Source organism: Bactrocera neohumeralis, chromosome 2 (genome assembly GCF_024586455.1).
Source record: "Bactrocera neohumeralis isolate Rockhampton chromosome 2, APGP_CSIRO_Bneo_wtdbg2-racon-allhic-juicebox.fasta_v2, whole genome shotgun sequence".
Classification (NCBI taxonomy): Eukaryota; Metazoa; Arthropoda; class Insecta; order Diptera; family Tephritidae; genus Bactrocera; species Bactrocera neohumeralis.
The window spans coordinates 32,124,722-32,268,900 of NC_065919.1; the positions used below are offsets into that span (position 1 = coordinate 32,124,722).

General features: G+C 35.9%; 6 protein-coding genes and 5 long non-coding RNA genes across 20 annotated transcripts; 5 read left to right on the top strand and 6 right to left on the bottom strand.

The window, feature by feature from the left end:
• Nucleotides 1-15,969: 15,969 nt before the first annotated feature.
• On the bottom strand, nucleotides 15,970-17,124 carry LOC126764153 (mediator of RNA polymerase II transcription subunit 7). The gene is made up of 2 exons (XM_050481951.1): nucleotides 16,642-17,124; nucleotides 15,970-16,586 (listed from the first exon to the last, which is right to left on the bottom strand). Exons 1-2 carry the CDS (start codon nucleotides 16,963-16,965, stop codon nucleotides 16,263-16,265), a joined length of 648 nt encoding a protein of 215 aa, XP_050337908.1. The 5' UTR covers nucleotides 16,966-17,124; the 3' UTR covers nucleotides 15,970-16,262.
• Nucleotides 17,125-20,543: 3,419 nt separating this feature from the next.
• LOC126764513 (uncharacterized) lies at nucleotides 20,544-21,189 on the top strand. Its single transcript, XR_007668029.1, has 2 exons — nucleotides 20,544-20,747; nucleotides 20,985-21,189. It is a non-coding gene; the product is annotated as an uncharacterized LOC126764513 (long non-coding RNA).
• Nucleotides 21,190-24,374: 3,185 nt separating this feature from the next.
• Nucleotides 24,375-25,884, top strand: LOC126764478 (uncharacterized). The gene is made up of 2 exons (XR_007668008.1): nucleotides 24,375-25,140; nucleotides 25,670-25,884. It is a non-coding gene; the product is annotated as an uncharacterized LOC126764478 (long non-coding RNA).
• Nucleotides 25,885-34,830: 8,946 nt separating this feature from the next.
• LOC126763362 (uncharacterized) lies at nucleotides 34,831-66,792 on the top strand. 2 transcript variants are annotated; one of them, XM_050480795.1, is made up of 9 exons: nucleotides 34,831-34,975; nucleotides 35,144-35,328; nucleotides 35,429-35,604; nucleotides 37,291-38,408; nucleotides 38,466-38,824; nucleotides 38,875-38,989; nucleotides 39,053-39,453; nucleotides 39,510-39,728; nucleotides 65,834-66,792. In XM_050480795.1, the coding sequence occupies exons 1-9, from the start codon at nucleotides 34,963-34,965 to the stop codon at nucleotides 66,200-66,202; spliced, it is 2,955 nt and encodes a 984-aa protein (XP_050336752.1). In that variant the 5' UTR covers nucleotides 34,831-34,962; the 3' UTR covers nucleotides 66,203-66,792. The 2 variants fall into 2 exon arrangements, with proteins under 2 accessions (XP_050336752.1, XP_050336763.1); XM_050480806.1 differs by having other exon boundaries at nucleotides 38,517-38,824.
• On the bottom strand, nucleotides 49,462-51,161 carry LOC126764144 (jerky protein homolog-like). The gene is made up of 2 exons (XM_050481945.1): nucleotides 50,374-51,161; nucleotides 49,462-50,313 (listed from the first exon to the last, which is right to left on the bottom strand). Exons 1-2 carry the CDS (start codon nucleotides 50,956-50,958, stop codon nucleotides 49,849-49,851), a joined length of 1,050 nt encoding a protein of 349 aa, XP_050337902.1. The 5' UTR covers nucleotides 50,959-51,161; the 3' UTR covers nucleotides 49,462-49,848.
• Nucleotides 66,793-68,075: 1,283 nt separating the features above from the next.
• LOC126764120 (general transcription factor IIF subunit 2) lies at nucleotides 68,076-69,228 on the bottom strand. Its single transcript, XM_050481922.1, has 2 exons — nucleotides 68,535-69,228; nucleotides 68,076-68,456 (listed from the first exon to the last, which is right to left on the bottom strand). The coding sequence occupies exons 1-2, from the start codon at nucleotides 69,057-69,059 to the stop codon at nucleotides 68,160-68,162; spliced, it is 822 nt and encodes a 273-aa protein (XP_050337879.1). The 5' UTR covers nucleotides 69,060-69,228; the 3' UTR covers nucleotides 68,076-68,159.
• Nucleotides 69,229-69,722: 494 nt separating this feature from the next.
• On the top strand, nucleotides 69,723-71,832 carry LOC126763699 (alpha-1,2-mannosyltransferase ALG9). 4 transcript variants are annotated; one of them, XM_050481452.1, is made up of 5 exons: nucleotides 69,723-69,866; nucleotides 69,918-70,286; nucleotides 70,353-70,420; nucleotides 70,484-70,830; nucleotides 70,890-71,832. In XM_050481452.1, the coding sequence occupies exons 1-5, from the start codon at nucleotides 69,748-69,750 to the stop codon at nucleotides 71,757-71,759; spliced, it is 1,773 nt and encodes a 590-aa protein (XP_050337409.1). In that variant the 5' UTR covers nucleotides 69,723-69,747; the 3' UTR covers nucleotides 71,760-71,832. The 4 variants fall into 4 exon arrangements, with proteins under 4 accessions (XP_050337409.1, XP_050337401.1, XP_050337417.1 ...); XM_050481444.1 differs by having other exon boundaries at nucleotides 70,353-70,830; XM_050481460.1 differs by having other exon boundaries at nucleotides 69,724-69,866; nucleotides 69,938-70,286; nucleotides 70,353-70,830.
• On the bottom strand, nucleotides 71,717-75,210 carry LOC126764481 (uncharacterized). The gene is made up of 2 exons (XR_007668010.1): nucleotides 73,096-75,210; nucleotides 71,717-72,990 (listed from the first exon to the last, which is right to left on the bottom strand). It is a non-coding gene; the product is annotated as an uncharacterized LOC126764481 (long non-coding RNA).
• Nucleotides 75,211-75,538: 328 nt separating this feature from the next.
• LOC126764598 (uncharacterized) lies at nucleotides 75,539-76,138 on the bottom strand. The gene is made up of 2 exons (XR_007668090.1): nucleotides 75,766-76,138; nucleotides 75,539-75,705 (listed from the first exon to the last, which is right to left on the bottom strand). It is a non-coding gene; the product is annotated as an uncharacterized LOC126764598 (long non-coding RNA).
• A 1,069-nt stretch (nucleotides 76,139-77,207) lies between these two features.
• On the top strand, nucleotides 77,208-83,071 carry LOC126764520 (uncharacterized). The gene is made up of 3 exons (XR_007668043.1): nucleotides 77,208-77,347; nucleotides 77,447-78,130; nucleotides 82,576-83,071. It is a non-coding gene; the product is annotated as an uncharacterized LOC126764520 (long non-coding RNA).
• A 16,173-nt stretch (nucleotides 83,072-99,244) lies between these two features.
• Nucleotides 99,245-120,851, bottom strand: LOC126763487 (protocadherin beta-9). 6 transcript variants are annotated; one of them, XM_050481069.1, is made up of 6 exons: nucleotides 120,451-120,851; nucleotides 119,672-120,152; nucleotides 106,468-106,769; nucleotides 101,240-102,283; nucleotides 99,868-100,576; nucleotides 99,245-99,816 (listed from the first exon to the last, which is right to left on the bottom strand). In XM_050481069.1, exons 2-6 carry the CDS (start codon nucleotides 119,736-119,738, stop codon nucleotides 99,554-99,556), a joined length of 2,385 nt encoding a protein of 794 aa, XP_050337026.1. In that variant the 5' UTR covers nucleotides 119,739-120,152; nucleotides 120,451-120,851; the 3' UTR covers nucleotides 99,245-99,553. The 6 variants fall into 6 exon arrangements, with proteins under 6 accessions (XP_050337026.1, XP_050337017.1, XP_050337034.1 ...); XM_050481060.1 differs by having other exon boundaries at nucleotides 120,271-120,851; XM_050481077.1 differs by lacking the exon at nucleotides 120,451-120,851 and adding an exon at nucleotides 119,146-119,246 and having other exon boundaries at nucleotides 99,245-99,804; nucleotides 99,868-100,573; nucleotides 119,672-119,761.
• Nucleotides 120,852-144,179: the final 23,328 nt, after the last annotated feature.

Below are 144,179 nucleotides of genomic sequence, written 5' to 3' on the forward strand. Positions count from 1 at the left end.
CAGCATTAACACCACTAATAATGTCAGCCTGGAAATCCAACGCAGGATTGCTCTTGCCAACAGGTGCTACTTCGGACTGAGTAGGCAATTGAAAAGTAAAGTCCTCTCTCGACGAACAAAAGCTGAACTCTATAAGTCGCTCATAATTCCCGTCCTGCTATATGGTGCAGAGGCTTGGGCGATGACAGCAACCGATGAGTCGACGTTACGAGTTTTCGAGAGAAAAATTCTGCGAAAGATTTATGGTCCTTTGCGCATTGGCCACGGCGAATATCGCATTCGATGGAACGATGAGCTGTACGAGATATACGACGACATTGACATAGTTCAGCGAATTAAAAGACAGCGGCTACGCTGGCTAGGTCATGTTGTCCGGATGGATGAAAATACACCAGCTCCGAAAGTTGGACTCCGTTGGAAGGACCAAGTGGAGAAGGACCTGGCTTCGCTTGGAATATCCAATTGGCGCCACGCAGCGAAGAGAAGAAACGGCTGGCGCGCTGTTGTTAACTCGGCTATAATCGCGTAAGCGGTGTCTACGCCAATTAAGAAGAAGAAAGCAACTAACTTCAACATTCTATCGGATAAATTGATTTCATCAATATCTTCAAAATATCAAGTACTATGTTAGATTCAACAACACCTATCAAATTTGCTGGAATTGCAACCAAATCTTCACCAAACTGTCCGGCGCAAATCATTTGTTGTTTTGTGAATCGTCGGATAAGTCTTTCAATAACGTATCTACACATTTTATCACTTGTAACGGGCACATTGAAATTTCATCAATAATGAATAAAGCCGCCGAATTAGAAGATCTGGATTAATATCCTTTTTTTATGTTCGGTACTGTATTTTCCTATCAGATTTATGGACAACACGGAGTGTCTTTCCACCAATCAATAATGTGAAACAATTCCGCTAAATGCACTGGAAATACATCGAAGATTAAGGGAATTCAATTTACGAATTATAGCCGTTTGTATGATTCTATCCCCCAACCTGCATGGGCTGTCAAAAAGAAACACGATTGATCCTGTATAATGATACTGAATTTCACGAATAACTTTATCAATAGCATTACTCTGTTCCTTATTTGAGCTATCATAAAGCTCATTAATTATATTATATTATTAAATATAATTCGGGCATTATTTTAGGTGTAGGCAAACCAAATGACTTACATGTAACATTATGTACTGAGAAAATATTCAAAGAAACATCTACACTACAACCATCTCTAACAAAATCTTCCCATAAATTATCTCTAAATTCCACCCAACGTGCTAATGTGTTTGCTGGAATATTTAAGGCACAAATAATCGCAAACACCCCTCCAAGACGGGAGTAACCAATTCACAAATAAATTTTAAAGTTTCATATCTTTTACTTATACATACATAAGTATGCATTTAAACGAAAGTTTTGAATGCGTACGAATGGGACGCTTATATTGACAATGAATCCGTTAAAAGTTGCCGCTATTCGAAGAAAAATTTGAAGCATCGTAAATTATTTAAAGAGCGTCAGGTAAGTTGCAAAATATGTTATTATTTATAATTAGAATATTTTCAGAACAAGAATAAGCGAATAATTGGAAGAATTATTGAAATTTTATGCAGCCACACATATGTACATACATACATACTTATGTATTTCCTTGGTTAATCTTATAATTTGCATTAGCAGTCATTGTATCGTCATCGTACAATTGCGAAATTTCGATCAATTCAAATCTGCCACTAATAGTAACAGATTCACAGGCTAGTTCAATAAGAAAAAGCTGAAAGATGCAGTTAATAGCGTTATAATGTTATAATAGCATATGCAAAATGCTTGGTGAGCAAATTGGACCAGGCGAAGCCGCTTTTAGCAAGGATACGCCAATGAGACCAAGAAAGGTGGAAGTCATGGACACTTGTGAAAGGTAAATATTTTATAAATAATATTTGTGTAATGTATATTATTAACTTACATACCCTTGTGCTATATTTTAGTGATCAACCTGTAGACGGAGATCGAACTCGAAAAGACGAGGTAACAATAAAATTACGTAAAAACATGGAGAGAGTTAAAAGTGAACAAGAGCCGATAGATATACATATAGCATACATAAGTATGTATATTTAGATATATTGCATTCCACACAGACGATACTTACACAATAAATGATGAACATTGAAATAAATATGGAAGTAGGTGTAAACAATAACTTGCACATTACTTTTTTCAATATTTTCGATTTTTTCTGAAAATACATTATCTGCCGGGAACTGTTACAGTAATGTTAGTTGTTAGTGTAATATTTGTACATGTAAGCAGCGTTTGAAAAACTACGCTACTCTCGTAGCATTTCATTTTACTCATGCTACCGCTCTCACTTTGTCGGGAGCCACAGCGTAGCTTTAGCATAACAATGTTAAGTATGTGCTCTACTCTGCTCCGTGTTTTGTTTGGTAAAAAACTATAGCTGGAGCGGGAGCAAAAAATTAAATTCTGCGCTATGCTCTGGCGGTAGCAAAAAATTGGGAGCGGTAGCACAGCAGAGCAAATGAAAAATTTCATGTGCTACAGCTCCCGAATGTGTTTGTTGTTTTTTTCTTTTTTGCTATTTTCTGGCATAATATTTGAATTAATTGAATAATTCAAACAAAACAATGTTATGCAAATCATTTTGGCACTTGTTGCGTCAAGTGCCTTTATAAATCTAAAATCAAATATTTTAAGAAATATATTAATAAAGTGAATTATATAATAATTGAATAAATTATACATTTTTTTTTATTATGTAAAATATTTACCAATTTTATATTACCAAAAACATCATCTATTCCAAATGTATTACAATACTCAATTACTATGAATTTTCGAAATTAATTTTAACTATGTACATATACTTTCCCCCTTTTTATATACATTAGGGTGTTTTTTTTTTTTTGAACTATTAATTTTTTTCAGTCCCGTCACGAAATTTCCTTGGAAATACCCCAAAAAAAATTCCCTGAAAATTTTAGCCCTACATATGTGTTAACATTAAGAACTGGACCGAAGCATGTAAAAATTTTCCATAGAAAATACACTACAATCTTGGTTTTTTATCTTTAAATTCCTACAGATCAGAGGTATTTTATGGCATCGCTTTGACTTTAGACGCTGTAGCTCTTGTCAGTTATACAAAAAAATGCGAATTTCGTGGAAAAATCAGGTTTGGATCCCTCGCCTTTATCTTTTGGAATACACGTGGTTATTATTCATCTACTGATTACCGAGCCAGTTTTAACACGTTCGCGTTCATTTGAATTTAGCGGGTGGCTGCCAGATAATCACTTAATTTTTCCATACAAACGTGAAGAGCGGGAATTCTCGCTTTTTTTCTACAGGTTAATTTTTTTAAATAGTCTGAACAAATTAGGGAATTCCCGCCATTACCGGAATTCCCGCATTTAATTTTTCAAGAGCATTTTTATATGTGCGGAAGAAATTGCGGGAATATAGCGCGGGAATTCCCGCAATTGTTTTATTGAAGGAAACATGAATGACGAGAATTCCCGCAATTTACGCGAATGTGTTAATCCATTGCACTGTGTATTTGCAGTTCTATTCTACCATTCCCAATATTTAGTAATTTTATAATTTTTTAGGAAGAATCAGTTTGAAATTGTACGCATATACATACTTCAATGTATATTGCAAAGAATCGAAAAGATTTCTGTATATCTAAAATTATAATAAACCTTTTTATCAACACTCCAATTATTCCGTTATATCTCTATGTTAGATATCGCGTTTGGTTTGTTATGAATGCATTTGCGTCCTTGACCAATAATCTAGCAAAGTATCCGCAGTGCCTTGACGATGAAAATTCCAATGCCATTTTTTGTTGTGATATTAAATATATCGGACGGGCTCGTCTTAAAAAAAAACTACCTGGTTAAGAAGCAAAATCAGTATAACCCATATACTAAGCATGTTTGGAAATGAAAATTTTTACTTACATATTTCTTTCTATTTTTGAATTACTAAAATTTTCAAATGATTCTTACATAAATTTTGAACAAATGCTTATGATTTGAAATATAATTTTTGTATTTATGAGCTGTATTGAATTTTAGCATAAAGAGATAAAATGTATCCTATGTCCTTACCCTGCTTCTATACTACCTCCCCACCAATTTTAAGCCAAATCGGTTCAGCCGTTCTTGAGTTATAAACGACTGTCTTTTATATACCAACTTGTACCATACTTGTAAATGCCAGAAAATAGCAAAAAAGAAAAAAAAAAACAACAAACACATTCGGGAGCTGTAGCACATGAAATTTTTCATTTGCTCTGCTGTGCTACCGCTCCCAATTTTTTGCTACCGCTACGCCAGAGCATAGCGCAGAATTTAATTTTTTGCTCCCGCTCCAGCTATTTACCTAACAAAACTCGGAGCAGAGTAGAGCACATACTTTACATTGTTATACTAAGGCTACGCTGTGGCTCCCGACAAAGTGATAGCGGTAGCGATAGCATAGCAATAATTTTAGAAATTTTGCTGCTACGGAGTAGTAAATGAGAACCCTGCATGTAAGTATAAACAAAGAACAGTTTCGCCAGTCACTTCAATCTTTCCAATCGCTAAAAGTGAATGCAGAACAAAATATATAGTATTACAAAATGTTGGGTAAACACTTTAAACAAACAACTTTTGTAGTATTTATTTAATGTTCCCGAATTTTTTTTAACATATTTTCAAACGGGAAGGCGTTTAAAACATTAATGGACATGAATGGCACAAATGGTCAGGGCATTGGGACGAGTCCTTTGGCGGAATGGATGTAAAAAGTGAGCGATTTACCAACGTCTGAAGGTAATGAAACAAAACTTGACGAATATATTAATGACATTTATAATAAAGTGGGAGAGTGTAAGTTAACAACAAATACTTAATAGTTATACTTATATCCTATTATTATTTAACATTTCCTTAAACAAACGTCATAGTTATGTTGAAAGCATATCCAGTATAACCATATCTTACTTGGGTGAGTGCCAGCTGGAGCGCAGCAGACATTCGAGACCAAAAGTAAATAAATTTGTAGAATTAACTGTTTCATTCCCTAAGCTGTAATCACAACTTGTTTGTATGGCTTTGAAGAAAGATTTATTTATATTAAGAACTCTGATAAAAGAGTTCGGTTCATTTTCATTTCAGCTTTTCACTGTTATTTCGAATGTTTCAAATCTTGGATTACATAAGGCCGAAAGTCATCTATTTTGGTGGAAGTTTATGGTAAGCATGTACTAGCTGAGCTTGCGGGCTCAAAGTGGTGTGCACGATTTAAAAGCGGTGATTTTGACTTAATAGACTAAGAACGTCCTGGGCGGCCTTCTTCTTCTTCTTAATTGGCGTAGACACCGCTTACGCGATTATAGCCGAGTTAACAACAGCGCGCCAGTCGTTTCTCCTTTTCGCTACGTGGCGCCAATTGGATATTCCAAGCGTAGCCAGGTCCTTCTCCACTTGGTCCTTCCAACGGAGTGGAGGTCTTCCTCTTCCTCTGCTTCCCCCGGCGGGTACAGCGTCGAATACTTTCAGAGCTGGAGTGTTTTTGTCCATTCGGACAACATGACCTAGCCAGCGTAGCCGCTGTCTTTTAATTCGCTGAACTATGTCAATGTCGTCGTATATCTCGTACAGCTCATCGTTCCATCGAATGCGATATTCGCCGTGGCCAATGCGCAAAGGACCATAAATCTTTCGCAGAATTTTTCTCTCGAAAACTCGTAACGTCGACTCATCGGTTGCTGTCATCGCCCAAGCCTCTGCACCATATAGCAGGACGGGAATTATGAGCGACTTATAGAGTTCAGCTTTTGTTCGTCGAGAGAGGACTTTACTTTTCAATTGCCTACTCAGTCCGAAGTAGCACCTGTTGGCAAGAGCAATCCTGCGTTGGATTTCCAGGCTGACATTATTAGTGGTGTTAATGCTGGTTCCTAAATAGACGAAATTATCTACAACTTCAAAGTTATGACTGTCAACAGTGACGTGAGAGCCAAGTCGCGAGTGCGACGACTGTTTGTTTGATGACAGGAGATATTTCGTTTTGCCCTCGTTCACTACCAGACCCATTTTCTGTGCTTCCTTGTCCAGCCTGGAGAAAGCAGAACTAACGGCGCGGGTGTTGAGGCCGATGATATCAATATCGTCGGCATACGCCAGCAGCTGTTCACTCTTATAGAAGATGGTACCTTCTCTGTTTAGTTCTGCAGCTCGTACTATTTTCTCCAGAAGCAGGTTGAAGAAGTCGCACGATAGGGAGTCGCCTTGTCTGAAACCTCGTTTGGTATCGAACGGCTCGGAGAGGTCCTTCCCGATCCTGACGGAGCTTTTGGTGTTGCTCAACGTCAGTTTACACAGCCGTATTAGTTTTGCGGGGATACCAAATTCAGACATCGCGGCATAAAGGCAGCTCCTTTTCGTGCTGTCGAAAGCAGCTTTGAAATCGACGAAGAGGTGGTGTGTGTCGATTCTCCTTCCACGGGTCTTTTCCAAGATTTGGCGCATGGTGAATATCTGGTCGGTTGTTGATTTTCCAGGTCTGAAGCCACACTGATAAGGTCCAATCAGTTTGTTGACGGTGGGCTTTAATCTTTCACACAATACGTTCGATAGAACCTTATATGCGATGTTGAGGAGGCTAATCCCACGGTAGTTGGCGCAGATTGTGGGGTCTCCTTTTTATCCGTCGGCCCCTGCCGCTTTGTTGTTCTTCAGGCGGGCAATTGCTATTCGAACTTCTTCATGGTCGGGTAATGGTACGTCTGCTCCATCGTCATCGATTGGGGAATCGGGTTCTCCTTCTCCTGGTGTTGTGCGTTCACTGCCATTCAGCAGGCTGGAGAAGTGTTCCCTCCATAATTTAAGTATACTCTGGGCATCAGTGACTAGATCACCTTTGGGGGTTCTACAAGAGTATGCTCCGGTCTTGAAACCTTCTGTAAGCCGCCGCATTTTTTCGTAGAATTTTCGAGCATTACCCCTGTCGGCCAGCTTATCAAGCTCTTCATACTCACGCATTTCGGCCTCTTTCTTTTTCTGTCTGCAGATGCGTCTCGCTTCCTTCTTCAATTCTCGGTATCTATCCCATCCCGCACGTGTTGTGGTCGATCGTAACGTTGCGAGGTAGGCAGCCTGTTTTCTCTCCGCTGCGGCGCGGCACTCCTCGTCGTACCAGGTGTTCTTTTGCACTTTCCGAAAACCAAGGGTTTCGGATGCAGCTGTACGTAAGGAGTTTGAAATGCCGTCCCACAGTTCCCTTATACCGAGTTGTTGATGAGTGCTCTCAGAGAGCAGGAGTGCAAGCCGAGTAGAAAATCGTTCGGCAGTCTGTTGTGATTGCAGCTTTTCGACGTCGAACCTTCCTTGTGTTTGTTGGCGTGCGTTTTTTGCTGCACAGAGGCGGGTGCGAATCTTGGCTGCAACAAGATAGTGGTCCGAGTCGATGTTAGGACCTCGGAGCGCACGCACATCTAAAACACTGGAGACGTGTCTTCCGTCTATCACAACATGATCGATCTGGTTGGTAGTTTTTCGATCCGGAGACAGCCAGGTAGCTTGATGAATTTTTTTGTGCTGGAATCTAGTACTACAGATAACCATATTTCGGGCCCCGGCGAAGTCGATCAGCCTCAACCCATTTGGGGATGTTTCCTCGTGGAGGCTGAATTTACCGACCGTAGTGCCAAAGATACCTTCTTTGCCCACCCTGGCGTTGAAGTCGCCAAGCACGATTTTGACATCGTGGCGGGGGCATCTCTCATAAGAGCGTTCCAAGCACTCATAAAAGGCATCTTTGGTCACATCGTCCTTCTCATCCGTCGGAGCGTGGGCGCAGATCAGCGATATGTTGAAGAACCTCGCTTTGATGCGGATTGTGGCTAGACGTTCATTCACCGGAGTGAATGATAGTACTCGGCGACGGAGTCTCTCTCCCACCACGAATCCCACACCAAACTTGCGCTCCTTTATATGGCCACTGTAGTAAATGTCACAAGGACCTACTCGTCTCTGTCCTTGTCCCGTCCATCGCATTTCTTGGACGGCGGTGATGTCAGCCTTTGTTTTTACGAGGACATCAACCAGCTGGGCAGCGGCACCTTCCCAATTAAGGGACCGGACATTCCAGGTGCATGCCCTTAATTCGTAGTCCTTCTTTCGTTTGCCATGGTCGTCATCAAAAGGGGGGTCTCTCATCCGAGGCTGCTGTTTTTTTTTCATTGGGGTGAGCTTTTTACGTGGCGGGTCCCAAACCCAGCGCACAACCCTATGCAGGGGTGTTTCGCCTTCTCACTTTAGCTCACCTTCGAACGGATGTTCTTAGGCTACCCAGAGGATACTTGGTCAAAGACCGGAAGTCGTGAGCTGCTTGAGTCATATGTAAAAGAATCGTTTCTGGCCACTCCCAAGTGAATGGCGATCAGAGAACTTTCCTCACTTGCGTGAACTTCTACACATGACCCCATCCTCCTGGGCGGCCTTACTCGACAAAAATTGTAACAAACATAAGAAACCCTCACAGAATCTTTGGGAGTCACTCAGGCAGCCATATCAAATCGTTTAAATGCTGTTTGAACGCAATAGAAATAACTTAGTTTTGCGTGTTTGTGACTGGTGATGAAGAATGGATCCACTATGGCAACCATAAACGCAAACATCATAGATGAAACTTGACCAATCAGCCAAAGCTGAATTTCTATGATTTATTTAAATTACTCAATACTAATAGTTCTAAATTAATTAAAAAAAAGATTGTTAAATTAGCTTACAAGTTATGCGTAATTACTGAAAATGGGAGACTTAAGCAGTGCTTAAGTAAAAGCTGATTTTTGTTTTTAATTGTTTTGAATTTTTAGTTGTTTGTGAAAAGAAGTATAATAAGAAATAAGAAATTATATTTTGTAAAAAAAATATGGAATCGGATTGGGATTGCGATTTTGATTCATGCACATCATCATGCACTATCGCCAGAACAAATGTTTTTGCTTACATTGCACTTTTATGCTACGGGAAGTATGTTGAGGACAGTAGGAGATTTATTTGGAGTATCAAAAATGCGGTATCAAGAGTTAAACAGTAGTTTCGCACCACATAGCCCAATTGAAAGACCATCACATTTATATACCAAAAACGAAAAGAGACCTGAAAATGTCCCAGAGAGACTTTTTTAAATTAGCTAAATTTCCTCGAGTGTTCGCAGTAATTGATTGCACTCATGTAAAAACAATTTCTCCAGGTAAAGAAAGTCCAAAAAAATACTTCTCTCAAAACCTTTTTTTATACAGGTGGGGAAGATGCAGAGCTATTTCGTAATAGAAAATGTATATGTATTTTCCATCAACGTCCAGACGTTATGTGATAATAATCTCCGGATGATAGACATCGTTGCACGGTGGCCTGGATCAACTCATGATGCTAATATTTTCCGTAACTCTGGGATTCGTTGTCGATTAGAATCCGGAGAGTTTGGTTCTGGAATAGTTGTTGCAGACAGTGGTTTTGAAATTAACCACTTCGTGAAAACGCCACTAATGCATGTCTCTGCCGACTGCCGAAAATCTTTTTACCGAGTCTCATATAAGAACTCGGAATTGTGTCGAGCGTGGGTATCCGGTATTATCACTGGGCTTGCGCTTGCACCTAGAAAAAACTCAAAGCATTATTGTTGCAGCAGCGGTATTACACAACATCTTCCGCAATAATCGCGATATAAAAATGCCGCCACTATATAAATGAAATTGAAGATGTTGTAAATAAAATGATTAATATACCCAATAATCGCACTGCTGAAAGTCATACAATAAATAATGTTACCAGAAAATAACGAAATTAAATTAATAAAGAAATTAATAGATAATTACTTCAGTTTATTGTAGTTTAATAAATACGTTTATAATTTTACATATATTTATTTTTTATTTCACCCGTCCAGCTCCTTTTTCTTTCGTTCTAAATCTACTGCTAAAATTTTAATTTCAAAATCATGTTTTTCATTCAGCTACTTCATTGATAAGTTGTTACTTTCTTCAAATAACTTCATGCTTTGTTCGTGCTCCGCATACATTATTTTTGTTTCCGCTTTATATTTTCTTCCTGTTCATTTTGCTTTCATATCTGCTAACTTTGCCCAAGCATTTTTCGCAGATCTTTGTGGTTTTTCTTAAAATTTTAGTTTTGAATTTTTTGCTGTTTTCAACTTGCTGGGATCATATTCGTTTCAAAGCTGGTTTGATTCAACGTTTAATGTAACGTTGTCGGATTCTAAAATAAATTTCTTTGTAATGTTTCTGGTAATTTTTTACTTTAACATTCTTTATTATTTTCCACTTCAGTACTGTTTTCGAAATCCACTATGCTTCTAATGTATCTTCCTCCAATATCACGGATTCTATTTTAGAGAAATGATAAAATCAAACATTGGAAATATCATGGAAATAAAATCAAGTGTATAAACTCGCTATCAATATGTACGACAATTACATCATTGTCATACACACTTGCTTCTCATGCAACACATTCAAAAGCTTTTCATCAAATTCAGTTAACAATTTCTTTGATGGTGGTCCTCGTTCAGTTAAATAAAGAGATTTTTTATCCTTTGCAGTTCGCTTTGGGTCGGCTTTAGTATACCGTCCCAGGATTTCGGAAATAAAATGGGTATGGTCGGATAGAGGAGACCCTCCAGATCACGAATATGTATGGTTACAGCCGCAGGAAGCGTATAGTTTTCGAGATATTCGCGTTTAAATTTGAAAATTTACAATATTTTAATTACATATTTTCTATATATAAAATTAATTTTGCACTTATACTTTTCACTTTTATATCCACTAACACTTCACTAATTCATTTGTACACATTTATTTTATATAATATAGTGCAAAAATAGCTTTTAATATACATTTAAATTATTGTTGAATTATGATTATTTAAGAATAACAAATGAATTACAAACAAAAATATAAGTGCAAAATTAATTTTATACATCGAAAATATGTAATTAAAATATTGCAAATTTTCAACCTTAAACGCGAAAATCTCGAAAACTATAAGCTTCTTGCGGCTATAACTATATATGTATATCCTTGATCAGGATAATCTCCTATATCCGACCATATCCTTTTTATCCTTGAAATCCTGGGACGGTATACTAAATTCTTCCCCAAATTCTCCGAGTCTCAAGAGATCAATTTACGTTGCTATTGTCCTTGATCAAAGACAGTACACAGTTTAACAACGCTCAATCCATTAGGCAATTTTCAGTAGAACTACAGAAAGCTATAACCTTATATCGTTTAGGTTCATCGGGTGAAAGTGCAGCGGTTTTCAAAAAACCGAATCTATTCCATAAGCCACAAGTTGTATGCGATTAACAGTTAAGGATTCGGCATGTAGTAGCGGGACACTTTGGTAGAGTACACGATGCTCGCATGTTTCGTACTAGTGCTCTCTCCCCTCAGGAAGGCTCACTTTTTTCTTCTTCTCAATGGCTAGCAGGAGATTCTGCTTATCCACTGCTGACCACTCTTATCAAGCCATTTCGAACAAATTCACAACAAATGGACTATTCAAAGCGTAATGCTTTCAACATGCGTCATAGCAGATATCACGTGAGGATTGAACATTGCTTTGGGATTTTAAAAGAACGCTTTGGCAGCCTCAAAGAATTAAGAATACGTATTCAGGACGAAAAAAATCATATTCTATGTTCCAACTGGTTTATTGTTTGCTGTATATTGCATAACATCTACCGAGCTACTTCTAACAATATTGAATACGTAGACAATATAGTTGTCGATAGCGACGAAGAATCAGATGAATTTTCTTCACATGAAAATGGCCGACGAATAACTAAGGCAAAAGCCGAGCGCAAATCTTTGTACACAATAATGTTTGGTGATCAATAAAACGTAAATTAGTAATATATGTACTATGTTATACATAGTGGTATTAGGTATACCAACTCTATTTTTGATATAACTATTTATATAAGTTCATACTTACGAAACCTAAAGAAATAATAATAATAATAATAAACTGCCATAAGTAATCAGAAATAAATACAAATGTAATTTAGTATATTTAATTGTTTTTATTTTCATTTTTTTTTTTCAATTTCGTACATAGCCACTGTTTCTTTCATTTCTAATTCTAACATCTTGCATTTTTCATCAGTTTCAATTCTTTTCAATTCTATGTCTAATTTTTTTGACTCAATATCTAACTTTTTTTCCTGAATTTTCTTTTCCTCCTCGAATTTATACTTATCAAATTCCAGCTTCCTCGCTTCCATAGCATTTTTTTCTGCTTGGATAGCCGCCAATTGTCCAACGGATGATTTCGGAGGCCGAATTGACCGTTGGTATGTTGATACCGGTGTGGAGATTGGTGCGATCGAAGGTTCGGCATTTGATGGCGCAGCAGGTACATATTCTTCTTCCAAGAATTCTACTTCGAATTCTGGCGCAGGACTAACTGGACATAACTGAGGCGAAGGAAGGTTACTTTCAACCAGTAATGGGTGCATGGCCGGCAACCGCTTTCTAAATATTTCCCTCAGCTGGTCGTATTTTGGACACATTTTAGCAATTTTTGCTGAAATCAGTAAAAAATGTTTTATTTACAATAAATTTAAAATATCTGTATAATACTAACCTTCGATGGTTCTGCCGTCAGCTTCATCTTGTAGTGCACCTCACTCTCCTTCCACTTCTTGTTTGGCTGCTGCCTTTTCCTCTTAACTGGGAGCGCATCTTCGGTATTCTTTCTTATGGAAAACTGTAAAAATTCTTTAGAATTTAAATAGAAATTATAAAATATATTTAAAACTAACCTTCCTCAACAATTTAACGACGTAATGTCTTTATGTAAAATGACAGCTAAAACAGGGTTGCAATTATATTTTTGCGTGACATTGCACGCAAATGAACATGGGTTTTGGTCTGACATACTTTACAGCCATTGCAAATAATTTTCTGCGTGTGTTTGTTGTTGTGCCGGTGCACCAAGAGGAAATATATGCAATTCTTGCACCGTGCAAGGGTTTTGCAAGAGCAAGAGGATACCCCTAGTATGTTACGGGTAACAAATTCTTTTGTTAGCGCATAGCTTACCTATGTGTTATGGATAACAAAAAGTATTTGTTACCCGAATATGTGTTAGTGTTATTATTTTCGTTATTATTCGCTTGCTCTTGCAAGATTGCAGATTGCAACAAGAAAAAACGTTAACTTCGGTTGCACCGAAGCTAAATACCCTTCACAGGTGCATTTCTGTTAGTAACTATGTGTTCAGTTTGGATGGAAGCTATATGCTATAGTAATCCCTTCTGAACAATTTTTTTGGAGATTTTATTGTTATCTTAAGCAGTAATCCATGCCAAATTTCGTGAAGATACCACGTCAAATGCGAAAGTTTTCCATACAAGCAATTGATTCCGATCGTTTGATTTGTATGGCAGATTTATGCTATAGTTAACCGATCTGAACAATTTCTTCGGATATTACATTGCTGCCTTAGAAAATAATCTGTACCAAATTTTGTGAATATATCTTGTCAAATGTGAAAGTTTTCCATACAAGAACTTGTTAAATGTTACAGTTGGTCCGATATCGGCAGTTCCGACAAATGAGCAGCTTCTTGAAGAGAAAATGACGTTTGCAAAGTTTCAAAACGATATCTTAAAAACTAAGGGACTAGTTCGTATGTATACAGGCAGACGGACATGGCTAAATCGACTCAGTTCGACATACTGATCATTTATATACATTATATGGTCTCCGACCCTTCCTTCTGGGTGTTGCAAACTTCGCACAAACTTAATATACCCTGTTCAGGGTATAAAAATACTATTCCGAAATATACAAGGTCACGAGAGCAATTTATTGTGAATGACAACTATGCATGGCTATTGTGAATTGGCGCACCTTCTTCATACATTTTTAAGAAAAAAAACTCTAACAAATCTTTATAATTTAAATAGAAATTATAAAATCTATTTAAAACTTACCTTCCTCAACAATTTAACGGCGTAATATGTCTTTATGTAAAATGACACTAAAACAGGGTTGCAATAATATTTTTGCATATATTGCACGCAAATATACATGAGTTTTGGTCTGACATATTTTACAGCCATTGCAAATAATTTTCTGCGTGTGTTTGTTGTTGTGCCGATGCACCAATAGGAAATATCTGCAATTCTTGCACCGTGCAAGGGTTTTGCAAGAGCAAGAGAATACGCCTAATAAGTTACGACCCTAAAAATTGCGATTCTTATCACACACAAGAAATGAACACCGGGGTAGCGAACCGCTTCACCGCAATCGACCAAACGATAAAAGATCAGATAAAGTATTCTTTAATAAATTTAATTCAAAAATGTCTATGGCCTTAACCTTGCAAATAATTTTATTTTTATTGTCAACTAAAATACAAAAATTTTGTTCATATAAATAATTTTTTGTTTAATTTTTAATGAGATATTCCATTCATTGGTTTCTTGTTTATGTTCTTTATTATTTAAAATTATAAAACACTTAAAATTTAAAAAAAAATTTGCTCACATTTCCATAAATTTGTTTATTACGATTGGTAGTTCGCGTTCGAACGACGATTCGAACGAACGGATACGTTTATATACTCATTCATATCAGATTATGATAGAAGCGTTACGATCACATGTGATAATACGAAATACATGCTTTTACGTGACGAGTGATACGTTCACAGATGTAACGATTCGACCTCAGAATCTTGTGCATCTGAGTTTGCAAAATTGTGCAATTGCAAATATTTACCATCAACAAGGAACGTCTTTTTTGTGGTTTCTGTGCAACCCTTGCAAAGACCATTAATTCACAGCTGATCGGTGAAGAAAAACATTGTTTGTAAACAAAATTTTCGCACAAATTGGAAAATATGCCGAAAAAAAGTTTTGGGGAAAAATTAACTGACCCTTTACTTGATGAAGCTGCTGAAGAAACTATGGACATTGGAGGTAAGAAATATTTTTATGCGACACATAGCACAAATTTCACTTTTACTTCTGGAGCTTCCTTCAAGAAATCCAGTATACTCTGGATTTCTTTTCACCCCACTTTTTATTCGGCTTTTCGTGTTTTAGCCTTATTTTATGCAAACCGGTTTGCTCCATTTCTTCTCTTTGTTTACAATGTTTTTATTTTTGACAGCAGCTGATAATTTGCAAACTACTGTTGCAAATAATACAATGGCGTTTTAGTGTTGCTTATAGCTCTGGCAGACGAGCAAAATTAATACGCATTAAGCAACGTTAATGCTGTTAGGGCTATTATTTGCAAGGGTGTAGCAGGTACATGGCTATACATTTTGTTAGTGTAAAAGCAAAAATATGCTCCCTAATTTGCAATTGCAAAGATGCATGACCATTTGCATCAGATTCTGAATTGCCCTAATCAGAAGCCATTTAACAGTCAATAAAACTTTAGCTACCTTGGTGTTAAAAATGTTCAATCGACAATCTCGAACGCTTTTTTAATATATGGAGCACATCAGTTTCTACACCCAACAAAACTAATATCATTTGCATTTTAATAAATATGCACATAACGGAATTAAATTGTTTTGAATTTTCCTTTATAATTTTTCAGCTATTTAATTATATTTCAATTCTTCAGTTTCTATGCTGGCAAGCTGAAAAGACTGAAAAGAGAGTTTGTTATATCAAACAAGGAGGCATCTAAACTATAATACCCTTCACATGTTCAGGTTTTCTTATAAGAACTTGATTTTTATCAGTTCGTATGACAATATATGCTATACTAATCCATACCGTCAAAGGAATTTCGTCGAAGATTGTACTTTTGCTTTGAACAATAATCTATGTGAAATTTTTTTAACATACCTTGTTCCAACATTGGTAGTATAAAATTAAGTCGGCATGTATCAATGGCAGCATTTGTTTTATGAGCAAGTCATCAATTTATTTCAGCTTTATGGGCAAAGTCATGTATACTTTTAACTGCATTTAACCAGTTATTAAATAAAAAACTAAAGAAAGAATTAAAAATTTAATTCATTGATATGGGCGCACAAAATATACTGCACATCTGAAGAAGCCCTTGGAGTAGTTTTGTCACGTTCACCTTAAAATCTAATTTCATTTCCATTACGTGTGCGAATTATATATTACATATTAAAATATTATAAAACTATTTCTATAAAATATTCGAATGGCTAATCCATCCCGTCAACAATTTTACACATAATGCGATCCAACTGATCACTACGATTATTGGCATTACTATCTTGTGTATCTATTTCCATTTTAACCTTGTCGGTGTTATCAAATTCGTCGTCACGTATTTCGGGTAATACCGCAAAAGCTGTGTTAACTATATCTCTAACTCGTTCCAAATGCTTTTTAAACCTTGTTGTAGTCTCTACACGCTGTCGCTTCTGCATCTCCATCATTACTCGCAAGGTTTCACGTGCCTGATGTGGTCGAAATTCATTCAGCAAATGGTGCATGTGAACAAACAGGAGGCTCAAGTCATCGATCTGTTGTATAAAGTAGAAATTATAACTGTTTTCACCACTAATACAGCAATCTTGCCTTTTCGGTTCTTCGTGGACTATCGGGGTATTGAATCAAAAGATCAATAAGATCTAAAAAATTTACAAATAATGAATGATTGAGTTTTTTCAATTCCTTCCGACGGTCGAAATGAATAGGTATGAGACGTTTTATATTTTGAGATTCCAACGATCGAATCATTTCTTCATTATTGTACTGTATTCCAAACATGCTATAAGTATCCTGCATTGGAGGTGGAGGTCGAGGTGTACGATTTCTCCTTATGTTTTCCTCAGAAAAAAGATTGATGTACTGCGTCGGCGGCAGTGGTAAACTCATAACCTGTGATTCTTGGGTGGCCATTTTTAATACTTTTCTTTTGACTCAATTTCTTTTTTTGATTTTTATTTATTAACCACGAAACGACACTTAATATTAACTGTGTTTGACTAATTTACTATGTTTGAAAAATATCAGGGATAAAAAAATATCGAACTGAAGTTGTCAAAAAATTGACATCTCACAACTTTGTATGACTGGGTTTACACATGAAAGCTTGTTTCGCTGGTGTGAAGAAAATTTTTAGGTATTGCCCAATGCGTTTAAACGGGTGACAATAGAGGTATTCTCTTACTCTTGCAAAACCCTTGTACGGTGCAAGAATTGCATATATTTTCTTTTGGTGCACCAGCACAACAACAAACAACGCAGAAAATTATTTGCAATGGCTGTAAAATATGTCAGACCAAAACCCATGTATATTTGCGTGCAATGTCACGCAAAAATATAATTGCAACCCTGTTTTAGCTTTCATTTTACATAAAGACATACTACGTCGTTAAATTGTTGAGGAAGGTAAGTTTTACATAGATTTTATAATTTCTATATAAATTATAAAGATTTGTTAAAGTTTTTTTTTGTTAAAAATGTATGCATAAGGTGCGCCAATTCACAATAGCCATGAATAATAGTCATTAACAATAAATTGACCGAATCAGCCGTTCATATATCACTAGATTCTGCAATGGGTGCTCTCGTGCCCTTGTATATTTCGGTATAGTACTTTTGCAATCTGCAATCATGCAAGAGCAAGCGAATACCCCTAATAAATCACTAAGACGAATCCCTGCAAGACGGAGGTAACAGATTGCACAAACACATTGAAACACTTTCAGCTGTTCACTAACACTGTTACATTTTCTGGAATTTTCAATTGAATGGGAGATTACGCAAGTAAGATAGAGACAAACTATCGACATTCTAAACATATTAGGGGTATTCTCTTGCTCTTGCAAAACCCTTGCACGGTGCAGGAATTGCATATATTTCCTCTTGGTGTACCGGCACAACAACAAACACACGCAGAAAATTATTTGCAATGGCTGTAAAATATGTCAGACCAAAACCTATGTATATTTGCGTGCAAAAATATAATTGCAACCCTGTTTCAGTAATCATTTTACATAAAGACATATTACGTCGTTAAATTTGAGGAAGATAAGTTTTAAATGGATTTTATAATTTCTAATTAAATTATAAAGATTTGTTACAGTTTTTTTTGTTAAAAATGTATGCAAAAGGTGCGTCAATTCACAATAGCCATGCATAATAGTCATTAACAATAAATTGACCGAATCAGCCGTTCATTTATCACTAGATTCTGCAATGGGTGCTCTCGTGCTCTTGTATATTTCGGTATAGTATTTTTGCAATCTGCAATCTTGCAAGAGCAAGAGAATACCCCTATTGTAATGTGAACTTGCTAGAATAGGAAAGACGAATAACCAATTTTTCAAGAAGAAGAAAACGAAAAGCGCAGTTTATTTTGGATTTTAAAGAGGTAAGTTTGTTATTTGATATTTTATAATTAATTTCTTATATGTATATTATTAATTTCTTTTACATATTATAGAGAAAAGGAAAAAGCTTAAGAAGGAGAAAGGCAGTGTGACCGGCGTACTGCGTGGTATGCTTTCTGACGATGTAATGTACCACTACAATTTAGAGGGGCGCAAGGAGAAGGGATCCCTACTAAAGCTAAAGGTCGTAGGGTTAGTTTTTGGTACGTTTTTTTACGGATATATATTTTAATGCCTTAAATTATACCGTTTCATTTTAAGGTTGGTACGCAGCTCTCAAGTAATTGCTCAAGAAAAAAAATACATTATTTCTCAAGTAATTTTGACAGCTGGTTACGCATTGTGAATGATCTACATTAGAAGAGCAAGAGAGAATAAACAAAGAAAACAAACTTTGTGCGTAATATGTATGTGTGTATGTGTATGGTAACATAAATATTTTCATTGAGATTTAAGAAATGTTGTTGATGATTGGTAGGTTTTATACAACATTTCAAAATGGAATATACTTCATAATAATGATTTCAACTAATTTAGGATGAATTTGACGATTACTTCGAATTTCCTTCAAGAAACAATTGTTGATTTGATGTTTCTTCGCAAAACCAGGTTTGCCATATTCACATTTTACTGAAAAAAAGTATTAAAAATTAGTACTAGATTTCTTGAGAGCTGCGTACTAGCACAAGTAAATTTATCGCAGGAAAGCTTCTTGACCGTTTCTTAAGCGTTTTTTTATATGAAGTTTTTACGTTTCTTGAGAGCTGCGTACTAAGCTATAAATAGGAATTTTTAGAAATACAATTTTTATACTGAAATAAACTTAATTTGTTTTATTTTTCTGTCGAATGTAATAATAATAGGCAAATTATTAATTTAAGTAAATATTTGATTATTTTGATTTTATTATTAAATAAAGCGAAATAATAAAAAAAACTGAATTTTATTTAAAAAAGTTGAATTTGCTAGAAGTAACAAATGGGTAACAGATAATCTTGTTACTGCTTGTTCTTGCTAACATGTTTATATGTTATAGGTAACAAACTGATAACGAAAATAATAACACCAACATATATTCGGGTAACAAATACTTTTTGTTATCCATTACACATAGGTAAGCTATGCGCTAACAAAAGAATTTGTTACCCGTAACATACTAGGGGTATTTTCTTGCTCTTGCAAAACCCTTGCACGGTGCAAGAATTGCATATATTTCCTCTTGGTGCACCGGCACAACAACAAACACACGCAGAAAATTATTTGCAATGGCTGTAAAATATGTCAGACCAAAACTTATGTATATTTGCGTGCAATGTCACGCAAAAATGTAATTGCAACCCTGTTTTAGCTGTCATTATACATAAAGACATTACGTCGTTAAATTGTTGAGGAAGGTAAGTTTTAAATATATTTTATAATTTCTATTTAAATTATAAAGATTTATTAGTTTTTTTTTGTTAAAAATGTATGCAGAAGTTGCGCCAATTCACAATAGCTATCCATAATAGTTATTCACAATAAATTGACCGAATCAGCCGTTCATATATCACTAGATTCTGCAATGGGTGCTCCCGTGCTCTTGTATATTTCGGTATAGTATTTTTGCAATCTGCAATCTTGCAAGAGCAAGAGAATACTCTGTGCAGAGATTTGCTAACAAATGCATGTATTCTGTTAGAACAAGGCAGCATGCGATATTTGCCATTGGTTAGAGCGAGATAACCATTGAACATCAAATAGCTATGTGTTATTTTTTTCCCACTCTCTGAACAAAAGTAACAAATATTTTAACGAATGCAAAAGTGAACAATAACAAGTCGCTTACACGCTCGCTAACAGCTACCCGTCTTGCAGGGATCTTGCAATTGTTTGCATTTCATATTAGGGGGATGCTCTTGCTCTTGCAAAACCCTTCCATGGTGCACGTATTGCATATTTTCCTATATTATATTTGCAATGGCTGTAAAATATATCAGGTCATGTTTATTTTTGTGCAATGGCAAGTAAAAAATAATTGCAACCCTGTACCGTATTGAATAACAGAAGCTAGGAAATCCGTCATAGTTTGGTTAAATTTGGCGTTTCAACAAATAAGTTCTTACTTGATAAATATTTTAATTACGAATTATTATTTTAAATATACCTATATAAAGAAATCAGGGCGATCTTTTTTTTAACTGAAACTTTCTTTTTGCAAATTAACAAGCCGAAAAAAAAATTATTGAAGTAAGTTTACAAAAACTACTGGACATTGCTGGCCATGATATCACAGGATATGTGTTTAAGGTTAGTGACACTTAGTAAATACATTAATATAATAATAAAGTTAGACAAAATAAGCTTAATAAAATTATGAAATTACTTTTGTACAGTTGGTGGTTATACGTTTAATCAAACCACTGCCTTTGAAACTGCAAGATGAAAGAGAAACTTTATTATATCACATATAACATCGAAATTGGAACAGTCACCAATAGCTTTCAACTAACGAGTTTTACTAATATGATATTTTTTCTTCTACAGTTAACCGATGGTTGTGGGATAAAGGTCTTGCGGCGTTATTCGAACCGCATTTAACAAACGTTTAAAGACATGGCATCGCTGGGTCAGTGTTTAACACCATACAAACAGACAATTGTACAAGCATATCGTGCGCATGAAGTAAGTTATTGCAAATGAAAAATGTAACAAAGTAAAAATTCATCTTGAAGATCCGCTATAACGAAGAGATATGGTTGTTGTTGTTTTAACGGAGTATCAATCCCCGTTAGGATGGTAAGGGTTATCCAGGTTGTCGTCGACGTCATCTAGCGATAGGCTCAGGAAACGTGCTGTTTCGACGGCATGCAAAGAGGTGGCCAGTGTAATGCGGAGACTCATTGCATGCAGGACATATATTGGATGTATCTGGGTCTATTCTGGATAAGTAGGAGCTTAACCTGAAACAGTATCCAGAACGAAGCTGCGCTAGGGTCACTCGCGGCAACTCGAGCTCTTCGTCTGCGATAGGTGGTGATTTGACTCCAAGAACGTCATTCAATGGAAGAGAGTCGGTAAAGTTGTTCATAGCTTCACTATGAATGGCGGTCAGTGCCTGTCGAAAGTCAGTTGCGTCCGAAGTTCGGTCGGCGTACTGTTCGATGTCGTCGACGTAGTTAAGGAAAGACCTCTTAATGTTCCTAGGAAGCGGTTCTGCTCCAAGCAGGTGGCTGCAAGGGTGTTTCTACGAAAACATCCTAGCAAGAACTGCTTGGAGAGGAGTTCATTATGCTCCCTAACTGGAAGCATAAGCATCTCACTATGTAGATGTTCCATGGGAGACATCAAGAAGCATCCTGTCATGGTCCGGAGTGCAGTGTTCTGACAAGTCTGAAGTTTCCTCATCTGCGTTCCACTGCATCTAGGCGACCATATTGGTGCAGCGTAAATGAGGACCGGCGGCCGATTGCCTTGTATGTTGTCAACAACGTTCCTTTTTCTTTTCCCCATGTGCCGGCTAGCGACTTGAGGAATTTGTTAGGTTCCTTGAAGTGAGGAAACGAGAAAGGTCGGAGACGTAGTTGTTTACTTTTGAACACATGCCATCGATTCCATTGCCCGACGCCAATATCGTACAATCATCTCCGTTCGAGGCTATGGAAACCCCCTCTGGTGGCTGTGGGAGTTTCGAAATGTAAAAGTTAAACAGTAGCGGGTGCGGAACCCCCTGTTTAATTCTTCTCAGTTTAGATGTTTCAACTCGAAAAAGTACGGATGATTGTCGTCCTGGAGGAAGCGTAGTTTTCTCGATGTCCTAGCGTTGTGTGGTTGACTGTGTCAAAAGCTTTTGGCGTTTCAATTAAAAACACAGCTAAGTGCTGTGGTGGTGCGGAATCCATGCTGGTGGCTGGCTAGGCCCAGGTGGTGAGTGAAGGTCGGGTGTAGCGAGGGCTCGAGTGTCTTTCCTACTGGGGAGAGGAGAGCTATCGGACGATAGGACTCCCCTTTGTTGGCGTGTTTCCCAGGTTTCATTAGTGGGACCCCTCTTCCGACTTTCCACACATCGAGTATTTGAAGAGTGGTCAGCGACAGGTTGAGGACCTTGGTAAGATAGCTTACTCCCTTGATGCTTTAGAATAAGCATGTTGATTCCATCAGGGCCAATGGATTTGGAATATAAGATTTACGACCTGAGCAGGTCTTAAGATGGTTCCATCCATTGCATGTATTACACCTGACCGAGGTGGAGTTTGGATGGAGCCTTTTAGCGCAAACGCAACAGAAAAATTCCTCCGGGTCCGGGTTGGACTCAATGCCAGCACGAGTCAGGAGGATGCGGAGCAACCCTGCTGCAAGGCATTCCTCTAATGATGACAAAAAAAGATTAACACTTACCGATCCAAACTTTGTTAGATCGCCGAAAAAACAGCCCTTGGCCGGATAAAATCCGGGTCAGTTCCGATGCGTAGAACCGGCTGTCGTGGGAATTGGTCTTTATCGGCGGGGTTAAGAATATATGATTTTACAAATAAAGCAAAATAATATAAAAAATACTGTATTTTATTTAACGGAATTTAATTTATTAAACGTAACAATTGGGTAAAACATATTGAGGTAATGCTTGTCACAGTTAACATGTTTACATGTTAAAGGTAACAAACTGCTAACGAAAATAATAACAATAACAGAAATTTGGGTAACTAATACTTTTTGTTATGCATAACACATAGGTAAGCTATGCGTATCTGGGTAACTACCCTGCAAGACGAGTATCTCTTAGGAAACGTGTAACCGACTTGTTATTGTTCACTTTTGCATACGTTACGCTCTGAACACATAGAAAGCGACACGACAGTGAACTGTAAATGGCGTCGTGAATCCTACTACATGAATATTTGTAAGAAGGCAGCGACATAATAATGGCGTAAACCTAAAACATAACAGTTGTCCACTTTGTATGTATACAATTTCATTGTTGCCATACTAATACCTTTCACTTCAATGAAATTGTTATATTTCGGTAAAAGTGATATTTTTTATGCAAAAAATAACTAAATAGGTAAATATTTTTCTTTTAGATTATCAATTGTTATAACAAATGATATATCAGAGATATTTTATGCTTTTATTGGTAAAGTAACGTCAGGTTTGTTAGAGTTTTGAATAATTTTACATTTAACAAATTAGTGGCATCACTCCTCTCTACTGTTAACTCTACTGTCCTCTGTACTGTCGTCGGCAAATTTAAAAATATTTTCAAGTTACCGAGAGCGACAACTGAGAGCTTTGCAGTCGTGTAGTCGTGCAGCTGTCTAAAAACCCGGGTGTCCATTAGAACGTGTGTATTTAAATATTTGAGAGAGGTCGCTTGAAGTCTGTCGCGCCCTATGTGTTCAGCACACTTAACTATTTGTTATTTTTGTTCAGAGAGTCCGAAACAAGTGACACATCGCCATTTGATGTTCAATGATTTTCTCGCTCTAACCAATGCAAATATGGCATGCGTATGTAGCAAATTTCTTTACAGTTTGCTAAAGGCCGAATTCACAGTGATTAGTTAACCAATACCAAGGCTTAATCAACTACTTTTTATTAACAATCCATAGTTAACTATTAGTTAAACCCCCAACATCTGTTGGTTAACTAATAGTCAAATAACAACTGATGTTGTGAAAGTATCATTGACAATTTCTTTCATTGATAATTTTTTGAAATGTCTAGCGAATATCCCTACAAGATAGGTAATAGTTAAGTAACTGGTCATCAATAGGCTATCAGTAATTAATGCTTTCCTTATCCATTAGTTATTTTTGTTCTGGTCTCGGGAAAAATGTCACCATTTCTCCTTGGTAACCATTTCACGTCAATGTGATTAGCTTACTCGCTCTTCCTCATTGACTTTGCGCATCTGTTTGATTAGCCATTAGTTTTACTGAAAATAGTTTGTTTGGTTATTGTCATGGTCACCCATATGTTACAGAAAACTGGTCGATAAGTCATTTGTTTCGTTATACATTGGTCACAGAAAACTGGTGCAACGGTCATCGCGACACTTGTTTTGGGTCATTTGTTTGGTTATTCATTGGTCACCACTGCCTATCGTATCAGCCATCCAAAATAATTGAAATTTTTATTTAATGTTTTTTAAGTTTACATGTTTTTAGGTAACAGTTATATATATCCTTTCTATTTTTACAAATTTTCAGAAATTATTTAGGATCAGCTTTTAAATATTTACATTTATATATACATATTCTACAGTGAAATTGAAAGGTGAATTTTTAATGTATACTTTGCATGTTTTTCGAATCGGTACAGTTTTTTTCTGTAAGTTGGTTGACTGTTAGTGACATCTATGCTAAATTTTTTTATTTGAGATACGCGTTGTTTTGCAAGGCTCTAAAAGAATATTCTTCGATTTTTACTGTCTGAATTTATTGAACAAAGAAGTGCGATAATGCACCATCTCATACTGCATTGGTTATTCGTAATCATTTCGCCACATTTTCAATTAATATCGTTCCGCAACCACCGCATTCGCTTGATTTACCTTCGTTTAACTTCTGGCTATTCAGCAAATTCACATGACCACTCCGAGGACAGCACACTTACTGAGGATATAAAAGCTGAAGATTCTCATGGCCATCACGACGGAGGATTTTTCCAAGTGCTCTGATGACTGGAAAATTCGTTGACATATGTAAGTGTATTGCAGCGGGAGGGGATTACTTTGAAGGAGATGAAATTGACAAAATTCACCTTTCAATTTGATCATGTATATAAATATATACATATATATAAACCCATGTTTTTTTTTTTACAATAAATTTTTTGGCAACATTTATGTATGGTATTTACTATATTAACAATATTTTTTTGGTAAAAAGCTTATATATGGTTTATATTGTTATACTTTGTAGAATTTATAATACTAAATATATTAATTTACTAATTCTTAATATTTACCCAATTTGTACATAACAAAAATATTTTAAATTACTTAATTTAGAACTATTAATATTGACTGATTTCAACGTAATAATAATCATGATTGGGTCCGATTTGAGATTTTTTCTCCGAAATTTGTAAGAATCTAAAATGAATAGAAAGAATTAAAATATTTTTTGTTTGTATTTTTTAAGGTATCTAATTATATTTTAAAATTAAATACTATACATAATTACTAATGACACTCACCTATATGCAAATTTCTTCACCAACTTGTGTAGGTGCTACTGCTTTCAACACAACATTGTCGTTTGAATAAGGAAATGTCGAATGAGCGTTTGGTACACAACTGTGGTTAACCTTGCTTTGAAGCAGGTAAAGTCCAGCAACCTCAGTGTTGAGAAATTCGCCCGAGACTTTAATGATTACATACATATGTATACGTGTGAAATAATAATACGAAATTTAAATATAAACTAATTGTTGTTAACTTACATTCTCCCACTTTATTGTAAATATCATCAATAGGGTATCCTCTTGCTCTTGCAAAACCCTTGCACGATGCAAGAATTGCATTTATTTCCTCTTGGTGCACCGGCACAATAACAAACAACGCAGAAAATTATTTGCAATGGCTGTAAAATATGTCAGACCAAAACCCATGTATATTTGCGTGCAATGTCACGCAAAAATATAATTGCTGTTTTAGCTGTCATTTTACATAAAGACATATTACGTCGTTAAATTGTTGAGGAAGATAGATATAGATAAATAGATTTTATAATTTCTATTTAAATTATGAAGATTTGTTACAGTTTTTTTTTTGTTAAAAATGTATGCAGAAGGTGCGTCAATTCACAATAGCCATGCATAATAGTCATTCAAAATAAATTGACCGAATCAGCCGTTCATATACATATCACTAGATTCTGCAATGGGTGTAGTATTTTTGCAATCTGCAAACTTGCAAGAGCAAGCGAATACCCCTAATATACTGTCAAGCTTTGCCTTATCACCTTTAGGCTTTGGAAAATCGCTCACTTTTTTCAACCATTCCGCCAAAGGACTCATCGAAATGCCCTGACTACACCAGCTAATTGCTCGTCTGCAAATGCTGTACAAAAACCAACCAACATTTGTGATTAGCATAATTGTTGCAACCCTGGCGTTGTTGAATCGTATTCTGGCAAAGGCACTACCAATGCAGTGTAATTGCCGGAGTGATGCACATTTTATACAATTGCACATATCAGAATTTCTATCTGCAATCATCAACAATTCAATAAATTTTTAAGAACAACATACATATAATCAAGTTGTTACATATACACACAATGTTACATTATTTGACACCAGCAAATTGGAAAGGATGAGTGTCATCTAAAAGCACATAAAACACACTAGGTAAATAAATATGTAGTATATGTAGTTAATTTAGCTGCGTAAGCTATACATAACTGTGTAGCAGGTTCACCCAAACACTGCGCGACCTTTTCGCCAAGGTTCCGAATGCCTGCTGTAAACGCGTATCACCAATCAACCATTTGATTGCGCTGTATTTCACACTAAGGTCATTTGTAATTGAAAATTTATTCTACTATGCATCAAATTGCAAAACGTTTCATGGAATATATTTCAATTTCGCATTTTCTTTGATTTTCATTGTTTTACATTTTTTATTAGCGATCTTCACATATATTTTTGGTATAATTTCAATCTGGCCGTTACAGTCATTCCAATTGTAAAACGTCAAAACCTATCTAGCATAGCAGACTTTCCTTTTTGGAAAGCTCATTTCACGCGCTAACAAGTGTTTGATTGATTGTCGTTTCTTTTAAGTCGTTCGTGAGTTATAGCGTCGCAAACATATAAAGAGAAAATACGGCATATTCTACAGTACTACTACGATAAAGGCAAAAATGCATCTCAAGCCGCCAATAAAATTTGTGCAGTTTATGGACCCGATACAGTTTCCATTTCCACCGCACAACGATGGTTTCAACGTTTTCGTTCTGGTGTAGAGGTGGTCGAAGATGCGCCACGCTCCGGAAGGCCTGTCGTCGAAAATTGCGATAAAATCGCTGAATTGGTCGAAAGAGACCGGCATAGTAGCAGCCGTAGCATCGGTCAAGAGCTGGGCATGAGTCATCAAAAATTCATTTCAATTTCAATAAAAAAAAAAAAAAATTCAATAAAAATACCGCAAGACTTTTTTGACAACCCATTATATAAAAATGAATCGCAAAATATGTTGCTAAGCGCGTAACTCAACAACGCCTGAGCCAATTTGGCCAATTTTTTTTTCTAAATGTTCGTTTAGGTTCAAAGATGGTTTTTACGGCGAGAAAAAATCTAATAATTGCCGGAAAACCCCTAAAAACAGCACTTTTCTTCTTCCCATACAAGCGAATGAATGTTTGTTTGTTAGTAACGCTAATGCTCGAGGACGGCTGAACCAATCTTGAAGAAATTATCAGAGGTTGATCGCTGTGGATCGGGGAAGGCTTAGAAAAAAAAACCGTATGCTTTTCGTGAGGAAAAGTCGAAAATTGGACAATTCCACAAAGTAACTTTCCATACAAAAGTTTTTTTTTCATTTTTTTGTTTTGTTTTTCAATTATTTGATTCGTTCAAATTTGTCGTTTGCTTTCTTTATTCCGGCTATTCAAAAAAAATTATTGAAAATTATTCGGTGAAAACGTTATGTGTGGTTCACACAAAGTAATCAATTACAGATAGAAATTTGTTACGATACCAGGAAGAGGTCGCGCTAATATCCGTCGGCGTTCTTTTTGCCCTCAACGTTTGGCAGCCCAAGACACATGAACGAGTACTCCCAGGATGCGATGACATATGTACGGAATTATGGATCGCGGTCAATCAGCAAGCGATCGTCACAATGTCACAGCACGACTTTTCAAACAACAGCTACGATATTTGATGGACTTTATCTTGAAGCAACGTATGGTATATATGGTGCTGTTAGATGCTGGATGTACTCTGTTGAGTTGCAAAAAAGAGGTTTGCCGCACGCACAAATTCTTCTTTAGATGGATCGTACTATATTCGCCACTATTGTCTAATTCACATTCAAAACTCATAACAATGTTGAGTATTGCAGTTTGGTGAAATCGATAAAATACTTTTGTAAATACGTCACCAAAGGAAGCAACATGGCGGTTATTGGTCTCGACATTTTACATCGTATTCGCTAAGAATTGGAAATGGGTCAATTCCGATTGATACTTCCGGTGGTTTGATATCAATACCATCTCCCGTTTATTAACTCACGAAAGATGAACTCATCACGAATGTTCGGACATTGGCCAAATTACCGTAACTGCGATTCCTTAAGTACACGCGCAATGTTAGTTGCCAAAAATACCGATGTTGTTGACTTAAACTGGAAGATTCAAAGTCAAATTCCAGGAAACTTGCGCTCATACAAATCGATCGATCGTCTTGGCAATGAAGACGACGCACAGTGGTCGGTGTTGTATGAAATCAGCGGCCAAAAATACTTCCACTGCATATATAAAAGTGAAACTTTTGCCAAAGCTTTTTGAAATCCCCCTCTCCCGTTTCCCACTCTGCCACCCCCCGAAGGTAACAAATTTTAATTAATTATATTAAATTAAAAAATTTGATAAACGAAAAAAGGATTTTTTTGAATATTATTCAACTAAATCAAATACTGATTTTAAAAAAATTGATTTATTTTTGCATGATAGTTTCTTTGACTGGTGATGAAAGGATCTATGCTCAAAAGCAATCGGTTTAGCAAGTCCTGATTTGTAGCGATCCGTTAGTTCTTTCATGTATAATGGAGTCGATACATCTTAAAGTCCTCATTGTTTGACTCAGCAGATTCTTATGAGAGGTCTACAATTGAAACTGGTGCATAGTGAATAACATCAGGAGCGTGAATTAAAATTTTACGAACTGACGAAGGAAGATAATACCAGAAATATTTTGAAGCTAATTCCTTTGTAGGATCTAGCGCAAATCTAGTGCATTGAGGGTTTATTAAACTAATTCCTTTTGAAATTGAATTCAAACAGGACGGCAATAGCGGGCGGACGAAGGTCTGTTTGCAGTTTTCACATATTCCTATTGATAATAGGTAATTAGAGGACTCATTCCGTTCATTAATTACATTTCTGACGCAATGTGGTCCAATAATTTTTTTTATCTCAACTTCAACATCAGATTCTAAGACCTTTATTGGCTCAGGATAACTGTTTTTCCTTTGAAACCTTTTTAAAAGTTAATACGTAGGTTGCTATATATGTTTCTGGCCTAATAATGTAAATAGGCATATTTATCAACAAAAATGTTTTTTTTTTAATTTTTTTTATTTATTTTTTTTTTGTCGATTGCTGTTTTGTTTCGAGCTCATACGCATAGATCCATGATTCGTCACCTGTGACGATCTTATAAACGTCTTTTGAAGCACCGCGATCGTATTTTTTCAGCATTTCTTCACACCAATCCACACGAGCCTTTTTTTGAGCGATTGTCAAATTGTGCGGGATCCAACGAGAACAAACCTTTTTTACGGCCAGGTGTTCATGCAATATCGAATGTATGCTGGTGGGAGAAATGCATAGGCATGCCTCTATCTGAAGGTATGTTACATGACGGTCTTGCATTATCAGTCCACGTACGGCATCGATGTTTTCTGACACAACGGCTGTTTTTGGACGACCTTCACGGAATTGGTCTTTGAGCGAGCGTCGGCCACGATTGAATTCGTTGTACCAGTTTTTCACAGTGCTATAGGATGGTGCTTCATAGCCATACAAAGATTTTAGTTCATCGATGCACTCTTGTCGTGATAGTCCACGTCGAAAGTTGTGAAAAATGATAGCACGAAAATGTTCACGAGTTAATTCCATTTTTTGGCCGAGATGAAATTTTTAATTCCCTGTAAATAAAACAATTCACGATTAAATGACAAAACGTTCTGAGTGATGTCATGCTAAAAAATGTCAAACTTTCCAATGGAAATGTCAGATTGCACCTGGCAACACTTAATGTTGCCCTAGGCCAGAATATATATAACAGCCCTCGTATCAAGTTTTTTGTTAACGAAGCTTCTAATAAGGAAATAATGAAGCTTTATTAAATATGCTTCGGTGATATTTCTTCCCACATTTTCTAAGCACCAAAATTCAAAAATATATAGCCATGAAAGTTTACACCGATATGATGTGCCTAAATAAAAGTACGTACAAAACAAACATTTGATAAAAGTGAGAAAATGATAAAATGCAAACCAATGCTCAAATATAATGAAAAAAAAACATAAGAAACAATAAAATATGCACGAATATACGTACACGTAAAAATCGACCAGTGTGCGACGTCGTGAATTATTCAGTGGAATTTCTAAATTCTTTGGAGACGCTTGGTATGCAACCGCATCATTTGCGTCTCAAAGTTGGATCTGTCGTTATTATGTTTCGCAATCTTCATGCGCCGAAACTGTGTAATGGAACCCGACTGATTGTGACGCACCTAACGAATACAAAGGGGCAGAATGCTTGATTCTACGAATTCCTTTGAGTCCTAACGATTTCCCATTTCAGTTCAAACGTACAGTGAAAATTGCATTTGAGATGGCAATCAACAGGACACAAGGATAGTCGCATAGTGTGTGGCATAAATTTGGAAATGCTATGTTTTTCACACGGCCAGATATACACGTCACGAGTTGGAAAACTATCTTTTCTGTACACCGGAACAGAAACCAAAAAATGTTGTTTATCAAGCTGCGTTACATTGAAAACAAAAAAATGAAATGATAAATTAAATTTTTTTTTTATTTCAGAAGACATAATTTCACGCAGGACAACGACTGCGGGGTCAGCTAGTATACAAATAAAAATAAAATTTTAAATTGAAACACAAAAGCGCAGAAGAGTCGCGTTCTTAAAGATACTTGCTTACATTCATGTAATATACATATAGTACTTATTTAAATAATGCAAATGATTATGAGGATTCGAACTCATTTCCAGGGCAGATTATAGAGGATGATGCAATAGTTACGAAAATTTCATTTGGTTTACGTAAAAAGAACATTTAGGAATTTAGTTACAAAGTAGCTTCTTTAGTAGGTTTTATATAAAAATGATAATAATGAATATACGATGTGAAATGACTTCAAAGGAACTAGCCTTATTACTGCTGATTAGATTCCCCAAGTGTATTCCAGTATACGACACAAAAGAATTCGCTGGCCCATGGCATATTTTCACAACATAATTGAAATGTGTGGAGTTACAGCTTTAGTTGTTTAGAATTCTTTGTATCCTGAGTGCGACCAGAGAACGTAAATCATAGAGAAGGTCCAACCAGAGAATTTAGATTTATGTATGTGGAAGCGGACAGTTGCAGACTAGCGTGTGAATAGTCAAAATCTAACAACGATGAGTGGATTTTAACACTGCTAGCTCTGAAGGAAAAATTTTTGTAGTGGAGCGGGAACAGAGCTTCTTCTTCTTCTTTATTGGCGTAGAAACTGCTTACGCGGTTATAGCCGAGTTAACAACAGCGCGCCAGTCGTTTCTTCTTTTCGCAAGGTGGCGCCAATTGGAGATTCCAAGCGAAGCCAGGTCTTTCTCCACCTGGTCCTTCCAACGAAGTAGAGATCTTCCTTTTTCCTTTGCTTCCCCCGGCTGCGTCGAATACTTTTAGTGCTGAAGACTTTTTGTCCATACATCCGACATGACATAGCTAGTGCAGGCCGTGAATAGAGAATCGACACACACCACCTCCTCGTCGATTTCAAAGCTGCTGTCGACAGCACGAAAAGGAGTTGCCTTTATGCCGCGTTGTCGGAATTTGGTATCCCCGCAAAACTAATACGACTGTGTAAACTGATATTGAGCAAGACCAAAAACTCCGTCAGGATCGGGAAAGATCTCTCCGAGCCGTTCGAGGTTTCAGACAAGGCGACTCTCTTTCGTTTGACTTCTTCAACCTTCTTCTGGAGAAAATAATTCAAGCTGCAGAACTAAACCGAGAAGGTACAATCTTCTATAAGAGTGTAAAGCGCTGGCGTATGCTGATGATATTGACATTATTGGCCTTAACAACCGCGCTTAGTTAGTTAGTTCTGCTTTCTCCAGAATGGATAAGGCAGCGAAGCAAATGGGTCTGGTGGTGAACGAGGGCAGGATGAAATATCTCCTGTCATCAAACAAACAGAATTTTCGAGGGAAAAGTTCTGCGAAAGATTTATAGTCCTTTCCGTGTTGGCCACGGCGAATATCGCATTCGATGGAACGATGAGCTGTATGAGATATACGACGACATTGACATAGTTCAGCGAATTAAAAGACATCGGCTACGCTGGCTAGGTCATGTCGTTCAGCTCTGAAAGTATTCGAGGAAGAGGAAGACCTTCACTCCGTTGGAAGGACCAAGGTGGAGAAGAACCTGGCTTCGCTTGGAATCTCCAATTGGCGCCACCTTGCAAAAAGAAGAAACGACTGGCGCGCTGTTGTTAACTCGGCTTTAGCCGCGTAAGCGATTTCTACGCCAGTAAAGAAGATATTTTTAACCAATTAAATACGCGTATGTTGTAAGCAATATACTTTTTTCAATAGCTTTTTCTTGACAGATCACGCGTGAGCTGTGTCATGCTGTCATGTTATTTTTGTTCAGTATGGTTTGGTATTTCATCGTGGAAAAAACAACGTTTACAAATCGTTCAACTTTGTTACGAAAATTCACATTCTGTAGAGAATGTGTTTCGTGCACATCGCTCAATTTGTTATCAATATAATTGGCCTGCTGAGCCTACTATTCGCCACACCATGCCCCATCTTAAGAACCAGCATTTTTTATTGGATAATATTCGATGGAATAGACCAGGTCCAGCACGCAGTAGCTGAGACCGTGGATTCGGAGCTGTTCGCAGCAACTCGGACTGACGTACGGAACGACTCGGCACATTTTACGTCGACATCTTAAATTGACTGTGGAGAGTTATCCCCCAAGAACTAAATTTTATAGTTTCCCCCCTCAAAACACTACTCTGGATCCGCGCCTGTACTTGACGAAACTTGGTATGCAGGTTCTTTAATAATCGAACCGCTGCCACGCCCACAAAACGCCATTAACCCAAAACTTATAAAGTGCCATAGCTAAGCCCCGCTCTGTAATAAGTTAAATGTACATATCTCTTAAACCACTAAAGCTATAACCCCATTTGCATAGTACAAATATTATAATAACTCCTACAGGCAGCGTGAAAATTAATGAAATCGGAAGATAACCCCGCTCGCTCTCCATATAACGGTAGTTCAAAACTACTAAAAACGCAATAAATCAACAACTAATTACGCCAGAGACATTAAATTTTACCTCCCGGAAGGTCTGCGATTGCTTTATTCGGCACAGAAATCAAAAAGTAACTAATATAACGGAATAATTTTTGCATTAATAATTTTAATAATATTGATTAATAATTTAAAATATGTCACTTTATGACCAAAAATTGTTCAAATTCAACCAAAACTAAGAGTATAAAATGGTCGGTTGCAGTTCTTTCTTACTTGTTTCATGTATAGCGGGATTCTGTAACCAGTCTCTAGTCTTTATTTGAGACATTTTGAGGTAAAATCTCAATTTGTGACTAGTTATTATTCACTAAACAGTCTCTAGCGTTAGTCTCAAAATATTCACTCAAACTTGGTACCTGGTAATTAGCAGGTCACAAATCCAAAAAGAACTCTTGTCTGCCATTTTGAATATACTGAATAGAAAAGGTTAAAAATAAATCAATTTTACATAAATTTCGTAAATATTATGAAACAAAGTCAACATATATTTTTACTTTTATTGATAATTATGTTTTTTGACTATGTTATAGAAAATTTAATATTTGTTATCGACATATTTATTTTCATTCAAGTTTAAAAACATCTCTGAATAATGAATTGTAATAGATTTTGTGACTGTCACTTACAGAATAGCAAAATCGTCTCAAGTCTTAAAAATTGTATCTTACTCAAAATCTAAAATTTAGAGGCTTGAGACAGTATCACAGTACAGAATCGCACTTACCCGTGCGATAAATAAATAATTTTTTAAAATGTGTATGTCTGGTAAAACGGCTGAGATTTAATTTGTGATCAGTAGCGAGCACACTGGATAATCGATGATTTTCGATAGACATCTACACGAAAGCGCCAGATATGCATATTAGTGTATTAAAATTTGATAAAATTACTTCGTAAAATTTATTTATAAAATTTTAACGTTTCCAGTATTATGTTTCTTAAATTAACAAAACGATTTGAGAGGAATTGTTTTTTTGTACGTGATATTTGTATACTTAAGGAACGTATGCAAATGTCTCATACTACCACAATCAGAAAGTACTTTTAATTAACACGACATCCCTGTAATTGTAGTAAATTAATACATGTGGGAAAAAAAGGAATTTTGTGAAAGAGAAGACCAAAATAAGATTGGAGATAAGAACCAAAATAAGTGTATATCATGGAAGTTTGTAAAATATTAATATATTATAATAAATGAAAATCAAACTGGAAACAAAATGATTGGATTAGGTAGGAAGTGGTATTCCCTACTAAAAACATTAGTGCATTAGCTTTAATATATTAGTGATATAAGTATGTGGTTGTGTTTGGGAAGTTGTGCATCATAACAATATGTATCTATTAAGAAAACGTAAATATAACTTTCTGTGCATTTCATATGAGATAAATTGTTTTTAGGTTTAGACCACAACAAGGCTCTTGATCATATTTTGCAAGCAGCTAACAAACATCCTAACTCACGTGTTTCGAAACTTATACATAGTGTGGAGGAGGAACGTTCTCAAAAAAATATTGTTCTTCTGCTAATTGAGTTAGCTGAACACGCAGAGTATGCCACTGATTTCAGCATATCTCTCAAATATGTGAGTTAAAAATTTCTGAAGCAAAATTGCTAGCTTATACCCGTGCTCTCGTACATACTCATTAACAATATTTATTTATTTTTTTATGTCTCGACAACAGTATCTAGATTTATTTGAGAAGTTGGGTATAGAACGTGAAATTGTTTTGAACGAAGCAGGCTTATTGCTTTTGAATTCTTCAAAAGTTTATGCGCGGCGAGTGGATTTTGTACAAGAGTTGGTGGAGCGACAAATACTGACCTTATCCAATGCTGATAAGCAAATTGTTGAAAACGGGTAAGTGTCAACAAAATAACATACCGGTTAAAATGCGTTTTGATTTAACTATGATTTTAATTGATTTATAATACTGTTGTGGTTTTATTTTTTTGAAACACTAAACACTTCCAGTTTGTTTCAAATTAAGCTGAAGCTCACTCATTCGCGTATGAGTATGCAAAAGCCTAAGCACTTAGTTGAGTAAAATTAGAGCAGTTCGATAGGATGCAAATGGATAACAAACAAAGAAAAAATAGGAATTGTTGCACCCAGAATATGGTATATCAAGTTTGCCACGGAGTTTGCAACACTCAGAAAAATACTTCGGAGACCCTATAAAATCTATATACTTATATATAATAGATCAGCATGACAAGCGGAGTCAATTTAGGAATGTCCCTGGGTCTGTTTGTACATACGCGAACTAGTCCTCAGTTTTATCTTTTTTAACTTCTTTATTTGACAAGATATCTTCGTTAAATTTAGCATGGGTTATGGGCGGTTGTAACGGTTAACCAGTCTCTGCTTGTGTTTTTTTCCCCACGACAGCCGGTTCTACGCACCGGAATTTTATCCGGCCAAGGGCAGTTTTTTCGGCGATCTAAATAAAAAAAAAACGGCGTGTATTATTGGATATAATGGAATTATTGGTGTGGTAAAAACTCGTATGCTTTTCTAGTAAATTCTTGTTGTACCATATATAAAATTACACGTCGCTTCGAATCGATCTTTTCGGAAATTGACGTTTTGTTTTAAGTGCGTTTTTGTATCATATTAAACTAAATAGTGAAAATAATAACAATATAACAGTAATGAACAAAAGATACTTTTATTATGGAAAAAGTTGCCCGATATGCGAAAAATATGGGTGAAAGCACCCAAGATTTTTGTTTTTTTAATTTTAAGTATATTTATGTAGTGTGTTTTTTTATTGTTGACATTGACGACAATTGACACAAACAATATGTGCTTATGCAAGCCAACTCATGAAAGTAGTGAAATTACAACTACTATGCATATTCGAATTCAAGTCCAAATTTCTCAGCTTGTAAGCAACATGCTTAATCTCCAAGTGAAATAAGTATTTCACTTAGCCTTATTTGACAATAAAATAGTAAAAAATTCTAAGATTTATTTGAGTTTTGATTTTGAACAATATAAAGCCACTTGTTAAATGAGTGATGTATAGCTTCCGACCACTTGTTATATTCTCGTAAACAAGTTTGACTGGAGGCTTAATCTATGGTAAAAATGTAACATTTCTATATATAAGAAATTGAGAGCTTCTTTTTTGTTTTCTTCAAGAGTGGGAAGTAAATTTAATAAAGCTTCTTCTTTTAAGGGGAGATTCCTTTTTTACTTCACCTGAAAATGTAGGTCACATATTCTCCATCATAAACAGATTTGCACATTTGGAGCACAAAACATTTGTAAGTTGCTTCCGTGATTTGTTTTTTTTTTTTTAATTAATTAAAAAAGTATTATATGTCTATTTATATTTTAATTTTTGTAATGTAAATGAATGAAAATAAGCGTAAAGAAAAATTAAATGTCATATAGTTATTTCACTTTGTTGAACACACTTTGCGCACACATATACGCAAGTTATGTAGCTTCAGCATTAGTTTTCATATTAATTCCCTATCTACATCAATCAGAAAATTTCTAAACAATAAATTCGATCAAATTATTAAACAATTTTAGTGGTGGAGAACAACCCAAGATCTCGGAGGAAAAGCCTAAACGTACTCGCAAACGACTGGTCGCAACTGTTGAAGACCCCTTTGAAGTGGAATTAGTTCCGAGAAAATTTCGAAAACTAACGGAAGAAAAGCGGTTTGTTAGTGGCCGGAGCGAGGAAAAACAGAAGATGGTTGCATCAAGATTCTATAAAATAGATTCCGAACAATATATACATCCAGCTGCATGGATGCATACTTGTATTGTAGATCTGGAAAATGAAGAAGATATTGATTCGAAACGAAATTACAAGCTCTTTACATATCACGTGGAGCACCGTTATAATACATTGGTCACAGACATTAATTTTAGAATGCACTTCAAAGTAAAAGATTATATAGATGAGGAGGAAGAACGGCTGGAAAGAAATGATGATTCTTGCAATAGTTCTGCAAACATTCTTAAAGATTGGCCCCCTCTTTCTGAAGAATATGTTAAAAAATATTTAGATTTAGAGAATAAAGCCTTAGCGGTCGGAGAAGTTAAAGATACATGTAAAAAGCTAAGAATAGATCGAGAGGACGATAATATAGTGATTATTCCTGAATCAGTACAAAATCACAAAGTATGTAATGAATCTAACATAGAATGCAATCAATCAGCACAAAACACAGCAGAGTATAACTCTAGTTCCATTCAGTGTGAATCAGGTGTTGGTAATAGGATTAACGAGTCAAACGTTGATCTCAGTACAAAATCGAATGAAACTACTGTTAATGAACAAAGTGAAGTTACCATAAACAGTGATATTGATTTAAGTGTTCAAAACATAATAGACGAAAACTCATGTTTAAATCAAGCCCACAATTTGAATTCGACCGAAAAATCAATTTTAGAATTAAGTGTCGAATGTGAAAATACATTTGAAGCTTCAGGAATTAGTCCACAAAATCAACTGGACTATTTTAATTCAGAAAAAAATACCTTAGCAGAGAGAACCGAAAATGACACTGGTTTAGGTGAAAGTCGGATTGGGAATGATTTTAAAATTCTAAATAAGAACACCAACATCTTATCTTCAGAAAATGCTGAATCTAATTCAAACAATGTTGAGTACATGACTGAAAATAAAGTTGGCAACAGTAAGATATTTTCATATTTCAATTTGTAAACAGATCACTATTTTAAACATTTCTTAGACGAAAACGAAATCAACTTGAATAAAATACGTGTTTACCTTCCACACCTAGACGATGAGGGCGTTTACTTTTCGGATTTGGATGACCAGGAGCATCGCATGTTATCGCCCAGAGTAGTTACTACTGATGTATTCCCCTGTATACCAAATAAAAAAAGTATAACTATTATAATTGATGATGAAATAAGGAGCATTTTAAATGTAGCAGACGAAGAACCACCTCCTACTTACACAATGCCTATTCAAGTACGACCTTCCACACCTCCTATAAATCTAAATATATTTAAATTTCATGAAAAACTACTTAGACGCCGAATATTATTTAAGCTTGGTCCCGAAATGGAACTTTTTCTACAATCGGTAAGTACTTGTAGTAATCTTCCAACTTTTTTTCTAATGCATTCTTTTAGAATTCCATGAAAAAATCGACTTGCATGGATGTAAATGAACAAAGACAATACCGACCAATGAAACTGTTCAATGAATCTCAAGAAGTCAATGTTGATAAACCGACTATCGAAACTGGTATACCATTACTACTTTTATATTGGTCGACTTTAATATTATGAAAACTGTTATATATTTTAGATAATGACATACTTAGTGATGGTGAAGATGTGGAGGATTTCCTGGGATTTACTGAGGAGGAACAGCTAAATAAAAATTTTCATAGATTGAGCAGAGATTCAGGTGTTGACGCAGACGTGTCATTAACAACAAACGCGTGTGAAGTAGACAACCTAAATAATATATCACAAGATGCGAAAGAGATACCTTATAGTCAGAATGGTTTAATCAAAGATATTACATGTCAAGCTGAAATATCAACTTCAGAAAGTCAAAATTCGACCAATGAATTAACTTCCGATATTCATATTTCCGCGAACAATCCTATCCAATATGAGAATGAAGCCTCCTCGCCTTTGTTGTTTGAGGACGTTATTTTATGCACAGACAACGTTCAAGAACTTGAAAATAGCAAGACAAAGGTATATTGATAAAATAAAATAAAGTATATTAAGCTCATTTAACTTTTCGTTACAAGATACAAAAATGGCATGAGTATTTGCAACCTATTTTATCAAAAGCACGAGATCGTCATCATTTCGATATTTTTCAATTAGGGACGGAAATTATGAACGAATTGCAGAAGCCTGAATTTTCCAAAGACCATATAAAGGCCTCGTCTATAACATTCCAAGATATGATGGCCAATAAGGCTGAAAGTTATGTATCGCGTTACTTTCTATCGACTTTGTTACTGGTAAGTAGATTTTTTCTTATTTCTCAATGACTCAGTTAATTGGTTAGTGCCTGATCTTCAGCTATATAAAAGTTAACGGGATATAAATTATTTTAAATACTACAAATATTTCTTACATTTTATTAAAAATTATATATACGCCAACAATTACTAAAAATAATGATCAATTAACCCTGAAGTTTTCTATTATCAGAATTTATTTCTTAATATTACATATTTTAAAACGAATTTGTGTCAAAAGAACACATCTACTTGAGATCTGTACATTATATGAGGCAAGAATTTCAAACATGATCATTGAGTAGGCGGTTTGATTTATTTGGCGTTATGAGTTTGGCTGAACTTCGCGAGATTATTTTATAAATTTGTATATGTAGCTTTCAATAGTTTTATTTAAATAGTTTATTAGACAATATCGTTCAATGAAAAAATAATAAAATAATTTTATCAAACTATTTAATAATACGAAACTGAAATTTTGATCGCAAACTAACAATTAAGACTTTTTTTCAATATTTCTTTATTTATTGGATCTGCTTGGTAAAACCTAGCAATAAGTATTCAAATCTTAAATCTATTTAAAACTAAAGAAGCTCAGGAATGTTGTTGAGTTTTTTTTGTAGAACGTTGCTCCCTAGTAGGCTGATAGATCACTTCTTTTTAAACTAGTTTGATTGCAGGAATTTACCGAGGCTCATATCTCATTCTGTTGTCCTTATTTCCTTCTTTACCATAGTAATATCAAGATCTTTATGAATGTTTTCATTACGCATGTACATTTTGCTACTCTTAACTTCATGCAAGTTATTTTACTCACCATATGTTTTCGCCACGTGAGCCTTCGATCCAGGTGAATCCCAAGATAAGTTACTTCATTCGATTCTGGTCTTAGCGAGAATGTGACATGCTTGCATTTTTGCTTATTAATATTTATACGCCAATTGGCTAGCCATTCTTCGACAAAAGTTAAGTGCTGCTGTAATACTCTTGATGCTCTGATGGGGCAGTTGTTACGGCAGAGAACGTATAATATAGAGAAGGTTCAACTACGGACAAGCGAGTGAACTGTCAAGAGCCATGAATTTTCTATTAGTGGATTTCACCCCTTTTGGCTCGGCAGGAGAAATTTTAACAGAAATGATTGAACAGAGCTGAGCATTGAATGAAAATTATGCTCAGAAATATACATTGCTTTTACAGACTCATGTTGGCCTTTTGGCTTATATTTTTATACGTTTACATGCTATCATATCAATTGATATAAATATAATTTTGCGAATTTTTGTGAATTCATGCAAAATTGATAACATTATTATTAAATCATGCTATTTTCATGGTAATATTTGTAGTTAATGGGCAAATGAGCCACTTTTTAAACATTCCTTATCTTTGATAATATTATATAATTTCGTATGCATGTACATATGTATATATGCTATATACATACATATATGAAATATTATCGTAATATTCTAAAAACATAATATGTATATTACCATAATAATATATGAAATCATACCTCTTATCATTTAAAACTTTCATACGCATCCATCCTGGAGATATGTATGCAAGTATAAATCAATTTCAAATCAAGATATTATTTTTCAGTAATATAAAAAGCGCGCGCTTCTCTATATTTACGTACACACATATGTATGTATGTATGTGCGTATGACATTCTCACACAAATAATATATGTATGCGTACGCATGTAAATCAAAAAATACAAACATTCTTCTGGAAAAACAGTAATAGTGTCAAAAATCATCATACATACTTACAATATGAGTACACATGTAAATATGTGCGTATGACATTCCCACACAAACAATGCATACACAACATACATACTCACATGCGTTCACATGTGGAAATGTCACCCGCAAAAATTACAAATATTGTTTTACAAAACCAACAATCGTTTGAAAAAGCATCAGAAACCAATATGGCAGCCAAATTGCCAACGTCAAAATTTATAGTAAATTACCCAACAACAAAATTTTCATTCATGAACGCGAACGTACTTTCAAAAAGCATATTCGATTCATTCATAAAAGCAGACGCCATTTCATCTCCCCTAGCATGCCTTGCCTACAAGCGTCTTTTCGCGACGATTTCAAAAGCTAAAATTCATAAATTGAATATATTTCTGAAATGTATGAGGAGGAAAATGTGACAACCCCGCAAATATAAGTATTAAAAAATATTAAAATAAAATAGACAACATAGTTTATTTGTCGAATTTCAAGTCTATAAATTTTTCAATGAAAATATTCAATATTCCTCTGATTTATGTGTACAGTGATTCCCGGTTAAGTAGTACTCCGATTAATTGAAAATCATCCCTCTCAACTGCCTATATCTTGCTGCATCTCACGGTTTGTTTTTTGAAATACATAAAAGTTATTGTTTTAAGTACCACTTGCTTAAGTATCCGCACTCGCTTATGTGCCATATTACATTTTTATTTTTAACAAACCACAAAATTCTGTATCTTTGATTGTGGTACTTACTTAGGGATTGACTGTATTTGTCAAGGAATGTAAAAAATATTTTGTAATGCTGAAATATTTTTACGCAGCTGCGTCGATATGTATGCAAGCTCACACACAAACATACATATTTACGCTGGTTTGTGGGCGAAGCTGTACAGGCTGTGACAATCGTTTGATTTTTTTTGGTACAGCTCGGATTTTCTACCAACAACACATTTACTTTTTGACAAAACGTAAAGTTCGGCCATTGGTTGTCCGTGACAACGGAGTTTTTGTATGGAACAATGGGTGTATATATTTACACATAAAGTTGTGTGTAGACAAATTTACAAACATTATGCGCATGGTTTTTTCAAATCTGTTTACATGCACACATAATTATATGCATATGACTTAAGATTTTGTCAAAACCTCAAATGTCAAAAGTAAATAAATACATATGTATGTATATAAATATATAACTTAAAAAACATATCTTCTTCTTCTTAATTGGCGTAGAAACCGCTTAAGCGATTATAGCCGAGTTAACAACAGCGCGCCAGTCGTTTCTTCTTCTCGCTACGTGGCGCCAATTGGATATTCCAAGCGAAGCCAGGTCCTTCTCCACTTGGTTCTTCCAACGGAGTGGAGGTCTTCCTCTTCCTCTGCTTCCCCCGGCGGGTACTGCGTCGAATATTTTCAGAGCTGGAGTGTTTTCGTCCATCCGGACAACATGACCTAGCCAGCATAGCCGCTGTCTTTTAATTCGCTGAACTATGTCGATGTCGTCGTATATCTCGTACAGCTCATCGTTCCATCGAATGCGGTATTCACCGTGGCTAACGCGCAAAGGACCATAAATCTTTCGCAGAACTTTTCTCTCGAAAACTCGCAACGTCGACTCATCCGTTGTTGACATCGTCCAAGACTCTGCACCATATAGCAGGACGGGAATTATGAGTGACTTATAGAGTTTGGTTTTTGTTTGTCGAGAGAGGACTTTGCTTCTCAATTGCCTACTCAGTCCGAAGTAGCACCTGTTGGCAAGAGTTATCCTGCGTTGGATTTCTAGGCTGACATTGTTGGTGGTGTTTACGCTGGTTCCAAGATAGACGAAATTATCTACGACTTCAAAGTTATTACTGTCAACAGTGACGTGAGTGCCAAGTCGCGAATGCGACGACTGTTTGTTTGATGACAGGAGATATTTCGTCTTGCCCTCGTTCACTGCCAGACCCATTTTCTGTGCTTCCTTGTCCAGCCTGGAGAAAGCAGAACTAACGGCGCGGGTGTTGAGGCCGATGATATCAATATCATCGGCATACGCCAACAGCTGTACACTCTTATAGAAGATGGTACCTTCTCTATTTAGTTCTGCGGCTCGAACTATTTTCTCCAAAAGCAGGTTGAAAAAGTCGCACGATAGGGAATCGCCTTGTCTGAAATCTCGTTTGGTATCGAACGGCTCGGAGAGGTCCTTCCCGATCCTGACGGAGCTTTTGGTGTTACTCAACGTCAGTTTACACAGCCGTATTAGTTTTGCGGGGATACCAAATTCAGACATCGCGGCATAAAGGCAGCTCCTTTTCGTGCTGTCGAAAGCAGCTTTGAAATCGACGAAGAGGTGGTGTGTGTCGATTCTCCTTTCACGGGTCTTTTCCAAGATTTGGCGCATGGTGAATATCTGGTCGGTTGTTGATTTGCCAGGTCTGAAGCCACACTGATAAGGTCCAATCAGTTTGTTGACGGTGGGCTTTAATCTTTCACACAATACGCTCGATAGAACCTTATATGCGATGTTGAGGAGGCTAATCCCACGGTAGTTGGCGCAGATTGTGGGGTCTCCTTTTTTATGGATTGGGCATAGCACACTTAAATTCCAATCGTTGGGCATGCTTTCGTCCGACCATATTTTACAAAGAAGCTGATGCATGCCGCTTTGTTGTTCTTTGTTGTTCTTCAGGCGGGCAATTGCTATTCGAACTTCTTCATGGTCGGGTAATGGAACGTCTGCTCCATCGTCATCGATTGGGGAATCGGGTTCTCCTTCTCCTGGTGTTGTGCGTTCACTGCTATTCAGCAGGCTGGAGAAGTGTTCCCTCCATAATTTAAGTATGCTCTGGGCATCAGTGACTAGATCACCTTTGGGGGTTCTACAGGAATACGCTCCGGTCTTGAAACCTTCCGTAAGCCGCCGCATTTTTTCGTAGAATTTTCGAGCATTACCCCTGTCGGCCAGCTTATCAAGCTCTTCGTACTCACGCATTTCAGCCTCTTTCTTCTTCTGTCTACAAATGCGTCTCGCTTCCCTCTTCAACTCTCGGTATCTATCCCATCCCGCACGTGTAGTGGTCGATCGTAACGTTGCGAGGTAGGCAGCCTGTTTTCTCTCCGCTGCGACACGGCACTCCTCGTCGTACCAGCTGTTCTTTTGCATTTTCCGAAAACCAATGGTTTCGGTTGCAGCTGTACGTAAGGAGTTTGAAATGCCGTCCCACAGTTCCCTTATACCGAGTTGTTGACGAGTGCTCTCAGAGAGCAGGAGTGCAAGCCGAGTAGAAAATCGTTCGGCTGTCTGTTGTGATTGCAGCTTCTCGACGTCGAACCTTCCTTGTGTTTGGTGGCGCGCGTTTTTGCTGCACAGAGGCGGGTGCGAATCTTAGCTGCAACAAGATAGTGGTCCGAGTCGATGTTAGGACCTCGGAGCGCACGCACATCTAAAACACTGGAGACGTGTCTTCCGTCTATCACAACATGATCGATCTGGTTGGTAGTTTTTCGATCCGGAGACAGCCAGGTAGCTTGATGAATCTTCTTATGCTGGAATCTAGTACTACAGATAACCATATTTCGGGCCCCGGCGAAGTCAATCAGCCTCAACCCATTTGGGGATGTTTCGTCGTGGAGGCTGAATTTACCGACCGTAGTGCCAAATATACCTTCTTTGCCCACCCTGGCGTTAAAGTCGCCAAGCACGATTTTGACATCGTGGCGGGGGCAGCTCTCATAAGCGCGCTCCAAGCGCTCATAGAAGGCATCTTTGGTCACATCGTCCTTCTCTTCCGTCGGGGCGTGGGCGCAAATCAGCGATATGTTGAAGAACCTCGCTTTGATGCGGATTGTGGCTAGACGTTCATTCACCGCAGTGAATGATAGTACTCGGCGACGGAGTCTCTCTCCCACCACGAATCCTACACCAAACTTGCGCTCCTTTATATGGCCACTGTAGTAAATGTCACAAGGACCTACTCGTCTCTGTCCTTGTCCCGTCCATCGCATTTCTTGGACGGCGGTGATGTCAGCCTTTGTCTTTACGAGGACATCAACCAGCTGGGCAGCGGCACCTTCCCAATTAAGGGACCGGGCATTCCAGGTGCATGCCCTCAATTCGTAGTCCTTATTTCGTTTGCCATGGTCGTCATCAAAAGGGGGGTCTCTCATCCGAGGCTGGTTGTAGCTCTTCACTGGGGGTGTTTTTTACGTGGCGGGTCCCAAACCCAGCGCACAACCCTTGTAGGGAATGTTTCGCCTTCTCACTTTAGCTCGCCTTCGAACGGATGTTCTTAGGCTACCCAGAGGATACTTGGTCAAAGACCGGAAGTAGTGAGCTGCTTGAGCCATGTGTAAAAGAATCGTTTCTGGCCACTCCCAAGTGAATGGCGATCAGAGAACTTTCCTCACTTGCGTGAACTTCTACACATGACTCCATCCTCCTAACCTTAAAAAACATATATTAATTATAATTATATTAATTAAATATTTAAGTAAAATTACAAATTTACTTAATTATACATTTCAACAGTTAAATCTGGAATTCATCATTAAATGGGTCAAATTGCACTTACATACATATATGTATGTATGTACATACATATATACATTTGAGCTTTGTTATCAAATATATGGAGAATATCCATAAATTATATCCATAGTCGCTTGCGCATTGTAAATATGCGAATCTGTAAGCGTACATTTCTAAACATTGAAATTGGCATTATTTTTCTCATTTAACACTGAAAATGCTCAATTCTGCTATTTTCGACCCCTTCATGTTAAATATTGGTGAAATCCGCTAATAATATTTTTGTGGTGAAATCCACTAATAGAAAACTCAACCCCTCCAAAAAGAGGAACGTGATGACAATCGGCACGCCATGAACCTTCTCTATATTATACGTTCTCTGGTTACGGTTTACTAGAGCTGTGTCATCCGCGAAAGTGGATGCCAATACGTTAATAGCTGTTGGAATGTCTGCTGTATTTATTATGTGCATCGTAAAGTTAAACTCGACCCATTTTTGAAGCGGATGGTGACTGGCGACGAAAAATGGATCATATCTGACATTATCAAGCTAAACGGCCAGGAAGGTTTTGCTGTGTGTTTGGTGGGATTGGAAGGGAATCATCCACCATGAGCTGCTCCCATATGGCCAGACGCTTAATTCTACCATCTACTGCGAACAACTGGACCGCTTGAAGCAGGCTATCGACCAGAAGCGGTCAACAGAAAGGGTGTAGTGTTCCACCACGACAACGCCAGACCACACACTTCTCGTTGATGACTCGTTTTACTAAATCCGATCACTTTAACACTTTTTATAAAGCATTGAATAAAGAGCAAAAAAGCGGAAGGGAGATATTACCCCAGGAATGCTAATTGAGTTACCAATTATTACCGTAGAGATGCTCTCTTTGCTCTTCAATTCTTAGTTTCGGATCAAATTTCATGAAAAAAGTCGCAGATTATTTTGATAGATAATACTCGTGACAGACATGTAGTAACAATACCATATATGGTACAAATACCATTTGTGTGTCACCAAATACTAGCATTGTAGTATTTTGCTGGTAACAATACTATGATGTTTCATTGTGGTATTTGTATAAACACAGCTAAAAAAAAGGTAACAAACTTTGCTAAAAGCTTTTACACAAAATCTCTTCGAAATATTCTGTCAAAATGACTTAAAAAATTAATTTATGAAATGGAAATCAAAACGTTTTTCACAATTTTTTCCCGGGAAAGCAGGAAATGCCTCATTTTACGTGAGGATTTTAGAGAGACTTTAACCAAATCGCTTTTTTGCGACGGAAATAGATTAACTTTACAGTATTTGAAATAATTGTATTTATTTTCTTCCCAACACTCAACCACATATTTATTGTTTAAAATTTTTTTGAAATATTTAATGCCTATGAAACAAAGCTAGTATTTGAGTTTACTACATTGCCATGTTTGTCATCAACGTAGTAAACAGAATCAATCAATCAATGATACCTTTACTATGATATCGTTACTAAATGTCTGTCACTGGTATAAAACATCTCTTCTTCTACCCTGTCTTTCTAATATATTTGAAAAAGTGTTACTATCAAAGATGTCTCCTTTCCTCCACGAAAATAATACAATACCAACGCATCAATTCCGAGGCTTGTTGTTCCTTTGCATTGGGGATGCTGTTTACGTGACGGGTCCCAAACCCAGCGCACAACCCTATGTTCGCCTTCGAACGGCTATCCAGAGGATACTTGGTCAAAGACCAGAAGTTGTGAGCTGCTTGAGCCATGTGTAAAAGAATCGTTTCTGGCCACTCCCAAGTGAATGGCGATCAGAGAACTTTCCTCACTTGCGTGAACTTCTACACATGACTCCATCCTCAGTCTGGAAATCCAACGCAGGATTGCTCTTACCAACAGGTGCTACTTCGGACTGAGTAGGCAATTGAAAAGTAAAGTCCTCTCTCGACGAACAAAAGCCAAACTCTATAAGTCGCTCATAATTCCCGTCCTGCTATATGGTGCAGAAGCTTGGACAATGACAGCAACCGATGAGTCGACGTTACGAGTTTTCGAGAGAAAGGTTCTGCGAAAGATGGACCATAAATCTTGGCGCGTTGGCCACAGCGAATATCGCATTCGATGGAACGATGAGCTGTACGAGATATACGAGATATACGACGACATTGACATAGTTCAGCGAATTAACCCTCATCGAGACCCTCGGGTCTGGCCAGGCATATTTTGTTTTTAAATGTTATTTAAATATATTTAGAGTGTAGCAAACGACTTGCGCTTCCAGGTAGCTTCCTAGAACTTTATTGTCTATAGAATTCAGAAAAAAAATTCAAGGATATCGTATCGAAAAGGACGAAAAAAGGATATTATAATATTACACCTTAGTGCACCAATGGTGCTTGGCTAGAAAATATATGAACTTTGGTATGTTTCTATCACTTCGCACGGTTGATTTATCTGTTTTCATGTTCGTTACATGTCCAAATTGGTTTGTGTGTTTATCTAGGTCAAATACTTTAGCCGCTAGAGCGTTTTGAAGGTTAAGAAAAATGTAATTTTTCTCAAATTGGGACATGGTGAAAACCCATTTTTATTGCCACGCCCCCGGTGGGGGCGAATTATACATTTCCTGAAAGCTCTTTAAATTACCTAACCGGTGCAATTTATTTGACCCACCTAGGTTAAATACTTTAGCCATAGAGCGTTTTAAAAGGTTAAGAAAAAATGTAATTTTTCTCAAAATGTTACATTTTTTGTGAACGCTATTGCCACGCCAAGCGTGAACAAGGCAGTCAATTTAATTTCCACCAAATCGAGAGGTAAGAAATTTCCAAAATGTATCTATGTATATTGTAGATATATGAGCGTAAATACAACACGTATTTCCATACAAATGTATGTAAACACCACTTGGCCTAGCCAAGCACCATTGGTCTCGACTAAGTGTATCAGACCGTTGGTCTCGACCAGGGTTAAAAGACAGCGGCTACGCTGGCTAGGTCATGTTGTCCGGATGGACGAAAACACAGAGGAAGAGGAAGATCTCCACTCCGTTGGAAGGACCAAGTGGAGAAGGACCTGGCTTCGCTTGGAATATCCAATTGGCGCCACCTTGCAAAAAGAAGAAAAGACTGGCGCGCTGTTGTTAACTCGGCTATAATCGCGTAAGCGGTGTCTACGCTAATTAAGAAGAATAAGAACGCATCAATTCGGATTTCGTGCGAAACATGGCACAATAGAGCAAGTAAATATAATTACAGTAGACGCTCGGAAATTAGAACCACTTTGTTTTTGGGGTAGTTCTAATTTCCGAAATGTTCTAATTTCTGGACGGTTTTTTTTTAACGTGAATAATAAAACTAAGAGTTAAGCCACTTCCAAAAACTATATAAAAACATTTTTTTTATTTCTTTTCTTATTTTTTTTTTAAACATAACAATTCAGTTCATTACATAACAATTATTAAAAAAAAAAACAACTAAAAATTTCAGAAATTAATTAAAAACTCAGGATAAGGGCTCAGTTCAAAATTAATTTTTGTTTGACATATAATCAGTAATATTTGTTTGTTTTTTTGGTTTCTTTAAATCCGATATAACAATATCGTTACGGAGGGCCAAAAGATTGGTCATGTGCTTACTGGAAGACAATTCACTCTTGTTGCACCAATTTTTTAAATTGTTAACGCTTTCAATAGCTATAACATTTGAAATAACTGGTGTGTCATCAACAACATCGTCTTCACTGCTATCAGAAAACTCATCATCGCTACTTAGGTCATCACCAGTTCGGTCTTCAAACTCATCTTCATTCCATTTCTCGTTGCAGCAATACACATGAAACTGTTTGGATCAATTTCTGCTAAAAGATTGATTTACTTGGAGAGATTCATTGCAGTCCTCATTTTTGTTAAGCAACTCTGCTAGTGGCACATCATCATCGCTGTCGTATTGGTCAGAGTCCCAATTTAGCAACTTTGACCAAGAATTCCTCATCACTTTTGGAGTTATCTCATCCCAAGCTTGTTTCAGAAATATTATTGCCTTTCGGATGGAATGGGATTTCAACAGACTATTCAGTGCACCACCTTCAGCTATTATTTCAGCAAGTAACTTACTTCTGTAAACAAGTTTTGTTAACTTTATGGGATTTTGATCCATTGGTTGCACAGCTGCTGTCACATTTGGCGGCAAGAAATATGCAACTATGTTGCCATCTTTGCTTTGAAGATGCTCAATCGGTGCATGCGCGGAGCAGTTATCGATAAGCAAAAGAGCCTTCGGAGGCAAGTTATTTTTTTGAGAAAACTGGATGACCTGTAAACAAAAAAATATTTTAAAATTAAAGAAATTAAAAGCAAAATTATTTCCTCTTACTTCATTAATAAATATCTTGTGAAACCAATCGTGAAAGATCCGAGACGTCATCCAAGCATTTTTGGAAAAGTTGTAATGAAGTGGATTTTTAAAACCTTTGAAGCTCCTGGGATTTTTAGCTTTTCCAATAACTAAGGGCACTAATTTGTGAGACCCATCAGCATTTGAACCAAGTAAAATTGAAATTCGTTCTTTTTGAATTTTGTATCCAGGCGCACTTTTTTCACAAGCAGAGACATATGTTTTATCTGGTAGGCAACGATAAAATAATCCGGTTTCGTCCACATTATATAATTGCGACTCTATTAACCCCATCTCAGTGACTTTTGCACGGAATCTGTGAATAAATGGAGTGATGGAGGCAATATCACTAGAAAGAATCTCGCCACCAATTTTTAAAAAACGAATGCCGTGTCGCTTTTTAAATTTAGTAAACCATCCATCGCTTGCTCGGAATGCTTTTATATTTTTATGGGGGTATTCTTCACCAAAAATTTGTTTAGCTTTTTCTTTTAATATTGTTGCTGTCAATGTACACTTCCTTTCGCGTTGTTTTAAAAACCACTCATAAAGACGACTTTCCATTTTCGGATATTCGGCACTATGCACAGTTTTATTTGATGCTTCCTGATAAGTGTTGGAAACAGCATTTAATATAGATGACCTATTTGACTTGATATAGCTGATGGCAGATTTGCTCACGTTGAAATCTAGCGCTAGACGATTCCCTTGAACACCTTTGTCCAGCTTTTCTAATATCTTTACTTTGGTTTCCAAAGATAAAGTGTTTTTTTACGTTTATTTGACATTTTTGGTAAGTTATTTTTAGTTTTCGGTAGAGTCTCGCAAAATATGTCCACGCGTATCAAATTTCACATACGAATGACAAAAACACCAAAAATATGGCAAAACAAAAACTAAAATATAACTTGGGGATTCCCCTTTCTATTTTACATTTGTTCAGTAATATAAAAACCAAGAATGGGAATTCCCCTGTGTTAAAAATGAAAAAAAATTCTCAGAAATTAGGAAAATAAGGCAAAACAAAAACTAAAATATAACTTGAGGATTCCCCTTTCTATTTTACATTTGTTCAGTAAAATAAAAATCAAGAATGGGAATTCCCTTGTGTTAAAAATGAAAAAAAAGCTCTCAGAAATTAGAACCTCAAGTTCTAATTTCAGAGCGGTCAATGCAAACAAAAAATGGTTGTGTTTAAAATAAAAAAAAAATGCTCAGAAATTAGAACTTCAAGTTCTAATTTCAGAGCGTCCAATGCATTAAAAACTCTGGTTCTAATTTCTGGATGTTCTAATTTCTGAGAGTTCTAATTTGTGAGCGTCTACTGTACTAACGAAATAAGGAAAGCATTTGAGCACAAGGAGTACTGTTCAGCAATATTTCTAGATGTAGCTCAGGCGTTTGATAAGGTGTGGTATGAGGGCTTTTATATAAGATTAAAAAAAATTCGACCTTTAGAATTATATAAAACATTGGAGTCTTATTTAAATAATAGACAATTTAGGGTGAAAGTAGGAGATTTCATATCTGATGAACGACAGATAAGGGTTGGTGTATCACAGGGCACTGTTTTAGGCCCAACTCTATACATCATAATGGGTTGTCAAAAAAGTCTTGAGGTACTTTTATTGAATTTTTTTTTTTTATTGAAATTGAAATGAATTTTTGATGACTCATGCCCAGCTCATGACCGATGCTACGGCTGCTACTATGCCGGTCTCTTTCGACCAATTCTGGGATTTTATCGCAATTTTCGACGACAGGCCTTCCGGAGCGTGGCGCATCTTGGACCACCTCTACACCAGAACGAAAACGTTGAAACCAAAGTTGTGCGGTGGAAATGGAAACTGTATCGGGTCCATAAACTGCACAAATTTTATTGGCGGCTTGAGATGCATTTTTGCCTTTATCGTAGTAGTACTGTAAAATATGCCGTATTTTCTCTTTGTTTTGCTCCATGTTTGCGACGCTATAACTCACGAACGACTTAAAAGAAACGACAATCAATCAAACACGTGTTAGCGCGTGAAATGAGCTTTCCAAAAAGGTATAGCATGACCCGATGCGACGAATAAAAATAGAACTACGCGCTTTCAGCGCCAACTAGCGAAAATACCGCAATACTTTTTTGACAACCCATTATAGCAGATCTTCCAACAGCGAACAATGTATTAACTTCAACTTTTGCGGACGACACAGCTATAGTGAGCCGTAACAATGACCACATTTTAGCATCGAGAATATTAGGGGAGCATTTAAGTTCTCTCGAAGAATGGCTGGCGAACTGACATATAAATGTGAATGAACAGAAGTGTAAGCATGTTACATTTTCGCTTAGACCAAAAATGTGCCCGGCAGTAAAAATAAACAACATTTTAGTACCCCAAGCGAACGAAGTAACATATCTTGGTATTCACCTAGATAAAAGGCTCACATGGAGAAAACACTTCTCTAGCAAAATAACATGTATGAAGATTAAATAAAAACTCTAAACTTAGCCTACAACAAAGTGATTTTATATACTTGTAATGCGGTAATAAAGACGATTTGGATGTATGGCATTTAACTGTGGGGTACGACCTGTGCAACTAATATTGATATAATACAAAGGTTCCAATCGAAAATGCTTAGAACAATCACGTGTTCACCATGGTATATGCGTAATGAGAATATCCATAAAGACCTTGGTATTCCTATGGTAAAGAAAGAAGTAGAAGATAGCAGAATTAAATAAATATCTAAACTGCGAGATTACCCAAACCCTTTGGCTAATACTACTTTGGTACATTCCTGCGATCAAACTCGCCTAAAAAGAAGAAATATGCCTGCGTACTAAAGGGCAACGTATTACCAAAACAGCTCAATCACTTGCTTGAGCTTGTCTAGTTTTTTTTTTTGAATAGATTTAAGATTTTATAACTTATTGTTAGGCTTTAAAAAAAGCAGATCCAATAAATAAAATAATATTGAAAAAAAAACATCCATAAAACTTTTTTCAGTGTATAGTATGTTTGAATTTTTGTTTCATCAATGTTACCTTTTTTCAAAAACACAATATGAAAATTGTTTGTGCATATTAAATTGCTTATTTTAGAGACAAGCGCATTTGAGCTACACTCACGCAAATAGATTGGATGGGGTTAGGCTTAGGAAATGTAAAATAGTTGAAGATATGTAGAAATATAATAAATAAGTAAGAAAGAGCGAAATAAAAAGTTCAGATGTAAAAAACACTTTTTACTTTCGCAATTTACAAATATGAAAGCCTGAATTTCAGGTGTTGCAAAATTTTGAATTAAAAAATATTGCGTAGGAACTCAGCATTCATTATTGGACGAATTCGTGAATAAATTAGTCACAAATTTAGTTTCTTATTAACTAATAATCGTTGTTGCAGCGAAAAAAAAAACATTCCCAAAGTAATTTCGAAAAAATGTGCCTAGTTGACCGTCTTTGTCCGGATAACAATCCGGGTCCTTTCCGGTTATTTAGACCCGATTGTCGTGGGAACGGACTTATATAGGTCGTAGAGTCACTTAGTTTTATTACTACATTTTCATTCTTGCCTGAAATATTTTTTTTAAAGAATCCTAATTATCAAAAATGAGATATATGTGTAGGCTCAACTAAATGCGCTAAATTTAATGTATTGGATACATGAGGAAAAGTGAACCAAATAATCGGAAGTAATTTTGTCAGGGATATGAGGTTTAGACCAAGGTTAAGACCATTGGAATCATATTTAAAACATCTTGTGCTACTTTTAGGTATATAAAGTAAAAGGTGCTCCTTGACTTTTGTCAAGGTCATTGGCAGCATCTGGGTCTTGAAAAGCTATGGTATGATTTCGACTATTGTGAAATCGCGCGCATTAAATGGAAGAAACTTTGTGTGCGTTATTTTATTTCGATAACATCATTCTTCTTCGTCTTTCCTGGCGTAGACACCGCTTACGCGGTTATAGCCGAGTTAACAACATAGCGCCAGTCGGTTCTTCTTTTTGCAAGGTGGCGCCAATTAGAGATCCCAAGCGAAGCCAGGTCCTTCTCCATCTGGCCCGGCGGGTACTTTCCGCCGAATACTTTCAGAACTGGAGTGTTTTCGTCCGTTCGGACAACGTGACCTAGCCAGCGTAGTCGTATACCTCATCGTTCCATCGAATGCGGTATTCGCCATGACCAATACAAAGGACCTTAAATCTTCCGCAGAACCTTTCTCTCCAAAACTCGGTGCGTCGACTCATCAGATGTTGTCATCGTCCGTGTCTCTGTACCATATAGCAGGACGGAAATAATGAGTGACTTATAGAATTTAGTTTTCGTTCGTCGAGAGAGGACTTTATTTCTCAATTGCCTACTCAGTCCGAGGTAGCACCTGTTGGCAAGAGTTATTCTGCGTTAGATTTCGATGCAGACATTGTTGTTGGTGTTGATGCTGGTTCCAAGATAGATGAAATTGTCTACGACTTCAAAGTTATGACGGTCTCAACTGACGTGAGAGCCAAGTCGCGAGTGCGAAACAGTCGTCGTCTGATGAAAAAAATATGTCGTTGCCCTCGTTCACTACCAGACCCATCTGCTTCGCTTTCTTATCCAGTCTGGAGAAATCAGAACTAACGGCGCGGAAGTTGAGGCCAATGATATCAATATCAGCCTACAGCAGTACATTCTTATAAAATATTGTACCTGCTCGATTGAATTCTGCTGCTCGATTTATTTATATATTATTCAGACATCGCGGCATAAAGGTAGCTCCTTTTTGTGCTGTCGACAGCAGTTTTGAAATCGACGAAAAGATGGTGTGTGTCGATTCTCTTTTCACAGATCTTTTCCAAGATTTGGCGCATGGTGAATATCTGGTCAGTTGTAGATTTTCCAGTCCTAAAGCCACACTGATAAGGTCCAATTAGTTTGTTGACGGTGTCACACAATACGTTCGATAGAACCTTGTATACGATGTTGAGGAGACTTATCCAAGGTAATTGACCCAGATTGTGGGGTCTACCTTTTTGTGGATTGGCCGAAGCACACTTCAAATTCAATCGCTGAGCATGCTTTCGATTCTCCAAAGAAGCTGATGCATGCTCCTTATCCGTTCTTCACGGCGAGTTTGAATAGCTCGGCCGGCAATCCATCGGTACCCGCCGCTTTGTTGTTCTTCAGACGGGTAATTGCTTTCTTCATGGTCGGTTATGGAACGTCTGCTCCATCGTCATCGATTTGGGAATCGGGTTCGCCGTCTATTGGTGTTATACTTTCACTGCCATTCAGTAGGCTGGAGAAGTTTTCCTTTATAATTTTAGTATGCTCTGGGCATCAGTCACTAGATCACCTCCCATTCCCAAGTGAATGGCAATCAGAGAACTTTCCTCACTTTCGTGAACTTCTACACGTCACTCCATCCGTCATAGCTCCCAATTATAAAATCTAAATTGAAAGTATCATATGGTATAAAAATAGTGATATGTACATATATGGAAAGTAAGCGTGACATATGGATACAAATATAATATATGCACAAAATTTTCTTGAATTTGTTGAGTAGTTCCAGTGGTATGGGATTTCACACAAATGTGGGCGGGGTCACGCCCTTTGTCCAATCTTTAGGCCGAATCTTATGAAATAGTGGTTTGTCAAATATGTCTTGTTCCAAATAACAGTTTTGTATCTTACAATGTGACTAAGTTATAGACCATTATAAATTTTCGATTAATGGCGGCTTACGGATGTGGCAATGTGAAATAGGACAATGCCCATCTACAATACTTTCTCAGGATATAATATAAATTAAACAAATTAAATTGGCATCACTCCCTTTTAATGATCTCCTAGTTCCCAAATGCCTAATATAATATATTATATTTCGAACTTCGGGTGACGTTTGCCGTTTTTCGGCCGACATTTAATCACGAGATTTAGACTTGATTTATCAAGTATTCTCCATTTAAAAATGGCATTTGTTAATCTCGTTACCGAGAAGACTTAAAGCTAATCCACGCAAAATCTCCTGTGCGACTCTGATTTTGCGACATCTGTTCTCCAATGAGGGAAAAGTTTTCACATTTTCACAGCTTTATATTGCAACTAGTGAATTCCGTTCCGCCCTTCCGTAGGTACAACGTAGTTGTTGTTGTTCTCTCTTGATCACATTTGAGCAATGTTGCCAATGCTCAATTTGTATACACGATTTTGCACACATCTAGGTTTTCAGTTATTGTCACTACGGAAGAGCGGAATGGAATTCAAAACACACAAAGATGTAAACAAACATACTTATATGTAACAAGTAAGAAATGGCGTGTTCTATTCTTAAAGTGTTGTCTTCTACATAGGCAAAATTTAAACATTTTCTACCCCAGGGTAATGGATATTGTCATATAATGAGGCAACATTTTGTCGAGAAAAGAATGCGCTATAAGTAATTTAAATATACATACAGTGAATCAATAAAGTTTATATAACACATGTATCTGAACATTTGAACAAAATAATTTAAATTTTAAATGTGTTTAAATCGGCTGTTAATAGCAGCAATATCAATTTCCAATAGGATAACGACCCAAAATACACATCGTATCTTGTACGTGAAGGGTTTTTATGGAATTGAAAATAACTCCATATGCCCCGCAATCAAAACGCATTAATCCTTTTCAACATATCTGGAAATCTATCTTATTGGAAAACCGTATTCGAAAACATAGAATTTTATCAAAAGAGTGCTTAAAAACTGCCTTATGGACTTAGTGGGTCAAAATATCCGGAAACGATACCAGAAATTGAGTGGGGAACATGCGTCGACATCTGAGGGCAATAATTGCATCAAAATGAAGGCAAAAAAAAATTAGTAAATGCACTTAAAACTATTGTAATTACTTTTGATTTATATAAATAAATAACACTAGTTTACAGTATTGAACTTTTTGTCTGTTGCCGCGAATTCTGCGATTGATATTGTTCACTTATTACTTGGTTTTGTCAAATCTACCCTCAAAAATTTTTGAGCAGCTCGAGTTACTTTGTTTTTGTTTTTATCATATTAGCATATGTGACCTGGTCTACGAAAATGGAGCTAACGTGCGAAAACTAGTTTTCTGGGAAACAGCTGTTACAAATAAACAACTCGAGCCATAACCGCCGAAAAAATGTATCCCACAAACTCGAAATTTTACAGGGGAAGGTTTTTTTTTAAATTAAATCAGTTTGAATAAAGCCATTATTTTAAAATTTATAATGTAAATATTTTTTTGTGTAATATATTTAATTTTAATAATTTTAAATAGATATTTGCATCATAACGGTTGTTTTTGTGGGATACATTTTTTTTGCTTTCCTTCTGGCAACCTATTATTAAAAAAGTGTGTGGGTTACACAAAAAAATTATTTTAAGGAAGTGACTTCCCGTTTTTTTTTATTTAATTTTTTTACTTAGTCCTTAAAATTAAATTACATTTGATTTAAAAAAAAAAAAATGCATACATTTCTTAGTATATTCGATAAAACAAAAATATAGTAATGCAAATCATATATTTAAAGTTTTCTGTTAACAAAGTAATGTTATTCATATTAAAATCTTGTAAACTTGAATAACGATAGATAAAAATATATAAAGAACGCTAAATACTATCTTCCTGGTCGGTTTCAGGTAGCAAATCTTTAACAGATCCATCCCATTTTAAATTTAAATACTCGTGTTGGAATTTTACGGGTATAGTTTTTCTATCGCAAAGCGTTTTCAAATCCTTATAGTTAGCAGAAGAAATGTTTAATATATGATCATATAATTGAGTAGGTCTCTCACAAACTATTTGGGAGTTTCGTCTGGATCGTGGAATTGAATCTAGATCATAATTTATGGTTTCAGATTCATCAAAGTAGCCATATTTAAGAGTAATATTTGAAATTTTTTTTTCCAATGTAACAGAGCATAATTTTGTAAATTTAATTTTCACTGCATTTGGAAGTAACGCCTATGAAAATGTCTTCCAGTCTTTAAAATCACTGTTAGTTAATTCAATACAATTATATTTTCTTGGGTTAGTTCTTGCATTTGATATTATGGTGCACCACTCACTTGGAGCTCAAATAGTCCTATTCCGAATAAACGATTCAATTGTACTATGTATCGAATCAATAGGCATCATGGTGTGTCCAGGCAATAAGTATGTGATTTTTATATTAGTCACAAAATTAGAATTTTCAACAAAATAGGTTAATGTCGCAAGCATAGCTATGTTTTTGTTCTGTCCTGCGCAGCTATCACAATAAAGATGGACTATCGACTGGGGGTTTCTTTCTTCGACTAATTTAAGGTATTGGAAAACAGTTGTGCAAATTTCATTACACCTCGTGTACCATCCTTTTCTCCCCATAAAAAACCAAACCCATCTCTTGTACCACTCTCATAAAAACATTCATTGTAGAATGAATATTTTCTAGAATAGAACAAAATAACACTTTTTCCATAGGCAGTATTTAAGACCTTTTGCAAGTCGAAACTTGTACATAAATAAGCCGGATTCTCTTTGCATAGCTTTTGGTCCTCAAAAAATATTTGCTTACATTTCTCTGTCCTTTAGATGAATTTGATACTCTTCTGATGAATGCAATTGCTTTTTGGATTTTGTGTCTCAATTAATGTAATTCTCGCATAAGATACATTTATCTTTTTTAGGTAAATGAAAGCCTAAATTGAAACTGTTTTTAAAAATATTACGGAATACTCTTAACGATAACTGACTACTTACTTTATTAATAGTTTTCAAATGTTCTACATAATGCTGATATACAGTTTTTATGTTTCGAAATTCTTGAGGTAGACATAATTTTGTACTTTTATTCCTGCAATAATGTGAAGGAACCGCTGGTAATTCTTCTATAAAGGATTTTACTAGCGATATGCTTGCTTCCTCAGATTTGTTGTGTGCAGTTGGCTTTTTCATATTTTCAAGGCAAGTTTTATACGAACTTCTATTTTTTATTACGGATATTAAAATCGTTTGTGAAATGTTCAACGTTTTCAATAAAAATTTTTGACAAGCTTTAAAACTGCTATTATTGATATTGATAAAATAATTAAAGCTGAACTTTTTTCAGTCACTTTCTCCATATCGCCTTTTAATATCGACTTGTTTAACACAAGAACACATCTTTCTGTCTAATTTTGTTGCCGATTCCCCAAAAATGTTCATTTATTCTCACTCTTTCATCTTCAGAAATTTTATCATGACACGAATTTGGACATTTTTTCTTTAACCCTAGAAGGTCATCGCTATTTTTATAACGTAGAGGTCATCCCTCGTCGATTCGACGACGGCATTACTCAAAGTCCTTAATATGTTATCCTACCTATCAAAACCTACTAAAATCAATATATTCACATTACCTGGTTTATATATCTTCTAAATAAAACAATATTAAACAGTTTTTCTTAAATCTTTTATTAAATAAATAAAATTTTCACAGCTCTGATTCATTCGGCTTTTGTACAAAATACAAACTAAGAAACTTAAAAAAACTGAACAATTTAATAACATATTTTCACTGAATGGTATTTTTTCATAAAGATAATACTATTAACTGAAAACATAAAATACTTTACGGAATGAAAGTTCTCATTTTGTACAAGAGGCACAAAGTTCTATTTTATGCTCCCCACAAAGACTTTTTTTACATTTTGCACAAAATGATTTCGTCATCCGTCTCTTAGCAGGCGGACAAATTGCGCAAATCTTTCTCTTTTTTGTTAATTTTTTTGGGCGGTTAGTATCTGTGGCATTTTCATCAAAAGAAACAAAACTTTCAATATTTGATCGCAACGACGTAGACAATGCTGGTACTTCAAGTCTGTTTGTCAAATTACTTTGAATAAGGGCAGAATGCAATTTTTTCATAAAAGCAGGACGACTGAGAGGTATTTTATTTGTTTGAAATACGTTGTGTGAATAAATAATGTAGCTGTTAATCAAAGCCATGTTTAATATACCAAAAAATTGACACATTGGCCATCGGTTGGTTTTGCGTGAACAGCTCATGACACTACACATTTGGTCAAAGGTATCAACGCCTCCTTTCGTTTTGTTGTAAAATTCGATCATTTAGGGTTTATTTGATTTGGGGTTTACTGCTCCTTCCTCATTACAGGATGATAATAAATATATTACCTTACTCGGCTTCGGCTTATATGATAGGAGCGTCAGCTCATTATCATAGCAAAACATTGACGTATTACACTTACGACCTTTCACATTTTTCATTTCACTCGGAATTTCTCGCTTATTAGAACGTAGAGTTCCAACCATTGTCAGCTTATATGGTTCGCATAACAGTGATTTAGCAAGAGGAATCGAACTAAACCAGTTGTCCATTGAACAATTTCTTCCACGATCTCTGGTGTAATGAACATTTGGAAGCATTTCAGTGGGTCTGTTATATTTTTGCAGTGGCGTGTTGGTCCTCGAGCTTTATGTACAAAATTTAGACCATAACGATAAGATTTTCCCTTTTTTGTTGACCACTTATGTTTATTTTTCCCCCGTAAAATAGATGTATTAAAATTAATTATATTTGACTTGGCTCTCAATAAATGTAAAGGTATGTTATCTTCATCTGGGTCAGTTGATTCTTCTGAAGAACTTGCATCCCCTAAGCTTTCGTTTTCTGCATCAGATTCTAGTTCGCTGTTGTCTAACTCATCGTCAGTTCTTTCTTCTGAAGAACTTGCATGCCCTAACTCATCGTCTAATCCATTCTCGTCGTCACTCATTGCAAGAAATTTTTCAAGTTCTTCGTCAGTATAAATTTTGATGCCACTCATCTTGTATTACAACTGTACAAACCAAACAGATAAATAAACAAGAAAAATAACTTCGGAACGAAAAACTCACACAAAGTTCATCGTTCGTCTTTTCGACTACGCCTGTTTACAAAATAGATACTTACACAGATCGAACGAAGCCAACCAACTGCAAACATGAACAGCTCAACAGCGACTAACGCTGTAAAAAAAGAGGCACTGTACAAACAATGGAACAGTGCCATAACGGTTGGCAAAACACTCGAATTTTTTTTCTTAACTTTTTGCAGCCTTTTAGGTATTCTCTTTTGCTTTCTGTAGCCCCTTTTCCCAACACACGTTTCCTCCTCGACTTCTTTTAAACTTTCCTAACCATTTAAATCAACGAAAGATTCATCTGAATCGCTATACGGTACCAGGGAGAGCTGTAAAAATATACAATAATTGAAAACAAAAACATATTTTGCAAAAAAAAAAAAAAAACAAATTTATACCTTCGACATATTGTTCTAAAGCTTTATCTTTAATTAAAGTCTCAAAAAATTGTGTTTTTTTCCCCTTGTGTTTCATTTATTTTAAAAGAGAATTTAATTGTATCCCACACAAGCGTTCAAAGAAAATGTAAACAAGTCACCATATGCATTTACATTAAAATTGTTTTTGTTATAAAATCATAACGGTTTAATCTACAGCCATGAAATTTTGAAAGATGATACAAATGATATTGAACTATCGATTTCGATAACAAACCAAAAATCGATTATGGTGTGGGATACATTATTTTGGCGGTAATGGCTCGAACTCATCTTCCATCCGAATCAACTAAAAAGTGAAAATGACACCTAAGCCCCCTTTCCGTAGGCCAGGTCACATATATATTAAACGAAAACAGGCGTATTTTACTGTGTTAAGATTAGTTTCTCAAGTTTTTGCGTCATGAGTAGTTCAAGAAGACGTTGTTTAATTAAACCAGATCATTTTTGCTACATATGCGGAGAATATGTGTTTAAAAATTGTAGAAAAGTTATATCACAGTTGGTGAAAAATACCTATTTTGAGTATTTTGGGGTGCTCTTGGATAAAAATAAGAGTTTTTGGACTTCCAATTGTGTTTGTAAATCTTGTGTAGAATATTTAAGATTATGAAAAGTGGTAAAAGAAGTGCCTTTAAATTTGGAACACCGACTATTTGGCGAGAACCACGAAATCATCTCGTAGACTGTTATTTTTGTAGTGTGAACATAAACGGTTTAAACACTAAAAATCGAGCTAAATGGCAGTACCCAAGTACTAGTTGTGTTCAACGTCCAGTGCAGCGTTCACCTAACTCTTCAGAGCCTAAAAATATATCTGAACCATTAGAGCAAGACATTGAAGGACCAAGCTCATCACAAAATGATGCTGATTTTGAAGGTATGTCTAATGAGCCAAAACGCTTTACCCAAAATGAGTTGAATGATCTTGAAAGAGATTTAAATCTTTCTAAACAAGCTTCAGAATTGTTAGCATCAAGACTAAAAGAAAAAAAAACTTGCTAACCTCGGATACTAAAATAAGTTTTTATAGTGAAAGAGATGCAGAATTACGGCGTTATTTTTCCGAAGAAAACGGCATTACCTTTTGTTCAGATATCAAAAACTTGTTGATAGAAATGGGCTTGAAGCGATACGAACCAAACGACTGGCGTTTATTCATTGACAGCTCAAAACGTAGCCTTAAATGTATTCTATTACATAATGGAAATAAATACGCTAAGGTACCTATTGCCCACAGTACAAAGTTAAATGAGGAATATTGTAAAATACAAAGACCATGATTGGCAAATTTGTGTCAATTTAAAAATGGTCAACATTCTTCTCGGTCAACAAAGTGGTTATACCAAGTGTCCCTGTTTTATATGTCTTTGGGACAGTAGAGCTAAACAAGAGCATTGAGTGAGAAAAAACTGGCCTTTGAGAGAAAAAATGGAGCCTGGAAAGCACAATATAGTCCACAATTCATTAGTAGCTCGTAACAAAATTATCCTTCCACCATTACATATAAAACTGGGCATCATGAAACAGTTTGTAAAATCACAAGATAAAGATAGGAACTGCTTTTCTTACATTTGCCAAAAATTTTTTCAGCTCACTGTGGAAAAGATTAAAGCCGGAATCTTTGATGGCCCCCAAATTAGGCAACTTACGAAAGATACTCAATTTAGAAATTCTATGACTGAGTCAGAACTAAAGGCTTGGACAGCATTCGTATCTGTGATGCACAATTTTCTCGGAAATAAAAAATCTGAAAATTATATTGAACTTGTAGAAGACCTTGTGCTACAATTAAAAAATATGGGATGCAATATGAGTATAAAACTCCACTTCCTCCTCCATAGTCACCTAGAGAGGTTTCCGGAAGATTTAGCAGATATGAGCGAAGAGCAGGGAGAGCGTATGCATCAAGACTTACGCGTCATGGAAGAGCGCTATCAGGGTTTCTAGGATACAAATACGATGTCTGACTATTGTTGGTCTCTAATACGTCATTTTCCAAAGTCTACACATCGGAGAAGAGATTTAAAACGAAGTTTTTTAGAACTTAATGATTAATTATTTTTCTTAATAAATACATGTTTTTTTCTGTGTAATATCTACATAGCTAAAACTCTGAAACTAGAGCTGATAAAAATATTTAAATTATATTTTTGGAAATAGCATATTATATGTAGTCAGCAACAGCTAAAATTTCTTCAGTAACAAATGTACTGTAAGCTAGTGTAATCATTAGTGTATGTAAACTTTTTTGATATAAAACGTATTCACTTCACAGTCCACTTAAGTGAATCCAATTACTGTGGCACAGCCACTTTTAAATAAACAAACACAGGATTAAACTGCGCATCGCTTTCCAAGGTCCAGCAGCTCAAGCTTAATTATAAATCAAAAGTAACAATAAGCGATTTTGGGCGATCCCATTTAGGCGATCTCGCTCACTTAACATAATCAAATAACGAATAGCCAGTATAGTTAAGATTCTATTGTCAATCAAAAAGTAGCCTTAAGCCGAATCCACAAAAATAAAGACGTGCACTCGCATTTCAGTGTTTGTGTTAAATTTATTCGGGATTTGTGCATTGTCCTTAGTCAATACGACGGGACATTTATTCGACTCATTTTACTATATATGTAACTTATACACTGACCAACAAATTCGGCATAAAATTTGTTAGAAAAACGAAAATCATTATACGTAGTATATGGGAGTTGGGGTAGTGTCGACTCGATTTTATCTATTAACTTATATCATGCCACAAACTAAAAAAATGTTCCCTTGGTTTCATTAAGGTACATCTCATACAATCACCAAACATATGGAGCAAAGTTAGCCGGATGTTCGAAAATTCGAGTAATAGTTATATGAGGCTGTATCTATTTTAAGCACAAAGGTGCACTGCTCATAGCAAAACATGTTCTGTAATTTTCATTGAGATAACACACATTTTGACCGATCGAAAATCTTTATATTAGGTATATGTGGGCTCAGGAAATTATTAATCCGATTTAACCCATTTTTGATACACAGAATAACTATTGTCATGAAAGGATTCTCTTGAATTTATATTGTATATGTGACACATTGAACGATATTGGGTTGACCAATTTTTGACCATAAGGTGGCGTTCTTTAAATGAATTATTAGTGCAAAATTGTATTCCGTTATATTAATTATTTCTTGGTTTATGTACTGGAAAGTGAAAGAATCAAATGGAATTTAATATGTTATATGGGAACTTGCAAAATCGGTCGGTCGGGTCCCGAGATATGTGACTTTACCAAAAACCATAAAGCCCTCTTATGCCATATCGGAGATAAAGTTTAATGTCTCTGGCGTAATTAGTTATTCATTTACTGCGCTTTTAGTAGATTTGAACAGTACCGATATATGGGGAGTAAGCTGGGTTATCTTCCGATTTCATCCATTTTTATACTGTCGCTAGAGGTTCTTATAATATTTGCGCCGAACAAATTTGGGTTGTTGTATCTTTAGTATTTTAGGTTTCAGTAAACTTATTAGAGGTTGGCGCGACTTTTCAAAATTTTTTGCCCACAGGTTCCCCTTGCTACTGCGATCCCCTGTGCCAAATTACGGTTCTATATCTGAATTTGGTGCTTAGTTATGTCACTTTATAGGTTTTCGCTTAATGGCGTTTTGTGGGCGTGGCAGTGGTCCAATTACGCCCATCTACAAACTCCAGCTTGCACGGCCGGATAGACAGACAGTCACCCAGATTTCAACATTTCTCGTCATCCTGATCATTTATATACATATGTATATATAACCCTATATCTATTTCGCTTAGTTTTAGGTGATATATACAACCCTTAGATGAACAAAACTATTATACTCTGAAGCAAGATTATAAAAAGCAATGCATCTGAATTCACCTGTCCAAATAAAATAAAAATGTATATTAAGAATTATTAAGCATGTTTTTTTGAGTTTTTAACAATAATTATTTTACACCCACACCAGAGATATTTCAACAAACAAGACAGTTTTTTATGCTATATTTATTCAACATAATTTAAAATTGCTAAATTTGTATATCTCCTAATATCTATTTTTAATTTTTTTAATATTGTTCTTTCTCTATATTATATTACAGGCAAATCAAAATAACATAAAAATCGATGTGTTCGAAAAATGTTCTGAAAAGCCTTCAGCATGGAGCGATATAAATTTGAATTTGTTAAACACAAAGCGTCATACTGTAGCCATTGAAGATAATATTGGAATAATTTACTCAAAAAAATCGAGTAAGAGTAACATATCGAGCCATAATTTAAAACAACCATTTGTTGTTATATCTGGAGGCCAATGTAATGCAAGGATGAATGAAAATGGCACAGTTAGCAATGATATGGTGGAAGTTGACTTAAATGTTGTCCGACCCTTGAAACAAATTGAGAAACAGCCAAATATTAATGATGATTATGATTCCGGTATCTTCTCAGCAGAAGAGTGTTCTTCATGACACCTGAATAAGTCTGATTCACCTTTACTGGCTACTGTGTAGCGCTAGTGTTACTGTTCCATTGATTAATTCGAATATCCTAAAGTATTTGGTTCTTAAAAACGCAATAACAAAATATTTTCTTTTCAACAAAAATAGTTCTTACTTTAGTTATAAACAATTGTACTCTACATTCTGTAGTACAAATGTGCAATAAATTTGAGTTTAACATATAGTATATTGTATATAAGTGTAACAAATAAGTATGACATTTAAAATGTTAAAAACATATTTTTCTGTATGAAAGGTATATTTTTACTAATGCAAAATATCTGAACTTGCAGCAACCTTACTTTTTTTATATAATTTGTTTCAAAAAATAATCTTCAAACCCTTTTTTTGTTTTCATATTTCACTCAATTATTTTGTATTATATATTTTTGGCAATATATTAAATTCGATAAATGCAATTAAAAACATTGTACCTGAATCCTCAAATAAAATTGAGGGAGGTAGGGTTAGTAATAAGGCAGGATATTTTTATAAAAGCTGACCAACTAAATATTGATTATATTATATGTATTAAAAAAAATTGCACTTCAATCTAATAACTGTATAATTTTAATAACAGATGGGCTCTAGAATAAAATCTTACAAATATTGTTTAGCATACTTGTGAAATCATATATGTATATATATGGTATACACTTTGTAGATATACATATATACATATAATACGTAGAAACTACAATAAGTTTTTGATATACACAAACAGTTATAAAGTAGTGCTATTGAGTTAATTAAAACATGATGCAAGATAAAGTAGAAAATAGTCTCTGACAAAAAGAAGCGTTTTATTTTATGTTGTCTCAACATTATCCGTTAAGGATTCTTGGACGCATTCAGTCTATCCATTAATGTTCTAAAAAGGGGAAATTAAATTCGTTACGCTACCATGAGCACTGTACATTTCTTCCTTTTTATTATGGTATAAAATTTCTTCACTTATAACGTTATATACTTAGATGAGATTGTTTATTTAGAGAGAAATAAATATAAATAATTATTCCACTTATACATACATATATATGTATGTAAAGCACTGGCTGATAAGGCCTTTGGCTTAATTAATTTTTATATATTAAATTATTACTAGATTAGTTTAAAATTCAAATTTTTGTTGACAACATATATAAAATTGTCCTTCAAATAGTTTTGAGGAGTGCCGTCTATTCGCTCCGGTTACGTAACCTCAATATACACAATATAGGTCTGGAAACGCCAGCGAGGGTGTTGATATTGGTGACCGCAGGAGCATACTTTCACCCGAGTCTGTTGTGCCTAAATAAGTTACAAGAATATTACAGTTGTATGGTCCTACCTAAGCTTTGCTTGTTGTTGACTCGGGTTCGTAATAAACTCAACTGGGTTGTACCGAGTCGATCTGCCGACCTGGTCATAATGAGATCATACCATCTAAGTAATTTCTCCCCATAACAAAATTGAAATAAATATTATATTTCCGATATACATATTTAATTTCTTTGCGGTTATTGCTGTGTTGTGCGACAAGAAACGTTCTCTGAATTCATAATTTTGAGAAACTCTGTTGAGCTGTGCTTGGTCGATTAAAAATCCGAGTCCCACCGTGTACGTAGACTCTACTCTTAGGTGAACGGCTTTTTACGATTTATCCCTCATTTAACAAAGTTTTCACTATATACGTCGAATTTCCACTTAGCTTTTCTGCATTTCAGTTAAAGGAGTAAAATGCACGCTATGGAGCTGTAAATTAACATTCACATTAATAAATTCAAATCGTTCATGGCGCACATTTCGCCGTTATTCTTATCAAATTTGATATATTGTTATCAAATTAACACAACACAATTGATAGTGATGTTTACATATATGGAAAATCTCTTTTTATTAAAAAATATCAATTAAATTTTTTGACTTTAAAATAATATATTTTTATCTACTCCGAATCACTGTCAGTTGGAGACTTTTCATCATCCTTTTTATCTTCAGTCTTATAGTGGCGGTATTCTTTCTTCAATTCCCACATATTTTTATGTGGGTTTTTCATATTGTAATCACACACCTCTTTAAGGATTTCTTTAAGGTAACCGATAGGCTGTTTTGTAATCTTTACCAAATCTTTAATATTATAGTATTGATGTTTTTCAAAAGCATTAAAAAGCATATCCATGACTGAATTTTTATCATCGCGAGCTTTTTTACCTTCCGCCTTCTTTCTCTCACGATACTCGATCTGTAATATAAGATATATATTTTTAACTTATATACTCATTATAATTTTGCTTAATATATCTATCATCAGATTGCGTACATTATGAGCATGGTCTTTAACTGGTTTGAAGTTCTGCACTATTTTATCTATTGGCTGAACCTTGCGCTGAGGTACCGATGCTTTCCGTATAGATTCAAGTTTTAATTGCATATAACAATTATCTGCAATTGGGCGGCATTCCAACTTCTGCACAATACGCCCTTCCATGTACAGTTTTTCCGATTCAGTAGCAGATTGCGCCTCTTTATCCTTTCCATTATTTACATTATTTGATTCAGGTGGCATAACATGGGAAAATACCCCTAAAGTTTGTTTGGTTACAACCGAAACATCTAATATATGTTCTGTAGGAATTTTTTCCTCTGGATCCAGATTTACAACTGCTTGTGTTAATGATAAAGACACTTGAGCCTTTTGTCCTGGGGTTTTAGTAATTCGTAATTTCCCAACATCCATATTTGATGGAGCTTTTGACCACTTCTGTGCTATGTATTTCGGTACTTTAACCAACCATACACCACGACCTGCATTTGACAAATCCAATTCCCTGTCGTCTTTGGACATTTTATTGAAATTTACTTATGTGCTATATTATTTAAAATCACTATTTTGATGCAATAAATTTCTATTAAACTAATATAGATATAATTATTTTTCTATAAGTTAATAACTTTACTTTGGTATCGCTTAATGTGATTTATAAGTGAAACAAAAATTGTGTACGAAACTAAATATATCAGCTGGTTTTTGCAGGTTTGCATACACAAACATTTAAAATGGTCCTATTTTCTTATGCCCCGGTTAGACAGCATACAAAATGTTGCAATAGATTCGAGGTTAGTTTGTTCAATCTTTTGAATAATTTATAATTCATGGAAACCTTATATAACCAAGTATTGGATACAAATATTGTTTGCAGAATATTTCATATTGTTTTTTAAATATAATTGCATTCTAACCTAACTACTTACCAAGTTTTATTTATGTAATTTTTTTATACTGACTGAACAACTTAACTGGTAACACAATTGTTTAGAATTTCTTTACTTTGAACAAAACATATTGAAGAGAGAATAACATCTATTTACTCCTTATGAATATATTATAAAATACTATTAAGAATTCAATAATGAACACTATAGCTGTACGAGTACTACCCCTTCTTCTTTCGGACAGAAAAACAGATATGTTAGTTTATTAAAAATACACCCTGTTATTTTGTCAGATGAATTTTATATCGTATTAACTAGTCATGGCCCCACCGGCTGCACGGCTGCGATATAACGCAAATAAATCCGATAATGGAGTTGTTCTTACAAAAAAGCCACCTAAAAAACTTCACAACAACCAGAGAAAAGAAACTAAAAAAAGGTATATCAGTTTTTGAAAACAGATAGCTTTATATATATGACTTACTTACAGTGCCAATGGGTTTAAAATAGGAACTCCTGTGATTGCAGATGCAAAGACTTCTATGATACCGAGCGTTGAAACAGCTTTTAAGACGTTAATTAGCGCAAGATTATGCAGTGCTATTTGGGCATATATAGCTGATTGCGATGAGACGTTTAATTATTGGGAACCACTACATTACATCATTAAGGGACATGGATTGCAAACATGGGAATATAGTCCTGAGTTTGCTTTACGTTCTTATACGTATCTACTAGTACAAGGAGTACCAGGCTGGATATATCACAAATTATTTAATCCAAGTCCCATACTTATCTTTTATATGATACGATGTATGTTAGGATTTGGGTGCGCTGTTATGGAACGTTTCATGTACAAGTAAGATTAATTTGTTTTTACGCAGAAATGTAACCGTTGAAAATTGTAAAACTTCAATGAATTTAGGTCTATTTGTCAAGAATTCGGTATACATATAGGACGATTATGGCTGATATTTCAACTTTTTAGTGTGGGCATGTTTGTATCTAGCACCGCATTGCTCCCATCTTCCTTCTCAATGTACTTTGGTTGTGCAGCTCTTGCCGCTTGGTGGCAACTGAACTATAGCCTTGCAATATTTTTCATTGCCATTTCTACACTTCTTGGTTGGCCTTTTGGAGGTTTGATAGGACTACCTATAGCTGCGGATATACTTTGGAGGAAACAATTGTGGAAAACATTTTTAACATGGACGGTCATTAGTGCAATTACCATCGGTATACCGATGGTTATTATTGACAGCACCTATTACAGGAAATTAGTTATAGCTCCTATAAATCTTGTGATTTATAACGTTTTCACCAGCCATGGACCGAACATTTTTGGCACTGAACCATTAAAATATTATTTAATTAACGGATTTTTGAACTTTAACATCGTCTGGGTAAGTGGTGTGAAAAGCTAACTCCAAGTATATTATGTAATATAAAATAACTATTTCAGCTTTTTTGCCTTGTTACTCCGATAGCACTGGTAATTGATCACTTTGTGGTGCCAGCAAAGCACAAATCAACACTTAATTTCCCACGATATTTGTCATTGGCACCACTTTATCTATGGCTCTTGGTGTTTTTTCCACAACCCCACAAAGAAGAACGTTTCCTTTTTCCAATTTATCCCATGATCACATTATGCGGCGCAATTACTGTGGATGTGTTTCAACGTCTTTTTTATCGGATAAAATATTTAATATTAAACAGTAAAATAGCGGTGGGTTCCCATTATTTGGATCACACTATGTTTATAGCTATTTCTGTAATGCTTTTAAGTACGATATTGGGTTTGTCGAGAGTTTTTTCTTTATATAGAAACTATCATGCACCGATGGACATCTTTATGGAATTAAATCAGTTTGCGACTTCACAGGAATATCGAAGTGATAAAATATATAATGTTTGCATTGGAAAAGACTGGCATCGTTATCCCGGAAGTTTCTTTCTGCCACCGAATAATTTCCGTTTACGCTTTTTAAAATCAGAGTTTCGAGGCATGCTACCATTTTACTATGCTGATGGTGAAAATGCTACACATGTATTACATCCATATTTTAATGACAAGAATAAGGAAGACGAAAGATCTTATTTTAATTACAATAATTGCGACTTTCTAGTCTATTTTGATGAAGGAAAATATACAGACCTGGAACCTAATTACTCTAAACTTTTCAAAGAGTGGACGACATACAAAACTCTACCTTTTCTTATACAAGAAAGTTCTCATAAACTCTTCAGAGCATTTTATATACCATTCCTTACAGATAGCTATACGACTTATGGCGATTTTAATTTATTAAAGCGTAAAAGACTAACGTAATTAATTGTTTACTTATTTTCACATCTATAAAAATTTACATAAGTTAATAAAGTCTATAACATATATACATACATTTATAAAAGTTGATCGAATGTCATGGACAGCTATTTAAAGCGATATTTTAAATCAAAATAATTTCGAATACTGCTTGCGATTACACCCTAGGAACTGAGCTTTGAGAGAGAGGAAGCGTAAAAATTAAAAAATTTATATTCTTCAACAAAAGGCATGCACGTTTCCTAAGGAAGGACATCAAGATACATCATGATATTGAATAGAGGATACCGTTCCCACGACGATCGGGTCTACGTAACCGGAACGAACCTGGATTTTTATGCGGCCAAGGACTATCAACATTGCAGAATTCTTGAAATACAACAACAACATCCTGTAAGATAGCGGCTTATATTAGCCTCGCATCAGATCATCTGCCATAACTATCTCCAGACCTACAGACTTTATTTCTATAGAAAACTGCACCTTTGTTAACATTAACAAAGCTGACTGTTGGCTTGACAGAATTTGCCGAGAACACCTTCTAATTCTGCTGTTACCATTTGCTTTATCTTGGCTGGAAGAATCACTAGCCTCCGTCCCAATTTTTCAGCCGAAGCAGTAGTTTTAGAAATTATCATCGCTCAAGGAATCTCAATTCGTAGAATCACCAATTGTTAATCAGCATAAGCGGAATGAGAAGAACTTGTAACCTCCTCACCGGTGTGAGTAAACTCTGGATTTCTCTCAAAGTATTGTTCAATCCGAACAGACAGTAGCCGGCAGTTTACACTGCAACCGATTAGGCTAGAAGCCGTGTTACTCGGCGGCTCGGTAAAATTCCGAAAGACTGCGCGATACTTACTTTCAACGATTAGGAGGTCCACAGTGTCATCAGTAAGGTGTAATTTAGATGGAAGTAAAATATCTAACCAAGATCCTAAACCTGTCTTTAACCATACCATCAACATAGTTCGTCGCCTACTTCAAAAAACACCCTATGAGAGGACGATCCTAGAAATGTTGGACTTGTCTAAAGTGTTTGACAACGACACAACTCTACTTGAAGACATCGAACTATCTGCGTTCCTTCCTGGTCTGAAGATCATAAACTAACTAACAACTCTAAGATTTTAAATGTTAAAACACGACTGTACTCTTTCAATCTGCAGACGACCGCGATTATTTCGAAAGTACATAGACACAATAAAATCCTATAGTCGATAGCAGGCAGCACCTGAAGAAAAGAGAAAGAAACGTTGGCGACTTAGAAGACAATCGACCAGTCGGTCATAAACTACATGGCAACGATATGGTCACCTGGATGTGTTGAAACGCATACCTACTAGAAAAATGCACTCGTATACCTCCAGATGTAATCCGTCAATCAACTGCGTAGTTAGGTCTGCATATTTTGGGTTAAGGGACATAATACGCTCCTCACCAAGCAGTTTCTGTGATATGTTTTCACAGAAATTATCCCTGCAGTCGTCTGCATTAAGAGGAGCCGTCTCATCTTACACCCTTCTCCTTACGGGCCATTTCCGTGAAAACAGCACGATTTCTGATCCTTTCGTTATATAACTTCGATGACAGCCAACATAAAGACCAAAATTTTTACATTGTGCACTTTCGGAATTTTAACTTCATCAAAAAAAGTGTTGAGGTCTATACTATATTCCTTCTTCTCGTTGGTGAATAAATTCGCTAAGAATTTAGTAGGGGTGAGTTTTAGACAACTTGCCCATGGCATCGATTCCAGTGCCCGACGTCAATGTCGTAAAATCATCAAATCATTAGCGTACGAAGTAACGGAAATCCACCCTATGATGTAGAAGGAAGTTTCGTTATATAGAAATTAAACAGTAGCGGAGAGAGGGCATCACCCTACGGAATCTCTCCTTAATTCTTCTTCCCTTAGCATTTTGAAGTCAAAATAGTACGGATGATTTACAATCGCTCAGGTATTTCATATTTCTTCTTTTCAACCCTGAAGGAATTTTTTCAGGATTTTGGCCTTTTCATTACTTCCTAGTAGCGTTATGTGATTGACAGTGTCAAAAGCTTTTGACAAGGTCAACTATGAAGTAGCCTACTAATAGTGCCCATACACGAGCACACAAGTGCGTTCGATCGGTATGAATTCGTTTGCCCATACACGACACACAAATCCATTTTGCGTTCGTTTTTCACAGAGTTAACATGTGCGACAGGCAAGCGGAACATTTCTTGGAATTTATTTCTAATGTAGCATTTTTATCTATTTCATTGTATTTCGTTAATAAGTTATTCCAACTTTTTTTTTCTTACACTATGTACATATATGTATGAGCGCTTAGGCAAAAAGCGAAAACTTTGAAGAGTGATTTCTCGGTTTTTCATTTTTACGATTATTCTTAATTGGCGGGCAGGATAGAAAAAAAACTAAACGTCGTATGGAATTAGGGCAAAGTTTACTAGAAGATAAATTCATAAAAAATATGATTCTCTTTGAATTTTTTGTTTCCAATAGAAATTGCGACCTGCATCCTGCCCGCCTGCTAAAAATGCACATGCGAGATGCATCGGGCAATTGCTTCCCAAAGGCAGAATATCAAAGATTTCGTATCCAAAAAATTTGTGAAAGATGTTCAAATATATAACTATAAAGCCTAGAAATTTCGCTTGAATCAATTATTTCTTTCCCTCCCAAAAAAATCCTCAAAAAAATCGATTTTTTGAAGCCTCGAAAGCAGGTTCTCCCCTTAACACTTGCCATTTTCCGCGATCTTCACTGTTCGGCGACATGAGAGAAATGAGATTTTGTGCGCCGACAACGCCATACACGATAAACATGTTCGCGACCCGATCGTAAAAAATCAAACAATTTCGCGAAAATGGATCGGTACGCGAACAAGCCCATACACGATAAACCGCAAGCGCACACATACCGATCGAACGCACTTGTGTGCTCGTGTATGGGCGCTTTAAGGCTACTATGTCGGTCCTCTCTCCGCACTTTAATTAAGGTCATGAGTTATCTAAGCCTTTATGATGCTTTTGATGACACGATGAACCCCCTCCTCGGTGAGAGCAAGTGGTGCACAATTGTTTGGCGTTTCGTGTAGCCGTCAGGAAAGTAACACGTATTTCTCAATTCTCGTCGAAGGGCGCAATATGAATTGTCGGCTAAAGTAGCTCGTGCGCGGAGACGCGACCATTGAATTGGATTTTTTTTTGGTTTGGGCAGGAATTTAACAGTAAGTAGTCTATCACTGTTGCTGTATGTTACACGGAATAGACAAGCGTTTTAAGGCCTGACAGATCTTAAGATGACTACATCCAATGCATGTAATGCACGTAACAGAGGTGCAATTTGGATGGAGACTTTTAATCCATATGCAGTAGAAAAACTCCTCCAAGCCCGGTATGGACTAAATGCCAGCACGGACCAGGACGATATAGAGCAGCTCGGCTGCTAGAAGTTACTCTAGCGGTAAAAAAAAAAAACAATTTTTCATTTACCGATATAAACAGGGTTAGATCTTCGAAGTATCCCTTGGACGAATCCGTGTCCAAGACCTTTACAGCTATTTGCAATTAATGATTTTAATTTCTTTACACAATTTATTCGCGATTTGTACCTTTCTAATAGAAATCGATACTTTTTGCTGTCTAACTCGTGAGTGGGAATGTTTTACGAAATATTTCACAGAATTTTTATTTGAAAATGGAAATACTAATATGAATGGAAAACCAGTTTTTGCCCTTCGTACAGACAGCTACTCGATCAACGATAGGCGCGATTAATGATCAGTTGTTATACACCCAACTCTATTTTTACACGGTTTCTTCTTACACGAATTTGAAGTTACACGTTAGAAAAAAAAATTGTAAAAAATGTTTGATTTAGTACGGTTTCAAAATCACTATTTTGTAATTATGTTTGATTTTACCACACTTGGCACCATTGCTGAAATGAACATATGTAAATAGTAGTAACTGGGTAATCCCCTTATTCGATAACTCTTACCTACACATTCTGTTCGCATGGTATTTACATTGCTCAAATTAATACTTCCAGTGATGATACCGACTTTAGTCCAGTTCATCACAAACAATTGCGCTTGTTATCAATTAGCGACGAATAATTATATAGCTATGTAATAAAGGGTTGCAAGAATTAATTCACGCTATGAATGCAACAGAGAATTTATGAATTCATCTCATAACTCGAGTTGATCGCCGACGCTGAGTTGGAATTATGTGAATGCAGATACAGAGAAGACATTGTGAGTTGTTGTTTATCGCTAGCAGGTAGACTCAGCTCATTCCTCTCATAAACAAACCCAACTCACACTCATATCATCAACCAGCAGTGAATGCAAGGCGTTAGCGTTCGCTTAAAGAGCCCATACACGAGCACACAAGTGCGTTCGATCGGTATGTGTGCGCTTGCGGTTTATCGTGTATGGCGGTGTCTGCGCACAAAATCTCATTTCTCTCGTGTCGCCGGACAGTGAAGATCGCGGACAATGGCAAGTGTTAAGGGGAGAACCTGCTTTCGAGGCTTCAAAAAATCGATTTTTTCGAGGATTATTTTGAGAGGGAAAGAAATAATTGATTCAAGCCAAACTTCTAGGTTTTATAGTTATATATTTGAACATCTTTCACAAATTTTTTGGATACGAAATCTTTGATATTCTGCCTTTGGGAAGCAATTGCCCGATGCATCTCGCATGTGCATTTTTAGGACGGCGGGCAGGATGCAGGTCGCAATTTCTATTGGAAACAAAAAATTCAAAGAGAATCATATTTTTTATGAATTTATCTTCTAGTAAACTTTGCCCTAATTCCATACGACGTTTAGTTTTTTTTTCTATCCTGCCCGCCAATTAAGAATAATCGTAAAAATGAGAAACCGAGAAATCACGCTTCAAAGTTTTCGTTTCTTGCCCAAGCGCTCATACATATATCTACTAGACGCTCGGCCACTTCCCTTCTAGCTTCGATAATATTTCGAACTCCCATCTATAACTTTGGGACATATTCTTAAATAATTTTTAAGAAAATTTAAGCAAAAAAAAAAAAAATCGATTGTTCGAAGCTTCTAAAGCAGGCTCCCCCCTTAATAAAGATTTCGTATCAGAATTTATTGATCTTATAAAAAATGAATTGGCAATTTGGCAAATGAAAAGTGATAAATATGAAAATAAAATTGAGAAAAATAAAAGTTGGAATAACTTATTAACGAAATACAAAGAAATAGATAAAAGTGCTACATTAGAAATAAATTCGAAGAAATGTTCCGCTTCCCTGTCGCACATGTTAACTCTGTGAAGAACGAACGCAAAATGGATTTGTGTGTCGTGTATGGGCAAACGAATTCATACCGATCGAACGCACTTGTGTGCTCGTGTATGGGCACTTTTAGTAGTGGAATAGTGTGTGATCGTCACGAAATCATTGTTTCTCTCATTCTTTTAACAGAACAGGGTGCACCCATAGCCGTAGACGCTTAACCGAGACAGTTTATTAAATATTTAAATTCGTCATTTGTTTTGTGCATACGAAGATAAAAGGGGGTAAAATAGTTTTGGCATGGCATAATGGATGTAAGTAATTGAAATTCAGTGCAATTGTTTGCTAATATTTGCCATGTTGTAATACAATTTACACCTGTGTCTCTGTTTTACAAAAATATTTAACATTAGATGAATCTGCATCGTCAACCCAGTCGACGCCTGTACTAAGGCAGCAGATTAATGAAATTAAGGATAATATAGTGAAAGGCAAATATATGTACAGTGGTTATTGAAGCTAGAAAAGCAAGGTTTGGGAAATTTTTGGCAAGGTTGAAAATAGTGGCAGTTTGGTAAGAGATTTTGTTGCATGCAAAAATTGTAACAGCGTTTTGAAATTTATGAATAGCACGTCTAACCTTGTGAAACATAAATGCTATAAAAATTTAAAAAACCGTTCGGATAACCCAAAGATATTAGTGGACAACGACACAAAAAAAATGTTGCTGATACGTTCACTGAATGGGTCACTAAAAATTACAGACCATTCAAGATGATCGAAGATGCAGGACTGAAAAAATATACGGATCTCTAATACCTTCAATTGGAGCTAAGTATGAGTCGATGTAGATACTGATCAACTATTACCTCATCCAACAACGATATCCCGAAACAGAGACAATCTATACAATATAGCCCACGATTCCTTAAAATTAGAACTAAGTGAACTTAGTACCTTTGGACTTAACTCAGATTTATGGACCGATAATTATTTAAAACAATCGTTTTTGTCTATGACTATTCACTATATAAAAAGCGGAAAAATTGGAATGAAGCTTATTGCTTTTCGATCAATGGATTTTGAATCTTGTAGCAGTAAGTATTTGTTGAAACGGTATATACTTATTTGCAGATATGTATGTATGTGCACGTACTATATGTGGTGTCAAGTACAACAATTTGTTGTAATTTCAAGAAATGTTTACCACAATTGCACACTAATATTTCAGTGCTCGCAGCTGTACATACGTATTTTCAAATCAAACTTGATATTTCGTAGGTTGATGCATTCGAGCTTTCAGGCAACAACAAAATACATGGGATTTTCACATGAGGCTACCTGTTCAATATGCCTTGATACCATGTATATATTTTTTTTAATTTTTAGTTTTTCATTATACTTGCGAAAGTTTCATATTTAAAAACGAAGTGTGACTTTATTTAATATAGGGGAAAAAATTATACAAAAAGTAAAGGCGGCAATGAAGGAGTTTGATTATAGTCTTGATTGCAATCTTTTCAAAGCAATTGGATCGATATTATAAACATTTTACAGATAAAAAGTCAAACCCATAGAATAAGTAACATCAGCTTAAATACTTTAACAGATATAATAAATATTTTGAAAAAGTTCGAAGAAACATCAAAAGAATTAGAAGGAGATAACTACCCTACTTTAAATTTAGTTATTGTGCATGTTTACTTTTTAAAACGAATATGTGAAACAAATAGCGATGATGATTCAGAATGCTAAAAATCGTTAAAAATTAAACTCAGCACATTGATAAATGATGTCGTAATTAAAAACTTAACAATTTTTCACAAAATTGCTTTGTTTTTGTTTCCACCGACTAATAAATTGTTACAGTTTACAAATGAAGAAAAAAATTATATAAAACTACATTGCAAAAACATGCTAGAAGCATTGGTTTTTGAGCAAGATCAAAACAATAACGAAAGTAGTCAATTAAATTCTCTCTCAAATAATAAGGAACAACTTTTCTCAGGATTTCTTCAGCCTTCAAATCCAACAAATAATCTTGATCGAGTTCAAAATGAATTACTATTATACGAAAATGTTAACGAAGTTATGCACGACAATTTTGACGTTTTATAATGGTGGGAATCAAATAAACTTAAATTTCCGTTACTTTTTAAATTAGTAGTGCCTCGTCTGAGAGAATATTCTCAAATGCCAAAAATTTACTTTCTGAAAAGCGTTGTGCTATTGGGTCTAACCCTGTTACTGTAGGAAAAATCATGTTTTTACATACGAATATGTAAATTAATTAATTATTTCTAGAGTTTAAACTAATAAGAAACACATGTGCAACATTGAAAACGAATTTGATAATTATCTTTTCTAAATTTCTGAAGTCATTAATTCTTTAAATAAATTATTTTTAAGTTCAAAAAGACTGGTGAATGTTTTACACATTTTTTTTTAAATAAATGAATTATGCATATATTGTATATTTTTGTTAGATAAATGAATTGCTTCTTTTTTGTTTAAGTTTTTAATAGCGCAATTTTTTTAAGTTATATGAGACATTTTTATATTTTATTTTTTAGTACAAGAATTATGTGTATATTTTTTGTTGCACGAGTATACATAAGTGAATTTCTTTTTTATTTTATAGTTTAGAATACATAAAAATAAAAAATACATATGTATCCATGTATGGTATTTGATGCTTTTCATTACAATTTCATTTCATGATATGTATAAGTTTCTCGTTAGTCGATATAAAGAGACTCGTACGTCGCACATACGTATGTTTTTTGGTTTTCCCTAATGTTTTTTTTTACGATTTATCGACAGTTTATTAGCATAATACATACATAGGTATATTTACACATGAGTTAATTGGACTGGAAATGAACGCGAATGTAACTAATAAAAATGTGATACTTTGGAACTAAAAGTTGCATGTATTTTGGGATTTAAAAACAGTTTTTTTTTTCAATTGTTCCAAAGGACAGGTTTTAGTTCTAAAATATTTTTATTTTTTATAATATTTTGTTAAATCTATTAATCCCTAAATAAACTTCATGAAAAATTGCAATAAAATTTAATATTGGAAACATTTTTTTTATCCACATTCGTATGTAATTATCTATACGTATTTACATACTTGTTTCTAGTCGTGCAACTAGAATAACTCGAGTTAACAGTTGTTAATTCACACGAACATCATTCACTCAGCCAACATCCTTCTTGCACAGAATTAATTCACACCAACACAATGAATTGCTTTGGTAGACCAATTCTGCAGAGAGTGGATCGTTACTTGCGAGAGTGCTATGAGTTGAGCGAACTCGTTGTTGTTCTCACTAATGAGACTCGGTCCTTATTTTACCCCAAGCCTGTCCAACATACGGCCCCCGGGCCACCATCCGGCCCGCATAGGCCCTTCATCCGGCCCGCCATCTCTTATAGTCTTTGGGCATCCCAGTTGTATAGGCCTGAAACACGTGATGGATAAACTAGTGCAGACAGTTAATTTTATACGCGCAAGAGGGCTTAACCGCAGACAGTTCCAGGCTTTTCTGGCTGATGTCGGTTCAGATCACGAAGACATTGTATACTTTACTCGCGTTCACTGGCTCAGCAGAGCAGCCACACTAAAGCGATTCTATTCCCTGCTGGACGACTTAAAGATTTTTCTTGGCAACAAAGACCAAGAAATTACTTTCCTTACTGATGAGGAGTGGTTGGCTGATCCGGCTTTCCTGGTTGATATAACTAAATATCTTTCTGATCTTAACTTAAAACTACAAGGGAAAGACCAACTATGCACACAGTTATACGAACACGTTCTAGCTTTCACAAAAAAGCTTTTATTGTTGGAAAAGCAGCTGGAACAAAAGCAGTTGATTCATTGGGAGACCTTATCTACAAAAAAGCAAGATACCCTGGATTTTGACAAGTACGTGTTGATGTTATAAAGATTAAGGAACGAGTTTGACGACAGATTCGCAGACATTAAATCACAAACTCCCTGCATGAAAGTATTTCAAAATCCATTTGATGTTGAAATTGAAGGCGCTGCGCAGAGTTTACAGCTGGAGTTAATAGAATTGCAAAGCAGCTCTCATCTAAAAACAGCATATAATAATTGTCTTCTAACCTTAATTGAATTTTACAAAAAGTATATTACACCCAGACAATACCCAAACCTTACTAACCTGGCTATTCAACATATTCCTTTATTTGGTAGTACATATGTTTGCGAGCAGCTGTTTTCTCGCATGAAATTTAACAAATCAAAAACCAGATCATCTTTATTAGATAGCCATCTTAAAGGCATTTTGCGCATAGCCACTTCTAAAACTCCAGCTCACATAGATGCGCTGTGCAAACAGAAAAATTTTCAGACATCTCATTAATTAGATTTTAAGAATAAGAATATCTTTATATGCTAAGGCCATAGTTACATTAATAGTAATATATTAAGATTTATGTGATGTTGCTTATTATAAATAAATAAATATACCAAAACTGAAGGTCATTTTATTTTTTTTTTGGCCCGCTAGGGTTATGAAAATGCTAAACCTGGCCCTTCACAAAATTATGTTGGACGGGCCTGTTTTACCCAAACATTAGAATTAATTTTTACGTTGTGTGAGTGAGTGCAAGTTGAAATTTTTGGACAGTGACTCAAAGGTTGTTTTTTGCGTATTCATGCAGCCCTTTACTATGTAAATATTTTTTCTTCATTTCTATTCTAATTTTGGCTGGGATTTAGAATAGCATCCCCGGATTTCGGGAATAAAATGGGTATCACTGGAAAGGTGACGTTCTCCAGATCTCGAAAATATATACATTTAGTTGCCGCTGACTTATAGTTTTAAAGATATTTGCATTTAAAGTTGAAAAATTTATAACTTTTACATTGGTAATTTGTATATTGTGAACAACTTTTTCACTTATATTATGCACTTTTCACTTACTAACACTTCACTATAACGTTTCTGTATATTAATTTTTTTAATAATTTTGCTCGGCGCTCCAAAAAAAAAATAACCATGGCAACCCTTTTCTTATTGTGCAAATGCAGAGAATTGTAACTAAAATAAAATAATTAAAATAAAGCTTTATTCACAACAAATATTAAAAAAATTATAATACAGAAACGTTATAGTGAAGTGTTAGTAAGGGAAAAGTGCATAATATAAGTGAAAAAGTTGTTCACAATATACAAATTACCAATGTAAAAGTTATAAATTTTTCAACTTTAAATGCAAATATCTTTAAAACTATAAGTCAGCGGCAACTAAATGTATATATTTTCGTGATCTGGAGAATGCCACCTTTCCAGTGACACCCATTTTATCCCCGAAATCCGGGGATGCTATTCTAAATTTTACCCCTAATTTTTCTGGATTAACAGATTTCTTTTGGTTTTGCTTGCCCTACTAATTTTTCACTTGTATGAAATTTTAAGTTTAATGCTCAAAATGCCATATGAACATAAAATTTGTAGGCATATCTGAAATTTTATAGTTTTCAACTTTTTTTTATCTTACACGGTTTTCAGATGAAATGGAACGTATCCCCCATTTTACTATAGGAAACGCCTCGGTTTCTTTTTACACGGATTTCTGAGGAACGTTTCTACGGTGTAAGAAAAGAGTTGGGTGTACTTCCTTGTGTATTTTTTCTGATGATTAAAATTCATCATCTGATTGATTGCTATTTTATCAATGCACACAACCAAATTTACAACAAATTGGACAACAACCGGCAGAGTTAAACATAGCCAAATTTACAGTTCCAACTCAAGAATGATGAAACAAGATTGCGCAATGGCGAGTTCAAATTTTGTTCGTTCTGCGCATCTAAGTCACGGTTGACCAACGTACAATCAGTTGATTTTCAGTTTGTTTTTCTTTGCAATAAGAAGCAATTTTGTATTGCAGGCATACAAAAACATGAATATAATTAAAAGTTAACATCAATATAAGTGAATATTAATAAAAGATATCAATATAAGTGAATATTTTATAGTGAACATTTACCTACATATTCATTTAATTGTATTTTCATTGTATTATTTAATTTTGTCTCTTTGCTGTGTTTGTTTCAACCATATACATTTATGCAAATAAAAACATTGAATATTTTGTGACCAAGTATCAATTTATTGTCTTATTTAATTTTCTTTTTTTGCTATACATATGTATGTTCAATTAAGCTTTTATTTAAGGAACGAATCCTAAAATACATTCTAGCTATGAAAAACAATTATTTTACTTTCGAGCTACCATTTACAAAATTACTTAAATCTAAGTGCTTCTGGGCGTAATTTGTACATACATAGTACATATATGCAAATCAGTACCATTTACATCGTCAAATACTGCTTGCAAGGCTCTCATATGCTCCATTAACATATCTGCTGGTTTTGAGAGTCCTCCTTCAGAAAGGTGATCCACCCTAGTATAAGACGAACAATTTTCTGAATTGCCAACAATTTCGAGGTTGTCTTTACCGAGTTTGTGGCAGATATATCCTGCCAAATTCTCAAGTCCGTCGTTGTTGAGAATCTCCAAGTCATCATTTTTTTCAATTGGGTCAGTGGAATTTAGATCAACTGACACACGTTGAAAAATATTACCTGTAAAAATATAATAAACATACATACATGCGTATAAATAAATGGAATAAATTGTTAGTTAAGATTATTATTGTAATTAGGATAAGAAACAGTGCAAAAACTTAGTTTGTATGTTAGTACATATTTGCATTTGTTAACATCAATACATTTTTATATAAGAATGTTTTCTGCAGTTTTAGGTTTATAATATAATTTAAAATGCAGCTAAGTTTTTGCTCCAAATTATTTCTGTGGAATTCCGAGGTTTTAATGGAAATCCTAAGGCGTTTAATTTCTGCTGACTGCTCGTTTTTGCACTTATTCAAAGTTCTAACAACACTATTCAGCCTTTGTCTAAAAAGAATAAGAAATACACATACTTATGTAAGAAAAAGATACTTCATCAATATCAATTAGGACTAACATTTCTGTTTCCAAATGCAGTATTTTCTCGGCTTTCTCATCGATGACCTCCTCTCCTGCAGTTTGAGGTGCCTCTCCAACCTCGTTTTCTTGAATTACTTCAACAGGGGCGGTATTCTTCAACATTGTTGTTAACATCTCTTTTTTGGAATGAGACTCCATCCTTTTCTGCCGTTCATTAGCCTCTGCAGGAGCAGTGGTTAACGTGGGAAAAGCGCTAGGCAGTAACTTAGTTGGATTCCGCGAACTTAAACCTGCAAGAGTGTTTGTTATAAAAGTAAAATTATTGTAATCAAAATGCTATAATTACCCATTTCAAACTGCAAGTTGCATTAATTTTGTCCGTACGACGACAAAAATTATCCATTGTTTTACCACTGTTTTATCTTTAGGGAAATGGAAAAAACTCCATTTCGTAGCACAATTTTTACCATTATTATTATTGCACCCAACACTGTGCAACTCATTTTAAAAAATATAAAATTTAACAATTAATACAACACTTGAAAACACAATTCGAATTCACTTTAAAAAGCGCGGGCGAATAATAAGTCAACCGTGACGTCAGCTGACTGAAAGCAAACATGCGCATTGCGCAATCCTGTTTTTATCATTCTTGGTTCCAACTCGATTTCAGTTCGGTTAAGAATTAATGTAGTAAAACAAGAATTTTATTTGGTATGTGAAATCGATCTAAATTAGCGCTTTAATTGAGCGAAGACCTGTTAATTGATCAATTAACTCCTCTGCGAAAAAGCTATAACACCGAATATTGTGGGGTTTGTCGTCATTGATTTTGGTATTAAATTCCGAATTAAAACTCATTTGTCCAGTTGGTTTAGGCATTTCGGAGAGTACAGTGTTAGGTTTCTTACAGTAACGAGAGGAGATCATTAGTTTCAATGGTTGGTAAACTGTATGTATGATAAGTTTATACTATGTCAAGAGCTAAAGAAATATTTTTTCCAATGATGGATTGTGGTTAATTTCGCTATCTGAAGTAAGTATAGATGATATACATACATGATAAGAGGATATAGATGATATACATAAGAGGGTATGTAACCCTATACATAGTATATCTGCTAGATGCTCGGTCACTATTTCCCTTCTAGCTTCGATAATATTTCGAATTCCCATCTATAACTTTGGGACATATTCTTAGATAATTTTTAAAGAGATTTAAGCAAAAAAAATCGTTTGTTTAAAGCAGTGGTTCCCAAACATATTTTGTCTACCGCCCACTTAGAGAATAAATATTTTTTTAGCGCCCCCATTTTTTCACCTATTTAAAAACCACTATAACTTCAAATTAATTATTGTGGCCTATATAAGTATGTATATTAACGGAGAATTCTAAACGAAACTTTTACTATAACCAGCAACTTGAAACCTAAGCGCAGTAGGTAACATACAACGGCGCTTAGGTCTCAAGTTAACTCTTACGGGCTCCACCTGGCAATAAGAATGATTATTGAAGCACAACTTTATAGTATTAAAACAGAGAATACTTTATTAAAAATAAAACTAAAATAATCGATACATATATAAAAACTAATGTGAAGGATGAATCTGATGCTGTTTAATAATTTTGTTAATATCAGGTTCCAATTTACTCAAGAACAGTCGCAAGTCGCCATGTTCGGTAACAAGCAAACGATTTCTATTTTTAGTAAGCAGTGTTGTCACAGCACTAAATCCACGTTCACACAAATATGACGATGGGAATGCTATCAAGAATCGTTGAACGATTGACCACAGTCCAGGGTACAATTGCGAGATCGGTTTTTGTAGCCAAAATTCTTGGTAACCATTTTTGAACTTGATTTTTATTTCCTCGTTTGTTGTCAATTCTATAAGTTCTTCTTCCAGCTGAGGTGACACCCAGTCTGGTATTTCCAAGTTCAAAATGTCCTGGTATCGTTCGGTGAAGTCAATGTGGAGGTTTTCCAAATGTTGGCAGTAGGCAAACAATTCGTCGTTACTGCATGATACTGATAAATTCGGAAAATTGTGAAACTCACGTCTGCTCAGATTCTTTTTGTGTAGAAGCAGTTTGGCTGCGAAAGCAGCAACGACGTTTTTTATTTTAATTAAATTTAGTTCACCGCCTTGCAGTTGGAGATTCATGTCGTTAAACAATTTATACAGATCTGTCATGTAAGCTATATCAGTCTTGGATGTTATGAGCTTGTCTTGAAATTCTGTATCTTTAGTTTCCAAAAACTCTATAACAGAGTCAAACAGGTTGTAGAACCGAGTCAGACAATTGCCTCTTGATAGCCAACGAACTTCGGTATGAAACAACAAACGATTGAAATCCTCGTCATTAGAAACACAAAGCTGATGAAATAATCTATCGTTCAAAGAGCTGTTGCGGATTTTATTGACTGCTTTGATGACATATTGCAGTGATTGAAATAGTTTTTCACTTAAGTTTCTAGCAACTTAATGTTGTCTATGAATAACGCAATGTACACCGAGGACATCTGGAATTTTATTTTTTAAGTACGCTATGAAGCCTTTATGGCACCCTGTGATTGCCGGAGCGCCATCCGTAGCAACTGAAATAATATTTTTCAAAGGAATTTCTTTCTCATCGCAAAACTTTTCCAATATATTGAATATGATTTTGCCTTTTGTATCGGTCTCCAAATTTCTATCAAATAATAGTTCTTCACATATTTTCTCATCTTTAATAAAGCTCACGTAAGACAACAACAATGCTTCATTAGTTGGTAAAGTGGACTCATCCAGCTGAATTGAAAATTGACTTGACCTCAGGTGATCGTACAATGATTCTTCAATGTTTTCAGCCATTTCATCAATTCGTTTTTGCACAGAATTATTACCCAAAGGAATTTTTCGGAAAATATCTGCGGCCGGTTTATGAAGCACGGTAGTTATTACTTCATTTATTGCTGGCTTCTCCGATGTTATGTGGTTTGCCTTTTTGAGCAATTAACAAAGAGATATTGTACGAAGCTCGAAGTCCGTCATCATCTTGCTTAGTAGCCGCCGAAAATAGTTTTGCTACACTTGGTTGAGTATTATGCTTCTTCTCTAGGTCTTGAAAATATGCTACATTCTTGTCTCTCTCATCTGGATGCATTTTATTCAAATGATCTTGCAGTCTTGAAGGCTTCATTGCTTCATTCGAAAATGTTTTTAGACATAGAAGACACAAAGGCGAGTAAATAAGTTGCTGCTCAACGTTTCAGAAGGAATTACCGACCACTTTCACAATCGTTAAATAAAAAAAAAATGTTTTATTTAAAATGTACAATAATTTTATTTTAGGTATTAAATACAAAGTTACGTATGTTGGAAATTCAATTGTACGGAGCGGGGCGGATACAGTTCCCAAACCGAGCGATAGCAGGAGACATCGACGTGGCGCCGCGTAGGATCGATACGTTGCAGCGCGGGGCATCAGTCGAAGACGAATATCGAAAGCGAACGGGTGTATTCGAGTGTTGACGTGCGATGATCGTCTGGTGCCTTGTTCAAATCCTTTTTTGTTGTGGTGACCCCTTGCTGGGTATGGTGATGTTCTCAACTGTGGTGTGATGTAGTGTCATCAGCTGTGGGGAATTCCGCTGTCGTAGTAGGGTGCGCCAGTTTTTCCCAGGTTGAGTGAGGTCCCCCCTCAACTTAACTCATTTAAACATCCTGGGTCCCGTAGGCGAATATTTTGCCTAGTGTTACGCTTTTATATTGTTGCATGTATTTCCGCGTACATGCTATAAATGTTGAAAACGTGTTTGGTTTTAAACATAGTATTTGGAATGTATCATAATTGCTTTAACGTGTATACAATAAGAAACTTTATTTTTGCGGATTTATGGGTTTGTAATTACCAGTTAGTGGAGGGTGGAGTAATGTGTAGAAGTTCACGCAAGTGAGGAAAGTTCTCTGATCGCCATTCACTTGGGAGTGGCCAGAAACGATTCTTTTACATATGACTCAAGCAGCTCACTACTTCCGGTCTTTGACCAAGTATCCTCTGGGTAGCCTAAGAACATCCGTTCGAAGGCGAGCTAATGTGAGAAGGCGAAACATTCCCTACATAGGGTTGTGCGCTGGGCTTGGGACCCGCCACGTAAAAAACAATACCAATGAAAAAGTTGAAACAGCCTCGGATGAGAGACCCCCCTTTTGATGACGACCATGGCAAACGAAATAAGGACTACGATTTAAGGGCATGCACCCGGAATGTCCGGTCCATTAATTGGGAAGGTGCCGCTGCCCAGCTGGTTGATGACCTCGTGAAAATAAAGGCTGACATCACCGCCGTCCAAGAAATGCGATGGACGGGACAAGGACAAAGACGAGTAGGTCCTTGTGGCATTTACTACAGTGGCCATATAAAGGAGTGCAAGTTTGGTGTGGGATTCGTGGTGGGAGAGAGACTTCGTCGCCGAGTACTATCATTCACTCCGGTGAATGAACGTCTAGCCACAATCCGCATCAAAGCGAGGTTCTTCAACATATCGCTGATTTGCGCCCACGCCCCGACGGAAGAGAAGGACGATGTGACCAAAGATGCCTTTTATGAGTGCTTGGCGCGCACTTATGAGAGCTGCCCCCGCCACGCTGTCAAAATCGTGCTTGGCGATTTTAACGCCAGGGTGGGCAAAGAAGGTATCTTTGGCACTACGGTCGGTAAATTCAGCCTCCACGATGAAACATCCCCAATTGGGTTGAGGCTGATCGACTTCGCCGGGGCCCGAAATATGGTTATCTGTAGTACTAGATTCCAGCATAAGAAGATTCATCAAGCTAGCTGGCTGTCTCCGGATCGAAAAACTACCAACCAGATCGATCATGTTGTGATAGACGGAAGACACGTCTCCAGTGTTTTAGATGTGCGTGCGCTCCGAGGTCCTAACATCGACTCGGACCACTATCTTGTTGCAGTTAAGATTCGCACCCTCCTCTGTGCAGCAAAAAACGCACGCCAACAAACACAAGGAAGGTTCGACGTCGAGAAGCTGCAATCACAACAGACAGCCGAACGATTCTTTACTCGGCTTGCACTCCTGCTCTCTGAGAGCACTCGTCAACAACTCGGTATAAGGGAACTGTGGGACGGCATTTCAAACTCCTTACGTACAGCTGCAACCGAAACCATTGGTTTTCGGAAAGTGCAAAAGAACAGCTGGTATGACGAGGAGTGTCGTCTCGCAGCGGAGAGAAAACAGGCTGCCTACCTCGCAATGTTACGATCGACCACAACACGTGCGGGATAGGATAGATACCGAGAGTTGAAGAGGGAAGCGAGACGCATTTGTAGACAGAAAAAGAAGGAGGCCGAAATGCGTGAGTACGAAGAGCTTGATAAGCTGGCCGACAGGGGTAATGCTCGAAAATTCTACGAAAAAATGCGGCGGCTTACAGAAGGTTTCAAGACCGAAGCACACTCTTGTAGAACCCCCAAAGGTGATCTAGTCACCGATGCCCAGAGCATACTTAGATTATGGAGGGAACACTTCTCCAGCCTGCTGAATGGCAATGAATGCACAACACCAGGAGAAGGCGAACCCGATTCCCCAATCGATGACGATGGAGCAGACGTTCCATTACCCGACCATGAAGAAGTTCGAATAGCAATTGCCCGCCTGAAAAACAACAAAGCGGCAGGGGCCGACGGATTGCCGGCCGAGCTATTAAAACACATCATGCATCAGCTTCTTTGTAAAATATGGTCGAACGAAAGCGTGCCCAACGATTGGAATTTAAGTGTGCTATGCCCAATCCATAAAAAAGGAGACCTCACAATCTGCGCCAACTACCGTGGGATTAGCCTCCTCAACATCGCATATAAAGTTCTATCGAGCGTATTGTGTGAAAGATTAAAGCCCACCGTCAACAAGCTGATTGGACCTTATCAGTGTGGCTTCAGACCTGGCAAATCAACAACCGACCAGATATTCACCATGCGCCAAATCTTGGAAAAGACCCGTGAAAGAAGAATCGACACACACCACCTCTTCGTCGATTTCAAAGCTGCTTTCGACAGCACGAAAAGGAGCTGCCTTTATGCCGCGATGTCTGAATTTGGTATCCCCGCAAAACTAATACGGCTGTGTAAACTGACGTTGAGTAAAACCAAAAGCTCCGTCAGGATCGGGAAGGACCTCTCCGAGCCGTTCGATACCAAACGAGGTTTCAGACAAGGCGATTCCCTATCGTGCGACTTTTTCAACCTGCTTTTGGAGAAAATAGTTCGAGCCGCAGAACTAAATAGAGAAGGTACCATCTTCTATAAGAGTGTACAGCTGTTGGCGTATGCCGATGATATTGATATCATCGGCCTCAACACCCGCGCCGTTAGTTCTGCTTTCTCCAGGCTGTACAAGGAAGCAAAAGAAATGGGTCTGGCAGTGAACGAGGGAAGACGAAATATCTCCTGTCATCAAACAAACAGTCGTCGCACTCGCGACTTGGCACTCACGTCACTGTTGACAGTCATAACTTTGAAGTTGTAGATAATTTCGTCTATCTTGGAAGCAGCGTAAACACCACCAACAATGTCAGCCTAAAAATCCAGCGCAGGATAACTCTTGCCAACAGCTGCTACTTTGGACTGAGTAGGCAATTGAGAAGCAAAGTCCTCTCTCGACAAACAAAAACCAAACTCTATAAGTCACTCATAATTCCCGTCCTGCTATATGGTGCAGAGGCTTGGACGATGTCAACAACTGATGAGTCGACGTTGCGAGTTTTCGAGAGAAAAGTTCTGCGAAAGATTTATGGTCCTTTGCGCGTTGGCCACGGCGAATATCGCATTCGATGGAACAATGAGCTGTACGAGATATACAATGACATTGACATAGTTCAGCGAATTAAAAGACAGCGGCTACGCTGGCTAGGTCATGTTGTCCGAATGGATGAAAACACTCCAGCTCTTAAAGTATTCGACGCTGTACCCGCCGGGGGAAGCAGAGGAAGAGGAAGACCTCCACTCCGTTGGAAGGACCAGGTGGAGAAGGACCTGGCTACGCTTGGAATATCCAATTGGCGCCACGTAGCGAAAAGAAGAAACGACTGGCGCGCTGTTGTTAACTCGTCCATAATCGCGTAAGCGGTGTCTACGCCAATTAAGAAGAAGAAGAATTACCAGTTAGTTGATATTTGCGGTTGTTTCTTTGATCGGTTTATTATTTGTGGTTTCATTTAAAATTTCTTTACCATCAGTGTGTTCATTATTTGCCTTTTCTGTGTTATCGGCTTTTAAAGATTATTAACTCCACGCCTTGCTCAGATATGGCCAGAATGGGTACTCCTTAGCCCTTACAATTAGAGGGATCTTGCGTGAGAGTGGCCGTGAATGGAGAACGGCTTCGATTAGTAGAGAATTCTCCACAATTAATTAATGCTTTGTATAGCTGATTCCCATAACCCACCCATATGAGAAGCAGTTGGATATGTGCGATAAGAGCGACCTTTGTCTTTTGTAAGTGTAGGTGCCAATAATGATAATGGCGTACCGGTCATTATATGATCGAGTAGTTGTGGCTTTAGAGAAGTCTTCACAATACCGATCTTCTAGAGTTTTGTTTGATATGGGGGAAGTTTCTTTAACTTTTGAAATTGCCTTAATTGTGAATTAAGGTATTTGTTTGTATATACTGGTAACTAGTTTTGTAACTAGTCCATTTTGTGTTTCGCTGTGCAGCGTTTGAAATTTTTGTGCCTTTGAGCAGCATGGTGTCTCTTGGCAAATTTTCGAATTTTGGGTTTCGTGATTTGCTTTTGCAGTTAAACCCTTGGTTCTTTTTGTAAAAGTGCTTCTTTGGAGTGAGATCGGATATCTGCTGTAATGAAGCATTGAATTGTGTCTTTTGTGACAATAGAAGCAATTATATTTGCTTTTGCAGTTTTTAAGATTGTGTGTATGGGACAAGCAGTTTGTACAGAGTCTTTTTGATCTGACAAAGTTGTTCCTTTCGTTAATATTTAATTTTTTAAACTTATCGCAAGTTTTAAGCTTATGCCCTCTTGTGCGTAGTTCGCATGACGTGTGTTTTTTCTGTTCGGACATGAACGAGTGCGTTTTGTGAAAGCTTTTGTTTAAATTTTTGTTGCTTCTAGCTTGGGTTCTATTGAAGCTTCTATTTTGGTCGTGTTTAATGATCTTAGTTTTGATTATTTTTTCTTCTAACCTTTCCGCAATTTCATATTGGGTGGTGAGAAAATCTTTCATTTGTTGCCACGTTGGGCACTTTTTTCGTGATGAGAGCGATTGCTCCCATAGAAGTAACGACTTTTCTGGTAATGCGGCGGTGCAAATGTTTACCAGAATTGGGTCCCAGCTGTCTGTGGGAATATTTAGTGTCGATAGAATCGACAAACAATTTGAAACAGTGGATTCTAGTTTGATGAATTCTACACTTGTTCCTTTCTTAATTTTTGGCAAGTTCATTAGTGTCGTTACTTGCTTATCGACCAGTATTCTGTCGTTTTCATATCTAGCTTTTAGAGCTTCCCAAGCCAAATTGAAATTGTCGTCATTTAATGCGAACCGTTTGCCTATTTCGCCTGCTTGACCTTTAGTTTTGTATCTGAGGTGATACAATTTTTGCGCATGTGATAATTGAGGATGGTTTATGTACACGGCCGTAAACATGTCCCGGAAGGACGGCCATTCTTCATAACCTCCGTAAAAGGTTTCTGTGTCACATGCGGCCAGCTCGAGGTAGATGCCTGAACTTGCCTCTTGACTGTCTATTTGTGGCAGCTCTACTCTACTGTGGGGAGTAGGCGCAATTGCTTTTATTAGCTTTAATTGATCGGAGATCATAGCTTTCGTTTCTTCATACTGGTCTAAGCAGTTTTCGTATATTGCGTAAGCCGAGGATTTGAAATTGTGTGTATCTGAATCGTCAGAATCTAGAATGGCGTCATGAGCCGCTTGGAGGCGAGTCCAAAAATTTTTAAGTTTTTTTCTAATAACGATTCAGAGTTCTCATGAATCGGAGAAGAGGCAAATCTAGTGCAGTATCGTAATATACTGTCACTTTGTGAAATAAATTTAATAGCCTGTTTTGAGCGTGTAGCTCCTGCAGGTTTATTTTGATTTTTGTCGTTGTTAACCATTTTTGTTATATTATAAAAATATTTATATTTCTTATTTTATATATTTATATATAAAGTATTTGTCAACTGATTTGTAGTATCTAATCGAATCGATATAGTGTAACAAATTGTATACTCTTTTAAATAAATAAGAGTTTTTTCAGATTATATCAGTACAAACGTATCGTTTTGTATATACTTGCATTGGTATTATTTTTATTTATATTTTACTTTGAATCGTTAATTACTATTAAACCGCGTTTTTTGTACATTAAAATATTTGATGTCCGAAATTTTGTATTTAGGTACACCCTAAAACTCGGACTTGTATGTACTTATGCTTTGTGCGATTGAGAGCTCGTTGAAGAGATCAATGCGCTTTGCTTGTGCTAATGTACAGGCAGGATTAAAGGGATGTTAAACTTATTCCAGTGTGAGAGCGCCTCAAAATTAGCGTTTTTTATAACATTTTCCATTATGGCCAGACTGAACAAAATAACAATTTTTGGGCATTTATCAACCCAATACCCAACATTTAGTACGAATAAAAATTACTAAATAGTGGTTATTTATTATATGGAGAAATCATTTAAATCTTTTTAAAGAATATTATAACAACTGACTTTTGTACTTTCAATACCCAATAACAGGATTTAAGCTTGTTAGCTCTCAATCATTAAATGTTTTTAATAATTTTCCATTGAAAATAAAACTATGATGCTTCAAATTACAAAACGTTTCATCAAATATCTTTAGATTTCACAAATTTATTTAATTTTCATTGTTTTACATTTTTTATAAGTGGTCTTGAACGATGCAACAAATCCCTCCGTTTACACATTTTTTTGGTAAGATTTCAATCTGGCCATCGCTGGTTTCCAATTGATAAACGTCAAAACCTACTGAACTCGATTAGCTGTCAAAGTTCAGTAGGTTTTGACGTTTAGCAATTGCTCTCTCACTTCCAGTGGTATTTTCACTAGGTATATATGCGAATATGTATGTATGTCTGTTTTGTTGTTTTAAATTTTTATGTGCTGCTTTTTATGTTATGATCTTTTCCTTCGCTTACCAGTCTTAGGCAATCCTGCTTATTACTTGATCAAGTATAAGAGGTATTGGCGGATTCTAGTGCAAGTAAATTCTTGTTGGAAGGTTTATTGTGTTTGGAATACACGAACGTAAGCATTCATATGTATATAAGCATTCAATTTAACACTTATTATATGTTACTAAGTGTATACACATATGTATGTATGTATGTATGTATATATGGCATATATGTATTTATATTGCACTAAGCGGTATTGCGACTTTTACCGTGTTTGGATTTTTTTTTTATATCAAGCCGTTAGAGCGTATTTTTTATTACAAGTTTTATATCAAATAACTCGGTAATATTATTCATACATATTTGCATATATGTACATATTACATAAATTAAGATGAACATAATACGCTCACTTGGTGCTCGGTTTGGTATGTTTTGTTGGGTGTATGCATGTACTTATGCTGCCTTAACGCCTTCTTCTTTGTTTGTTCCCCGTCCTGTGCTCCAGCTGGCTTCCTCCTTGTGTTGTTGTTTTGTTGTGGGTATGTATATTTGTTTTTATGTTCGCGCCCGTTTATTTTGTTTTTACTTTTATTTTATGTTTTGGGTTTTCGCGCCCGGTTTGTATTTTAGTTAATTAAACGTTTGTATTTTTGTATTTCTTGTCTTTGGGAAAAACTTTCAATATCTTCTTTTAGTTATTTTTGTAATATTAGTGTATTTTTATTTTGTAACACCACTGTTTGCTTAACAAAAGTTGAAAAGTGTTTGTCACTACTTTATTTCTCACTTTATACAATATTAATAAAAAAAAAATATATTATTTGTTTCCTGTTTAGATAAAAAATATACGTATTTTCATAACATCCTCAAAGTCTGCTATTTCTTTGTCCATGACTGTATATATATATATTTTTTTTTTGTTTCTATCACTTCGCCGTTTCTCTCTACTTTCTTCAAATTTTTTCCACCTCACTGACATATGTATGTATGTACATATATACTATGTGTGGGCACACAGACAAGTCGTACCACATCTGGCAGCACTGTTTGTCAGTTATTCTATTATTTCATTCTCTTTATATTCTTCTTGGAAATTTACAGTTTCAACTGAATTCTAAGCTTTTAGTTTTTAAGAAGCGTCACTTCTTGTATAGACGCCAACAAGTGAAGAAGTCTTTTGAGTTATCTTAATAAATAATCTGTAATATAATAAATGTGGTGTATAAGTCGCCACATAATTGGTGACCCCTACAATTGAACAGCACACCATAATTGGTACAACTACAGTGTAACAACACTACATCACCTTGCCGCCCAGTTGAGCCTACGAGGCCGCGCAACTGCAACTGGCGCAAACGGCCAACGCAATACGCCACCTGTACGCCTACGGCCTCGGCAGCGGACAAGATATCCAATGGGCATCCAGCACCGATCTTACGGGCCTCTCGCCAGCCATCATAGAGGCGCCAGCCGCCGGCGATGGTGCCACGACCTACTACACTAACGCCAGCGATTTGTATCAGCCGAATTTGGCTGGTTCAGCGCAACAACATGGCCACAACCATCAACAACAGCAAAATCCGCACGTACAAATGCAACTGCAATCGCGGGTGCAACAGCAACAGCGCAGTAACAGCAACAACGGACGCTACAACTGCAGTTGCCAACCAAACCTATATAAAATGCACAATTAGATAGTAATACAAATCTTATTGAATTATATATTTGCAAAGATTTTATGGAATTCATCATAAAATAGCTCAATTTTAAAATATATATGTACATACTTATGTGCTTTCATAATAAATATACATACATACTTACATACATACTTATGTATACCGATCTATAAATTACATACATATGTACATATGTATATGCAGCATCGTTTGCGCATAGTAAATATGCGAATCTGTAAGCGTACATTCCTTAACATTGGAATTATTATTTTTCTCATTTAACACTGAAAATGCTCAATTCTGCTATTTTCGTGTCCCCTGATGTTAAGTGGTGAAACACGCTAATAATTTTCTGTGGTGAAACACGCTCATCCAAAACAGTAAATATCCCAAAATTGAAATATCCCTAAATTTTCATCATCGTGAACCTTCTCTATAAATATACGTTCTCTGCTTGTAGGTTTATACAATGGAACGAACGCAAAATGGATTTGTGTGTCGTGTATGGGCAAACGAATTCATACAGATCGAACGCACATGTGTGTCGTGTATGGGCTCTATAAGGCCATGTACAGACGGCTATGTTCGTAAATGCATCATGACTTGCAGCATAAGCAACAGTAGCAACACTGCAAGTTTGACGTTTGATACTTCTTATACAATTTTTGACAATTTGCAGATACATTTGTTTGCATTTTTGAACGCATATAATACTAAAATGGAAATTTTGCTGAAACTAACACTAGACGAAATTTGTGAGCAAAGAAATGATAGATTTTCTTTAAATTTAAGAAAAAGAAGGGTATTGAAGTCAAAAAGAAAAATTTGTAGGTACAAATGTTTGTTTTTTAAAAGACAAAGTATTTATAGAACAAACTTTCGGGATTTTTAAGAAACAGTTTAGAATTTTAAATTATATTGAAGCTTCGAGCATTAAATGTACATCTAATGTAATACTCGCTTGCGCTATCTTACACAATTTTATCATAAATAAGGGAGGTTATTTTGAACATATTAACGATACAATAACACATGCCGATATGGAAACCAACAATGAAATCGAAGGAATTCAAGATGCCCCCATTCGCCGTGTTGATTCAGATGATATCAATGGAATCGATAGAAGAAACTATTTTACCACTCTGTTTTCATTATAAAAAATTTACTTTACCTCACCTTCCTTTATTTGAATAATTTTTTATTACTTTTTCTGATGAACTTCATTTTAATTTTTATTGTTTTCATTTACATTTTTAACTTCGGTCACAACTTTCTTCCACAATACATTTTTTTCCTTCTACCCGATTTAAACTCGTCCTCCATATTCAACCGTACTCTTAGCAATAACTGTGTCCCCGCATTACTGAGATTTTCACTAAAAATTTAAAAATAATAATTTATACAATTACTATTAACATAATTTAACTAAATTTCAATACAAAAATCAAAATAAAACAGTTTTGCACTTACTTTTCGTCAGACATCGTAGTTAAATGCAGTAAACAATTTTTTGATAGAAATTATGAGTGACAGCTGATAGAAGTGTTGTCTTTTCGAACGCTTGATTATTGCAGTGCTGCAATATTGGCATTTCTGAACGTTCTGTTTGTTATGCATCGCATATGCAAGGTACACATTAAATAATATATACGAACATTATACCACGCAAGATTGTGTGTTAATCAAGGATAATGGGATACCCAAGAGTGTGAAAGCGCCTCAAAATAAGCTTTTTTTATAACATTTTTCATTGTGGCCAGATCGAACAAAATAATATAATACATTTTTGGGCATTTAAATTAAAACACGAAACATTTATTACGATTGCAAATCATTATATATTGGACTTTTAATTTATGGCTAAACTACTTAAATCCTATTTTATGATTTTATGGTATATTAAAACAACTTACTTTTGATATTTCAATACTTAATAAGGTGAATTAAGCCTGTTAGTTCTCAATTAATAAATGTTTTTAACCATTTGTAATTGAAAATTAATTCCTCTATGCATCAAATTGCAAAACTTTTCATGAAATACATATATCAAAATTTCGCATTTTCTTTGATTTTCATAGTTTTAAATTTTTTATTAGCGATCTTGAACATTTCATATAGCAAATGAAAATTTTTATTAGCTCTGCTCTACTACCGCTCCCAATTTTTTGCTACCGCTACTCCAGAGCAGAGCACAGCACTTCATTTTAGTCAAGAATGATAGAATACAAGATTACGACGACCGCCATTACGAAACGTCATAGTTCCGTGTTGAGAAGAACAAGAGTGAAAAACTGTCAAATGGCTTGCAAATTGTAAACAGAAAAGTAAACACTTTTGTAAATTCGCAAAATATTATTAATTCTTTCGATTTTAATGAAAAGTTTTAGTGAAGCGATTGAATATTGTTGAGTGAAAAGATTTGAATCATTTCTAAAGAAATATATCGGCCTATTGATAATAAAATTGTCTATTAAGTTGTGATTCAAATGGAGAAGACGTTTCTTGTGTTGTATATAAATATATTATAAGTTCAGACGTATCAGATGTATGAAATTATGATAAAAGAATTGTGAAATTATTAATTTAGTATTAAATATATAATTTCTTTTGCAAAATAACACCCATTTTTTGGCAACTTTTAAATCGGCCGGAAAACTGAAAAAACTCGTTTTCGATCCTTTAATTGCATAATAATTATTACAACAAGCCACTGCACATTTCATTTTAAAAAATTAATATATTTATGCTTAGAAATTTAAATAAATACAACAGTACACTTACACTGGTTTTCTTCATTTGAACAATTTCCACACATGCTACTCTATTTATTGTGGATGTGAAATTGTTGAACAATGTATTTGTTTTTGTAAGAATTGTCAAGAGCTAAACCGAAAAAAACTAACTGTAAACTAGTGTCGTAATCTTGTATTCTATCATTCTTGATTTTAGTTTAGTTTTTTAGCTAACAAAATTCGAAGCAGAGCACATACTTGTTATGCTATGGCTCCCGACAAAGTGAGAGCGGCAGCAATAGCAAAATGAAATGCTACGTGAGTAGCGAAGTTTTTCAAACGCTGGTGAGCGGTTCTCACATTTCCTGTGAAAGGAGAGTTGGGCATCTCTTTATATCTGGTGTTAATGCTTGACTAACGTAAGAATTAACTAACCAACTAAATTTTCGTTCACAAGAATTTGTATTTTAATAACTACTAAATAGATACATTATTGAGCAAATATTTACATGTAAATAAGTATTGACATATTTTAAAGAATTATAAGTCGACTTAAACTGAAATACTTTGGAATTTTTACTGTACAGTGTTCTGTCGGTTTTATTTTATTGCTCCAGCCGTCCCATTTATCCTATATCCACTTACGCTTTTTCAAAATATACACAGGCACAGATTTTTATTAAAAGTAATTCTAATAAATATAATTCTACCGTCGAACTCACGTACTTCGCCAGTGAATTTTAGTTTTCATATTACAAAATTTGAATGTGGAAGTATAAAGTGGGAAATTTCGTTGAAGACATAGAATGATTATTATTCAAATGACTATATTATTATATATAAACTATGACTAAATAAACGAATCTAAAAATTATCAATTACTACGAAAAATTTCCAGTTTCGACAACAAGGAGGATTAAGAGAAAGTTTTTGATTGATTTTCAAAATGTCTAAAAATATACAGTTAAATTATTTTCCGAAGAACCCATTATTTCTGTTGCCGCCAGAAGATTTGAAGCTCTAACGATACTACAGTCTAAATTTGGTATAGAAGTTGCTCCTCTTTGCAAACTAGTTGACTCTTCCCACGCTGTTTCTTTATTGTTGTTACCTGATTCCCTGTTCTTGTTTGAAAGGGAGTCATTCTCTATTTCATCTTCTTCGTACAACTGCCCATTGGCAGAGGCTCGTGACACTATACCTGGAAGAATGACTAATGATGCTCTTGGCAATAATTACATAACAGTACTAAACTTGAACTTACTTCTTACTGTCGCCGCATAACTTTCTCGCTGTCTTTCCCGATCACGCTCCTGATCACCCTTAGCTTCATGTTCCAAATTCGTTGCCAGACTCTTGCCAATTGCGGAATGATTTAGACCACTGCTAATTGGGTTTGACATTGATATATTACCGTCATGCTTCATATGCAGCACAGAAACTCCACTATTGCCGCTCGTGACGACAGTTCCAGTACCATTATTGGAAATTTTTTCGTGAGTGACTAAGTTTGCGGAAGACATTGTGCTGTGTGCATGGCTGTGGACCCGATTTCGTCCTAAAGGTGGTGTGCCCTTTCGCCGTTTGTTCTTTGAGTGGATTATGTAACATGTGAGAATTATAATAATAATAATAAATACACTTATGAATATGCCTAACATTCCTATGAAACTGGTACTCCAAGATGTTTGAGCAATTGCGAGTCTTTCCATGGTCACAGTGACTGGCACAGAGGTACTACGTGGTGGAATCCCTGAATCAGTTGCTGTGGCTATTAAATGAACTGTGGATTCATTAAGCCCTTGTAACTCCTCAGGACGCATGTAAATGCATCCCTTCGTATCTATTTCAAAAAGACCAGCGTGTTGTCCTTTCAACGATAGCTCGAGTTTGTCGTTACGATCCCCATCGGCTGCTTCTACTTTTCCAACAATTACACCTTCCAATGATTCAGATGACGAGTGAAGAGCCTGCTAAATTGTATTTAGAAACAATAGAATTTGGTAATATAAGATATTTCGGATTAAAATGTAATGACTAATCCGAGTTCAAGAACTATAATCATGTTGAATGATATTACGTTATAAATATATAGGATTAGGAGAAGGGTGTACAGAATTCAGAGGAAACAGGGAAATTTCGCAAAATCACCGATTTTCAAAATGAGCAGTTTATTAGGAGGGAACCATTATGTATTACTTAAACAAATGGACCGTGAAAAAATATCTATAATATAGCATGAACATTTTTCTTTGACTTCACACAATTCTATCGATTTATCTCCAGTAGTTTATGAGAAATTAATTTTACAATTTTATTGTGCTCTAAATTCCAAACCTTCGATAATTTTAACAAAAAATAAATTTTAATGAAATATTTATATCATATTTTTTTTTTGTTTTTGAATTGTTTTTACTCTTATCATAATTGAGATATAAAATATCCTGTATTTCAAGTTGGATCGAAATGATAACAATGTGTTAAATTTTACTCAAATTGGTTCAGTAGTTTAGGAGTTTACCGTAGAAAACCGTACCGTAGATGCCCAACTGTAATGTGAGTATATTTAGTTAGGGAATTTCAGGAAGGACTACATATATAAATCTGGTTGGTTAGGGATTTCTCTTGGAACTTACGTTCTTTGGAATCACAAACTCGTAATGTGTCTCTCGAAATCTAGGCTCCCAGTCATTTACATCGATAACTTGCATCGTTATATCTGCAGTAATATTTGTCAAACCATCCGTTGCCATTACTTGAAAATTATGTTTTGTCATCTTCTCATAGTCGAGAGGCTTAACTAATATTACTTCACCCAATGAACCCACACTAAAAAATTGAGAATTTACAGGATCCAATATTGTATATTTTAAGTGTTTTCCCGGTTTGTTAGAGGGCAATGCTAAAATGCGATTTCCCACAGCCGTATCTTCGCGTATTCGCATGAAAAACTTTTGCTGCACAAATGACAGCGCACTTAAATCAGAACGCACTCCTTGCCGTGTTAACATAACGGTTGTTAAGGCATAGCGATCGGCATTGTCTATTTGTGTTGCCTTCACCACCAGTGTCGCACCGTTAACTAGATCCGCATAGCCGATGGGTGTCAGTAATGTTATAATGCCGCTATGAGGGTTTATTCGAAAGTATGTCGTATCCTGTGATTGAACAATTGTATATTGAATAGGAGCACATATGCCTTCATCCTGGTCCACAGCGTTTATGGGTTCTGGACGTAACCTTAAATCACCGGGACGTCCATCGCTTGGGAGCTCTCCAGTGTAGGAGTTATATTGAAATTTAGGGTTTTGGTCATCTGCATCTGTAATCACTACTCTTAGTGTTGTGTCCGTATATTTTGGCGGACTACCCTGATCTTGAGCCCTAAGTTTCACTGTAAAATTTTGCATAGTTTCGTAGTCCAACGACTTTTTTAGTACTAATGTACCTTCGAGAGGGTTCAAAAACTGGACAAAATCCGAATACGGTCCGGGTAATATTTGGTATTCGACTGTAGAAAATGGACCTGGTTGATCTGCGTCTTCTGCATGTGCACCTTGTAGTATTCTTGTACCGGATACAGTAACTTCAGAAAGCGTTACGGTATATGGTGCACTTATCCAAATCGGGGAGTTGTCGTTGACATCGATTACGCGTACATTAACCGGAATCACAAAACTCTGAAAAGAAAATACGAAAATCATTACTTTGATCGTCCATGTTATTGAAGAGTTCGTAAATGAAATTTATTTATTTATTATATGTAATATAACTATATAATTATTATTTCACCATTAATGCAAATGGAGCATTAGCTTACAGTGATATATGTAAGTAATTGTACACCCCTGAATGAAATGAATGTTTTGGTTGAATTTGGTTTGGTACCGGATTTCTATTATTTTGGAAAAAAACATCGTCTAGGAGTTGCAAATGCAAATGCAAAAAAATGGCCGTGTGCGCTGGGGCGTTGTCGTGGTGTAACTCCCAAACGGCTGCGATGTCTTGTCGAACCCGATTGAACCTTCATTTCAGTCTCTTGAGGACTTTCACGTAAAACTTGGCGTTGACGGTTTAGCCAGGAGGAACAAATTCATGGTGGACGATGCATTTGATGTCAAAAAAGGCAATGAGCACATTTTCACTTTGGATTTGCTCATTCTTCCCTTTTTGGGCGAGGAAACGCCAGCATGTGCCACTCGGAAGATTGCCTCCGAAACACACCACTTCTTGCTAAAGCAACATCTGGGTAAGCCAGCTTGATCATATCAAATGTCTCTGTCGCAGATTTACCGAGTTTCTGCTCTAACGAACGCTGCATTCTCGGTTCGCGCACGTTTCGAAGTCGCGGTGAAAAAAAATCAGTCCTATAAGTTTCCGAACAAACCCTGTATGCCAAATTTCGTGAATACACATGGCTATTTTATATGTTGTATTATGTGCGGGGAAACAGCCCGATTCGGAATATCTGTAATATCGACATCCTCAGAGCTGTAAGGAACACATGTACAACGTTAGGAAACGAAAAAAAAATTTACCATGTGTAGCATATAGTGAAAAAAGTTGTTTGCAACGCCTTATTCTAATATTCATAGGCGATAATCTATACCCGACTAACTCGTATGAAAGAAAATTTTAATTGGTGAAAAACGCAATTATATTTTTGAAAGAGAACTTGATACAATGTGTTATTACAAATTATAATTTCTTGTTACTTTAAGGGATCGTCTCAGTGTGAAATTTTCGAAAAATCGATTTTTTTGTTGCATATCGGATAGTATACGCTGTAATAAACATTCTTTCAAATTTAAATTACTACGGTCGCTACGTCGTTTATTGTAGAAAAGGAACAGAGTAGGGAACGGAGCGAGACAATTTTTAAACGCATTTTTCTCAGAATGCGTAGTCGCTGTCTTTTAATTCGCTGAACTATGTCAATATCGTCGTATATCTCATACAGCTCATCGTTCCATCGAATGCGATATTCGCCGTGGCCAATGCGCAAAGGACCATAAATCTTTCGCAGAACCTTTCTCTCTAAAACTCGTAACGTCGACTCATCAGATGTTGTCATCGTCCATGCCTCTGCACCACATCGGAGGACGAGAATAATGAGTGAGTTGCAGAATTTAGTTTTCGTTCGTGGAGAGAAGACTTTACTTCTCAATTGCCTACTCAGTCCGAAGTAGCATCTGTTGGCAAGAGTTATTCTGCGTTGGATTTCCAGGCTGACATTGTTGGTGGTGTTGATACTGGTTCTAAGATAGACGAATACTTTTGCGGAGATACCAAATTCAGACGTCGCGGCATAAAGGTAGGTAAACATGAACAAAAAAAGTTTCAATGTTTGTAAGTATTCTGCCATCGACCTTAAATAATTCTGGATTTGGGAATACTCCTAATAGTAAACTACGTTTCTTTTTTTGTGGTTTCTTGTAACGCGCTACAATTTTCAGTCCAGATTTATAAGAAGCGTTTCATATTAAATGCAGTGCGTAAAAATGAGTTCATGACGGTAAACCAGCTGAATTCTCGGTCATTTACAAAAAGGGTCGGTGTGACGTTCTAAGCGTAAAAGACAAGTGATTTTAAGATGTATAAATAAAGCTTGGTTTATTCGCATGCAAAATAAGAACAGGTCAGTAAGTGCTTTAATGCTAAAATAAACAAAAACCTGTATTCAAAATTAAAGGAAAACGAAGCTGAATTTTACGATAGCGATGGAATATCAGGCGAAAAGAAAATGACCGATTTGACTTGGTCAGCTGCTCTACAGAAGCTAGCTTCAATAGTAGCGACGAAATCTAATTTTCTGCATTCAATGAAGAAGCTAACAACAAGAACTGCAATAAATCTTTTGGAAAGTGCTTGGAGCCATGTGAGTAAATAAACCCTAGCTAGAATATTTTTAATTTTGCCGAAAACGATGATGTCCTGAAGATAGTATACCGATGGTCATTTTAAAAGAGAAATGGGAAGCCGAACTTCGCTCCTTGATGAGCAACACAATCGATCTCCTGCGCAGTTTCAATCCTGAGGTTTTTTTTGTCCGCAGAAATGCTCAAAGATATATAAGTTACCAACCACTCGTGAAAAGAAGGAAAATATTGAGGTAGATAATGCGGACGACGATTGAACCACAAGACGAATCAGACGAAGACAGCATAAGACAGCATCTCAGAGACACTGGGGAAAATTAAACCAAATGAAGCAGTTGAAATTTTTAATAAAGCTAATATGAAGACGTCGATCAAAACGATGTAAATGTACTGATACTCCTAAAGACCAAAGCTGTATTTCAATTATTAAAAAAAACAGAAAGTACAAAAAAGATTACTTATTTTTTTAAATAACTAACATATCCATTAAGTAGAAATTAATATGTACTACTTATACGAAACAATAATAAAATGTGAATTTAAATGTGTAAATATGCATATATTAACTTAATATTTTTGGGTATTCGAAAACGTGAACATTTCGCAAATGTGAACTATTTTGGTTTTATATAATTCACGTTTTCGATCGTGCGCTGTATACTTATTTCCATGCATATGTTATATTACACATATAGTACATACATTTATAGTATATAGAGTGTGTGTCTATAAAAGTGTTCTGCTAAATTAACTTTCTTAAAAATCTATGCTTTCACCGCATTGTTTAGCTTTGGAAACAACTTTCAAAGTATAAGGCTTGTTGTCAGTGTGAATGTAAACTACCGACACGAGATACGACACGAGTTTGTGTACCATATGCTGTCGACATATATGTATGTATGTATATGTAAATTACCACGGGTAATAAATGAATGAAATAATGAAATGAAACACAAGACCCACTTAGAATTTAATACATCAATATACATACATATTTGTATAAAATATACACTGGGTGTTTCATTTATATTTTTTTTATTCCTTCACGGACACATGAAAATTTTGTTTGTTATGCTGAAAAAAAAATCTCTGATAATTTGAGCTCCTAGTTTTGAGTACTTACTTTTTTTAAGCACTTCTTTTTCGATTTTTCACGCTTTTAACATATTAAAATATTGAGTAAGCGGCTGTTTTTATCGAAAAACTTGTGTGAAAAAATTGTAGGAAATTAAATTTTCTCAAAATAGTACTTCCTCATACAGTATGAAATAATATTTAAGTTAAGCACGACGTAACGGCTAATGTGGGTAAAAATTGCAATTGAAGGCAGTTAGAACAAGTAAGGATGGGCTAAGTTCGGGTGTCACCGAACATTTTATACTCTCGCATGATAAAGTGATAATCATTTACATATTTTTTTATTTTGCTGTAAAATTAATTAGATTAGATCAATTTGTGTACTTTGAGTATTGAATTGTATTTTCATTTCCTAATGTATATATATATTATGCAGAGAAGGCTTCAGATGGAATTTAAAATAGAGTTATATTGGAAGAAGGCGTGGTTGTGAACCGATTTCACCATAAAATTTAGTGTTTCTGACGTTTTTTGTTAGTCGGTTAACGCACTTTTAGTGATTTTGGGCGTGGTTATTATCCGATCCAGACAGACGGACAGACGGACGGACAGACGGACGGAAAGACGGACGGACGGACAGACAGACATCCGGATTTCAACTTTACTCGTCACCCTGATCACTTTGGTATATATAACCCTATATCTGACTCTTTTAGTTTTAGGACTTACAACCAACCGTTATGTGAACAAAACTATAATACTCTCTTTAGCAACTTTGTTGCGAGAGTATAAAAATACTCGTGCGTTTTACGCTTTATACGTATGTACGTACACAACTTATTTTTCAAATGCATCCATATAAGAAGTATTAAAAAAATTTGGTTGATACGAGTAGGACAAGCACTTACCGGATCAACAGATCGACGACGAGTACAAATAACATTTACATAAACTGATGAGGGCCCCACAACTCCTTCCTTGTCCAATTGCACAGATAGAGACAAATCTTTGGTGCTTGATATTATTTTGATTGGAGCGTCTTTTTCGCGTAGAGATAAATCAATATCACCACCTTCTATTTCGGGATTTCCATTTATTCGTAGCTTTCCAATAATCGCTCCCACTTCCAGATCTTCATTGGCGAGAAAGCTCTCTGCTGAACCGCCACCTTCAAGATAACAACGTGAATCCAAGATTGCACCAGTAGTGGCTAAAAGAATAATAAAAATTTACATATTTTATATACATATTTCGTATTTTAATTTCTTATCTCTAAGAGTGGTGCTAAAATACCTCCACCTTCACCATATGGTACTCGTTCTCTCTCGTTGACATATTCGGTATCTAGGGGCATGAACAGTTTTCCATACAAGCCCTTGATTCCGATCGTTCGGTTTGTATGGCAAATATATGCTACAGTAAGCCGATGTGAACAATTTCTTCCGATATTACATTATTTCTATGAACAGTAACTCATACCAAATTTCGTGAAGATATATTGTCAATTGAGGAAGTTTCCCATGCAAGCAATTGATTCCGATCATTCAGTTTGTATGGCAGCTATATGCTATAGTTAACCGATCTGAACAATTTTTTCGTATATTACATTGTTGCCTTAGAAAATAATCTATACCAAATTTCGTGAATATATCTTGTCAAATACAATCGTTTTCCATACCAGCACTAGATTCCGATCGTTCAGCTATGTATATGCTATAGGAGGATGAAGTCATGTGTAGAAGTTTACCCAAGTGAGGAAAGTTCTCTGATCGTCATTCACTTGGAGTGGCAAGAAACGATTCTTTTACATATGGCTCAAGCAGCTCACGACTTCTGGTCTTTGACCAAGTATCCCTTGGGTAGCCTAAGAACATCCGTTTGAAGGCGAGCTAAAGTGAGAAGTCGAAACACCCCCTTCACAGGGTTGTGCGCTGGGTTTGGGACCCGCCACATAAAAAGCGCCCCAAATGAAAGATTACCAACTGCCTCGGATAAGAGACCGCTCTTTTGATGACGACCATGAACGAAATAAGGACAACGATTTGAGGGCATGCACCTGGAACGCCCGGTCCCTTAATTGGGAAGGTTCAGCTGCCCAGCTGGTTGATGTCCTCGTTAGAGTGAAGGCTGACATCACGGCCGTCCTTGTGGATGAACGTCTATCCACAATCCGCATCAAAGCGAGGTTCTTCAACATATCGCTAATTTTCGCCCACGCCATGACGGAAGAGAAGGACGATGTGTCCAAAGATGCCTTCTATGAGCGCACCTATGAAATGTCAAAATTGTGCTTGGCGACTTTAACGCCAGGGTGGGCAAGGAAGGTATCTTTAGCACAACAGTCGGTAAATTCAACCTCCACGAGGAAACATCCTCAAAAGTGTTGATTGTTGTGATAGAGGGAAGATATATCTCCAGTGTTTTGGACGTGCGTACGCTCCGATATCCTAACATCCACTCGGACCACAAAGCAAATGGGTCTGGCAGTGAACGAAGGAAGACGAAATATCTCCTGTTATCAAATAAAGTCGTCGCAATCGCGACTAGGCACCCACGTCACTGTTGACAGTCATAACTTGTCGTAGATAACTTCGTCTATCTTGGAACCAGCATTAACATCAACAACAATGTCAGTCTCGAAATACAACGTAGAATAGCTCTTGCCAACAGGTGCTACTTTGAACGGAGTAGGAAATTGAAAAGTAAAGTCGTCTCTCGACGAACGAAAACGAAACTCTATAACTCACTCATTATTCCCGTTCTGCTATATGCTGCAGACGCATGGACGATGACAACAACTGATGAGTCGACGTTACGAGTTTTCGAGAGAAAGGTTCTGCGAAAGACTTATGGTCCTTGCGTGTTGGCCACTTCGAATATCGCATTCGATGGAACGATGAGCTGTATGAGATATACGACGACATTGACATAGTTTAGCGAATTAAGAGACAGCGGCTGCGCTGGCTAGGTCATATGTATGGACGAAAACACTCCAGCTCTGAAAGTATTCGACGCAGTACCTTCCGGGGGAAGCAGAGGAAGAGGAACACCTCCACTCCGTTGGAAAGACCAGGTGGTGCCACGTTGCGAAAAGAAGAAACGACTGGCGCGCTGTTGTTAACTCGGCTATAATCGCGGTTGCGGTGTCTACGCCAGTAAAGAAGCAGAAGAACTAGTCTTACAATTCAATTCTTATATATTGTGAGAGTATCTTGCAGATCTCAAACTTTGTACCTTTAAATTATATTGTTATTAACTGAAAGCAAATCTTCACATTCCTATTTCAGAAATGAGAAAAGAGGTTGAAGTGCTCTACCAAGGCTTGTTTCTGACCACTTGCAAATGCACTGATTCGAAACTCGCTTACGATATGCTCTACTAAGCATGTGCACTTATTTAAAACTTCATGCAACTTTCACGATTTGAACAAAAAGACGATTGCACGACATCGAAATTTTCTTGTCTGCAAATGTCGTCTTGAAGCCGGCTTCATTGTTGCCGTACAAAAACTATTCACATGAATGAAATTTAAATATTTTGTTGAAAGTGAAATTTTATGTGCAAAAAATAAGTAAATAGGTCGATTGATTTGTTTTAATTCATCGATTGTTATTACAAATGATACATAAGTATGTATATCAGAGCTATAGTATGCTTCTGTTGGTATAATAACGTCTGACTTGTAGGCAACACCACATTGCTTTCGTCAAAATTAGAAATGGTTTTAATTTAGCGACGGCGGCAATTGGAAGCTTGCTGCCGTGAAGTCGTGCTGTCGTCTAAATAACTGTATCCATGAGAACGTGTGTATTTTAATTTTTGACAGCTTTGGTGTTACCAGTATAACGACCAAAAATAATGTGTGTGTATGGGACTGTCCGGTATAGTACGTTTCAGCTTTGTATGCGAATTGACAGATTTTGTCTGTTATTTTCAGCCCCAATGAAAAGCATATTGTAGTGTTACCAAAAAGTAGTAATGGTATAAAAAAATTTGACATTTGCAATCCTGCTGCCGTGAAGTCATGCTATCTGCATGCTCTTGCAAGATTCCACGATGACACAAAATGCAAAAATCCTATACCGAAATATGCAAGGCCAAGAGATATATGAACGGCTGATTCGGTCAATTTATTGAGAATGACTATTGTGACTATTGTGAATTCTGCATTCATCCTTAACAAAAAAAACTGAAACAAATCTTTATAAGTAGAAATTATAAAATCTATTTAAAACTTACCTTCTTCAACAACTTATCGGAGTAATATGTCTTTATGTAAAATGACAGCTAAATCAGGGTTGCAATTATATTTTTACGTTCATTGCACGAAAATAAACATGGGTTTTGTCTGACATATTTTACAGCCATTGCAAATAATTTTCTGTGTGTGGTTGTTGTTGTGCTGTTGCACCAAGTAGAAAATTCTGTAATTCGTGCACCGTGCAAGGGTTTTGCAAGAGCAGAGAATACCCCTAATATTTTTTTTGTGTTTTGTCGTCAGCTATGCGTTCCATGCATCAGTCCGGTCACAACGACTAGCTGGTGCCGAAAATAATAGAATTCTATAATTTATATAATGCAAAAATAGGTGCAGAAATAGTTGTAGGTAAAGTACATGTACTCGTAGTGTGTATAAGTATAATATTAATGTTCGTATGGAATAATAGTTTATGAAACATTTGAAAGTTTTAAGGGACCGTCTCAGTGTGAAATTTTGTAAAAATCGTTTTTTTTTTGCATTATCGGATAGTATATGTATATGTAATAAACATTCTCTCAAATTTTGAAATTAAAATGATTACGGTCGCTACAGCGTTTCTTAGAGAAAGGGAACAGAGTGGGGAACGGAGCGCGATGATCTTTAAACGCGTTTTACTCAGAATGTTGTTTTCCAAAACGGTTTCCACTCTCAAAGGAAGAGTTTTGAAGATGTCTAGTTCCAATTTGGAGAGAATATTTTAACTTAATTCTACCTGTCAAAGAAGAGGGCCAAATTCAATACTTTTTGTTCAAACCGCCGTCAATTTGTCAAATTTCAAACAATCTCTCCATAGCGCGATAGCGAATTGTGTCATTTCAACAATTTATTTAGCTATTATAACCCCAATAAATAAACATAAAAAAATAGTTTTGTATTCGTCATGAAAGTATTTATTTATATAAAAAACAGGGCAGATTAGTTAATTTCAACACATTCAAAAAAGTCGCGAAAATCAGTGATTTTTCGGAGGGTCACACTGAGATGACCCCTTAGCATATTGATAAACCGTCCAATAAATTAGTTTCAGCTGAAAGGTAAATTATAAAAATTTCTGTGGGAATTGTATTTTATATCAAATAAATAAATTTTACTGTGGCTTTTATTTTCTCCCTGCTTTTAGCACCGTTAATTTCTTTTAATTAAAAAACATTTATGGAGGAATCTTTTACAAATTGTTTTGAATATTACGAACGAAACAAACAAATATCCGACTTTCTTAAAAAATGTATGATTAGTTTACTTAAACAGAGTCATTTTAAAAAAATCTAAAACTTTTAGTTAATGATGCAGAATTAACAACAAATATACAATTAAATGAAAAAATGTGTTATATTTTTTTAAAATCCATATGAAGAATAAACGTACTTTCTTTATGAAATTGTATTAAATTTTACATACATTTGTGATAGTTCATAATCTAATCTGTTTTATGAATGTTGAAACTAAGTGGAGTTCATATGCTCTACATGAAGAGTGCTCCAGTTTTTTTTATTATTTCTGGTGACACAAATTTTTTAACTGTTATACCAGCATTTTAGAGTCTAAGGCGTATAAATGTATGTTTATAAGAAAGAATTTACACATATTTAATGTATTTACATATGTATATGAATATATGGCGCACAGTAGCTAATCGATTACCACACATCTCTGCAAGTGTGGTTTATAGATTGAAATCATGTACCTGAATCGGTAAGAATAACGCTTACTTTCTAGTGCTAGTAGAGATGTTATTAATTTAAGTGATCCTCAGAGCAACTACGATGAGTTTTTACAAGATACATGAAAACTCTTCCCATTATTTATATAACACCTTTTACGTACATACGTTAGTCTAGTATAAAGTAAAATTTATGTATAAATTATCTAAAAGAATGAAATGAGTTATTTAAATATGGACGTATCTTAACTAAGCAAAGACTGATTAACATTTTTCGTATTTTAAATTTACAATACCGTTAAGTAACCGTAGAAACATTAGTTGCATAAACAAAAAGTTATACTCCTTTAACATTTTGGAAGAACATAAAAAATAAATTGTTTTCACAGTAAAAAATTTTAGTCGTCTTCCAGAATTTGATGAGTTGCAATAATTCAGTGGTTACTGTATTGGTAGGAAAGAGTGTACATATGTATGTATGTATTTGCATGTACGCACATACATATAGTATGAAGTATTTATACGAAAGTAGTTTTTCCCAACACATAAAAGATACCTAAATGGAAGAAATGCAAACAGAGGTATTCACGACAATTTATGTAAGTAATAAATGTACTTACATACATATGTACCTAACACTTAATGTACCTAAGTGAACCTACATATGTATATACTCGTAAGTGACCGCAAAACTATTATGCCAATAAACTTGTATCTAGATATTTTGTAACCAAATGTACCTGCAACTTAGATTTGTTGTATATACACACATACATATGTAACATATCTGGCATACATATGTACTTCTCGTACGTTACCCAGTTGGAAAATGTCTTGGCAATGCGTTGCATTATGCATTGAAAGATCTATGGTGTTACGAGTACTAGTACAGCGATCAAAAACAATGTGTCTGTATGAGACTGTGCGGTATATACATACATATAGTAAAATTCAGCTTGGTAGTATCTGTTTTTTTTCAACACCACAGAGGAGCATTTTTTTGTGTTACCAAAAAGTAGTAATGGTATACATTTAAATAACAAAATAATAAAATTGAATCCAAATATTAAAAATTTTGACAATTCCAATTACTTTTTTGTAACGAACGGATCGAATAGAAAGTATACGTGATCCTCTGTGTGGAAAAGATACAGTACATAGTACAGATATGCATGCCGGGAGTTCAGTCATGGTATGGAGATGTATGTATGTTTGTCCTAGGTGTGGGAAATGCAGTGTTTATCGATGGTTGTATGTATTATTGGAAGTATCTAAATATGCTTAAGGACAATCTCAAGAAGAGTGATAAAAAAAATAGGTATTGCAAATATATTTAAGCTATACGCTAAAAACAACCCAAAGCATAAAGCAAATTTTACATGAATATGGACCCTCTGAAATTGGACAAAAGTGCTGAAACTCCAGCATCGTCCCCAGATTTCAACATATTTTTACCTTATAAAACGCGCTCCAAAGTGATTGAAAAAAAAAAAATTGGTTGATTTGGTTGTCAATGCCCAAATGTCTACAAGCTGCTGAGACTAACAGAGGTTTTCCAACTAAATATTAAATATTAGTTTTCAGCGTTCAAATTTATTTTGTGTATCGTTTCTGTATATTTAAAGTGAATAAGCACAAATCTCGGGACCCGGCCGACCGATTTCGGATAAATTTAGTACGTAGCATTCCTCTCATATTCCTATGCCAAAGTGTGAAAATGGTCGAAATCGGAGTTCATCCACCTCTACTTTCCATATAACACAATTTTAAATTCCATTTAATTCTTGTTCCTTCTAGTACTCAAATAAAAAAGTAATTGATATAACGGGATAAAATTTTACGCTAATAATTCCTTTAAAGTATTCCACCTTATGACCCAAAATTGTCCAAATCCAACTAAAACTGTTCAAGCCACTAGGTGTTGAATATGTGGACTCCTGTATCTATAGTTGGCTTTTGATCGAAAATTTTGGACAATGCGTGAGATATACAATATAAATTCAAGAGAATCCTTTTCTGACAATAGTAATTCTGTGTATCAAAAATGAGTTGAATCAGGTCAATACTTGAGCCCCCATATACCTTATATAAAGATTTTCGAGCTTCCAGGTGACTATGCTGGATATATCGCCAAATATTTGAGTTATCCAAATCAAAATTACAGAACATGTTTAGCTCATAACAGTATATCTTTGTGCCCAAAGCAGATATAATTGGGCGAGAACTTGACCCTGCCATATAACTAATTTCAGTATATTCGAACATCCGTCTGACTTCACTCCATAAGATTACTTTATGAGAAACAAGGAACAATTTTTAAGAATGTGCCAGGTATGGATAAATATTGGCAAAAATGGATAAAATCGGGACGATACTTAACATAAAGCTTTGTCAGCACCTGAAATTATGTCTCGGTGTTTGATCTTTGCAGGTTGCAAGAATATAAAAAGTTCGATTTCACCCGAACTTAGCTCTTCCTTACTTGTTGTAACTGTTTTAAATGGAAAACAATAAAAACAAGAAAAAACGTTAACTTCGGTCGCACCGAAGCTATAACACCATTCACAAACACAAAACATACCAGGAGTTGATGTTGTTCGGCTAGTTTATATGGCAGCTACATGCTAAGTGGTTCTATATCGGCGGTTCCGAGGAAAAAATTCAGATTGATATCTTAAAAACTGAGACACTTGTTGGCATATATACACAAAGATAAATCGACTCAATGCTCCACGTTCGTCATTTATATGGTAAATGTCTATATTTTAGGGTTTCCGACTTTCTATTCTGGGTGTTAGATAAATAGACATAAATTGAGATTTGCTCGGCAACCTCTATTGTTTGCTGCCCTTGTCAGAATGACTCAAAACACTGATACATTAAAGTGTACTAAAGTGTATTCCTATCCTGCGTCTGCAGAATGCTGTATAGTTTAGCAACATGTACTCGGGAGTTTCCGGCTTCTTGTCGCAGAACCGTCAATTTCAGGGTGTTACAAACTTCATGACAAATTTAATATAAATTGTTTAGGGTATAAAAATACATAACTTATTTACATTCTACTGATATGTATTTTCACGTTTGAAGCTTGTTCATACATACTACATATATATAAATGAACTAATTCTTTCCTCACAAAAATTGTTAAATACTTTTAGAAAAATCTTTTGAAGCATAAACGAAGTGTCCTATGTACGTACTACGTATAGGGATGCAAACATCGTGAAATGAAACATCGATGGTTTGATGTATCGATGTTTCTTCAAACAACATCGAAATCAAAAACATCGGCCATTGAAACGTCGATGGATTTTTGAACTTTTTTAACGTATTTTATTAGTGAAGATAAAAAGCTTATTTCAGAACCATAAATAAGTGAAATACAGTAGTACGCCATTAATTGATATATATTTTAGCTACCTATTAAAACCTTTTCTCAATAAATAAAAGATATATATAGTTTTTGAACAAACAACAAATTATTTATTTAAAACAGAGTTTAAAAATAACAATTTGGAAAGTTTTTTCCCTGTCAAGCGATTCCTTTGCTGTGTGATCGTTGCTCCAGCTTTAGAAAACAGTCGTTCACTAAGGACTGAAGTAGCCACAATGGATAAATATTTGGAAGCTTGTTTATACAATTCAGGAAATACATTTTTCATATCATCCCACATTTTTGTTGGATTCTGATTGATAGAAGCAACAGCTAATCCAAGATACATTTGCACTTCAACTTCCGTTGTTGTTATAGCAGATAAATTGGAAAACTTACATTTCATATTTTGGTGGGCCAACTATTTATGATGGCTCCAAATATCAAACGGGTTTTCTGTTGCACACTCATCCGAAGATTCCGACGTACTAACGCCATTATTTGCATTCTTTATGAAATTTGGAAGGGTATTATTTTTTTCGCCAAACAAGCTTCTATTTAATTTCATCGTGGTTGAATCATTATCTGTTACACAAGCAGAAACTTTATTTATGCAAACGTTCCACTCGTTGAAAAGTTTAAACATAAGTAAAGTTTATAACATAAGTCTTCTAAATAAGCTGCTGTATGACTTTCGTGCAGTTCGATTACTCTTAACGTCCCACTCAACAAACGTAAATTGTCCAAAAAATGAATTGTTACCCCAAGGAACGACTGATTTTTCATTGTCTCCGTCCATATGTCATACGTTAGGCAATAACTGTCGCACTTTCGAATATACTCTTTGAAAATTGAAGACAGCGCTTCATATTTTTCATCCACTCGTAATTTTATTGTTTCTCTACTTGGAACTTTAAAAAGTGGAACCAGTTCTTTCATCATCTGCAGAAAACCTGTTCGTTCTACAGTGGAAAATGGCTAGTTGTCCATTATAATATGTATATTTTACAATTGCTTCAGTAATTTTCCTTGATTTAGGGTCATTTTGGTAGGAAATACTTATGACCTGCTCAAAAAAGTCTTTCACATTAGGTTGAATCAGCGCAGGCAACTGATCCGATTTATTTTGCAATACTGATGGAGTACATGTACTAGGAGACGATTCATTACATGCAATCTTATTATTACTATTGTCGGATAACTCACTTGACGCTGTCGTCCCAGCGGTTGGTGATATGTTAATTATTTCAGAAATTTTTCGCTGTTTTGGTTCCGAGTCCGGCGTAGTTTTGGAGGAGCATTCTGCATTATCAACTTGATCGAGTAATACCTTTTTATGTACATTCTCAACGTGGCAGCGAAGATTCGACGTGTTACCTGATGTTTTTAATTTCTTGTTGCAGAGTTTGCATGTGGCGGATGCATCTGAATTTCTTATAAAGAAGCTCCAGACCTTGCGTTTTAATTTTGAAAGCAGCACTTTGAAAATCTGAAATATTATGTACATATTTAAACGTCTAACGCAATTATTTACATACATTTTATATTCACTACACCTGTAATAAAGTTGTGATTGACAACAGATGAATTCGAAACAAAACTTATATTAAACGCTCAAAAACAACTTCTAACACACATAGCACGAAATAGATACATACATATGTATTTTCGATTTTTTGTAAAACTTATTTCGCATTAATTCATAAGCGAGCTCTCAGTACTATTCAAGTGCACATTTAACCAACGAATTTTACAACAAAACACATGGCAGTTTGCTAAAGCGTTTCAAGGCAGATGTTTTCGCATTAATACCGAGAAAAAGTGCTGCAAAGATGTGGAGTAAAATTTGAAAAAACATCGCCATAAAACATCGATCCAGGCAACATCGATGTATCGATGTTTTTAGAATAACAACATCGATGGCAGACATCGATGCTTTTTGACAAAAACATCGATGTTTCAGAAACACCGATGCATCGTTTGCATCCCGAACTACGTATATGTAAAATTGTAAAGCTGACGTTGGGCATATACGAGTATAGCTGCTATGCAAGTATAATAATACGTGAACGTACTAATAGATTTTTTTTTTGTTTTATAAAAAAAATCCTAATAGTTTTTAAAAAGTTTATTATTTTTCAAGCTCAATGGCAGAATTTCTGAAGACAATAATGTCGCAAATTGCCGTGATAAGATTCTGCCATTGGAAGACATTCTTCAGATAATTACCCTTCACAACTTTCAATTCTGAGTCTGTGATGACTGCAGGGCTGAGCTTCATGAATTTATAATACATTGATGACATAAAAGATAGCTGACAACAAGGCCTGTAATGTGGCTATCCTCATCTTAGGCATTGTATTCTTTATCTTGAAGACCCCAAAACGATCGGAACCAAACACAATTTTTCCATAAATATTGTTATTGACCGTCTTAATTAGGAATGAGTTAACACATGCGACTTAGCATAAATTGATGGCGCTTTGATCATCATGCACAATAAAATGATCATGCATAGTGGTAAGATCTTTCATGTATTTAATTTTTAGTTGGATTAAAAGAATAAAGGCGTCATCCATAAAACTAACAAGTAAGGAGCAAAGTTCGGGTGCAACCGAACATTTTCTACTCTTGCAACTTGCAAAAATTAAAGCCAGGGAAATACCTTAAGATGTAAAAAGTAAACCAGAAGATAGGAATCTAAGAAGTTTTATATAAGTATACATATACTCTATATAACTCATACACTGGCCGACAAATTCGGCACAAGATTTGTTGGAAAAACGATATTCATATGTATTTTTGGGAGTTGGGTTAGTATCTACCAGATATTATCCATTAACTATTATTATTAAGGTACCCCACATACAATCAAAGTTCAAAAATCCTGGTAATCGTTATAAGGAGGCTAGGTCAAGTTTTCGCTTAAATTTATCCACTTTTGGCACAAAGGTAAACTCACAAGATCACGATTAAAACACACTCTCCCAATTTCATTGAGATAACTCAAATATTGGCTGATATATTCAGCATAAAGTCACCTGGAAATTTGAAAATCTTTATATTTGCTATATTGGGGCTCAGTGAAATATTGGCCCGATTCGAAAAATTTTTGGCATACAGACATACCATTGTCAGTGAAGGATTATCCTTGAATTTCAATTATATATCTCACACATTGACCGATATTTTCGGTCAAAGGTCAACTATAAATAATGGGGTGAACATATTCGGTATCTAGGGTCTTGAACAATTTTATTTGGATTTAGACAATTTTGGGTAAAAAGCCGCCACACTTTAATTTTTACTGCAAAATTTTATTCCGTTCTATTAATTAATTCTTAATTTGTGTACTGTAAACTGAAAGAATCAAATGGAATTTTAAATTGTGTTATATGGGAGGTAGACGTGGTTGTTGTCCGATTTTGCCTATTTTCACACTGTAACATAAGAATTTTAGAAAAATTATACGTACTAAGTCGAAATCGGTTGGTCGGGTCCCGAGATATGGGACTTCACCAAAAAGTAGGCTGTACAACGTCCATTGTCTAATATTCACACCAGCTCTCATTTAGCCTATTCATACCATCTCGGAGGTAAAATTTAATGTCTCTGGCGTAATTAGTTTTGGATTTATTGTTATGCTTTTAGTAGTTTTTAACAGTACCGTTATATGGGGAGTGAGCGGGGTTATCTTCCAATTTCACACTGTTGGTAGAAGTTCTTCTAATATTCGAGATGAGCAAATTTGGTTGTTGTAGTTTTTGCGGTTTAGGAGATATGTACATTAAACCTATTAGACGGCGTGGCCACGCCCACTTTTTCAAAATTTTTTACACACAGGTTTCCCTTACTGCGTGATCTCCTGTGCCAAATTACAATTTTATATCGTAATTAAGTGCTTACTTGCGGCACTTTATATGTTTTCGGTTAATAGCGATTTGTGGTCGTGGCAGTGGTCCGATTACGCCCATCTGCCAGGGAACCTGCACACCAAGTTTCATCAAGATATCTTAATTTTTACTCAAGTTACAGCTTGCACGAACGGACGGATGGAGAGACAGACAGACAGTCACCCGGATTTCAACTTTTCTCGTCATCCTGATCATTTATAAATATACACTATATCCACATATCTCGATTAGTTTTAGGTGATACGTACAACCGTTAGGTGAAAAAAACTACAAAAATCTGTAGCAATTGGTTGCAAGAGTATAAAAAGTCTCTGGTTACTTACGCTAAAGATTACTTGCGGGTGGATGCATTATGGTGTGAATGTGTTTTTATGCTACCTTTTGACAATGATGTTAAAACAGTGGCTGGTGGTTCTGGGGGGCTCCGGACAAAGGAGGTGAAGTAATCGATTGACATGAACAATATCCAGCCTTAAATCCTGCAGAAAATTGATGAAAGTAAAGTCTGTAAGGTACTCGACCATGCAAGGTGCTAGGATTTAGTCCTATTCTCTAACGCTGCAAACATAATCTATATTTACAATTTACGATTTCAATGAAGATAGTATACATAAGTATGTAAAGTATAAGTATGTAATATGTAAAGTATTATATTATTTAAAGTATTGCCTTTTAATAGTTTTTTCGCCTTTGCGCCTATGGCGTGTTATATTCTTGGCTCAGAACAATCTCGGGGATTAATTTTATTAAAAAACCTTAAAATATAAGTAAAATAAAAGCTAAAAATAAGGTCGAAAAAATAATTAAAGTGAAAATTCATGTTCATATTTAGTTTTTTGAGAGTTTGCTGAATTGAACTATTTGTTGACTATACAAACATAAGTGTGAATACTAAAAAACTCACCATTTAATTTGAGAAACATTAAAATTGCGCCGTATAAGAGAATTGTGCCTTGATAAGTAATCCTCATTTTCAATTCAAAGTAAATTCAAGATTGTTGTTCGGAGTGATTACAGTCACGGATTCCTTGATAACAGAAACTGTTTAGGCTGTCGTTGCTTTTTATTGTGTCGATTAAAACTACTGATTTTAATGGCAGTTAAATTGTATTGTGCATTAGCATAGCAGTCCTTTTGGTGGAGCATATTTGTTTCTGATTATAATTTCGTTGCGAGCAAAAAACTATGACTAGTTTTTGTGGTATTTGCCTTTACACATCATTATAATACAATTTTTGCTTCTCAATAATCAAGACTGTAACTTCACTGCACAAAATATGATTTCGAACTTTCTTAATTTTTTGAGTTTTTTACATATAATTTATATGGACACAAATAAATTTGAAACAACACTATCTATAGACAGTTACAATGAGCAATTGCAGCTAAAAAAAGGAGTTTTGAGCAACATAATTACTTTTAATGCAAATACGAATGCACTCACACATACATACATAAGTACACATTTAAAATTTAAGATTTGTTATATCCTCTAACTTGTACCTCAATATTAGGCGTTTTGCACCATAATTCATCAGAAATAAAAATAATTTTGCTTCACTTGAATGGTCAGAAACTTAAGAAACACCACCTTAGTTCAGGGTTCTTTCATTTGCGATAACTACATATGTTTGTAAGCAGTCATACATATGTATGTACATAAAAATGTGTGTTTACACGTACACATTACAACGTTGTCGTGACGAAAGTCAAAGGGTGGCTTGACCGGAAGCCGATAGCATTCAAAAGAGTCATTCACCTGGAACACTTTCAACATTTAGTGTAGTCGTGAAAACACTGACCGAGCGGCAAGCAAAAGTGGCTATAAGTTATTGCATATTTGTAATTTCGAATTACGTGTCACAAAAAGTGCACCCTCATATTGCCCGCTCTTATTTCGGCAAAGACGGTGAAGGAGTTCTGCGAACTTCGTTCTCAACTCATTTTTATATTAATATACATATATGAAAAAAATGCGCACAAATAAAATTAATCGGGATGTGGGTTGTTTTAAAAATTAAATAAACAATATTCGAGAAAATAGTTCGATTTGTCAGCACACTTTCTAAACCGTTGCTGCACCGTTGCTCGGAATACTTAGACTAAATATCAGTATTGTAACTAAACAAGAAATACCCTCTTGCTTCAAAACTTGACGGTTACGGCTCAATGCGGCAGTTTATTTACCAGTAGAGAATGCGCGGCTTAAGTGTGTGCACATACACACACATATCTATACAACTAGTTGAAATTTTTACCAACTTAGGCTGTGTACCAAACGGTGGAAAACTAAAATTCTTATGGATAAAATTGATATTTTTACGTTTTTCGTGGTGAATCCGACTGTCAGATATGTTATAAAATATGTTATTCATTTGTAATTATTCTTTTTTATGTTGTTATTTGTTTCGCTCAATTCAGAAATGATACTCTAAATAAGGAAAGTTCTTGAGTTCTTTTGATTTTATTTATTTATTGTTAGACGAAAGAATTAAGCAAAAATATTATTTAAAAAAATATGTTTGTAGTTGATTAAAAGGTCTTACAGTAAAGGTATTTATGTACTATGTATTTGAATATATACATAATTATGTTTGTACATATGAGTACCGATTGCAAGTAGCGTCGTAGTAGCCTTGCACGATGCCTAAAATTCTCAATTAACAAAAAACCTTCAATATAATAAATTTTTTACATAACATACTACATATGTATGTACATACATTTACAAACGACACAACAGTGTTTATTTGAACTTCAACTATCAAAATTTTAATTTCCATTTGGCACATAAAAATGTAAAATTTATTTACACCTTAGCAAAATTTTTCCGTCCAATTCAACACAGATAAAAATGTTACCGTTTGGCATGCAGCCTTATTAACACACAAATTATTTAAATTTACCATGAATGAATAGTACACCGAACTAAAACGATAAACTTAATAATAATTTGTCTGTTTTTAATGTGAAAATTCCGTGAAACGTATAATTGTGCTCTGATGGGAAAATTTTCCTACAGGGTTGATGTGAGCTATGCTTAATGCAATAAACTTGGCCGACCAAAATCTCTCTAAGCGAGAAAATTTTTCCTTTCAGCTGCATTCGTTGTTGCTTTTAGGCTTTCGTATGTAATTTTGTGATGGAAATGTTTCCACATCACTCCTCAAGCGTTTCAATATTTTATTTACTTGTGTTTTTGAGTCGCTTGCTAAATATGTAACAATACAATTGTGTGTGTACAGTTTTGCAACGTCACACGCGTGAATGCTTAGGTTACATACATAAATACATAATCTGTACATGCTTGCATTCCTATGTAATAGAGGTCTATGCCGATAGCCATTGCGACGGCGCAACTTCTCATAGCCTACATTAATCAATCTTATTAAGGAAGCATAACGTTATAAAATGAAATAAATGAAAATATGATTTCTAAAAAAGGAAAAATTATATACTCCATTGTTGAATTATATAAACGCATAAGGACCTAAAGAAACTCATAGAAACTTTAACAAAAATTACTGGTAGTTCTGTTAGGGGGTGGCTTGTAGGGAGGGATCCCTATACATAAACAAAAATCAGCTGTTTTTGTGTTATTTGCCTTAAGCTAGTTTTTATCTTTATTCTTTATATACAAAAATCAATGACAAATTTCAAATTTCAACATATCGTCACCTGAAATGCAAAATAACTTAACGTCACTTTTCGTAGGTTTACAGGAGAAGCAAAAAACCGTTAAAAAAGAAAACCACTTGAGATATTGAAACACAATTTTCAAATCTGAATCAACATGAACCTATAAGTATATTTTAGAAAAAAAATAATGAAAAAATTAAGCAAATTTTATAGTAGGCGTCTTACGTTATTTTGAATTTTCATTTCAGAAACAAAATAACGTATGATCAATCTAAATTTGTATAAAAATTAAAAATTTTAATATTAATACCTTTTTTTAATTTTAAATAAAAACAGTTGCAAGTTTTTCATATTTCATGTTATTTTTATTATTAATATGTATGTACAAAAGTACTAGAAAAAATTTAAATATTTCAAGCTAAAAAATGAGGATAATGTTTAATTATTATTTATTGAATAACTAATTATTCAAAATGTATATTATCATAAAAGTAATAACAGTCTGGTGGAATTAAAGCTTCTAGGTCCTGCAGATGCTGCCATTTCTTCTTAGTTATTCTTAAACTTTGCAAAAGAATAGGCTGCTGAATTCCTAAAAAAGCACGGGTCTGATCACTTGGAGCATGGAGTCGCTGAACCGAACTCTGGCGGCTCCTTCTCTACTCATATACCGAAGGAGTTGTGGGTGGGAAGAAGCCGTTAAAGAAAAGGGACAGGGAGCTTCTTCACGGATGGGTAAGTATTGCAGTGTCTTCCAGGCCGAGATTGGAGCCATTAAGGTAGCAGTAGATTTACTACTCCGGAGTGCAGCCTCCTTCAGAGGAGTGACCATCGACTCAGATAGCAGAGCGACGATTCCAGCCTTTAACTCATTAAGAATGAGAGAATTCAGAGCTGATCGAAGACCTAACCTCGCTATCAATAGCATCGAGTGCCTTTGTGATAAGAATGATATGAGTGCCAGACCACAGCGGAATCGCAGGAAATATGAGCTAGCAAGAAGAGGTCCCCAAAAATCGCTATCGGTAGAATGGGAGCGGATCTGTGCTCCCGTATCCTATTCTATTACTGCTGGACCACAATTTTTACACACGCTGTTGAAAAAGTCTTTTGTCCCACGATCGTTCGCATGAGATCTAGTGATCTCTTTGCTCTCAGTAAGGCAGCCTTTCCCTAGTTTTGGGGCTTGAAACACGCCATTGCCCTATTGGCTTCCACGCAGTAAGGCTGGGAATCCTACCAGACGCCATCTGCAGAAGCTGTATGGAAGAAGATTAGGTGGAAACAATTCAACACTTCCTTCTTGGCTGTGTTGCGTTAGGGAGGTCAGGACTTAATCACTTGGGGGCGCATACCTTCAGACATCCCACCTGACTGGAAGCGTTTTGTTAATTTATAAGTTCGAACACAGGAGTTCTTCTTTTCTATGGCCTCACAAAGGACTACATATGTGTATATAGTAGTCCACGTTCGATCAACGATGTAGCCTAAACTAACCAAAGCACATTGAACTTAATCACTAAAAATAAACATAAACAATAAATGAAGGCTAACTTCGATATAAAAAAAATACTCTGTTATGTTTACATACTTGAGTGATGATACGTTATTTTTTTTTAACGAAATCAAGCACTTGATGATACGTTTTTTTGAATATTTATTATAGCTTGGGTATTTTTGATCGCAGAAGCTTAAAATTTGCGACACATATGTAATATGATGTGGTGAATCGTAATCAGTAAAAAACTCAATTTTGAATTTTTTTGATGATACGTTATTTTGCATTTCAGGTGACGATATGTACATATGTATTTCAAATTAGACTGTGTTCAGTCGAAAGCTTTTCTGTCGCCCATTAACGGCCCTAATTTTTTTCGCATACAATGATGTCGATTTTGTTGACAGCTGTTCTTTGTTATTGTAACTGTCATATCATACCATGATAATTTCCTAAGTGCATTGCTCTGACCAACGTTCATGATACTGATTGATCCGGGTATTTAATTAATTGCTTGCACTGAAAAGTGATTGTAACATAGCAAATACCACCTACTAAGTATGTATGTGTATACTTAAATAAAAGTAAGTCCTTATTATACCTTGTACAAGTTACCTATATTTAGTTGCCACGATTATTCTAACACCCAGAAGAAAACGCCGGCGACGCTACAATACATACATATGTATGTACATAAACATTTGCAACCATTATGACTATTTTATTTAAAACCATTTGTTTTTACATTTGATAAAGTCTTCCTTTTTCTATATTCATTTTTTTTATTGGAGGTTTTGTTTATACAAATAATCATAAAAACTGAAACATTAGTTCATTTGCTAATGGTGGTACAAATACATTAAATTAACCAAAGTTAATATAAAGGTGTTCAAAACATTTTGCATCATTTAAGTATTCTAAAATATTATAAGATTTTTCCAATTTTTAGTTGTATAGCCATTATTTTTAACAACTTCAGCACATTTTCTAGGCATTGGAGCTACTAGACTTTCACTGTAAGGGATCACTTTCCATTCCGTTTCCGATCTGACGAAAAGTTCATCACCATTTCGGAATATTTCACTGCCTATCTTGCGTTTAATCATCTGAAGTCTGTACAAGTGGCATTTCCCAATGGGCAAACGGCAGCATAACAATCGTCAAAATGTTCCCATAATTTACAGCAGTCATCGTATAAGTTATACGATGAATTGGACCTATAACATTACCTCACACCAAAATATTACCCTCTCCGTATTATACTGTGGCAGTGGTGTACCTTGGGTTATATATTTCACCTCGCGAATGCCGGACATAAACTTTGCTATCTGAGCCTCGGAGGTTGAATTTCGAGATTCATCTGACCATAAAATTGGCTAACTAAGTGTGATTGAACAAATTTCAACCTCGCTTTTCTATTTTTTGCAGACACTAATAGAAAAATATGTTAATTCTAGAAGCGCGAAAAACTAAATACAAACTCTTCGTAAAATAAAAACGCATGAAGTTCCATTAATCACGTGGAATATGATTACCGTTAACTAGCAATATAAAAAAAAACAAATATCGGTTGCAAATGTTTTGAATACTTGCTTTTCTTATTCTCCACTGGAATATTGCTTTGCTTTTGTCATAGGTTAAAATAACTATATTAACAGTACATTCTTATGTATGTGACAAATACAATAACTAAAGCTCGGAAAAACAAGAAAAAAAAACAAAGAACACAAAAATTACTTTAGCAACAAAAAAATAGTAGAAACAAATATTTGATTTTGTTTGCAAACGTTTTGACCACCACTGTATATATAAATGGTCATCATGATGAGTTCAGTTGATGTATAGTAGCCATAGCCGTCTGTATACTTATATACGAACTAGTCCGTTAGATTTTGCACACATCATTTCTATCCAAGAAGCTGTTCATATGTGGGAACCGCTGATAGATAGCTGCCATACACAAACAGAACAATTAAAATTATGTTATTGCATGGAAACTACTTTATTTGTAAAGGTGGCTTCGGTAATCACAGTAAAAGAGGTATGTTTATTTGTACATATGTAAGTATATCGAATGTATGTATATACATATATTGAGAATACTTCCTGATAGTTGATCTTGGAAATAGTAACTAACGTAATCGGCTCCCAAACCTTTAAATGCGGTTGCCCCAAAACAAAACAATGTTTTCAGAGTCGGTGAGCGAAATTTTTCAGATAATTAATAATTTTTTGTATAAAATTTATTTGCAGACAGAAATATTCACAAAAAGTTAAATAAGTTAAGTCAAATATTAAAAATAAAACTAAAACAAGTAAGGAAGGGCTAAGTTCGGGTGTCACCGAACATTTTATACTCTCGCATGATAAAGTGATAATCGAGATTTCATTATCGGTCATTTACATATTTTTCAAATACCGTATTTGTGTAAAGTTTTATTCCGCTATTATCATTGGTTCCTAATGTATACAGAGAATACAGAGAAAACAAAACTATAATACTCTCCTTAGCAACTTTGTTGCGAGAGTATAACAAATGAGGAAGGCATAAGTTGGGGTTGCATAGATCAAAAGCGTTGCAATAATTATAGGTGTTGCAAGACTTTATAGTATATTATACAAAAAAGAACGCTAACATCGGTTGCATCGAAGCAATAATATTTTTATACTCTCGCAACAATGTTGCTAAGGAGAGTATTATAGTTTTGTTCACATAACGGTTGTTTGTAAGTCCTAAAACTAAAAGAGTCAGATATAGGGTTATGTATACCAAAGTGATCAGGGCGACGAGTAGAGTCGAAATCCGGATGTCTGTCTATCCGTCCGTGCAAGCTGTAACTTGAGTAAAAATTGAGATATCATGATGAAACTTGGTACACGTATTCCTTGGCTCCATAAGAAGGTTAAGTTCGAAGATGGGCAAAATCGGCCCACTGCCACGCCCACAAAATGGCGGAAACCGAAAAGCTATAAAGTGTCATAACTAAGCCATAAATAAAGATATTAAAGAGAAATTTGGCACAAAGAATCGCATTAGGGAGGGGCATATTTGGACGCAATTTTTTTGGAAAAGTGGGCGTGGCCCCGCCCCCTACTAAGTTTTTTTTACATATCTCGGAAACTACTATAGCTATGTCAACCAAACTCTACAGAGTCGTTTTCTTCAGGCATTCCCATATACAGTTCAAAAATGGAAGAAATCGGATAATAACCACGCCCACCTCCCATACAAAGGTTATGTTGAAAATCACTAAAAGTGCGTTAACCGACTAACAAAAAACGTCAGAAACACTAAATTTTACGGAAGAAGTGGCAGAAGGAAGCTGCACCCAGCCTTTTTTTTTAATTGAAAATGGGCGTGGCCTCGCCCACTTATGGACCAAAAACCATATCTCAGGAACTACTCAACCGATTTCAATGAAATTCGGTATATAATATTTCCTTAACACCCTGATGACATGTACGAAATATGGGTGAAATCGGTTCATAACCACGCCTTCTTCCAATATAACGCTATTTTGAATTCCATCTGATGCCTTTTCTGTATAATACGAGTATATACATTAGGAACCAATGATGATAGCGGAATAAAACTTTAAAAAATACGGTATTTGAAAAATATGTAAATGACGTATAATGAAATCTCGATTATCACTTTATGATGCGAGAGTATAAAATGTTCGGTGACACCCGAACTTAGCCCTTCCTTACTTGTTCACAAATACAAACGATTTCTTAGAAAGTTGGAATATACGTATGTATGTAGAAAAGGACGGGTGCAGATCGTTATCTCAAAATCTTAGGAACTATTTGTCATATCTACCGACCGGTGATGTTTTCTTTTGATTGTAACAAACATCGTATTAAACTCTGTTCACTATAGGCCATAAATTCAGTTCGAAAATCATTATATTAGAGGTATTAGCAGCGAACGTATATTATAGAGAAGGTTCACGATGTCGAGAATTTATGGATATTTGGATTTTGGGATACAGTAGGCGCCCGCTAATCCAGACATGTCCTGATCCGGATTCCACTGTAATCCGGACAGGGTTAAAAAACTCAAAATTTCTATTATGTCCCTTGTAATCCGGACCGACATTCTCTATCCGTATTCTCTAATTCGGATCACATGTTTATTATTCACTATATTCGCTTTTATGCTTTATTGGTTTAAGTTTTTTTTTTTTGTTTTTTTGGAACATGTGTATTATTTGTTATAATAAACAAACAGAAATTTATAAATATTTTTTCATAATACATAGTTCTGATATGTCTTTGGTAATCCGGATTTCCTTATATTCCGGATAGGGGCCGGTTTTAATTGATCCGGATTAGCGGGCCTCTACTGTATTTACTGTTTTGGATGGGTGCATTTCACCACAGAAAATTATTAGCGCATTTCACCATTTAACATAAGGGGCACGACAATAATAGAACTGAGTAGTTGTTAGAGAAAATGGGAAAAAATATGTTAATTTGTACGCTTACAGATTCCCTTTTTTACTATGCGCAAACGATGCTTCATATAATTTATAGACCGGTATACATACATATGTATGTACATATATTTGTTATGAAAGCACATAAGTTTGTACATATGTACATATGTATATATTTTAAGATTGAGCTATTTTATGATGAATTCCATAAAATCTTTGTAAATGTATAATTCAATAAGATTTGTATTACTACCTAAATATGCATTTTATATAGGTTTGGTACGACATACATATGTGTATATTTATGTACATTGGCGGACAAAAGTCTACATACACCCCCTATTTTCATTGATATGAGAGTACAAAAAGTTTTTAGAAAAATGTATTTATACAGTTTTATTCTAATATCTATTCTAATAACAATTAACTAAAAAAAATCCATTATTTAACATAACACAACAAATTTATGGAAGAAAAACTAAAAAATTGCTTTGACAAAAGTCTACATACAGTTCAAAGCTCTTACTTTGAACATTGTTATGATAACAGTAAGGTACCGTTAGCCTTTTTCTTTTATTTCAATATGCTTATGGTTTGACATTTATTGAATTTAGTTGTGGTTTAAACACTTCATTAGCTATAATGGCTACGCGAAATGAAATATCAATTGATGTAAGAAATTTGGTAATAAAACAAAAAAAAGAAAAGTCATATGGTGAAATTTCTAAAATTTGAAACTTGAGTAAGGTAACAGTACAGACAATTGTAAAAAACTTTAAAAATAATGGTTCCAACGAAAATAATCAGCGCAGTGGACGCCCAAAAAAACTTTCTCGTAGAGACGTCAGTCTGATTCTCAAAGAAGTAGACAAAAATCCAAAAGTAAATACTCCAAATTTAGCCGAACACATAGCAAGTACGTCACAAGAGAGTATCTAACCAAGAACAATAACAAAAAAACTCTAACCGATATCGGATCCCACAGTAGAACACCACGGATGAAACCTTTTATTTCTGAAAAACCCGGAAACTTCGTTTAAAGTTCGCCAAAAAACACAAAGAAAAGGAGATGGATTTTTGGAAAGTGGTTTTATTTACAGATGATCCTAAATTCATCCTTTTCAGTAGCGATGAAAGGGCTAGAGCGGCAGCGTAATGGTTCGGGGAGCTGTTGTGGCCTCTGCAGTTGGAAAGTTGGACTTTATCGAAGGTGAAATGAATGGTTATAATTATAAGTCTCTGTTGGAACATAATTTGATGACTTTGGTGGATAATTTAGGGTTCGGTTCCGGTTTGATATTTCAACAAGATAACGATCCGATGCATCCGGCGCAAATTGTTGAGGAGTGGTTGCTTTATTATACTCCAAGGCAATTAAATACACCACCTCAAAGTCCAGATTTGAATATTATTGAAAATGTCTGGGAAATATTCGAGTGTAGAATTAGAAAGCACCAAATTTTTAGCTCTGCTATACTCAAAGAGCGCATATTAGAACCTTGGAATAGCATTACATCTGTAGCGTTGACAAATTTAGCAGAATTAATGTTATAGTTATAGATGTCAATGGGGGCCCAACTAAATACTATAGCGTCGTAATAACTAGCATTTTGTAAAGTTTCCGCATTGAACTAAAATATTTTTGTTCTGTATGTAGACTTTTGTCAACACAATTTTTGAGTTTTTATTCCATAAATTTGTAGTTTTATATTAATAAATGGATTTTTTAAGTTTATTGTTATTAGAAAGAAGATTATAATAAAACTGTATCAACACATTTTTCTAAAAATTTTTTGTACTCTCACATTAAAGAAAACAGGTGGTGTATGTAGACTTTTGTCCGTCACTGTATATACTTAAATAAATATTTGCTTTGGTCATTAAACTTTTCGATATCATGTTAAAAGACCAAGCGGTCGCACATTTGTCCATATATAATTATGTGTGCATGTAAACAAATATGACAGACCATACGCATAATGTTTGTAAATTTGTCTACATGCAACATATACAGTAGAGGCCCGCTAATCCGGATCAATTAAAACCGGCCCCTATCCGGAATATAAGGAAATCCGGATTACCAAAGACATATCAGAACTATGTACTCGTATTAAGAAAAAATATTTATAAATTTCTGTTTGTTTATTATAACAAATAATACACATGTTCCAAAAAAAAAACTTAAAACAATAAAGCATAAAAGTGAATGTAGTGAATAATAAATATGTGATCCGGATTAGAGAATACGGATAGAGAATGTCGGTCCGGATTACAAGGGACATAATAAAAATTTTGAATTTTTTAACCCTGTCCGGATTACAGTGAAATCCGGATTAGGCCGTGTCCGGATTAGCGGGCCTCTACTGTATATGTAAATATGTACACTCAATGCTTCATGCGAAATCTACATTGACGCGGAAAACCAATGGCGAAGTTCATATTTTTTGCTTTCATGTCAAAGAGTCAATGTGCCGAAAGAATGACGCGACGACAAAGCTTCACAACATTGTGTTGTTGGTAGAAAATCCGAGCTGTGCCGAAAACACAAACGAACGATCGCCAATTGCCACTGTTTCCCTTGCCGCTGTACCAGCTTCGCTTACAAACCAACGTAGATATGTATGTTTGTGTGTGAGCTTGCATACATGTCGACTCAGATTTTTGCAAGCCGCGTAACAATATTTTGTACATTCCTTGACAAATACAGTCAATCCCGGCTATGTGCCACAATCAAATATAAAGATTTTTGTGGTTTGTTAAAAAAAAAAATTAATATGGCACATAAGCGAGTGCGGATACTTAATCGAGTGGTACTTAAAACAAGAATTTCCATGTATACCAAAAACCAACCGTGAGATGCAGCAAGATATGGGCAGTTAAGAGGACTGATTTTCATTTAAGCGGAATACTACTTAACCGGGATTCACCGTACACATAAATCAGAGGAATATTGAATATTTTCTTTGGCACATTTCTTGACTTGAAAATCGACAAATAAACTATGTTGTCAATTTTATTCTATACTTATATTTGCGGGGTTGTCGCTTTTTCCTTCTCATACGAATATCAGAAATTGTTCAATTTATGATTTTTAGCTTTTGCCATCGTCGCGAAAAGACGCTTGTTGGCAAAGGAATGCTCGGGGAGATGTAATGGTATTTGTTTTTATGAATGAAGCAAGTTTGCCTGTTGAAAGTGTGCTTGCGTTCATGAATGAAAATATTGTTGTTGTGTGTTCTTCTACAAATTTGGGCATCGACTTGGCTGCCATATTGATTTGTGACGCTGCTGATGCTATTTGAAACCATTGTTATTTTTGTAGAAGAATATTCGTAGTTTTTGCGGGTGACATATCTACATGTGAACGTATGTATAAGTATGTATGTTGTGTATGCATTATTTGTGTGGGAATGTCATGCGCACATATTTACATGTGTACTCATATTTGTATGTTGGTTGGTATACATTATTTGTTCGGCAATGTCGTACACATATGCATGTACATTAGAGTGATTCAAAAAAAAAAAAATTTGTTTTTCATTTGGTACTCGGAAAAATAGGTTCCTAGACACCTCTAAAAAAGTCTCTCCAAACATGAGTTTTTAATTGTAACGGGAAGGTCCTCCCACATACAGTTTTCTATTTTTTCTTATTATCAGATAGAAAAACTTATATCTCGCTTCCTACTACTTAAAAAAATATATTGTTCCTTAGATTTTGTAGGAAATTGAATGCTCTACAAAAAAAGTCTATTATGATTTTTTCGTAAACCCAAACGTTTAAAAGATATTAACAGTTAAAGTTTGATTATTTTTGGGAAAATTTTTTTATTTCTTATGAATTTTATAACTCAATGAAAAAAAATTATTTATTTCTCTTCATATTCTTTGTTGAATATGTGGAGAACTGTTAAAAATGTTAACATTTCACAGCGTGAATTCTGTATTTGTGTGGTGAGATTCCGTGTCGCAAATTTATCAAATGTTCGCTGTCGAACCTGCACCTTCTCTATGTTTTAAGTTCTCTGATTGCACATGCTCAATTCTGCTAAATAGCAGCGAGAATGGTGAAATTCCGTGTCGCAATTTTATAAGCTCTGTTAACCGTCCATTCGAACATCATACAGAATTCAATTTGCACCTTCTCTATGTTTTAAGTTCTCTGGCTCACCACAGCAAAGTGAAGCAAAATGTTTTACAACACTCATCTTTTTACGCTTTGTCAAGCATCACTCGGCATTTTTATTGTAGCTTTTTGCTTTACCAATTCGTATTTAAAATATGAATTGTCAAGCTAAGGGAGGAAATTTGTATATGAATGTGAAAATTAAAAATTCTAACGGAATTCTAAAGTATCGTAAATTCTGGTTTTTTCGTTTTTAACTAACAGCTGCTATTTTGTTTTCTGGTTTTCTCATCTTTGTATAAACAATCACTGGTAAAAAAAACATCCGAAAATAATGTTCCTTTATATGTTTTTTTTTTGCTTTTTTAGGAAGTTACGTTATAACCGAACATTTCATATTTTTGCAACTTGCAAGGATTAAAATCTGGGAAGTACCTACAGGTACATAAAGCCCTTGAGTTATGTGGGGTCTAGGACGAGTTTTCACCCGACTTTATTCATTCTAAGCTCAATATACTATGTGTGCACAGTAATTAGAAAAACACACTAAGATAACTCACATATTGGTCGATACAGTATAAAGTCACCCGGAAGTTTGAATATCTTTATAATAGGTTTATGGGAGCTAAGAGAAGTATTGACCCGATTTAGCCCATTATTTCTTGATTTGTACACTCGAATGGAAAGAATCAGAGGCATTCAAAATTGGGTTATATGGAAGGTAAGCTTGGCTGTTTCCCATTTCGTCCATTCTCACACTTTAATATAGGTACCTCAGATGAATGTCAAGTACCAAATTTGGCTTTGAGGTTCCCGAGATATATGATTTTACCTAAAAATGGGCGGTGCCACGCCCATCGTTAACAACAGCGCGCCAGTCGTTTCTTCTTTTCGCTACGTGACGCCAATTGGATATTCCAAGCGAAGCCAGGTCCTTCTCCACTTGGTCCTTCCAACGGAGTGGAGGTCTTCCTCTTCCTCTGCTTCCCCCGGCGGGTACTGCGTCGAATACTTTTAGAGCCGGAGTGTTTTCGTCCATCCGGACAACATGACCTAGCCAGCGTAGCCGCTGTCTTTTTTATTTGCTGAACTATGTCAATGTCGTCGTATATCTCGTACATCGTTACATCGAATGCGATATTCGCCGTGGCCAATGCGCAAAGGACCATAAATCTTTCGCAGAACCTTTCTCTCGAAAACTCGTAACGGCGACTCATCGGATGTTGTCATCGTCCAAGCCTCTGCACCATATAGCAGAACGGGAATTATGAGTGACTTATAGAGTTTGGTTTTTGTTCGTCTAGAGAGGACTTTACTTTTCAATTGCCTACTCAGTCCGAAGTAGCACCTGTTGGCAAGAGCAATCTTGCGTTGGATTTCCAGGCTGATATTGTTGGTGGTGTTAATACTGGTTCCTAAATAAACGAAATTATCTACTACTTCAAAGTCATGACTGTCAACAGTGACGTAAGAACCAAGTCGCGAGTGCGACGACTGTTTGTTTGATGACAGGAGATATTTCGTCTTGCCCTCGTTCACTGCCAGACCCATTTTCTGTGCTTCCTTGTCCAGCCTGGACAAGCAGCTGTACACTCTTATAGAAGAGGGTACCTTCTCTATTTAGTTCTGCAGCTCGAACTATTTTCTCCAGAAGCAGGTTGAAGAAGTCGCACGATAGGGAGTCGCCTTGTCTGAAAAATCGTTTGGTATCGAACGGCTCGGAGAGGTCCTACCCGATCCTGACGGAGCTTTTCGTGTTGCTCTACGTCAGTTTACACATCCGTATTAGTTTTGCGGGAATACCAAATTCAGACATCGCGGCATAAAGGCAGCTCCTTTTCGTGCTGTCGAAAGCAGCTTTGAAATCGACGAAGAGGTGGTGTGTGTCGATTCTCCTTTCACGGGTCTTTTCCAAGATTTGGCGCATGGTGAATATCTGGTCGGGTGTTGATTTTCCAGGTCTGAAGCCACACTGATAAGGTCCAATCAGTTTGGTGCCGGTGGACTTTAATCTTTCACACAATACGCTCGATAGAACCTTATATGCGATGTTGAGGAGACTTATCCCACGGTAGTTGGCGCAGATTGTGGGGTCTCCTTTTTATGGATTGGGCATAGCACACTTAAATTCCAATCGTTGGGCATGCTCTCGTCCGACCATATTTTACAAAGAAGCTGATGCATGCTCCCTATTAGTTCTTCGCCGCCGTGTTTGAATAGCTCGGCCGGCAGTCCGTCGGCCCCTGCCGCTTTGTTGTTCTTGAGGCGGGCAATTGCTATTCGAACTTCTTCATGGTCGGGTAATGGAACGTCTGCTCCATCGTCATCGATTGGGGAATCGGGTTCTCCTTCTCCTGGTGTTGTGCGTTCACTGCCATTCAGCAGGCTGGAGAAGTGTTCTCTCTATATTCTAAGTATGCTCTGGGCATCGGTGACTAGATGGAGCGCTAGTACAATTATTTTGTAGGTCAGTGTATATGCGTATGCCAGAGTGGCAATATTTTGTAAGTAAGTGTATGTGCCAGAGCGTCAGGCTCGGCGCAGGCGACGTATAGGCGGCATATATTGCGGTACTTTGTCTTGCAAATGCTCAAATAAGCATAGTAACAGGATAGAGATACTGTTACTGAGTGAGGTCCGATCTTATTCCGCGAACTAAGAAGGAACACAACTGTTATGGAACCGTTATGTGTTCTAAGTATGAAAGGAATGCGTGGTCATTGAGCGCGGGGCTCGCTCAAGTAGAGTTCAGTTGAGAAAGCGGCATTGAGACGATCGGAACTCACTGTGCTTCTTTAAAATAAACTTCTAGAAGTAAAGTGAAATAAAGTGAAGTGAAGTGAAGTGAAGTGAAGTGAATTAAAATAAAGGAGATGAATTCAAATGAGTCTCCTACATCAGAAGTGGGATCGGCTGAGCCTACAGTTCAAGATCCGGGCCAGATCCTCGCAGCTCTTGAAGCACAGAATCGAAATCTAATGGACATGATTAAGTCCATGCAGACTCCAATGCCGGTAGCAGACGCAAGGCCTGTCCACGTTGCTTTGCCGAAGTTTAATCCCGATTGTGCTGGAGCGGATGCCTCTACATGGTGTACAACGGTGGACCTTATTTTTGAGGAAAATACTCTCGAAGGCGGCGCTCTTGTGATGGCGTTGAGTAAGGCGCTAGACGGCTGCGCATCTCAATGGTTGTCACAAATATGCATCGCAGGCATAACCTGGACTCAATTTAAAGAGTTATTTATTCAACGCTTCGTGGGAATCGAGACAACAACAGCAATGGTGTGAAAGATCGATCCAGTATACGATGCTTCAAGTGCAGCGAAATGGGACATTTCGCTACTTCATGTCCTAAAATCCGGACCAGCAGGAATGAGCAGAATTATGAAAAGCGTGTGGACATTTGTACTGTAGCTCCGCCAAAGGGTATAATTAATTTATCAGGTGAGTCCGTTCCATTTTGCTTTGACTCCGGAGCTGAGTGTTCCTTGGTGAAGGAAAGTCTTGCGGACAAATTTAAAGAAAAACGATTTAACAATATTGTAAAACTAAATGGAATAGGTAATGACTCCATAAGTAGTTCTTTACAAATTCTTTCCAATATAATCATTGAACAGTATTGTCTTGAGATTTTATTGCACGTTGTAATGGATAAATATCTAGCATATGATGTTTTGATTGGTCGTGAAATATTAAGTCAGGGCTCTAGTATAACAATAGACGCTGAAAAATTCAGTATTTACAAAAGTAAAAGAGTTGATGTGGTAACTTTTACAGATTATGAAAAGCTTATAGATTCCGATGGCGACCTGAGTGACTCTGATAAGAGGGCCTTAAAAAACATTCTAAAACGCTATTCTGATTGGTTTATTGAGGGGATACCACACACTCGTGTAACAACAGGGCATTTGGAAATAAGGTTAATAGATCCACAAAAGACAGTGTAGCGCTGACCATATAGACTTTGTGAAGAGGAGAAAGAACATGTACGTTATAAAATTGATGAGCTCCTGAAATGTAATGTTATTCGTCCCAGCTGTTCACCTTTCGCTAGTCCGATGATGCTTGTTAAAAAGAAAAGTGGTAGTGATCGACTTTGTGTGGATTGTCGTGCTTTGAATGAGAACACAGTCGCAGACAAGTTCCCATTGCCTCTAATTTCTGACCAGATTGCTAGATTACGTGGGGCTTGCTATTTCTCATGTCTTGATATGGCTAGCGGGTTCTATCAAATGCCGGTACATCCAGATTCAATTGAGCGTACCGCTTTTGTCACTCCTGAAGGTCAATATGAATTTTTGACTATGCCATTTGGTTTAAAAAATGCTCCGTCTGTATTTCAGCGCGCTATAATTAAGGCATTAGGTAATCTTGCATACACTTACGCTATCGTGTATATCGATGATGTTTTAATTGTGGCCGAAACTAAGGATGAAACTTTAGACCGTTTGCAGATTGTGTTAGAAACCTTGAGCAGGGCTGGGTTTTCGTTCAATGTAACAAAAGGTTCCTTCCTTAAAACTAGTTTAAAATATTTAGGATTTGAAGTAAGCAATGGACAAATTCGTCCTAATCCACGCAAAATTCAAGCGTTGACAGATTTGCCGCCTCCAAAATCTGTAACGCAACTGAGACAATTTATAGGGTTAGCTTCTTATTTTCGGCAGTTTGTGCCAAAATTTTCAGAGACTTTAAAGCCATTGTATTCGCTTACCTCAAAGAAAAACTCTGATTTTATTTGGCTGTTGGAACATGAAAGAATTCGCTCGAAAATAATATCTGTATTAACTCAGAAGCCGGTGCTAACCATATTCGACCCTCAACATTCGATGGAACTTCATACAGATGCCAGCTCAATTGGCTATGGGGCAATATTGTTACATAGAATAGACAAAAAGCCCCATGTTGTCGAATATTTTAGTAAATGCACGTCACCTGCTGAATCGAAATATCACTCGTACGAACTTGAGACTTTGGCAGTCGTCAATGCCATTAAGCATTTTCGTCATTATTTACAGGGTCGTAAATTTGTAGTATTTACTGATTGCAATTCACTAAGAGCTAGCCGTATAAAATCCGACTATCGCCGAGGGTGCATCGGTGGTGGGCTTTTCTTCAGTCATTTGCTTTTGATATCCAATATACAAAAGGAGAACGTATGGCACACGTAGATTTTTTATCAAGGAATCCTTTGATTAAAGAATTTAAAAGTGTGGAAAAAGTAGTTGAAAAGGGAGTCGAATTGACTGAGGTAACTGATAATTGGCTAATTTCTGAACAACATCGTGATTCCGAGCTAGCCAAGTTGTTAGCTAAGCTAAAGAATAATGAGTTGCCAGAAAATTTAGATAAAACCTATGAATTGAGAAAAAGAGTTTTATATAGAAAAATTCAAAGAAATGGTAAAACCAAATGTTTGCCTGTAATCCCTAGGGCATTTAGATGGGCAGTGATTAATCACGTCCATGAAGCTATTATGCATTTAGGTTGGGAGAAAACGTTGGACAAAGTCTATGGGTTTTATTGGTTTGAAAATATGTCAAAGTATGTTCGTAGGTTTGTCGAAAATTGTATAACTTGTAAATTAGCTAAACCACCAGTGGGGAAAATGCAGGCAGAATTACATCCGATACCAAAGGTGGACATTCCGTGGCACACAGTGCATATAGATATAACGGGAAAGATGAGTGGAAAAAAATGACTTAAAGGAGTACGTAATTGTTTTGGTGGACGCATTTACAAAATTTGTTTATTTTCATCACACATCAAACATTGATACCGAAAGTTCTATTAAAGCTGTTAAATCCGTCATTTGTTTGTTTGGTGTACCTACTAGAATTATAGCGGATCAAGGCCGTGATTTTGCTAGTGCAGGATTCCGTGAATTTTGTTCTTCTCAAAAAATTGAGCTACACTTAATTGCTACAGGGGCGAGTAGAGCAAACGGGCAGGTAGAACGTATCATGAGCACGCTTAAGAGTATGCTGACTGCCGATGAAATCAGTCAGATATCGTGGCAAAATATCTTTACCGAAGTACAGTTGGTGTTCTGAAATCTCAAGAGGAGATGTAATGACCGCACTATAACAGATGGACTTGTTATAGCGGGGGTCGGAAGATGTGAATGGCACGGTAGGTGCTTTGGAATCCCAAGAAGGGATAGAATGATCGCACCATAACAGAAGGACTTGTTATGGCGGGGGTCAATAAGTAGGTGTAAAAGGAAATACACCAGTTGGTAAAGAAAATTAATTTTGCATGAATTGTAAAGTATGGTGAAGAAGAGAATGTAAAGAAAAGAATTTATGAAATGTTATCAAGAAATCAATTTGCTTATTTGTCTATTGCTTGGTTTTGTTTAGAAGCCTAAAACTTTATATGAAGTAAGATTAATGAAATGTTTGTAAGTGGCAAAGGCAGTAGCAACTGATGTGTTAGAATATTGTGGTTTGAACTAAACACACGAGGACGTGTGATTTGTCAGGAAGGCCGTGTCGGAGCGCTAGTACAATTATTTTGTAGGTCAGTGTATATGCGTATGCCAGAGTGGCAATATTTTGTAAGTAAGTGTATGTGCCAGAGCGTCAGGCTCGGCGCAGGCGACGTATAGGCGGCATATATTGCGGTACTTTGTCTTGCAAATGCGCAAATAAGCATAGTAACAGGATAGAGATACTGTTACTGAGTGAGGTCCGATCTTATTCCGCGAACTAAGAAGGAACACAACTGTTATGGAACCGTTATGTGTTCTAAGTATGAAAGGAATGCGTGGTCATTGAGCGCGGGGCTCGCTCAAGTAGAGTTCAGTTGAGAAAGCGGCATTGAGACGATCGGAACTCACTGTGCTTCTTTAAAATAAAAATAAGCTTCTAGAAGAAAAGTGAAGAAAAGTGAAATAAAGTGAAGTGAAGTGAAGTGAATTAAAATAAAGGAGATGAATTCAAATGAGAAGCGTTAGGTGAACAAAACTATTATACTCTGTAGCAACATGTTGCAAGTGTATAAATACATAGCAAAAAGATCCAACTTCATTGTTTGACGAAATTGTGGATGAATTACAATCAAATTTTGTGAATTAAAAATAAAGGAGATGAATTCAAATGAGTCTCCTAATTTGGAATTTAAGTATGCTCTAGCCAGTCTACGAAAAAGGAGAACCCACAATCTGCGCCAACTACCGTGTGATAAGCCTTCTCAACATCGGCTTTAAGGTTCTATCGAGAGTACTGTGGGAAAGGTTAAAGCCCACTGTCAACAAACTGATTGGAACTTATCAGTATGGCTTTAGGCCTGGAAAATCAACAACTGACCAGATATTCACCATGCGCGTGAAAAGAGGATATACACACAAAACCGTCGGTTTCAAAGCTGCTTTCGTAAGTACAAAAAGGAGCTGCTTTTATACCGCACCATTTGTTTTTCTTTCTCCAGGTTGGACAAAGAAGCTAATCAATGGGTCTGGTAGTGAACGAGAGCAAGACGAAATATGTATATCTTGACATCAGAGAAACAGTCGTCTCATTCGCGAATTGGCTCCCACATCACTGTTGACAGTCATGACTTCGAAGTCGTAAATAATTTCGTCTATCTTGGAACTAGTAATAACACCAACAACAATGTCAGCTTCGAAATCCAACGCTTGCAAACAGGTGCTACTTTGGCCTAAGTAGGCAATTGAGAAGTAAAGTCCTCTCTCGACGAACAAAACACAAGTTCTATAAGTCACTTATTATTCTCGTCCTACTAAGTATATGATGCAGAGGCATGGACGATAAAAACAACTAATGAGTCGACGTTACGATTTTCATTTGAAACATTTCCATTGGTGAAGGTTTGGAGATGTTAGGTAGGCAGAGAGGTAGAGTGGCTGCCTCACCACGCACCTAGGAGTTTAGAAAGCCCATTGTGATGCCACCGCGACTAAAGTCCTCTCCTTCTATTCCTTCCTCTTTGAACTATCCCATTCTTCTGAGCAACCTCCGAAACGTCGTTAAGAAACCCACTACTTGTAGTTGCGAAATTTTCCTATATAGAGCTTTACAATCACATAGAAGATGCTTTTATATTAATACCCTTAATACTTTTTAGTATCATAGAATGCCCCCTGTTGCTGGTGGCTAAAAGGGATGATTCCCTTATACCAAGAACTAACTTCGCTGTCATATGCTTACAGATTAAGGCTGTTGGTAGGAAGTATTAAAAAATGTCTTTAGACAGGATATTGTTGAAAGCGCCTTCTATATTTAGAAAAGCTACGAGGGTGTATTCTTTTAGCTCCAGAGATTTTTCAATCACTGAGCTTAGCTTTCTATGGAGTTTTTTATAGAATACGCATGCTGCGAAACTGCCATTTTTCCTGTGTTTGGGTAACTTCTCATGTGTAACTCTATTAGCCTTTCCAACGTTTTTAAGAGAAATGAGTAAGGACTAAGTGGTCTGAAATCCTATGGATTAGGCGTGAGCTTTTGCCCTCCTTTGGTGTACATATTCCCCTACTTTCCTCCATAATGAAGGAATATAGTTGATTTGCAATGTTCCAGGTTATTGTGAAGCTCTCAGACTGCTGTAACTGAGGGGAATATACCGTCGGGATTTGAAGGGTTTGAAACTGCCTATCGCCCAATGTACATTACTATTTGACATCATGCCTAAAGGAATGGACTCCGCCTCTGCTTCACTTCTTTTTCTTCTTAATTGGCGTAGACACCGCTTACGCTATTATAGCCGAGTTAACAACAGCGCGCCAGTCGTTTCTTCTTTTCGCTACGTGGCGCCAATTGGATATTCCAAGCGTAGCCAGGTCCTTCTCCACCTGGTCCTTCCAACGGAGTGGAGGTCTTCCTCTTCCTCCGCTTCCCCCGGCGGGTACTGCGTCGAATACTTTCAGAGCTGGAGTGTTTTCGTCCATTCGAACAACATGACCTAGCCAGCGTAGCCGCTGTCTTTTAATTCGCTGAACTATGTCAATGTCATCGGATATCTCTTACAGCTCATAATTCCATCGAATGTGATATTCGCCGTGGTCAATGAGCAAAGGACCATACATCTTCCACAGTACCTTTCTCTCGAAAACTCGTAACGTCGACTCATCAGATATTTATTTATTTTATTTATTTATAATAATTCATATAACAAAAAGAGTTTTATTATATAAATACATAAACGCAGCACTGGCTACGAGGCCTTCAGCCGTCTTGTAATTATAACTAGGTGAAAAATTCTAATTGCTAAGGGTTAGTAAAGATGTAAGTTGCTTAAATATATTTTAACAAATCGTTGGTTTTTAAGAATCTATATACAATCATCACGTTTTTTTCTGAAGGTTCACTTAGTAGTTTTATGAGATTAATGTTGCCAGAGTTGTGGGCTGTTGGGTGAAGCATCGGACAGAGTGTGAGTAAGTGTTTGATAGTAGCAGTGTCATCGCAAAGGTGGCAAATGGATGGGCTTTTACCCGATAGTAAGTGGGCGTGTGTTATGATAGTGTGTCCAATCTTTAATCGAGTATATGTCTTCATTGCGCTAGTTGGAACTGTTGACGAGTAGATTATACGATTTCTGGCTGGGTTTATGACCGCGTAGTGATGTTTAAATGTTTTCCATTCGCTTGCGTTTTTTTGATGCCTTTTGTGCTTAATAAGGTTAAGAATGTCTTGCTTGGATGAGACGTAGTATGTTAAGGCAGGAGTCCTGGCTACATTTTTCGCAGCGAGGTCTGCAAAGTGGTTGCCTGTAATACCAGCATGGCCAGGGATCCACATTACTTGGATTTTCTGAGGGGCACCAATGACCGCGTCTCTGATAACTTCTATTATGGGATTGCGATTGGAAGGAGACGTTATTGCAGACATACACGATTTGCTGTCTGTACAGATGAGGAACTTTCCTTTAGTCTTTTTTGCGTAATTAACTGCATGAAAGATAGCAGATCCTTCAGCGGTAAATACAGAGGTCGTTGAGGGAAGAAGCCAATTGCAAATAATTTCTCCTGTGGCAGTGACAACTGCTAACGAAGTGGAATCGGTGGACTTGGAGCCATCCGTAAACAATAACTTCCAGCCATTATTTGTGTAATTAGATTCCAGTTCAGCAAAGGTTTGTTGAAAGACTTCGTTTGGTGTGTTTTGCTTGGACAAAAAAATAAGCTTATTCTGTAGTATTTTATCATTGATCAGACAGGGAGGATGTCGAGTGGTGAATTTGCGTGTTGCGTTACGTAAAATATTATTTTCTGCAGCGAAACTTAAGCATCTCGAAATAGCCGATTGTATTCTTGGAATTTTTCTTTTTTTCGTGGCATGCGTGATAGTTGTATTTAGTAATGGGTTGGTGTTCTCAGCCGTTTTCGCAAGAATTTGAAGCGAAGAATCTATAATTTTATTTTGAATAGTTGGTAAACCAGATTCAGCCATTATCGTTTTTATTGGCGAGGTTGGAAAGGCCCGGAGACTTCGCCGTATTGCGCAATGGTAAGGTGCATTTAAAAGGTTGATACTGCTTTTGGAGCAATTGCCATAGATGGGGAGCCCATAATCTATTTTTGAAGTTAGCAAAGCTCTGACAACATTGACTAGTGTGTTCGGATGAATAAATGAATGCTTAGACGAGAGATATTTAACAATATTTAATCGTGAAATTAACGAGTTTCTGACATATTTACAGTGAGCATTAAAATTATATTTAGAGTCAAAAATTAATCCTAGTATTTTCAGCTGTGTTTTACATTCGATGTTAGTTTGGTTGTGGGTTAGTGAAATACCGTTGCAATTTTGCTTCCTACATACATGAAGGATATGTGTTTTGTCTAAGGAAAGTGAAGCACCAGACTCCAGTGACCAAGTCTCAATTCTGGCGAGTATATTAGTAAATAAGGATTGAGCTAAATTAACGTCAGAGACTTTTGTGTAGATTAGGACATCGTCAGCATAGATCTGGTGCTCAACTCCTTTGTAATTTTTTATCATCCTACTAATATCATCGAAAGCAATGATAAAAAGGAGGGCTGAAAGAGGTGAGCCTTGCGGCGTACCATTAGAAAGCGGGAGTGTTGAAGAAAGAAAACCATTTACGTTGACTTTGAGTTTTCTGTTTGTGAGAAAGTTAGTAATAAAACGTATCATATTCTGGCCTATTTTCCAATTTCTTAGTTGTCGAATAATAATATGGGCTCCAATTTTGTCGAAAGCTCTGTGAAAGTCCAGAGATAGTACGGACACGTGGTTTTTGCTGGACAAAGCGTTAGTAATGAAGCATCTAACGTGCCTTGACCTTTTTTGTAGGCGACTTGATTCGGTGATATGAACTTGTTTCGCTGAGCATACCACATCAAGCGGTTAGCCACGATCTTTTCCAAAATTTTGCCCATACATGGAAGGAGGGAAATCGGCCTATAGTTAGCAAGTTCATCGGAGGATTTGTGTGGTTTAAGTATTGGTATGACACAGGACGTTTTCCAAAATTGGGGGTAGACACCAGTATTGAAAATTTTGTTATAAAGCTTTACCAATCGGAATGCTGGTTTCTATTTGTTTAGCAGAAAAAGAAAGAGGGGAGACAGAGTAGGAAGTGTCGGACAGTGTGGTGGTTTTAGAGGTTTGAAACTGTGTGCTGAATGAAATATCTGAGCTTGTTTCAGAATAGTGGTTTGCAAATAACTCGGAAATATCGGATGGATTGGTTACCAAACCTGTTGGCCCCTTTACGCAT

Excerpts from the sequence above, each read along its gene's own strand:
- LOC126764153 (XM_050481951.1), bottom strand. The coding sequence starts at position 16,965 with ATGGCCACCCAAGAATCACAGGTTATGAGTTTACCACTGCCGCCGACG. Across the intron at positions 16,587-16,641 it reads GTCCACGAAGAACCGAAAAG|ATCGATGACTTGAGCCTCCT; the intron begins GCAAGATTGCTG and ends TTTATACAACAG.
- LOC126763699 (XM_050481444.1), top strand. The coding sequence starts at position 69,748 with ATGGCCCCACCGGCTGCACGGCTGCGATATAACGCAAATAAATCCGAT. Across the intron at positions 69,867-69,917 it reads AGAAAAGAAACTAAAAAAAG|TGCCAATGGGTTTAAAATAG; the intron begins GTATATCAGTTT and ends ACTTACTTACAG. Across the intron at positions 70,287-70,352 it reads ATGGAACGTTTCATGTACAA|GTCTATTTGTCAAGAATTCG; the intron begins GTAAGATTAATT and ends CAATGAATTTAG.
- LOC126763487 (XM_050481036.1), bottom strand. The coding sequence starts at position 119,224 with ATGTCAATCGATTACTTCACCTCCTTTGTCCGGAGCCCCCCAGAACCA. Across the intron at positions 102,284-106,467 it reads GTCGTCGATCTGTTGATCCG|AGTTTTGTGATTCCGGTTAA; the intron begins GTAAGTGCTTGT and ends TTTTCTTTTCAG. Across the intron at positions 99,817-99,867 it reads TTATGCGGCGACAGTAAGAA|TCATTCTTCCAGGTATAGTG; the intron begins GTAAGTTCAAGT and ends GAGCATCATTAG.
- LOC126763362 (XM_050480795.1), top strand. Across the intron at positions 35,329-35,428 it reads TCAGCATATCTCTCAAATAT|TATCTAGATTTATTTGAGAA; the intron begins GTGAGTTAAAAA and ends TCTCGACAACAG. Across the intron at positions 38,825-38,874 it reads TGGAACTTTTTCTACAATCG|AATTCCATGAAAAAATCGAC; the intron begins GTAAGTACTTGT and ends GCATTCTTTTAG.
- LOC126764144 (XM_050481945.1), bottom strand. The coding sequence starts at position 50,958 with ATGGAAAGTCGTCTTTATGAGTGGTTTTTAAAACAACGCGAAAGGAAG. Across the intron at positions 50,314-50,373 it reads ACAAGATATTTATTAATGAA|GTCATCCAGTTTTCTCAAAA; the intron begins GTAAGAGGAAAT and ends TTTTGTTTACAG.
- LOC126764120 (XM_050481922.1), bottom strand. The coding sequence starts at position 69,059 with ATGTCCAAAGACGACAGGGAATTGGATTTGTCAAATGCAGGTCGTGGT. Across the intron at positions 68,457-68,534 it reads TTAAAGACCATGCTCATAAT|ATCGAGTATCGTGAGAGAAA; the intron begins GTACGCAATCTG and ends CTTATATTACAG.